Source organism: Genypterus blacodes, unplaced genomic scaffold (assembly GCF_046128005.1).
Source record: "Genypterus blacodes isolate CSIRO-AG114 ecotype Tasmania unplaced genomic scaffold, CSIRO-AGI_Gbla_v1 ptg000052l_1, whole genome shotgun sequence".
NCBI lineage: Eukaryota > Metazoa > Chordata > Actinopteri > Ophidiiformes > Ophidiidae > Genypterus > Genypterus blacodes.
In genome coordinates, this window is record NW_027466864.1 from 2,299,327 (window position 1) to 2,425,269 (window position 125,943).

General features: G+C 43.4%; 2 protein-coding genes across 2 annotated transcripts; one reads left to right on the top strand and one right to left on the bottom strand.

The window, feature by feature from the left end:
* Positions 1 to 61,994: 61,994 nt before the first annotated feature.
* On the bottom strand, positions 61,995 to 98,328 carry LOC143000901 (teashirt homolog 1-like). The gene is made up of 3 exons (XM_076150379.1): positions 97,885 to 98,328; positions 95,003 to 95,606; positions 61,995 to 66,827 (listed from the first exon to the last, which is right to left on the bottom strand). The coding sequence occupies exons 2-3, from the start codon at positions 95,040 to 95,042 to the stop codon at positions 63,295 to 63,297; spliced, it is 3,573 nt and encodes a 1,190-aa protein (XP_076006494.1). The 5' UTR covers positions 95,043 to 95,606; positions 97,885 to 98,328; the 3' UTR covers positions 61,995 to 63,294.
* Positions 96,838 to 101,967, top strand: LOC143000902 (prostaglandin reductase-3-like). The gene is made up of 2 exons (XM_076150380.1): positions 96,838 to 97,716; positions 99,898 to 101,967. The coding sequence occupies exons 1-2, from the start codon at positions 97,433 to 97,435 to the stop codon at positions 100,826 to 100,828; spliced, it is 1,215 nt and encodes a 404-aa protein (XP_076006495.1). The 5' UTR covers positions 96,838 to 97,432; the 3' UTR covers positions 100,829 to 101,967.
* Positions 101,968 to 125,943: the final 23,976 nt, after the last annotated feature.

Consider the following 125,943-nt stretch of genomic DNA (forward strand, 5'->3'; position numbering starts at 1 on the left):
CGCATGGTGTAGACATGAAGTGGACACTTGTGGTACCCAGATGCTTCTGAATATCACCCCTCTTCCTTTCTCTTGCTCGCTCTCTCTCCCTCTCTCTCTCTCACACACACACGCGCGCACACATTCAGTTCCGCTCTATTTTCCATCTCCTCTGTGAGGGTTAATCTGTGGATGTGTTCCAGTGCCCTCCTTCTCTCTGCCTTTCTCTCTCCTCCCTCCTTCCTTTTCTTTCCTCTCTCATCCCTACATCCCGTGGGTCCGCAGACGCCCTGTTTCTCTACATCTCAACATACAGCGAGGGGCTAAAAGACTTCCTGGCTGCCCGGCTGGTTTGGTTAGCATGGAACCGAAAGATGTTTACTAAATAGCCCCCATGTCCCTGGGCCTGGCATTTAGCAGTCAAGACTCTGCTTGCCTATAGACAAATAGTAAATCAAAATAGAATGACTCAGTGCTGCTATGGTGACAGGCTGCATGCATGCTGTGCTCCATCCACACCTCGAGTTCAAATTTCAAACATTTCTGTCCCAATAAGTTCTTCCAATTAGCACAGTTTTGGGTGCTAACTTGAGTGAACAGTGTTTCACTCTGAATTTCTCAGGAGAAACTCACCTGAGTACAAGTTTCACTTCCTGTAACACCTCAGCCTGCCTCACGTTCACAGTGTTAGGCTTTCACAGTGGAAGCCACCGTCTTCTATTTTTGAGCTGCTCCGTTGGAAAGTTGAAGGCTTGGTGCCTTGCTCAAGGGTGTCTTCACAGCAGTTGTTGAGGGACAAGAGAGTGAGATTCATCATCTATTTCCATGTTTCCTATTCAAACCCAACCAACCCTGTGCTACATTAATGTCACTTTCTGTAGAGTCATTTATTTAAGTAATGCTAAAATACACTTTTAGGCACCTGTACTTTTCTTGAGTAATTCCATTTTGTGCTACTTTCTACATACACTGCACTAAATGTTAGAGTGAAAAGTTACTGGCAATTTCTGATTTTATATTTACGGGAACATATTATTCCAAACTTTCTCCTAACCTAAACCCTTAGACATTTCAGAATGGACAAACAAACTTTATATCTCTATTTTGAGGAGTGCACCACAGCAGTGATTTAATATGGGTGCTGCCATGGATAAATCATCACGAGTACTTAAACCTTTGATACTGCAAAAAGTAAGTAAGAAATAAGTAAGAATTATGAAAGCAGAACACTTCTTCTACTTTTGAATAGGATTTGAGCGCAGCACTGTATATCTAACTGTAACATTAAGTGTTTGTCTTCGGTCTGCGGTCACAGCTGCTGGACCTCCATGAGCAAAAAAACAGCTCCAACTACCCAATAAAGGAACACACACACACACACACACACACACACACACACACACACACACACACACACACACACACACACACACACACACACACACACACACACACACACACACACACACGCACGCACGCACACACACAATACAGACGTCGGCATCTTCCTGCCTGTGAGAGGGACAAACCAGGATCATTATAAATCAAGATGATAAATCGTGATCATAAGTCAGTCAGGCTAGTGTCAGAAGCAGCAGGCGGAGACATGCCCTCAGATGACAGGGACACCGTTGACACTCATCACCTTCACATGTCACCCAGCCTAGACACATGACACACACACACACAAACACACACACACACACACACACACACACACACAGGCCTTTCTCTCAACTATCAACACCTCTTGTGACCTTCAAACAGCCAGCCAAGGACACAGGCCTGGATAACACACACACACACACACACACAGACACAGACACACACTCAGCTCAGGTGTGCATTACACAGATAGAATTATCTGCTCTCTGACAAGCTTCGGCGGGAAAGATGACTGCAGTCACTGCTTTTCATGAGATTTTCAATGGTATGAGACAGAAATGGCTGCAGCTATTAGCCTGTGCTGACCTTCATTAACGAATCACCATTGATTCCAACCAGCGAGATGTTTACCTAATTAAAACCGGGAACCTCACACCAGTTTGCCTAAATAAATACGTCTATTAAAGTATTATTTCACTATGTGGAGACACAGGCGACAGCGGTTCATTTCTCAGTTTGATGCTGCCGGCTTTGTGGGGAGACATGGTGTTAAATCACACTCGGAGAGGCGAGTGTTTGACAGACCTGGTCCTTGTGCCGCTTGTCACGCACATTTGATATTTTGATAGCTTCCCGTCTCTTCCCATTAGCCCCAGGGGTCCCGAAACCATTTTAGATGTTTATCGGCAAGCGCTGGGGGTTAATTTCGTGTCTCGTCAGGAGCGCCGGCAGAGAACTGTATCGCACTGTCACCCATCGTGGCCAATCGCCCAGCTTATCAGGGGGAGTTGTGTTTCACTGACTGACACATGACAATGACCCTGGTTACTCTCAGCGGGTTGATAGCATCTGGCTTTTCTTTTCGCTACCTCTCCGTACAGTTTTTTTTGCTCCCCTCTATCTTGCAGCCGTCCCCCCCGTCTTTCTCTTTGACTGCAGGCGATGGAGAAATTGGGACTTTGTCTCTGGGGAAGTGAAAAAAGTGGGAGGGAGAGTGTATGGTGTCTTTGTAGGAGTGTATTACTCATGCACATACACAGATAACACACAAAGCAAACCCCGGTAAGCCTAAAGCACACGCAAACACGGAAAAACACACTTACAGTAGCTCAGACCGTGTGTGTGTGTGTGTGTGTGTGTGTGTGTGTGTGTGTGTGTGTGTGTGTCTGTGTGTGTGATAATATGCATGCCTATCTCTGGCCATCCAGTTTTTATCAGCGATGAAAAGGTATTGGTTTCACGGCTTGGTGTGGAACAGCATGGAGCCAGGGGGCATAGCTGCTCAATAATCTGCTAACACACAGAAAACACACACTCACACATGCACATAAATGGATGCCAATCAGCATAAGCATGTTGAAAAGTCCCAGCCAAACAGACACATTGCACGTGTTAAGTCACATATGCACGTTGCATTAAATTGTACAAACACACACAGATAAACACACACACACAGTCAGATGCACTCCGTCCGTCACGACTCTCTCAGTCATTTCCATTCTCCCCTCTCCTCCCTGAGGCACCGGCCATTCCTCTCCTCCTTTTTCTTCCCCTCCGCTTTAATCCCTTATTTGCTTTCAGCTGCTGGAGGTGAGGTAGCCTTTATCTCCACTTGCAAAATACACAAAATGCAATAGTTTTGCTTTGTTTCGTCAATGAGGGAACCGCATTGTATCAGTAAAGCTTCTTTATGTTTATATTGTGGATTTATGTAAACTGTCACGAATGAAAAATGTCAAAGTGATTTTTTAAAGATTATTCTTTTGTTATTGTTTCTTTATTTGATAGTTTCACAGCAGATAGCTAGAGGAAATGTGACGTGCACTGCTGAACTCAAAAAATGAGATGTCATGGTTACGGGGAGCACAGATCACTGAGCCTGCAAGTTACAGTTTCCAGAGGATTGAATTTTTTCTACTTCAATACACAAAGTTTTAAATGGATTCACATTGTTAAAATATAGGGACCAGCTCATGGTGACCTCAACTGGCCTCTAGGCTGCTTAGGCCCCGTTGGCTTTATGGCACAAACGGTTTGTTTCAATAAATAGACAGTTGCAAAAGTGAAATAATAAGGAAAAAATGTGGATTTAGCTTTTTGGACTTGACTAATCTTTCCATCATGATTTAATGTTCGCACACAGAAATGAGAGGTAATAGCACAGTGATGTACTTCGTTACTACTTGAAGTTGAACGAGTACACAAGATCATGCTTTTGGGAATGTTTGTACAAGTCAACACAAAAGTCGAGCGAGTGGATGTGTGTGTGTGTTTGTGTGCGTGTGTGTGTGTGGTTCTTTGGGCGAATGCCATGTCAATCAGCCCCCTACAGCGCAACTGCCCTTCACAGTTCTGTTTATCTGCTGCTGCTGAGGACTGGGAAGACTGATAAGACTACATCTCTCTTTTTCTCTCTCTCTCACACACACACACACACACACAGAGTATTAGCTGTTTCCGTTAGTAGGCTACATCATTAAGGTTTCATCATCATGCTATAGTGCTATCTAGATCTGCTCATCGTCAATATTCATCATAGGATTTTGACTTGTTCTTAGCCTCTCGTGTTTTCTTCAACATCACATTCATTGATGTCATTGCTGAATTGCACTCAGAGCCAAAGTCCTTTTTTTCTGATATAGAAAATGATCACAGAGATTTGGTTCATGGTCAAGGAGAGCGTTTTCCCTTTTCTTCATTGTCATCTTTTTCATTCAGGTTTCGTGTGTTAGAGCTATTTGAGATTGCAACATAAATTATATTCAAGGATCAGAATCCATTTTCCCTATCAAAGCACTTGCCGGCGGCAATGTTGAGTAGCACCAAACCCCTAAAATGTTTTCCTTTTTTTCTACTGCCACCTGAAATTTTCTCTTTTCATGTCTGACAGCCAGTGACTGCGAAGCTCCACATTTCCCTGGAGACGGGCCATTGTTACCATGGTCGCCGGACAATATTGGCAGTCATTGTGCCACCCATGTACACCTGTCACTCAAGCATGGATAGGCCACTCTGAACACACAAACACACTCTCTTGGGGTGACCGTGAGTGTATGTATGGGTTCAGTGTACTGGGAGTCCATGCGAGGATATAGAGTGGGTTGAGTTTGCATGACTGTGTCCCTGCTTGAGCATGTGTGTGTGTTTGTGCGCACACGGATGTCTTCGTGTGTCCTCACTCAGTCAGCCAGCTGAGTCTGCAGTCAGTTTACGTTTGACTGCAGGGCAAAAGCTGGAGCAAGAAATGAATTCCGACTCGCCGAGCGCCTCACGTAAATTCCTTTTCTCATATTCCGACACAAAAGACAACATATCTGCATCCCATTAGCCCTGGGACTTCTGTCTCATTCTGATGATGATTTGGGGATGCTGAGATCTCCCCATGAACATCACAACCAAGCCAGAGACAAACAGTAAGACAGAGATAAAGAGGGAAAACACACTGAGAGATGGTTTGGGGTGCAGGCGGTGGAGGAGGGAGGGGACACTGAGAAAATACGGAGGCAGAGGCGGGAAACGATTATGTGAAGTTCCAGTGTGCAGCCACAAATTATATTTTTCTCAGCTGATTCTTTGCTAACAGGGAGATGCCCAAAAATGTAGGGGTGATGGATGCTTATTAAACAGCTGTATAGTTAATGGCTTTACATTAAAGTAAATGAAACACTTGGTTTTTTTATGATTATCAGATTACAATAGCTTATCTATGCTTATAATGGCCATTAAATCTTTTTTTGCAATGCGTAAGTCAATTGTTAGTTTAGTATCATGTCATTAAAACTTAGAGACATCAAGACATCGCACTCTTAAAGGGGACATATCTAGTGGGTCCTCTAATCTTTTCTGTGAACATTGTTAATGGAGCTAATTTTGAGGTTCAAACCAATAGAAATGCATCGAAGGAGACACACTCATAGGCTCTGAAGTGGCTTTAATACATGTTTTGATTTGTCTTTTACTTCCGTCACGTTTATTTCAACATGTTCAACTACACACCACTTACCCATCCCACAAAGTACAAGTCTAGTGAACGAGAGATCAGCCAGATCCATGTGTGTCACTCTATGGCCGTAGCAACTGGCCAATCAGGAGAGAGCAGAGGCCTTTTCACATCAAGGGAGAGTAGAGGTGTATCATTGTGCCTACATGAAATCATTAGAAAAGATTCAAAACAGACCCTTACATTAAAAAAATACAATTTGGAAACCTGTATATGTCTCTTTAAATTCATATTATGTACTAAAAGCTTTATAGTACCTTATCATTATTTGCAGATCTGGTCTTGATGGCTGCCTGTAATGCATTGATCGCTTTGGAATGTATTGTCAATGGTTACCTTTTTAAACCGAACTCCTTGAATTGAATTGAAATCCACTGAGAAACAATAAACTGATAAAAAAGAGAAACAGACAGAGGGAGATCTCTCTTTGTCTCTCTTTCTGCACTTTCCCCTTTCTCTCTCCCCTCGTGTCCTTGAGTTGTACTGAATGACATGCTGGATAATGTTCTCTTTTGACTGAAGTGACAGCCCTCGATTACCATTTAGTCCTGATGATATAAGTGTCTCTGTGCCAGAAAGAGAAGGATGGTGAGACAGAGAAAGAGAGGGAGGAAGATGTAGAAATAGACACGATCGATTCATTTTACTGCTGTTTTTTATTTGAGCAGCTGTTGTTTGTAAAGGTCGTCGCTGTGGCAGAAAGATATTTCAAAGAAGTGAAAATACGTGCTCAGCTTGACACATTGATAGAGGAAATATTCCCCCAGCTTGAGAAAAGCCATTTCTGTTTTCATAAACTTTATATATGAAATGCTTCACTCCACTCAGACGCTCTTGAAATCATCTGATGAGGTGGAGAACAACTTTCATCTTAATTTCAATAACAAGTAAGAGGACAAGAGATGTTTTGAACTACTATGTAGGCTGGCAGCTGATACTGAGGTACTCAAATGTCTGTGAGCAGTTTGTGTTTGATTACATCTCATCACAACTCAGCAGTGTTTTTGTTGATGACGGTGACACTTTCACGAGATTTATTCTGCTTTTCATAAGTGCAGTTCTTTGTTCCATGTTGTGATCCATCTGTTGCACATTATCTGCATGGTTTGACCACAATATAACTGTGCAAAACTTATTAGGGATGTGCTAGATACTCCTACTTCAGGAGGGCTCTATTTCACAATTTGTACGTTTGTTTATCATTGCGTCTCATTATCTCTAAATTGCTCAGCGTTCAGGGTTGTACAGTAACCGGCAAACAAACATTGCAAGAACGTCTAAGTAAAGGACGGAGAGGGCAGAACACCATCACATTAGTACTCACAAGCTGAACAATTGATTTTCCTATTTTATTTACATGTACTGACACAGTAGGTGGAAGCCAAGACCATCAAGCTGATGTTGGCTGGAGATATGCTTGCTGAAACCTGCTGAACACCTTTTAAACTTCAAAGAATCACGAGGTTAGGGTCAGTTGTATCATCATATTACGTGCTATATATGTTGAATTTCCACATTTATCCACCTTGAGAGGTATGGTTTGATCCAGTAGGGCTAGTTAGGATGCTATTGATATAATAAAAGGTACCATTTGCATCTTGTATTTACAGTGTGACAACAACACACAGGAAACTCTGACCTTTGCATATTTGAAAGTTACTGACTGGCCCCGAAAGGTGACTGCCTTTGGGTGTGGGACCACTGCCTTGTAATTATTGTCATGGCCCTGCAGAATGGTCATTGAGGAAGGTTTTAACCTTCATTGGGTGCCTTGGGGGTGGGGACGGTGGTAGGTCGTGCGTAGGTGAAGGGAAGGGGATTGTGTGTCCGTACAGTATGTGTGTTCTTGCTATCAGAAAGGAAAGGGTAACATGGAAGGTATGACCCTCTCATTACCCAGTGGCATGTGTCCTGTCACTCATCCATTGTTACTGGCCACATTCACATCTGAGCTCTTTCACAATACTCATCTTCTGTTGGCCCCACCTGACCTCACTCTCTGACACACACACACAGACACACACACACAGTGCACTGAGAACTGAGGAACACAAAGACTGCATCTTAAAATATTTATACATTTCAGCTGTTCTTAACACAGAATCGTGGAAATTGTTTTCCAAAAATACCTCATACATTATTTACTCTTCTCTCCCTTTGTTTGTTCTACTCTTTGGATCACCACTTTGTGAACAGGAGAATAGATAAATGATCTTACCTCTGACTGTTAAGATAACCACACATAGTATGAAATATTTAAGAAATATTTATCTGATTATGCAATATATGCAACTTAAAGATTAAGTGATCCAGTTGAGTGACACTTATCTAAATCAAAAACAAAAGAATAATTCAGCGTTTGTTATTGAACTGTGGCTACAGTACACAAATTAACCAGCAATTCTCAGAGGGTGAAGCAAATAACACGTCACCGCTTATTTCAAGGCCCTTTGCCCATTTAGGTCATGGAAGCAGCATGCTAAGCAATGTAGGTCTTATGTCCCTCTCCCCGATCTCAGTGTACATTTTAAGACATCCTCAGACTTCAGTTCTAAGACATCAGACAAAACAGCTCATGCTTCAGCCCAAAAGGCATCAAACATCAAGAAAAACACTATCAGACCTCAGGTGTCAGACAAACTGCCTCAGACAAACATACCTCAGGAAAAACACTATCAGACCTCAGGTGTCAGACAGCCTCAGACAAACATACTTCAAGCCTCAGGTAGCATTATTCTGTCTTCTACCTGTATTTTATGTTATTAGCAAATGCAGTTTTTTTTATATTCACTACCACACTTGTTTTTAAGCCTCATTTTGTCCACCAACTGAGTATTTGTGAGAATTTGGAAACTGTTTATTTGGAATCCCGGTCACCAGAACGTTGGCAATAGTTAATATAGTTTGGCTTTTGAAATTTCGGTACCGATAAATGAATAACTAGTGTCAACATTTCCTAACATTCCAAACCTTAAACCTATCTTTTTTGCATTGAAAGGTAGATGCACAACCTAGGATGTAGCTTTGGCTTCACTCAACTCCGTCTGAAGGAGTTTGGTTTGAGGGAGTTTGGTCAGAGTCTGTGACGGTCTCACAGGAAACGCTGTCAGAACAAACGGCCTCAGCTGGAGTTGGCTGCATTCACTATATATTTTTAAATTATCACCATGAAAACGTTTAGATTGCCAGAAACCACAATGATAGCACTTCTTTCACAAGTGTCCCCTGAGAAAATGCGTCATCTCCACAAAATGAGTATAGAATAGATTTAAAAATAAAATTAAGATATAGGACAGAATGCTAGCTGAGGTGGGAAGTATGTTAGTCTGAGGCAGTGTAGTCTGACACTGAACTAATCTCATGCTCCAGCTCTGCCCAAAGAATTTCCTCTATCTAGTGTTACTTAGAATGCTTGTGAATTGATACACCTTAACAAATATGAAGACAAGGACACACACACACACACACACACACCGTCCATTAAAGCCTGCATTCTGCACAATTATGTCATTTGAATTAGATGAGCTACTGAGTTTCCTGCTGCTTAGTAAAAACAAGAACCGCTGCCATTAAGTTTGATTCACCAAACACAACCACAAATCGTGATACTCTAACTGAGCCTGTGAACGCAGCACCACCCACTCCACATTTTGACGGATCCCTAAACTGTTTTTGTAACTTTACCATGTATGCCAAGTTCCCCTTTAGCCACATGCTTCTTAACATGCTGCTCGCCAAAAAACACGCAATCCCTCAATGACATGTGATAACAAGCCAAATCACACACGGTCTTTGAGAACCGTCCCTCCGCATTTCAGCCAACTAACAAACAGTGGAACCATTTCTCAGGAAAAACTGCGCAAATGTAGTAGACAGCTGGAACGAGGTACAGGTGTCTTACCTGTACAGGTGAGCTGTGGCCTGCTATGCTGCGTCGACTCTGCTGCCTCAAGTTGTACACACTCCATCCCTGTATAAGTACAATTTATAAGCTTAGCAGCGGTGCATTTAGCCCTTGATTTCCCAATTTCCAAAGCCTTCTGATAGGTGTGGCGCTTTAGGTCCTACTTAATTCCAGACCACACAACAGCCGTTCCCTTGCATTAGCTTCACTACCTCCAGTTAGCCATCTCCTATCTGTGTCACACAAATACGTGTATATATATAAGTGTATATTCAGAAAAGTGTTTCCTTTTTATATAACGTCTCTGATTCTGTCCTTGTATTGTGAACTAATATCAAAGTCAGTGCTTCCATTGTTCTCCCTCTCTCACAGCCAGCATGTAACGTTAGCATTAGCACGTAGGAGCAATCACAGTTGTAGCTGCTTTATCATCCAAGCTAGGTGTAGCAATGTACAGATAAGTCCATACATATTTCTACTGCTGGCTCCTACCCGAGCCACCCCTTATGCTTGCTCTCTGCAGGGCTCGAGTGTTTTCTTCCAAGGCCAGGCTAATCCTTCCAGGAGAGAGCAGGTTGAGCTAGTAAGGAAAACATTAGAGAAATTAATCTCTCGGTGTGCATTGAGCCCTCCAAATATCATAGAGTTTGTTCTTCTGACAAATGGCAAGTTTTGCCTGGATCTTCTACAATCCAGTTCTGGGACTCATTTGTTGTTTACAGTTACAATAGAGTAAAAACAGTATATTACAGAGATTAGCTGCACATGTCAATGATAAATTCTTAAGTGTTAAGTGTTGATGATAAATGAAGTGTCTTAGATATGGAACCTCTGGCAAACAACTCAATGTTTGAGCAAATCAATGCCTTGCTACACCTCATGGCACTGGTTCAGGGCAGAGTCCAGCATACCCTGGCCCTACAAAGCAGAGTGTAGTGGAACATGAAGCTGTCTGCCGGCTCGGTATGATTCAGCCCCACAGTAGGAAAGGGCCGCTCTTGTGCTGAACATGCAATCAGATTACACCGTAGGTTGACATTTATTGGTGCAGATACACACATTTGCATCCTTCCAGCAGTGCTCTTGCAGTGAATTAAGTGGCCGTGGAAATGAACATCCATTATGTGAGTCGGATCCCTGCTCTGAGGAGGAGAAACTAGTAAACAGATAGAGAGGAAGTACAATGTTTCTTATGTATACAACTTGTTTTTGACCATCTACAATTTGAATTACACCTCTTAATGATGTTTTCTCGCATTTTAGTGACGCATCTGGCAATTTCTTCCCTCTTGTGAGTGGGGAATGCGGCATGTGGGCCCTCCTCACTCGCCGCTGCTCTTAAGGTCTAAAAATTCATCACACTGACCAAATAATACTGTGTCGATCAACAATGTGAAATGTGTTTTATTTATACAGACCCCCAGTGCTGGTCTGCCGCAATGAACGTCTGGAAGCTCCTCTGTGGAATTTGCAGGCCCAGACCACAGCAATGAATGCAAGGGAGGTGAGGTGTGTGTGTGTGTGTGTGTGTGTGTGTGTGTGTGTGTGTGTGTGTGTGTGTGTGTGTGTGTGTGTGGAGGGGAAAATGCTCCTCTCCACACCCTGGAGACAGTGCTGGAGCTGTGGGTTTGGGAAAAGGGGGGCGCTGTGTTGTACGCATCATTTCATGGGTGACAGAAAATGGAGAGCCCCCAGTGGGTGCCTCCTTCTGCTCAGGGAGAGAGATGTAGGGACTGAGAGAGAGAGAGTGAGAGAGAAAGACTCCAACCAAAGGATCAAACCACAGCTGGCTGATTTCATTCGTCCCTTGACTCCCACTCTTCCCATCCACCCCTCTGTCCCTCTTAAACCTCCTCCCTCCATTTGTCTGTCCTCTTTCATACAGGGTGTACAGTAAGTAAATCACAATATTTTCTCCTTTCAGCCTGTTGATATTTCATGTGCACTGAAACATTTGTACTTAAATTTGACTTTTGCTTTAGAAAATAAAATTCCCTGTTCTAACAGCTGTGCTGGTTAGCTCCCCGAAAAACTTCATGAACTATGATCAAAATATCAACACATAAACACTGGTAATGCACTTTGTTCCTTATGTAATGATGAAAATTTTGGAAGGACAGAAAGCAACTGATTTACCTAGTAAGTTACAACCTCGATGGCTTCATGAAGGTTTCATAAATTTACATTTATAAGATTTATTACATTTACAGGTACAAATGACCCAGTATTCTTTTTTTTTAAATCTTACATGTGGCGCAAATGTAAATGTGAATATGTTAGCAGTAGAAAAGCAAACAGAATGGGATATTCACAGATTCATTTTGGGTCATGTTCATATTTGTAAACAAGTACAGTATACTATGTGAACAATATCAGTCAATATAACACCTCAACACACAGATCTGAATCTCGTCTTACTGACTCACTTGTCATGAAATGTGCTGCAAAGAACGCGCTAATCATTCTTCACCTTAATTATTATTATTATGCATTATAATTCAATTACTGCAGACCTTTGAAGGTGTTTTGGAGAGCATTTGCTTAATAAAACACAACATCTGTTCCATCCATTGTGCTGTTTTGTTTACCTCCATATTGAAAACTAAACCCTTGTTTGCACATGTAGGTGGTTTCAGGTCTAAGCCCTGTAAACATATTGGATTTTGGCCTCAGCAAAGACTGGCTTCTAGTAGTTTATATTACTTACAAAACCAGAACAAATCAGTAGATAAAAGGTTGTAATTTGGAACCATGGACGTCTTTACAGCATTAATCGGATTAAGAATACTTTTAATCTTTGCTTTGAAAGACTTGTTTTCCCTTCATTTATGACTTCCCCTTGCTTGTTTATAAAACTCACAAATCATCCATTTATTTTGTATGTTTATATGAAAACAACAATGACACGTCCAGTGGTTTGCCTTCATCTACCTTCCTCCAAGTACAGATCAGAGAACTCGGAGCCAAAAATAATGAAGGGACTAAGTCCACATGACCACCAGCCCATAGCTATATTTCAATCAGCACTGTTACCCCCACCTCCTACGCTTCCTGCTCAGTGCCTTCTTTTTTCCATGCAGAGGAGGCGGAGGAAGGAGAGAGATCAGACCACACATACAGATCCAGGCCTCCACCCTCCACCCCCAGCCTCCAGTTCCCCTGCCATCTGTGCATGTTCCTCTGTCTGCAAAGCCTCGACAACAAGGCCCTGAACCACCGCAGAGGAGTCAATCCATCACTAAGGGAAGAGAGACAGTAAAGAGAGAGAGAGAAAGGCAAGGAATGTGTGTGTGTGTGTGTGTGTGTGTGTGTGTGTGTGTGTGTGAGTGAGAGTTGGGTGGGGTGGCGGGTGAAGTGTAAGAGGTGAGGAAAAGCGAAAGTGAGATGCCATGAAACTTAATCACAGAAAGGGTCGTGTCGGGCAGAAGAGGGGAACAGATTAAATTAGCATAGCATTAGATATGGAAAATGATCTCTGTCAAAATCATCCGCTGCACAATTATAATATGTTAATTACTTATTTCATTAAGGAAGTTTATTATGGCCTCGCAGATGAAATCATGCAGGCCAAAGACACCTGGAGGAAAAGCACTGATGCCTGAATATCTCTCCTCTCTCTCTCTCTTCTCAGCTCCCTCTCTCTCCCTCTCTCTACTTCGTTCCTTCACCCCCCTGTCTTTGTTCTGCATCGTATCACTACATCACTCACAAGTGAAGTGTCACACTTTAAAACATGGTGTTTAATAATCTCAACAGTGACTGCATTGTGCTGAGCTATCAAGAGTGTTCCAATGTCGACCATCAGATGAAGCTTTATGTTTACCTCTCTGTCTCCGGTCTCCTGTGGTCCATTATTACACGCACATAGTCTGCATGTGGATTGTAAGTGTAGTGTAAAATACAAACACTCACACACAAACAAACACACACACACAGAAACACCCACACGTACAGGCTTTCTTGAAGCGTTTTTGATCCTGCCAGCTTTTCTCTTTATTGCCAGGCATTAACTGAATTTTCACCCAAGTATCTTTTTAAAATTTTTAGCTTTTTGCCAATTAAGATGCAGCAATGCTGAATGGGCATGAAAATTGGTAAGGTACGGTCTTTATTGTCCCTTGAGGAGAAATTTGGTTGCAGTTACACAGCCAACAGACTAACAATGCATACATACACATATACATCACTCAAACTCCCTGCAGACAGGCTGATTGGGGCCGTCTAAAATACTGTGTGCCTTCCTCATATTATGGATGTCTCTAAACTGGGTCTGAATGACCCCAATGATCTCACTGGCCACCTGGACTAGGCTGGCAAACCTTGTCTTGTGAGCCAGGGAGGACTTCCCCAATCACTCAACAATAGAAAAAGTTGCAAACGATATAACAAAGGATCTGTAACACAGCCATCAAGACAAAGTACATATTAAAATAACTGGAGCAAAGGTTCCCCTAGTTTCACCCCAGCACTACCCATCACCCCTAACCCCTGCCTCCCTTGACCCCCCTGCCCCAATTAGTATAATAACACAAATGTGAAACAAAAATATGCTGGGATAGGAGGTTTAATAGCCTCCTTGTGTGGTGATCACTCTTATGATGGTTAGTTAAACAGTGTGTTCAATACAGATACCATAGTGGAAAGTCTAAAAGTCTCCTCTCTTAAATCAATCACCATCCGCTTACTTTTATGCACATTCACTTCCAAACTCTTTAGACCATCTAATCTATGGCAGGCCCATGATTTGACTCTTTTACATTTAGGAGGCAGATATGACAGTCAGCAGCAAATGTTTCCCAAATCTGCTCTGACAATTGTTTGTATACACTATGTAAAGGAGAAACAACACATCCTTAAGGTGATATAGTGGTTGAATACAAACTGTCAGAGATGGCGCCCTTGACTTCACTACACTGTGATCTTTTAGAAAGGACATCCATAATCCAGCCAGTAGTATTAAACTCAAGATTCAAAGCATTTCAAAGTTTCTCAGCAAGCAGGTGTGGCTGTGTTGTGTTAAAAGCTGAGGAGAAGTCCACCAATAAAAGCCTAGCATGAGTTGTGTTGTTACATATGTCGCATCTCCTCACAGGATCAAGTTTGTTTTCTATGCCCAAAGATATCTTGTTTGACTATCTTTTCAAATGTCTCTGAAGTCACTCAGGGTCTTGGGGGTTTCTACACGTGTCAATAGCAACAGCAGTGGCATGCTTCCATAGTGTTTCTCTGTACGTGAAGTGAAAGCCTGAAAGTAACCTGAAAAACCCCTGAGAGCAGCTCTGCACAGTGCTTTGTGCTTTGAGAACTCTGCCACAAATATTATCAGGTCCGCTGCTCTTTTTACAATTAAGGTGCCTGAACAACTTTGCGACGCACTTAATATCAATATGAAAACAAGATGTTGATTTAGTGGACCCTGTGATCTGGTTTAACTGTGGCGTGAAATCATACTTATCTAACCTCAGATAAAATGTATTCAAACTACCGGCCAACTGCTTATCAGAATCAAAACCAGACAGGTTAACACTCGTTGTTCCTTTATCACTTAAAGCGGTCAATAATTTCATGCCATTCCAGGTATTCCTCAAATTGCTGCTTCCAAGATCTCTCTCAATCTTGTCTTTAAACCTTACCTTGGCTTTATTGACTTCGGCCCTAAAGTGTTCCTTTTACAAATTAGACCTTTCGGCTCTGATTATAAATATTTAACAACAGTTTTAAAATGTAAATGTGAAGAAGTGAGAAATGACATCATAAATGCGAGAGGTATTCAGAAAGCAGCTCTGAATGATCTGAAATGTATTTTTGAAAGATTTCTCTCCATCGTGACCTCCAAATCTCTCACATTGCTATCAGTCCCATGTGTATTCTGCAGTAAGTATATATGATGGATTTACAGAAGTCACCAAGATATCACCAAGTGCACTTCAATACTTTATTTGGATGGAACCAGGAAATATAACCACCATTAGCTGTCCCTACAGAATGATAAGACTTGCCCAATACATATTAATTATTTAGAGATTGGTGGATTTGTTTTTATTCATTCATGAGGCCAATTTATTCACTCCATCTGAAGTGGTGGAAACCTTATTCACATTCGATTTTTTTGCGACATTTCCAAAGTTTACATAAAATTTGTGTGACAGTTGTATGCAAAAGGAGCACGGGGTTGTTTGCATTTGTTTCTGCGGACCTGCTGTTTGGCTAGTTGGCTGACTGCCTTCCTGGCTCGTCAACGCTGGTGGGACAGACAGACGATGGTGATGACGGTCATCAGGGATGGTACCAGCCTTCACCCCATCCATACAACAGCAGAAGTGAAAGGAGCAGGTGCAGAAAATGGACATCAAAGAGGGAAGGGTGAATATAGACATTGAATTACAGAGAGAAACATCACAATGATTAGATGAGGAAATGAAAAGTATCCCTTTGTGCTCCTGATATTAACATATCATCGAATAAAACTGGACACACTGAAGATCTGATCACCCAAACAAATTCTCTCCAAAGGTGGAACTGGTGTACATAATGCACAGTATACTGGTATGTAGAACGGTATGACACTAGCACTAGGAGTAAAGGTATAAAAGGCAATGAAAAAACAGGGAGCGGAACAGAGTTAAGATGGGGAGACATGATGTGGTTCTTTGCCAGATTTTGAGTCAGCCGACTGAATCCACTTGACCCCACTGGTGAAATTGTATAATGCCTTGTGTGATTTGTTGAAGACTTACAAGGCCTCCCATTGGGAGGCAAAGATCTTGGATTGTGAACTGATCAGAGGTCTGAAGTCATCCCAGTTATGGGGTAGCTGATGCTATATCTACACTGAATATATTCATATGTACAGGTGAAGGATCCCCCTGCTGGTGTGCACGTATAACTCGTAAGACTTGCCTAAGTGGCTAAAAAAGGAGATGCGCTTAGGTGAGCTCCTTGGTTGAATACTGCACTGACTCTCAATCTAGTAGGCTATTGCCATGTCACCTCCTGTGTCTACAGCAAGACGGAATGACAGGAATGAATACTAACACATTTAACGACATATGGTGATATAGGTAGGCCATACAGCACTACAACAACATCTGAGAGTAATCTGAAACAGTCACCAGGGCTAATCTGTGGGTACAGAGTGATTGTCTGCAATAGAAGCACCTCGCCACAAGCCAAAGGCAAAACATGGTACCTAATAGCTAAGTTTGCCTAATGCCCCATTATGGGCTCTACTGTAATGGTGCTTAGATCACAATGGCACTGAGGCAATGATACAGCTTTTATCATAGACATAACGTCAGTAGACGGTATGGTCTGGAGATGAAAATTCTGTAGAGACCACTTAGTCTGATTGTGCCAAAAAAACACATGAAGAACAGAAAGAAATGCCGGTGAACTGCATGCCATTAGGCCCCTATGACAGCTATGATGCACACTGATAACAGTTGTCTCATGCCTCTCACTCAGCCTTACCAATGCTCGTCTGGCCAGGAAGGATGCAGGCGCTGCTTGTTGAGGATAGAGGAAGGTATCCTCATTCTGGGACTTTTGCACCAGTCTTCACCCCACAGCCCATCACAGCAGTATTTGTCTGCCTTGGCAGATATACCACTCTCCAGAACCAACCTAGGTGGGACTTCCACTGCTTGCCTACTTTTAGTTTGCACAGGGGCTGAAACTAAGGCCACTGCTACTGTGCTGTCTATCAAGATGTGCGCAGAAGAGTTGTAATACACTGGGGCACTCCCTGGACCATCACTGCTAAAAGCCTCATGGGCCTGGTGAGTTACCCACCTTCCCTTTTTAGAAATATGCAGACTGCTGATGGCCTGTCACTAGACACTAGTTTAGTCTCATATTCTGAGCTATTTCTACACACACAGCTCTATGCTAAGAACCCTCTGTGAGGGAAGCCTATTGTTATGCATGAAGCAACTTAAAATATCGTATCTGATCTGACTGTATACATCACTGTCTTATTTATGTTCATTATGTTTATGTTCATGTGTGCTCATTGTTTTATGTATAAGTCATACCACTGACTTCATTAAAACGTGTTTGGGTATACAGTATATGCTTACTTTTCATAACAAATGAAGAGAATCTGGTGCAAACGGGATCAATCCTGGGTCTTCATGGTGGAGAGCAAATGCCAAAGTGACTGAAGCCCTTAAATGGACAATAAAGGAACCAACCCTGCTGACAATTTTAACCTCAGTAGTGCCACAAAAGGAATTTCTTGGGCAGCTATTGGAGAGTGTCTTCTCTCTCATCACTCAGAACACGATAAGCTCTTTTTATCATCTGAGCAGACAAGCAGATATCATGCTATGAGGGGCTTTCACTTTTATTGCAAGCAATGACCCAAACACTTCAACCTTCAGCCGACATGAGCACAGCAACAGTTCTCGCCAACTACTGCTCACGTAAACACAAGACTGACAACTTTTCCATGTGAGATGGGGTAAACATTATTAGTCCACTCCACCCATTACTCTAAGTTTGTGACAATAACAAGCTTTACTAGCCTTATTCAGTGGTGCAAGACAGTCATAATGTTTACGTTCATCCTCATTAGACATGTTAGGGATTTACTTCTGAACTACTATCATCATTTAGACAAATACAAGTAGCATTGCACAACAGGATATAAACAAGCCATTAGATAACTGTCACGGCCACTACAGACTATCTGCAGAGATCTGTGTGTTACAGGACATTGGGACACAGAGTAAAATAGATGGATTTTGGAATGCATTTTCTAATTTGACAGTTAGAAGTGAATAGAACATAGTGACATCACATCCTTTGCTGGAGAGTCAGTTACACCTGGTCCACATGTACTTCAGTTAAAGGAAGTATCAAAATTGATGTTAGTTGTGGATATGGGATCTGTGTTTCCTCAGTAATGGTCAGTGGCTGTTTCATATTGATTTTTGATTCATATACTTTATGAAGTCACCCCAAGTGGGAAATCCAGCGTTCAGAGGTCGAGTCTCTTGCTCAAGGACATTCAGAGATTGACCTCGTATCTCATGAGGGATTGAAGTTGTCGTGTATAAAAGCTTTGCACCCCAGTTTGAAAGTTTAACTTTTTTATTTTGAAGTATAGGTTGTTAAATCGTGATTCTACCCAGGAATCATGGAAAATCTCACGTACCATCCTGTCATACACCGCAGGAAGGTCTGGTGATGCAGTGTTAGCTTCAAATTAAGCAAATTGATTTTCAAAGTGGATTTATAAACATATAAATATGCACAACATACATTCTTTTTGTAGGGATATCTGCTAGACCCCTGATTTAGTGATTCGCTAATAGATTCCAATGCAAGAGTCAGAAATGTTACATAAAAGCCAGGGAAAGATCAAAGGTAGCTGATAAAAAGCTATAACATCTGATGCATGTACAGTATGCGGCTCCAAAGTGGGAAAAACAAATTCAGACGTTTAACATCTCCCCAATGATCCAACATTTTGAAAACATCTTTGCTGTTTAGCATGTTTAGCATTCTAACTTCAAAAATCTTGTAGCCCCTCTCATATTGGCTGCAAGGCTTCAAGCAAAACCCATATTGATCGCAAAGTGAGAGGACTTGCAGAAGATAAATAAAAGGGAAAAAGAAAAGGGATGAGAGGGGAATCGGGATAAATATATATATATATATATATATATCCTTCTTTCTTTCTCTTACCATATATATATATAGAGAGAGAGAGAGAGGGAGAGAGAGAGAGAGATAGGAGAGAGAGAAAGAGAATGAGAGAAAGAGAGAGAGAGGCAGGCTGAGACAGGCCAAATAAACCAGGGGCGATATTCAGTATCTGGGGCTCTGTTCTGCAAGGAACACCAAAAGGAGAGAGGGAGGAGGAACAGAAAAAAGAGGAGAAGAGCGAGAACATCTTAGAGAGTGTGTACAAAGACAATGAAAACACACACACACCCAAAGGCTGGGTCACAGTCAGAACTCGAGAGAGGTGCAGCAGAGCCGGGGGCTACGCAGGAACACCTCGCTCTGCCTTTAATATACCCAGCCCACCGTGCAGATTTCAAAACAGATAGTCAAAAACAAAAATCAACGCCCCCCTATAAATACACACACACACACACACACACACACACACACACACACACACACACACACACACACACACCCTCTACCATGTACATAAACTCTTCAGCCCCCATGCAGATGTTGTGCAGTCTTGTTAGGTCGAGCACAGAGGGTGGGAATGGCTAAATTTGACAATGGCAGCCTCTGGGGATTTGCAGAGAAGTCTCACATACACTATATACTAAACACACACATTCTCTCTCTCTCTCGCTCTCTCTCTCTTTCATTCCACATCATACTCGCCCTGACTCGATCTCCCATACACACACACAGAGGAGAGGGAGAAGTGAAAGGTAAGCTTTTCTCATGGTTTTATGCATAATTCTGCCTTACAGCACCAAACATTGTAATGAATTTTCACAGGAAAGATCTATCCTGTGTTTTTCTTTTTTTATCCAAGCATTTTAAGGCCACAAGGTGCTACGATGACAAGATTAAGTTGGTTTGGGCAACAGCTCGAGTTCAATCAGGACATTTATGAGGGGTTGAATCATTTATGCGCCCGGCGTCCCGGGCGCATGACAGATCCCTAGGAAACACAAATTATCATGTTGACTTGCAAACACTGTGTAATTACATCATGGCCTGTCGAGAGACATTAAGGAATCTTCTCCCTATCACCAAAGTAATGAGACGCTAATGCAGCTACATATGACACAGTCATTGGCAGTTAAAAGATGCCCTCAAATATGCTGCGGCTAAATAATTATAAAATATTACATATTTTTATAGGTTACCATATGAGAGGGTCTCCAACACGTCGGCTCAATTTCAATAAAGGGTTCAGTAATAGATTCAGTATCAGGAACAAATGTCTCTGTGGCCTGCTGTTACATCTGGTATATCCCCTGTGAATCAGACCTTCCTCTGATTTCATTTGTACATTTCTATTCTTAGGCAAGGGATAAAACTGCTTTGACGTAAAAGTCCCATTTGAAATCCAACAGTTTCTCGCATGTAAGAGACCCAGAAATGGGACAGTACTCCTGCATGTGTTAGCACTACGCTTGATCCATCAGACATCTATCTATTCACAGAGGTCTCTTTAGGAGCAGACCGCTCAGGGCTGTTTGCCTTCTCAATGTAAGTGCGAGAGAAATTGGGAGGGCCTTAGCCCTTAATGGTGTTGCACCCCCACCAACCTCCACCCCCAGCCTCCTCTCCCTAAATCTGCAGGGAATAAAGAGTGCTGTTAAACCAAACTGGAAGACAAATGGTTTTGTTCAATGAGAAGCCGACTCCATAAATCCCCACTTAATGCGGTGGAGGAAGACTGAAGCAGAAACAGGTGAATTCGCTGCAGTGAGGGAAGCCATTCATTACCTCTCTGGAGAGGAGAAGAACGGGGGGAAGAGGCCAGATAGATGGACAAATGGATAGACAGCAGGGATGGATAGATGAAGAGAGATGAGAGTAAAGGGACTACGGACTTACTCTTGAGTTTCATGGCCAAGACTCACTGACTGAGCCTCCATCATAAAACTTGAGGTTAAATAGTATATCGATTTTTAGATATTTATCAAAAATCTCATTCAGCCAGTCACTGTTCAAATCAAAAGGTGAGGTATTACCTTTTGATATGAAGTACAGTATATCATTTAGTCTGACTGACTACTAACACTGTATATTGTTATCTTCTGATTGTGATTCTTTAATGGGCAGTTGACTTAAAAGTTAGTTAAAATCATTTGTAGAAGTATCTGGAGTAGTAATGGCTGTTTTTGTACCGGCAGCATGATTTCACCCATTTCAACTAAAAACAGCTCCTCAAAAAACAATATTACCCAAGAATATCCGTAACATTTCAGCAGTTACAGTTGAAGTTATTAAAAAACAGTGGTATTGGATTTCACAAAACCAATTTGGTCAAAGGCAAATAATGAGCCTTGACAGAAACGCTTAGCATGTATGATAACAGTGACCTAGCACCTATTTGGAGTCCCTGACCATCGCCAAAGAGCTAAAAGTGATTTCTATTCAATAATGTAATATCTGAGCACATGGCCGTGGAAAGGAGATATTCTCAGAGGAGATGAGGCGGGGATAAGACAGGGTGAGAAGCTCTGAAGGGTGAGATAAGTGAAGGGGGAGAAAAGCGAGAATGGGTTTTGGGGGGGCGGGGGAGATAGTGGACCAGAGATTAGAACTAGAATTTGGAGTGAGCAGTAAGTGAGTTATATTTAAACCATTAGGCAGCTTATTCGCTTAGTACAAATGCAAATGAACCGGCATTATCATCATGGCCTCTTCCCTGGATATCGACTCCCTCTGTAATACCTCGGCAGAAGTGGACCGGTCATGAACCCTACTCCTCTGCACTGCCAGCTCGCCCTCCATCGGCCTACATATAGCAGCCACACACACACACACACACACACACACACACACACACACACACACACACACACACACACACACACACACACACACACACACACACACACACACACACACACACACACACACACACACACACACACACACACACACACACACACACACAGCCTGTACCCCTCCTCTCCCAGGCACCCGCCCAAATCAGAGATCAAAGGCTGGATTTGTAAAGCTAATGGCTGCTGTGCTGCAGCCAGGGACAGGGAGAGAGGAGAGAAATGTAGAGAAAGAGGGCAAAACAGGCAGAAAATGAGGCGGGAGAGTGACATAGACGCATGTAGGAAGACATTTTGGTGTATTTTCAACATGCAAAAATGACAACACAATGTAGCATGTGCTCAGCTACTGTAAATGCCACGCTATTTAAAAAATAGACAATATAGAATATAGTGGGAGGTACGACCAAAACACCTAGACTAACGCCACACTGAGCCGTTCACACTTTAACTTTTACTGGGTACAGTTTTACTTTTAGGCAAAGTGATGAGAAACACATCCACAGATGGTGACTATCTCTCGCTCATCACTGTGTGGGATTGTGGGATTGATGGTGTTGAAACAGACCTTTCTCTTTGTCTCACACATGGCGCAAGTGCTGCTGCTATTCCCACAGTGCACTGAGAGGCCATTCAGATAAATGGCATGGATACAAGAAAGGAGTGAAAAAGAAGAAAGGAAAGGAGGGGAAAATGTGTCTTTGCCTCTAAAAAGCAGGAATCTCAAGCATTCAGTCTGCCAGTTTGTATTGTCCCAACATTTATAATGCTTTAAGCTTGTCAGTAGTGCTCAGTCACTCCCACTCACTGCATTGAAATCCTCAGTCATACCAAACAAAACCATTTCAGCAAGTGCAATGATTTAGTGATCACAGACACATATTGAGAAGCATATTTCAGAGCTAAATGTAAAATTCTACAGCATGTACTGTGCATCTTGTGTATCATAGGCTCTCTTTTTTTGCGTACTGCTTCCAGTTTCCTCAATTAGGAGCCATTTTGGTGGCAAGTGGCTTGCTGACAGTGATTAGAGAGGAAAAGTGGCTCTTGCATATATTAGCAGTGGAACCAGGCCAAAATGCTAGATTTCTCCTGATGACACAAACACTGTGACTTCATTATCATGACAATAAACAAGCGAAATGAGCAAAAATAAAAGTGTCAGAGCAGCAGAAACGTGCCGGTGGCTTGCTAGAGCCTCCTCTATGATGTCGATACCATACTCGACGTGTTAGTCGAGACAGCTGGCTGGGAATTCTCGATGGAGACTTGATGGCTTTGTTTCTTATTTTCTGACATTGAACAAACTGTATTTAAACTTTGAAAGCCAAACTTTAGTATCATGTTTTCCTGTGATGAAGACTTTAAATCAACCATCACCCCTATGCTCACCTCCACCATCTCCCTCCCTTTTTATACCTGAGACTCCATCAGTCATCATGATGGTGTACTGAGGCCACTGTATATCCCCGTGAGAGAGAGGATGAGGAAGAGGATGATGCAGAGGGATGAGGGCCAAAGCCAGAGCTCTTTGTCAGGTGACAAAAGCTTTCCAACACAACAATAGCTATCAGTCACTCCCCGGGCCTGTCGGATTATACGGATCACTATACGGCAGTCGTGTTATGTGTAGGTGTCTGTTTAAGGGCTGTGGGGGTTTGGGGGACTACTGAAGGAGAAGCTGGACATGGTTACAACCTGCTCTGCTCCTCTACACATTCAGTATGAGGAGATCACTATCACTGCTCCCACAACTGTCATTTCCTATAACAGCAGTGGATCAGCCAAGAACTGGAGCCTGAGGGTCAGGTTATGGCTATTACATGGTTGTGTATGTGTGTACGTATATGTGAGCCATGGGTCAGAGATGGAAGCGGAGGGAAAATATCATGTTTGGGTAGAAGTAATGTAATTTTAATGAAATTCTAATTAAAATTGCAGAAGGACAATTGTTCATAATAAAATGTTTTGACTTAGATTCTGCAAATATGGTCCTAAAATCTACATATTTGTAGTTTCTCCTGTTGGATTACAGGCAAATACAAGCCAACATCCGCTGTAGGTAGATTATTCAAGTGATGAATAAGAACATTTAATGCAGATGCGGGTTAAAGTTGACCAGTTTCTCCTGAGCATAAGATACAGCACAGAAAGACGGCTCAGGTACAGTAACTTGTTGAAAATTCATAATTTGGTTTGTGTGTGTGTGTGTGTGTGTTCGAGAGGAGCACCTACTGTTTTTGTGCGTAGGTGTCTGTTAAGTAAGTGAAGTAGCCGTGCTGCTGATGGGTGAGAGAGGGCATTGACAGTGACCTCCCACTCCACTCTCTTCAAGGTCAAAGGTCAGGGTGAGCACAATGCAAAAGGATCTGACTAGAGGGAGCATGGGAGGAGGGGGGTTTAGTAGTAAAAAAAATCAATGCATGGCCAGTGGTGGGTCTCCTTCTCAATCAGCCACCATGACAGCTGCTCCAGATGGCCACTGGGTAAGTTGGCTGTCAGGCCATCAGTATCATCATTACCCACAAGGCCCAGCATGGTCAAAAGGTCAAGGGGTGGTCTCTGTAGATTTGTCAACCTGAAACACCAGGGAAGCACCAAATATTTGTACCACTGTCAGCTTGCGTGACATTTATCTATTTTATGTAAATGGAGGTTGTTGTGATCACTGAACTTCACACAAAGTCCAAAAGCGATGGCGTCAGGAGGGATCATTTATCAAGACAGGTCAACATTTTGCATAATGTTCAAAAACGGTTGAATGATACAAACATGGGCAGCGAACATTTCATTGCCCTTGCAGTCTTTGTGATAAGCAGATACAGGACCAGCTGGATGGCCCTTCTAGGAATCAGAATGTGAGAGTGCACATGGCCGCTGGAGGCGCTCTGTGTGCCTTTGAACACTAAGTGACCCCTGTGAACCCAGCAGTAACGCTGCCCTGATGTATCTGAGGCCAGTGGTTCATGGCAGGGTCAAGGGTCATAGAAAGGACCCCTGTCTGACCTTTGGCACTGTGACTTTCTGATAACCTTACTGTGGAATGAACAAGTAGGTTGTAAGAGAAAGCAAATGGGGGATCCAGTGTTTACAGGCTAGAGACCAATTTATAAAATCACCACATAAGCAAGGCGATGATCTCCATGAAGCTTTTTAAACTAGTGATCTTTTACCAAAGCGATGATCAGTATGGTATTTCATCGGTGTCATTATATGACGCTCTCATATAAACAACCTCAACCAACATAATGATTAAAAAGTGAAGCAGAAAGGAGAGATATTTTTGATTACTCACTTGTGTGAATTGTCCGACTTAACTCACCTATAGACCCCTGGGCCACTGACAAAGGCATCGTGCTTTTTCAACTGATCAGGCTCACTGATGTACAGACACACAGAGAGACACACGCACACTGTGGTAACGCTAGACCAAGTATTTTAGAAAACCTTCAGCCCTGGCTGTCGTGTCAGCTCTCTCTTTTGCTGGAGCTCTTGAATGCCATTTTTGTTCAAGGTGACATATTATGGAGAGTTCACTTAGTAATTTGATTTTTTTGCAATTCTTTAATTGTGCAAGAACTGCAACAATACAGTTCAGATACTGTAAATGCAGATATGTTACATGTCAAGGCTTTCAGGGCACTTCAGGCTCGGCCTTACTAGAGAAATGTCTGTAAATAAGAACAATGATAAGAAGATTCAGAACTGACAAAATTCAACACATATGGCTTAATATAACATATAAAAGAAAAGCATAATTTTCCCTTTTGAGCTCTCATCCCCTTATCCCCATTCACTCTGGACTTAAGAACTTGGAAACTTAGCAGAGCCAGGTCCGTTAATCTGAACCAAATGTAATTCTAATGGTTTTAGCTTCCTAACTAGCACACACAACCTATTACCTTTATACATCTATATTAACAATTATAAATCTAGCCACAGTGAAAATCAGTCATATTACGGGAAAACTAAGTGACCTTTTGTCATAACACACACATCAGTATTCCATTTGCCACTCTGACTGTAGTATTTGTGTAAAACCTATAGCTCAGTCACATTCAGTAAGGATATATGTGTTGTTAAACATATAACAAAAATTCCACACAACTTAAACCTATGTAGAAGGTTAATGCCACCTTTGACAGACTATTATAATAATATGATGCCGTCAGTGTACTGTGCTGGCTTCCGCTGATTATACACTCTGAGGGATCAACAGGATGTTTTTATGACTGCTGCCTGTTTACTGCCCTGAATGGTCAAAGACTCAGAGTGTGTGCATGTAAACATTATGTGCTGTCTTTCACACACACACACACGCATACACACACACACACACGTCTGTATGGGAAAACAGCAGTCGCGTGGGAGGGAATGCAGTTGCTGTAAGTCTGGTAGAGCCACAATCTGACACGACCTTCTAAACAACAGATGCAGTCACACACACTCACAGACTCACATGCATGGAAACAAGTGAAAACTGTTGTGTACATCCACAAATGCACAAATACATGCAGTATATGCAACCTTGCCCTGAAAACAGCACCCACCTACGCCGCAATCTGTACGACAATGGAAAACGAGGATTAGAGATTCTTCTTCTTCTCAGGTTTCTTGTTGCCATTGGTGTTATATTGTGTCCTTCAGTGACTCAAGTTCGAACTGACAGAACTTTGTCTACTTTAACAATACACAAGCTGAATAGATTTTACAGCCGGATCTATGTGTGATTCTGATGTATCAGTCCTTATGGGTGCACAATGATTCAAATTATGTTTTTGTTTTGTTATTCCAAAAATGATCTATAAGGGTTTGTTTCCTTTGCTACATTTTGAACAATTCTAAGTGTATGTGGCTTTTTTTGCGTTATATTTGTCTGATGTAATTCAGCAGAGAGCAAACATGTCAAAGGACAGTCTGAATGCTCTCAGAGGCTTTTCAGTTCTGCCAAGTATTAAACTTTAGGCTTAGGACTGTGTGAATAGGACTTTTGGCGGTCAATGTACTGCTGGAGAAAATTGGCACAAAATATCACTTGAATCTAAAAAAAAACCATTGGTATTTGTATCTGTTCTCCAAACCCATATTGTTCAAGCCCTCATCTTTATAGCCTGGGTGAAACCTGTAAAGAAAAGAGAGAAAACAACAAGAAAACCTAAAGGCTGTTGAACTACATTTGTCTCTCAGACAGCACCTACAGTCTGCTCTGCCAGCTAGGAAAACAAGGAAGGAGAGAGCAGACGGAGGGGGGCTGTTGTATTATCCACCTCACAGGGGGGGGGGGCTGCACTGCCATGTTATTGAAATCTCCAAGTCCTGAAGCACTCTGCTGTACTTCTCATTAACCAGCGATACGTTTGCCAGGGTGTCTCTTTCCTCTTTAATAATAAAACAACGCTCCCGTCTTTTCTGCCGACTTAAAGGATTTCCTAATTTAATCAACACGGGCAGGAACAATAACAACAAAAGCACGAACAATGGTAACATGGCCTCCAGTGTCTTGTCGTACTTCTGCAGAGCAAAGAACATGCCGGAATGAAGGAAAAGTAATGCGTGTGAGTGCACGTGTTGCTATTTATGTCTGTGAAGAGAGGAGGATGAGAGCGACAGAGGAGTTCAGTCTGTATATATATGATGACAATGCCTGTCAGCCTATCCAATGCTTACTGATTAACATGAAGGGGGCACTGTGTGTGTGTGTGTGTGTGTTTGTTTGTTTGTTTTTTGCGTCTGTATGCGTTTGTGCCAGCTAAAAAGTGGAATCACCGTGGGGACAGAAAACACAAGACTCAAGGCGTTCCTCAAAGTAGGCCACAGTGACCATTGCTTGACCCCAGCAGAGCAGCAGAGCCATAGTGTACAAAGTCAACCTGACCTGAGTCTCACCCCAAGTATCTCTCCAACACCCCTACACTCCACACACACACACTTAATATACACAAGTGTCTGTCGGGTCTGCTGACCTCATGATCACCCCCTCATAGTCCAACTGGCCTCCCTTTCACCCCTGACCTCTGGATCACCCCAGACAGCATCTGAGAGAGAATGGGTGGAGTGTTTTTGAAAGGCTGGGATCGTCTTGATCTCAGCATTCCCTCAACTCAGGCGAACTTTGATTCTGAGGAAGAAAGGAAACAAAATAGATCCATGGAATGGTATTTCATTGCTTTGCTGGTGATGATTTTACCAGAACTTTCCATGTTTAACTCATTATAATCTTTTGGAATTTGGTTGCTTACAATATAAATATCTGCCGAACATCAGAAAAACTAATTTTATTGTGATGTCATGTCACAATTGCCAAACCTAAGCATTTAACCCCTACACAGTACATCGGTCAATCAATGCACATGTGATTTCCCATATAACCCTCTTTCAGTTCAGAGAAGCATTGCTTATAATTCAGAAAAAAGTTTGTTCAGCAAAGACCAACCTCTCCACTGCTACAAATAATGTTGATTCCTCTGGGATTTGGACCATGAGTGTTCTATTATAAACAACATGGTAAGATGGGGATACAGCTAATGTGGGGTGAATCATTCACCCCACATTAGCTGTATAGTATAGAATTCAACATTGCATTAAAAAAGTGTCTGCCAGTCAACTAGAACATGTTACATACAGGACTGCAAGAAAACATTGGGGGAAAGGTAGAATTCTGTGCACAACATGCAATAGCTCCATCATATTTGAAATGCAAACTGGCTCTTTTGGTGAGAGACTAGTGGGAGTTGGAGGTGCACTGCAATGGCTTCTGGGAGTAGAAAACAAACAGCGCTGTCAAAACAAATGCTTTAATGCCTGCGGAGGCTGTCCTGCACTCTGCAGTTAGTAAGACTGGTCCATACCAGCCAGCTTAATGGGCTAATATGGATGAGAGGGTTTTTTTTTTTCCTGGTGCTTTTGTAAGCTGAACTTTACATCAAAGACCCATGATTAATTACTGATAAGGGGTTAATAAAACATTAATGCTTTTTGTAATTAACTACGACGCTGAGATACAGTACACCCCCTCAATGCCACCGCCACTTCCCTCCTCACTCACCCCCAGCTATGTCTTGTCTTCATCTTTTTATGTCATATTCTGCTGCTTCGTGCCATCTTGCATTTTTTTTTCCTAGGTTGAAGTGAAATCATTAAAAAGAATATAAGATAGGCCAGAAGGGAACAAACACAGCCCCAGATTTGTTTATCCTGCTCCAGAAGCGGACGGGGTGGCGGGTTTTTAATTAAGGGCTTTTGAATATTAATTCGGAAGGGTGATGGAGGCTCCAACAAGGTCAAGATAAAAAACAAAGAGCTTCATCACACTGACTTTTACAAGAACTGAGCCTCCAGAAAACAAAACACTCCCATTAATTGTCTTGCACAGGCCAGAGAGAGAGTTCAGACAAAAAGTAATGTTGCGTTATCAAAATGGAATTCTCTCTCGGTTTTCTTTTACCTGAGTCGGGGCGAAGAAAGCAAAACTTAATGATTAAACATAAAACTACCCTAGAACTGAAGTGTGTCGACAGTCTGTGCTATTGCAGTACACGCTGTTGTGTGAATCGTGTCTATTGGTTTTGTTTGAGTGAATGGCATCACGTATTTTACTGTTGGCTGGACAGGAATTGTGCATTTTGATATGTCTCCATTGTGACGTATCTGTAAAAACCATGGAAATTTGTCACATTACTGACATGACTTTTCCTGTACATAACTTCATAAATTCCATGGCATTCCATAAGCAGTGGATTTCCAGCAAGTTAAATTGAATTAGACATAAGTGGAAGTGTTTCTCTCCACTGGCAGGTGTCGGGGCATTTTTTGACATTTCTTTGCCGGCAACACCTGAAGCTTGGAGATAGAAAATGAGACTGATTGACGTGTTACAGTGGTTTCTCCCACAGAAACATGACGAAGACCAAAATGTCACCAGATGGGATTGGACCGCAAAAGTTCCACACCGCTACACTACCAAAATTCACTATGAACACACATGGATAAGCTCTTGTATGGCTGCCTGCGTACACACATTCTCAGATGCACACAAATAGAAAGGTCACATGCATAGTTCTCTCTATCGCCCACACACACGGACACCTATACACAGTGGATGAGACAGCGGGAATGTGTGGTTAATATTTAACAAACAGGAACAGAAATAGATGGGCTTGTGTGTTCAGAGCTGAATGGGTTTCAGCAGAGTGGCCTCTGTGGCACATGAAACATTTAACACACTCCAAACAGTAAATCATAGGAAACAGAAAAGTAAAGTTTACGCTAAGATAGACTTGTAAAAGAGCTTCCACTGGTTTGGATGAGATGTGAATGTAGCCTTCTTGTGCTTTTCAATGCTTGATTGAAAAATAGTGCGACCCCATCTGGATATTACTGCAACTAAGAATAGAACGTTATGACGCCAGACAACATTACTGGTAGAGTTATGAAAACATGTCTCAATGATAAATAATATATACTTTTGCTTTTATGTCGGGAAGAATCCTAATAGTTTGTGGATATTATTGTGAAAGAGAATCACTAACAGTAATTTACAATCATCAGCACATCACCAGGTTTATATTACGATCATGTTGCCTTAAAGGAAAAGCCATCTGGTGTATCAGTTAGTGAGCGTGTGTTGTTTTTTGCTTTTGTGTGCCTTTGTGAGCCAGCACATGTGCTACCTGTGTATATGATAAATCTGTTCTCTCTCATAATCTATGTGATTCAAAATGTGATATATGTGAGCGTGAACTTTGAATTATGACCCAAACGGTGGATCGTAAATCTCGCCTCCCAAACTCTCCCTGAGTATACACTCTTACACTCTTTGGCTTGGTCCACTCATAAATCTCCCCAAACTGGAGCGGAGCTACGCACTCTTTTCTTTCTTTCTTTCTTCCTCACACACTCTCTCAGAGAACACTTCAGATTAGACAAAACAAGAGTGGAAAGTCTAGCTGAATTTGTGATTTAACAGCTAAATGAACAATACTCAGCTTCTGGCCAAACTAATTATAGTTGTTTGGTTAAATGAGTGTCATTCACTGCACAGTTTGTAATGGACAGATGACACATATTTCAATTCATATGATATTTCTGGGAGTTCACTGTTAGTTTCAGCTGTTTGGTCCACAAATGCTAAAATTCATAAAACAGCAGTACTTACAAGCAACCAAAAACAAAAGATTAAAGGTTCATGGTGTCAGCGACCTCCCAGTATTTCTAACAATCGTGGAGCATTCAGATAGAAGTTGAGCACATGAGTGCATTTAGACCTTGCTGAACAATAACACATTTGTTTTAGCCAACAGCTCCCACAGCTTCCAGACTGACCACTGGTTCAAGGACTGGAGCCTTAAGGGTATTTTCCAGACAGGCTTTTCTCTCTCAGTCTCATTTGTGTTCGAGCCAAAGTGAATTTCAGGAGAATCACAGCATCAGCAGCTGCAACCGGAGTGGTGAGAGGACAAAAGAGTCGTCTGCTATTGTTACCCCGGCTCTCCATAATTTGCAAGTTAGCATGAGGTGCGATATCATAAACAAACCCCCTCAAACAAACAAAAAATTATTGCCATCTCTGCATCCTTCTGTCACCTGTGAAAAGAAGCACATGCACCTGCAACGTGCTAGAGTCTGTGCAGGGTGGCACAATGAACAGACTAAATTCATATAGGCTGTTTCTGCCTCTAGTAGGTCCACGGGTGTCAATCAGACTCCCAGTGATGACCAAAAAGTAAAGATAAAGTCCATAGTCATCTCAATGTGAATCTGCCAGCAGATTTATGTGTTGTGCTGTCAGGCAGCACTGCCATTACCGAGGTGGCACAGTCCAACTGAATGCAGTTTAACCTAATGTGAAAACACAGATGGCTGGATTGACCTTCTGACGGATGAACAGAGTCTGTGAGAATATGGACGACACCATTAAATAGAAAAAATGGAAAAATATGAAACATAAAAGTGGAATTGAAGCCTATGCAGAGGCTCTATTCCCAGAAAGAGAATCCTGCAGGCAGCACAGGATCCTTTTCACCCCAAGAGGTTGAAATGATGAGAGGTTTGTTACTATTGTTGGAAGATCCACAATTTGTCTGCTCTGGATGAGAGGTACAAAGTTATATTCTCTCACAAATACCTTGGTGCCTTGATTGCTTCCTAACACTCCACAAGCACTCTCAAAACCGCTCCATAATTCAGGCATCTAACAAAGAGGAGCAGCAAGTCCCATGGAAACCCTCCATTGCCTTGAAGAAAACAGTAGAGAATGTGCACAGTCCAATCATTTTGTGAAATAATTCCAAACAAACAAGATATTTGGTAAAATCACCAACTTTTCCTGTCATCAGCCATTACTTTGTCATTGTCTAAACATTGCTGGATTGGCTCTACCTCTCTATTACGAAAGATGCTGTGTCTCAACTGGAATAAGAAGAGGAAAGAATCAGCAGGTGGAAAAATTTCAGGTTTGCTTGTTAAAATCGACAAATTAATTCAGTAAATAAACTTGCTTTCTGAATCCTTTATTGTATTTTTAACCTTCTCTTATATCACATAAAGGTTTTGACACTTGACAATCATGTCAGTGCCAAAGCCCGTCTGTGTATGGCTTTACAACTCAACTGTGGTCACAAATATAAGCTCACATTCAAGCCCTGTTCTCTCTGATAGTTTAGGTAAGATACAATGGACCAAAAAATCTCGTCAGTCACCAGCATTGATGTTTACGCTCTCCTCAGATATTCAGTCGTGGGTTTGTAATACAGAGTCTGTGCCACAGTTTGCATTTAGTGAAGTGATGCACCTGATATGGTCCATTATGATTGTCATTTCCACTGCTGCTCCTACTGGTGCCGCTGCAGCCGTTTTGCTGCCGGTAACGGTGCTATATGGAGTAATTAGCGTCAGTGTGTCGCGATGGGTTTACGGGACGCAGCATCATCGCCTCCATTACAGCTGACATTCATCGCTCATCAGTCCACTCACAGATGATGATGATCAACATACGGAGCATCATCGCTGCTAATGAGATGCGCTTTGCTGATGAAAGCCATTCGTCGAAATTCAAGCGTAAAAAATAGAGGGAGAGAGGGAAAAGAAAGAGTGAGGGGGGAAACGCACATACACAGGAAGGCACATTCGGACAGCGCTCATCTTTCAATCTAATGGTGTTAACTAAGATTCATTAACCACCAGCCATCTTTGTCCTGCAGGAATGTTGGAAGTGTGTTTGTCTATTTGTATCTGCTCTCCCTCTGTCTACTTCCTACTTATCCTCTGTCTTGTGTGTCATGTGGTCGTTTTGTGTGTGTTTGTATGAGTGGCCATTGGAGTCAGTACAAAATTAATCTGATTGATAAGCAAGATTTGCTTCATCATACCACAGTGAAGTGAATTCACACACAACTTGGTCCTGGAAACATGGCCCTATGTGTGTGTGTGTGCGTGTGTGTGCGTGTGTGTGTGTGTCATTGTGGGTGTGGGTGTGCAGACGGGGTGCTCATCATCTCCTGGAAGGATTGATATGAACATTCTGTCACTCACGGGCAGCACAGATGGCTAATTTCCGGAAAAGAGCAGATTTGAGCCAGGTTTTAAAGAGAAAAAATAGAAATGGCAGTTTTTCAAAGTGCATGTGTGTGTGTTTGGGACGGAGAGAGAGAGAGAGAGAGAGAGAGGTAGAGAGAGGCAGTATGTGAGAGTGCCTGTAATGTAGCGGGGGTTCAGTCAGGCTTGACCACTGACAGATAAAAGCTTTGTGTTGTTGAGCTGCCAGCCCAACATGGCTGCCTGTCAGAGTGTGAGTGAGCAGTGTGTGTGCGTGTGTGTTTAGTGAAACCTTCACTGTGATCTAGGCACCCACAGCTGTGGAGCTCTTCCAAAGCGCTAACATTTAGACAAACAAACCCCGCTCCACATCGTCTGAAAAAAAAAAGAGAGGAAGAAATCCAGATAACGTCACTTCATTGCCCATTTAACACTTGCTCCTCTCTCCACCAAACATCGGCTACGGCTTTGTGGAAGGACGAGGGAGAGGTTATGACAGGATTATTGTGCTGTTTACTGTAAATAACCATTTTAATGACCGCTGGCAAGCGCCAGGCAACAGGCCAGGGGGGCTCCGAGTGACAAACAGAAATACAAATGTGAGTCATCTGGTTGACTCTCCATTAGGCGAATTAAGCGGAGGTAGTTTGGGACCGTGCTCATCGGATGCAATGAAACTTGGCCACGAAATAAAATACTCCAACAAAAGTAGCACATTTACACAAGAAAGAGTTCCTCTGTTGATGAGTGTTTGAGCTGGACCGGTGGTGATGTGCTGCTGCCATCACCTCAAATTTCCTCTAATAGACAAGCAGGGCCAGAGGATGTCAGGGAAAAGAGCCTGTATTTGTGTGTGTGTGTGTGTGTGTGTGTGTGTGCATGAGCATGTACAGATTATTTTTGTATATGCACACACCCGCTCAGAGGTCCATACTTTAGTGTAAACAAATGTATCTGGCAAACTCCTCTCTAACCCAACAAGTGCTGGAATCCAATCCCACCATCCAGTCTGACAATGAGGTACATAGATGAGAATGACTGGAGATGTCTGATATCTAGGTACAATAAAATAATAGTTAGTCTTAAAAACTGTTATTTTATTTAAGCCTGTTGAAACTTCAAACAAGCCATACAAATATAGATATTTCTTGGGTTTAAAGGAGTCATTCAAATCCTTACAATGTGTTAATGCAGTGGTTCCCAAACTATTTCTGCAGGGCCCCCCTTTTAAAGATCAGAAAAAATCTTTCGCCCACCCCCCCTTGTCTCTTTACCTGTTGAGGATTTTTGCTTGATTCTACTGCAGCAATCTGTCTTATTCTGCCTCGTTTCATATATAGATATTTACATACAGTGCTTGAAAACTCCTGAATCATTTGAAACAGATGCATTACCTAGACAAATCAAGGCCAATTCTCTTCAAAAGAGTATAATAACCTGGTGTGTGCACTGGTTTATGTGCGTACACACATACAGTTGTGTCTGTGTGACATGGATGTTTCTATACTTACTGAAAAGCATATGTACTGTAGTTGTTATTTTAAATAGAGGCATGGAGCATGTCTCTCTCTCTTTCTCTCTCTCTCTTGCGCTATGTGTGTGTGTGTGTGTGTGGGTGTTTGTCTAGCCACGCAGTACATAGATGCATATCTGTGTGCAGATCTGTGCTAAGCGGATGTGGGACCCAGTGAGCAGTGCTAAAACATCTAACTTCTTGTCCTTGCCCTTGTCAACATGGCGCCGTCCGTTATCCCTCACCTAGCAGACAAAGACACTTCTTACAGGAAGGATCATCAGTCGCCTTTGCAACTCTGCAGATTCACTCCATAAATCCTAATTATACCCCTCCAACCCCAACCCCCTCCCTTTCCCGCTCCACAAATAAATGGTCAGAAAGTGTAAAACATCTGCTGCATGGATCATCTTGGTGCATGTGAAGGTAAATCATCCTCGTCGGTTTCTGTTCGAAACGGCAGGACAGTCGAGGGACCTCAACTCCACTTCGCCGACTCGTTCCACCACTTCACCTCACTCTTCAGCCGCTCCAGCTCCGAATTGTAGTCCGTTACTATTTTTATGTTTTTGACCTGTGTGTATTTGGACACACCTCACATAAAAGGCCGATTACGACACATAATAACCGGATTATAATTGTACCGCAAAGCTCGATCTAATGAAGACAATGATGCAAAAAACATTGATGTCACATGCTTTATGGGCCACATGACTAGTTATACTTGCTTTTAAATAGAATGGATTTTCTATTGTTTGTTAATTAGGCGTGTGTTGTATGATGTGTTCATGCTTCCAGAGTTTCTAATCAGCTTGGACTGCACAACAATTGATACATTTACTCAATTTGAAGACATTTACTCGAAATTAAAAAAATTACAATACATATTAAGAGAGAAGTAAGCAAGCATATGACAAATGAACATAATGTAATGTGGTATAAATGTTGAAATACTGTATGCATGAAGTAAAGGAAGTATACATGGTTATGAGTACAAATGTTGGATCTAGCTCATCCATTACCATCAATATATAAAGGCACACTGAACAGAACAGAATTCCCTCTTGCAACGGTGCATGGACATGGAGGAACAGGTTGGCATGTCCATAAGCAACTGGTCTGTACATCGTCCCTAAATCTGTGTATTCTATTATGACGTTAGTGCTGAAGGGAGACTCGTATCAATCTGCAAAATTGCTTGACAGTATAGAATAGGAGGGGGTGCCAGGGCAAACAAAGCTTTTTGACGCATGACAGGTAGTGGTGGAGCATGAATCGCTTGCGACATAAACGTTCTTTTCAACACAAATGCGATGTAAGTTGAAATAAAAGAGAATGGTGTTCATCAAATGTTGAATGCAGTGCTGAGTGTGAGATAGAAGCTATGCCAAAGTCCTTCAACAACACGAGATGTAGCAGCTTTAACTTCTGCAGCTCCTGTAATGTGTTCTCGTGAAATATTAAAAAAGTGTACTGACCCGGCTGTTGGTATTGACAGTGCATTGTTGTTTACTTGTATAAAAAACAGATGGCCTTAACATATTTGATGTGGGGGGTGGGAGGGGAGGGTGGCAGCAGGTTCATGCTAGTTTAGTTTTGTGTGTGTTTCTCGTGCTGGCGTCTGGTATTTTATTTGCCCTCGTCCTTTTCTCCCTGTCTCTTCTCCCCTTCTCCCTCTCTCTCTCTTGGCTCTCCTCAGCCTCCAGCCAGTCTAGATGCAGACAGGAGGTCAGGCCATGCCACTCCGCTCTGCCTGCTGTGAGCGCTGGGTCACCGAGCCAGATAACACCACCAACTGTTCAATATTTGAAGAAATCAAGCATTCTGTTTGTTTCAAATCTCCCTATTTGTTCATTTTCTTTCCACCTTCTTTCCACCATGAGGAATCGCACAAAAACTGTGCAAAACTGTGGCTCAAGTCAGAGATGGAAAGCTAAAGGACTGTTTTCTTGGAGTGAGACATTTAAAAAATAAAACACAGATATAGTAAAATTTAACAACCAGGATAGGCTTTGCTTTAAAAACTGGGCAGTCAAAAATGATTTGGATGAAATGTTAACATACATTTACTTCGTTTATGGACTCAACTCAGATTTTTTTTTAAATAGCTTGATGCCGCAGTAATCAATTTCCTCCATCTGAAGGCAGAGAAATCTCAAAATAAACTCCAAGAACAACCCTGATTACCATCGACATTCAGGCTGTAAGGGCTTATGTGGGGACAATTGCCTACTTAGACATACTGGAGACTCAGAGCAACATTAACAACCCAACTGAGTCACGTTTCTGTCGAGGTGATTCACTCCCCTTTGAGCTTGTGAGAAAAACTATCTGCGCCTTCAGCTTGATAGATGCTTGGATTTCTTCACGAGCTACTGGTTTTTTTTTGTCATTTTCAGTCATTTTGTTCCCGTGTTTGCAGGAAATGGCTGCTGGTGGTTTTGAATCAGGAGCCAATGAAAGCAAATGAGATGCAACAATACAATAAGCGAAAACAGGCTTAACGCTGCTGTTGGGTGATTAGCCTTGCAACTACAAGCAATCATTTCATGTTAGACATAGGCAGTCAGTGATAATATCGAAATATGTACTAATAAGTGATTATTCATCTTGAAACTGTTCTGCAACAATTCTCCTTTTAATGCTGCAAATTGTGAGGGCCTTTCACTTTGAATACTACACTTCTGAGTCAAGCAGACAATATTTACTTGAGAAAAGTAATGGTTCTTTCACTTGAGAGGTATATTTTGACACTCTGCCGGTGCTGTTCATCATGAATATTCAGAGGTGAATTGCATCGCAAGCCTGAGACACCAAACTGTTATGAAGATCATTGAGGTAGTACATTCGCCCATAGATAGGGTGCTCAAGTCCCAAATGGCCGTTTAAAGCTCCAGCAAATGTGAATGTCATCATTTCCTCTTTGGTCACAGAGTGAGTGAAAGCAGCCGATGGTGAAATGGAGCGCCGCCGTTTTGTGTGTGTGTGTGTGTTGTGTAAAAATGTGCTGTTTAAACGTGAATGCTCTCACGTGCAGCTGAGCCACGCAGCTTCCTTCACAATAAAAAGGTGATTTATTTAGTGTTTGGAGGGCTGTCAGGCCAAGAGCGAGAATTCACAGGGTCTAATTTGTTCTTAAATTGCTTGGCTACATATACTGTGCACAGCCACGACTAGAGGACAACCACCTAGGATGGCAGACATGTCATTCCACCGTAACCCATGGAGAAATGTGCACATAACACATTAAGTGGCAGTTTCCCAACATGTGGCAGCGCAGTGAGGTCATGTCATATCTTCTAAAGTACCTGATTTAATCAATTTTTCATCTTTTGCTTTAATGCTAACACCTTTTCTCTCACTCATTCACTCATACTTAAGTGCACATTTCAGCATCCGCCGTATTCATGTATTATTTTTACGAGAGAAACATTGGACAATAACATGGCCCGTTAGAATCACATGGCTGTAGCGATGGCAACATTACCTAATTTCATAATCTTCATGCAATGCAAGTAGCATAGGGCTGCGCTGTCGTCCATACTGTTACACTCCATGCCTGAGCAGGGCGTGTTATTTGATGTGATCTGTCAGTCGTCATGTGTTTGATTTGTCAGCTAGTCTGGTGAACTCCCATGATCTACTTCATATGCCAGCCTCTCTTTGCCTGTCTCTATCTCTAACTCTTCCTTTTTCCATAATGTCCTCTCCAGACACCAGTGCACTTGAGGGGTTTAAGGTAATTGCGCTCAGGTCTTCATCTCCACGCTGCTCTTTCACATGTGGAATCATTATCCAGGCTAACAATTACAGCCTGCACTAGTAATTGATCAGAAAACTGTCGAGGAGAGGTTAAAAGGTATTAAATATCACCACTTTCTTAATTTACTGCGCCTGTCAAATAAAAAGAAAGGGAAAGAGGAGTGAAAATGAGAGTCTTCAGCGTTTCCCTCTTTCAGCTTAAATAATGACCCCCAATTAGAGTTCTTCTCTGTTACTCTGCTCTGCTCTAATGCAGGTCTGTTGGCCCTGTGGCTAATTTTGTGTACACAGGGTCATGAAGATTTTAATTTACCATCTTAGTGTTGTAGATGTGTGTGTTCTTGCTTATGTGCAAATGTCTGCTTGTGCGTATATGTATCTGTGTGCGTGTGTGAGAAACAGGCGTTACATGCAGCATTTATATGTGTAATTTCGCTTCTTTTTCCTCTTTACTTTTACCAAATCACCAATTCTAATGAGTTGCCACTGGCAATTATTGCCCACTTTAGCGCTGACCGTACAAGATGAGGGGGGTCAGAGTGTGCTACTTTGTGCCTTTGTATGCATCAAAATGGGAATAGGAAATTATCAAAATGTGCAAAAACAAACACAAGATGTTCATTGTAGCCTAAGTGGTCCATTATGTGCACAAATTTCCTTTTGTATGCTATTATAGCACTCTTTGTACTATTATTCCAAATTTGAGATACTGAATGTTAAGGCAAGAATATAAAATGTGGTAGATAGTGCTTCATCTGTTCTGCTCCATTGTTTCATTTTACCTCCCCGTTGATACTGTTGCTATGATACTGTGGGTATGCTTATAGGACAATTCATCCATGGGCAATTTGTCAATTATCCCAACATCTATTGATGAAAACATATACATACACACGGGTCAAAATGTGCCCATTTGCCAGGATTTCTTCATCTTTGTATGCTTTGTATGTGAAGACTCTTGAGACGAAAGCACGGAAACACAACAACCAGAACCAACCTATCTATTACATCTCTCTCCCTTTCTCTCTCTCTCAGTTGTTCACTAAGGATAGCTGACAATGATAGGCAGATAGGGTGCGATAGAGGGGTGATGGGAGGAAGACGAGAAAGGAATGGAGGGATAGAGGGTAACAGCAGGGGACAGCAGGGCTAGCAGGGTGAGCGACGCTCGGTGCCTCTCAAATCAGGTCCATTTTTTTCATTAGCTCATATCCTTGCCAGGCTTTACAGCTGGCTGATCAGCAATCAGCGGCCGTTTGTTTCAATCAGGCAGCACCTCCACTGTTACAGACAGGGCCAGATTACCGAGAGAGGGAACAAGGGAGGGATGAAGAGGGGAGGAGAGAGAGAGAGGAAGGGAGAGGAGGCAGCAGCAGTGGGGAGGGGGGGTTCTTTACCTCGCCATCACGGAGATGAAAGGGGTGAAGCAAGGGACATGCAAATACAAAATGTACAAAATGGAGAGCAAGGCAGTTGCAATTGTAAAGGTATGAACAATAGAGTGAGCGGCACTGAGAATGAGAAAATGCGGCCTGTCAAAGCAGAAACAATGGGAGAAGGCAAATGTTATGCCAGTGTTTCCACTTTTTTTTTTTAGGGGGGAAGCAGTGGAAATGAATGATTGATACATAAGATATCCATTCCAGTATCTTTTATTTTTTATTGAGCAAATGAAAAGATTGTGTCAGTGGGCAAAAGCATTTCTCCCATTACCAGTCTCTGTGTATTAAAGGTAATTTTCATGATTCTAGTGGGGAAAAGAGCATCTTACACCCTGTTTCTAGAAAAAAGATCTTCTAACAAGTGAAACAAGATTGGTAACAAATGGAATTACCTCAACGCTGCTGGCCAAATTTGCTCCTCATTTAAAAAAAACAAGGCTTTGAGGTGGAATATGAGACTAAAGCACTTATTAATACTGACGCTTTTGCAGCGAGGAGAAAAAGAAAGAAGAGAAATGAGAATGATATCTCTCTCATCCTTTTTCCAGTCAACCAGGCCGTCTCTCAGCCTCTCACTGTCGAAAGGAGGGAATGAAAAAAAAGATGAGAATGAGGAATGATTTAAGGGAGGAAGCCAGCACCGTGCCCAGGGAGGCCTTGTGCCTACTGAGCGTGCCCAATGAGTGGCGGAGACTGAGGCGTGTTGGATCTATAAGTAAAGTATTTATCCTGCCAGAGACCCTGAGAGATTAGCCTCCGCAATGGTGATTTATACCAACACACAGCCATCCTTTACCTTATACTACACCAACATCCCCTTTCTCTCTCTCTCTCCCTTCATTCCCTGTGGATTGTGTCAGTGGGCCCTGATGCCCAGTTAGCCTCCAGCTATGATATTTGATCATAGTAGCTACTGACTCTGTCACCTCCATTTCTTTTCTTTTCAGATACATTATATATAAGGCTGCTGAGACTTGGATGTATGGTGGAGAGGGTGGGAATCGTATGGAGATGGATTAAAACAACGATGATAAATAGAACAGCTTTAGCATCTGACACACTGGATGCAAAACATTGCATTTATTTAGCTCATTGATAAACAAGGTGTCTCTCTGTATGGAAAATGGCAAATATTGTAATAATCACATTCATCATGTTATTAAATCACGAGTTTGAAGAACTATTGTTGATGTCACTTGAAACTTTACCGAAGTGTTTAGTTGGATCGATATTTGAAGTTAGATTCTGTCAATCATACCATCGGACTGAATCTTCCATATTCCTCTCCAGTTTGCAGCATCTTGCCCTTCTCCTTCCTTCTGCAATGAAATACCTGACAAGTTTTATTGTTATGACAGAAAATAATGTGAAAGAAAGCTTTTGAAACCTAATCATTTGACACTAAACACTAGCATCCAATCCAATATGTCAATGATTACAATGGATTCATTTGTATGCAATCATACAAAACGCATTCTAGAACGGGTGATACTGAGTGGCCGACTAATTTTTATTCAAATCCAACATCAGTAAAGTGATTGTGATCAGTACAAATGTGCCAGCTGGGATTTAGTTGAACATCTGAGCGTGTAGACATAACGGAGCTCCATCTCAGCTGATTTACACCACAGTGTCAAGTCTCTTGTTATCAACAGTGCATTACGCTGCTATTGTGAGTAACAGCCAGTGGGATGTGGTTGATCACGTGAAAGACGTTTTATCCCCATTGTTGTTCCCCTCCATCGCTGCTGTAATTGGCTGGGCTCAGACAAATACAGTGTGACGGCTAAAAGCAGCAGACAAGTTGGGACATTATGCTAATTATGAGATGTCATTACATGTTTAAGGGAATGGCTCGTGGGCTCGGAGAGGGGAAGGATGTCGGCAGAAGCCATATCAACACAAGTTCAATCCATTAAAAGCCCCCCTCTACACGCCCACAGCCCCCATCTTCCCACCCCCATTCCCTCTTCAACATCTCACCCTTGACACCAGCACCCTAAAGCCCTATAATTGTGCAGTCTGACCCAGTTAGGCAGACACACCAGTGCTATGTCATATCATCTCAAGGCCTCACCTCAACAGGTAATGATGCAGAGTGGTACTAATGGAAGGCAAGCATGTAGCTGACAGTTTGCTGGTTTGACGTCATTACTTTGTTATCCGAGACTGCCAAGTTAGGGAACCATGTGTAGAAATATAGTTATCTTAAATTATAGCTTAATACAAGTGCAAGAGCGCGACAGAAATATAAGCAAATACAATAGAACACAAGGGTGGACTTTGGTTCAAATATAAATGTGTCACTTTGTGTATAAGATCAATGAGAAATACATTTAAGTTTCAAATTTCAGGTTGACTCTTAACAGGTACATCACCTTTCCATGTTTAATTATATCAATAAAAAGTGACTTGACCTTCAGCACTCATGCCTAAAAACTAAACTAGTATTTAGTACTAGTATTTAACTCAAATGGTGCTTTAAGACACATTCCACCCAAATGGTCACTTTAATCAGTTCCATTTAACACTACACTCAAAATGGTCAGAAACTGCTCAGTCCTATTGATAATCAGTTGCAGAAATTAATTTCCTACTCATTTAAAACATATGCAAATAGTTTTTTTAAATATTACATCTGCTTGTGGTTTTCCTCCTTTATTGGCTACATTGCTACCAGCACAGCCTGACTCAGTCGGCCTGTATTTGCCGACAAAATTGACACGTCCTAAAAAGGTAAAAGCAGAGAGTTGGAATATATTATCGATATCTTAAGTAATATGTAAAGCAAAAAAAAAAAAAAGATTTAAGGGAGCAGGCTTAGTCGATCAAACAAACTACTGTCCAGTAAATACACAAGGCAGGACTAAACACAATACACATGCATCATTTTGAAAATCTATTCCTGTATGCCAGCTGTATCACATAAAACACTGATACACTGTATATGTGCAGTTCATGCATCTGCTGCTAGAGCATGGCAACAATAAAGAAATGCAAAGACTCACTCGTAAAAACATTACTCTGCTGCTTCGCTGGTGGTCAAAAACTGTGTACCTGTATAAGTTCAACCTAACTTCTTTAAAGTCTAATAGAAGTTCAATTTGTGTGAGTATGTGTATGAGAGAGGGAGGGGGAGAGAGTGTAAGTGTGTTTGTGTGTGTGTGTGTGTGTCTGTGTGTGTGTGTGTTTGTGTGTGTGTGTGGGTGTTCACTAGCAAGATAATGGCCTCATGAAATGAGGGTTGGTGGTCTCCTCTAAGAGGGCAGTAAAAATAAAAACATGTCACAGCAGTGTCTGGGTAAGAGACTTAAGAGGCAGGCCTCAATACCATGAGGTTATATACACACTCTTACATACACACATACAATACTATATGAAGGTATAGGAAAGAGGTTTGTCTGTTTTTATGTCAAAGTAATAAAAATCAAACGGATTCAAAGTAAAAGGAAATGCACAAATGCATTCATATACAATTTAAATTGGTAAAATGTCATTTGTGGTGGCATCATTACTCTGATGATGAGGAAAATGACACAATACCTGATATTTTCTCCCATACATACAATACAATGACAACTGGTAGAGTGGGTAATCAGCAATAGAAAAAGAGCTAATGATACATACTTTGCACACACACACACACACACACACACACATGTGCACACACAGGCACACAAATACAGACTGAAGCATAGAGCATTCATCTCTCACTAATCTAACCACAGGGATCCCTCACAGTTGTGGCCCCTAATAGCAGGAGCTGTCAATATGGACAAGGTTAGTGAACCCAGGGCCATAACAAGCCAGACCCCCCCTCCCACACCAAAACATGCACACATGCGCTCACACAAAACACAGCCTTGTTTCCACGTTGGCTGGCTTTAATCAGAGGATTACATTTAGTCGTTAATAAATGTAAGACAACAATCTGGACTAAAAAGATCCACTGTTGGAAATCTGATCTCATTTCTTTGCACTTATGTCAATATGATGAATATTGTTCCAATAAACCAGACATGCACCTTGATTTGGGATTAATTGAATTTTCTCTGTTATACTCCCATTCCCACAGAGGTGTAACACACATGGCAAATAATTAACCATTCATTGTCAATGGCATATGGATGTTATCAGGTGGCCTCTATCTGGGACTAAATAGCTCTGCTTATCTGGAATATAAATCTGAACTCATATACAAAGTACACATCTGTCAAAACCTTTCTCTGCATATAATTGAAATTAAATTTGGTTGAAAAAGTTAAAAGAACAAGGAGAATCATTATGCTGATAATAGGATTATTGTTTGCTGTTTGTTTGTTATGGATGGTGGATTAAAAAGAAAAGCAGGGTTAAACGCAGGCAAGATTAACACAGGCTGCGTAGTTATCGCCCTGCCGTTTCATAAAATTAGCAAACCCAACAGACTGAGAGCTCATTTGCATGAGGAGATAACGCTGGCATTGTTGTACGAGTGTTGCTGCTAATTAGAGGTTGTGCGAATACTGTTATGATGAATTAAACCCTTCATCATTAACACTGAGAAAACTCACAAATGATTGGACAGAGGGGGGAAGAGCTGAAACAGGACCGTATATTGGAAGAGTATTTACAGGGTGTCAAGTTGATTGACATCGCACAAAAAAACACGGGGGGGGGGGGGTGAGGGGTGATTGCGGGGGCGTGGCTTTTCCTTTGGAGTAAGTAGTAAAGCTACAGATTGAAATTTTATGGGGATTGATACGAGTTTGGAGTGTGCCCTGCTTCTTTGTGACTGGTAGGGATGGATTGTGTGCGGATGGCTTGCGGACATGGTGGGTGAATGTGTGTGTGCGCGTGTGTGAGCAATATCGTACGATACTGTATGTGTGTTTGTTTTATCTAAAGTGGTTAATTAAATAGCAGAGTGGGATTGTCATTTGGTTTTAATTATGTGGCATAAATGAGGAGAGCAGCCGGCTCGTTCTCCTCCTCTCTGTGAACTGGTCCTTCAAAAACATCAGTGAATAAAACCTAATATACGGTTCACGTCGAAGTTATGCAATCTGACGAGGGTGGGGGTTTGGGGGGGGGTGGGGGGTAAAAAGGAGACGGTGCTAATTAAAGTCAGCTCTCTGTCAGTTCTGGTGGATAAACACTTCAAGAAGCTTTGCAGATAGACGAGAGATGCCTTTGTGTCAGGGAAAGCTCTCTTACATGGAAACGTACTCCGCAAAGGGTGACAATCCCCAGGGAGAAAGTGTCTGATGAGGACCATGTCTAGGTTTTTAAACAGCCAGAACAGGCCTCATTAAGGACCAAAGTCATATAGATTTGCCCTTCGTCTAGTTTCTATTGCCAGCAACCAAAAATTGGTAGCACTGTCAGTTGTGCATTGCTGTGTGTGTGTGTGTGTGTGTGTGTTAGGAGCCAGGAGAAAAACAAAACTGGTATCAAGCCGGGAGTGACTCCACAAAACCACACATTACACACAACTGTATGGAGTTAGTCATAACATGAATCTTAACTATGTTTAACTCAAACGTACATTGATAGGTATTTTCAAACAAATGCAAGTCAGGGTAAACAAAAAGTAGATTAAGGCTTTTATGAAGAAAATGTGAACGCTTGAAATTGGTTGATTGTATTTAATAGTGACAAATTAGCTGAATATAGAAGATTGTTTCCAATAACACACTGGACAATCATCCGAATAGCTCGCCAAGTTTCTCTCTCTGTAATTCTGACATATCGTTGTTTATGAAATAATTACCACCAATAACAGCAATTACAATAAACTAACAGTGTTGTTCTAATTCACTTAAGAAGCCTTATAAAACTCTTGTGATTGAATTACAGGCACTTTATGACTGCTTATAATAAATATATGAATTTGTAGCATCACTTGTCTTGTTCACATTTTATGTATTCACTCTGTTTAATAGAATCAGGCAACCGAAAGTGTTTATTGCTTAGCAACAAGGCACTCCTATTTTGTTTGTAGAGGGCCAAAATAAATGTATTGCATTAAACCCAAAGTGCATGCTACTCTATCCTTCTGATGTAAATGTTGTATTGTTGAAAGAGGAAATCAATACTATTATATTGTGGTTACTGGCACCAGAGTGAAGTGGCGCACAAGCAATGTAGCACTGTTCCTCATACTGAGCACCTCTTCAAATGTTAACAAATATTCAAAAATGTCATGAATGCAAGTTCACTTCGTGTATTTCCACCATCTTAGAATAACAATGAAATACGCTCTTTTGTTTTGTCAGGCATCGATCCAGTCCTCATTTGTCTGCTTTGGTTTGCTTGTAACAATGTGCTACTTTTGCTCTGTGGTTGTAATCAAGGCCTCTGTTCTCGTAGATGTTGGTTGAGGGTTGAAATGAGCAGCCGCTGTGGCTCCAAAGGGCCCGATGCCTGCAGGCAAGCCCGTCCCCACCATCCTCCTCCAACTGCCCGCGATGAGGCTGCGATCTTCGCTTCAGGCTACAAAAACATAGGAGGAAAGAATGGATGGAGGGAGCGGGAGGGCAAGGCTGCGTGGGGCAAAGGCTTAATTTGTCTCTTTTGATACTGAATTTAAAAGGAAACCTGCTCAGGTACATTTACATTGTGTTTAATCCCACTGTCATGGTGAACAAGGGGCTAAATGGAGTGGGGAATTAACCTGAAGTGAGGGACGACTTCACTGGTGGCTTGCAGTGATATGCGAGTGCTTTTGATTGCTAACATGAACCATATACTGGGGATTTAGGGAAATATCAGGACATTTCAACAAAGATACCTGGACATCTATGTATTTCAAAAGTAATAAATCATTCAACAGTGACCGTCCTGTGATGATCTTGCGTAGAAACGATGCTTTCACTTGTGCGGTGGCGCTTAGCAACACACAAGAGAAGAGAAAATGTATTAGTGGGACAGAACTATATAATTGTAGTGTAAATCAGCCAGAACTGGGTTTATTCACCTTTTTATGTTCAGTTGAATATAATATATAGGTATAAGTTAATCAGCAATAGGATCTCTCATGCAAAAACTGGCATATGGGCGGTTGTTAGCCCTCTGATTATCACCAAGACGAGAGTCTACACACCTTTTTATTTACTGCTACAACACTGTGCATCACATCCGTGTGGCTGTGAAAGGAACAGATAGCACCAAATAGGTATTTGGTGAAGGGTTTCTGGAACCAAACCACATCTCTCTTTGAGTGACAGCCAGCTGTATTTTCAAGGCTTTCCTTCCTACTGAAGCCCAGGCGACAAACTGCACATCACAAGCCGGCCAAGATGGCATCCATCGCACAGCCCTGCCACTGATCTCACTGCCATCGGCCGCCAATCAGACTCATCACATCGCTGCCTTCTGCTTGCTGACAGCACCCAGGGCCAAAAAAGTTAACTCTTCCTCCACCAGCCTGGTGAAAAAGAAGTAGATCGTCCACAGAAAAACTCTTTCTCTCTTTCCCTGTCTCTTTGTTTGTGGTCAGATTGTATATGCAGAAAACTGGATTGAAGCACAGAAAGCGATCACTCTCTCCTGCATCCACCTCTGCCATCTCACTGTCACCAGGACAGCAATGCAGCTGGGGTTTTTTTTTGCTTTTTTTTTGTTTTACTGCTAAGCCAGCCTTATCAACTCCGTTTGCATACACAACACTGGTAAATTATTGTGTAAATGAGCATAGTGAACGTCTCTAACTTAATTGGGAATATTGAATAGCAGATAATTAGATATTTGATGTGACACGTGGCGTCTAATGGGCTTGATGCAGTGGTCTCATGTTGTTCCCATAGCGAGAGGGATTTTTGATGTGTTGTCAGGCCCCAGTGTAAAAATAACTGAAGTGACAGCAGTGACTTGGTTGTCAGTGTTGTCGAGGCTTGTGCGGATTTTCACAGCCGTGGGTCCTGTGTGTGTGTGTGTGTGTGTGTGTGTGTGTGTGTGTGTGTGTGTGTGTGTGTGTGTGTGTGTGTGTGTGTGTGTGTGTGTGTGTGTGTGTGTGTATGCCTGTGTGTATGCGTGTTTGTGTTGTGTGGGTATGTTTGTGTCTGTGTGCATGCATGCACTTGTGTATGTGTGTATGTTTGTGCACGCCAATGTTGTGGGTGACAGTGCTGATCGCTGTGTGATGACAGCCTATCATTGTCGCTGTGCAAGAGTGAGAGTGGCAGGGGGGCCTTTTTGGCATGTGTTTTCTCCACGCCTTCATCTGTGTCTATGGCACTCCGAGCTTGGCTTAACAAAGGAGAAGCAGGGTGGAGGGGTGCTGGGTGCTGGATGTCGGGGGCTGGGTGGGGTTGGCGTGGAGAAAATGTGTTGGTAGCACAGTCACATGGTGTCACTACCAGCCACAGTTCAGGAACAGGAAGCAGAATTTACCAACTCTGTGGGGCAAAAAAGTCACCATGGCAACCAGTTTCTTCTCAATCTTGTTCTGTGTGTTTGCATACAGTCGCATGGGTACATTAAATGCAAGGTAGTTACCTTCGAACCTAATGACTGTATGTATTAACATACTTCAAATGCCTTCTATTATCAATATGACATGAAGGTTGTTCGCCATTTCAAACTCATGGCTTTTCATAAAGATACTGACCAAGCCAGTTCATTACATCGGCTGAAATGTTGTTCTTTGTACGTGAGAAAAGTGAGTGGTGGTGTAACTTTTATTGTCCCACAAACAAGGAAAAGTGATAAAATGCCACACAGAAGAAGAGATAGGAAGCAGCTTTAGATGCTCAGCTGTGATCTCACCATTTTAGCCCTGATGCATTTCAATCCCTCAACAGGCCACAACTGCTAAAAGAGTTGATGGGTGTTATAGGTTGAAATGCAGACTAAGGCCAAATGATGTAACATCACATTTTTCCAGATAAGCAGTGTAAAAAAATGACCGAGTGAACTGCATGAAACAACAGGGACAAGAGGTGCAGGATGAGCTGTGAGTGTGCAGTGTCCTCCTGCTCTTCCCATACAGGATGAAGGGTTACTGTGGCCCACTGTTTTGTATTATCCAATTATCGAATAATTAAAGACCGTGTGTATGCAACAGCGTCCACCGCTGAGAAAGATTGTGTAGCTTTTTTTTCAGGATTTGGGTCGTGCTGGTTTACATTTCATTGGTGCTCTCCCCTGGTTGACTGTGCTTTGTCTGCCTGCCTGTCTGCCTGCCTGTCTGCCTGAGGTCCATCTTTCCTGTGTGAAAACGTTCTGATGGTGGTTTGGCGTTGGAGATGGTTGAAGAGATTGCTGTGCATATCTGTTCCGCCTTGGCAACTGAGATATTATTCAATATGACGGATTCTGCAGCTGTGATGAGTTCGACGAGTGAATATTCCTCCAGGGTTACAGCTAAATTCTTTGCGTGAGATTGAGAAAATCTCAAAGGACATTTCTGACTTGCATTTCCAAAAAGTTAATACATTTTTTGTTTAACTTTTATGGTTAGGGGCGAGGTTATATAGGCTGAATTTCTGACCAAATGTCTATATTTAACACAGAGAAAGGAAAACGACATTTTGGTGTCAAATACAGCTCGGAAAAGTCACTTAGCTAGGCGCTACTGGATAAGACGCTGATCTCCAGCCGGCAGAGTTCCCTGTCCGACAGGTTCTTCACCCATTTGTCTCTCTGTGATGGGTGAGTTGTGTGTTTCTCTACTAGTGTGTCTTCCACTAGTTGAGTAAGAGAGAAGTGGAGCACGACTGGGTCAATCTTCCAACGTCAGAGATCAAGGATGAGACGACAATAATTCTAATCAGTAAACCAACATTTTATCTGTGCTCGTTTTTAGCTAAATCCAAAGCGAAGGGACCGTTTTCATAACACGTGTTGGTCTTGGCTTGGCGTAAGGACTCGGATGTGTAGGCAGCGCGGTGAGAAAAATCACATATCACTTGCCTCATCTCAATTAAATTGCCGATCGTTTGTGAGAACAGACTCAGAAAAGTGCAAGAAGATAGAGGTTTTGACTCACATTTCTTTCAGTGAATTTACACAATAGAGGCACCACCTCACGGCTGGTAGAGTGTAGAAAAGATTACGGCAACCACCACATTTCACGGAGCATACATATGGGCAGTGAGTATTATATCAATATAGACTTACACAAGTACCGCACGGAATGGTCATTTCTTTCATTGGTCAGAAATGCGGTACTGTCTGAGGTAGGCTATTATTTACTGTGTTCACAATCACAATGCTTGTTGTTTTCTGCAGTTACAGTAAGTGCAAACACGGACAAATCATCCCATTCTCCATCATAACAAACCTCTGCAGCGTTGGTTTGTTGGAAGCCACATGCTCAGTGTTATTGCTGTGTGCATGTGTGGACAAGCATAGTAAAAAACATTTGTGTTGGAAGTAATTCCTTTAAGCTAACTAGGGGAGAAAATGCCCAGAAAAGGTAGCCATGGCATATTTCTGAACAAACCTCAGTGCACTTCATTTGAAATCACCGTCAATGGCTGTTGAAAATACACACACACACACTCACACACAATGGGTGAAATTATTTTGGTGAACTGACAAGGAAGTGACAGGCTGTCCATTAAATCAACACCTAGAAACTGCAACTTCCTACCTTCCTACCTGTATAGTGAAGAAGCTCGGTCAGCATGGCCATTAACTGGACTGTCTTCCCCTCTGTGCTCCACCGATTCACCAAAGCTCCTTTCTGTAGGCTCCTACCGGAAGGAAAACAATTTGAAAGTGATTATAATGTTTTTTTGTTGCACACAGGTTTTCTTTGTTTCTATATTCATATCATAATATTTCACATGAAGTAAGCCATTTTAATTAGGCATTTGTGTTACTTTCTTATTCATTCCCCTCTTTTAATTATTTTTGAAGTTCAGGACGAGATTGTTTGTTCTCAGTTACTTCTAGCAGACATATTATGACAAACTCTATCATTTACTCAAGACAAAAGTTTTCAGATGCATCAGAGACATGCCACTGCATGTTGTGAGCAACAAATTCTGTGTGAGAAACGCACACTTCACAAGTGTGGAGGCAGTTAACCTTTAAACAGATGGATAACTCCAACTGGTGCTGTGAAATTAATAGACTCTAACCAACAGCGGCACAATTACATGCAGGCTGCCTGCAATGTCTCTGTGCTTCTTCCTTTATTTTTATTTTATTTGTGAAAACCACAATGTCAGTGGTCGTCTGTGTTTGGTACTATTGATCGCTCCTTATGTCCTCATAGGGATTCTTAGGAAAAATTATCAACTTAAGTGTTATTGAATTGTTAATGGCCACTGTAACCGAGTGTTGGAGCAAAGGCAAAATATCTTTTGATGCAGTTATTGTAATGACTGCCAACCTTCTCCAATGCATAGTTATTTGATTCCATTTATTTTAGATCTCCAATCAATATGAGTAATAAATATAATGGACTTATTAAGAGCTTTTATCCAAACCACCTAACAAATACCTAACATTCACACACATTCTGATGGCAAACACAGCATGCAATATGATGTGCATCAGCAGCAGTTAGGGGTTCAGTGTGTACCGCTTTGACACTGCTTAGGAGGATCCCAGAATCAAACCATGAACCTTGCAATCCCTACATGACCGCTCTACCTTCCCGAGTCATGCTGCCCCATTTCTTATAATATTGTTATTGTTTTTGTCTCTTTACATTCATTTGCATAATCCTTGTTAAACTGCTCTGAAACCATAATAACTAGAATATTATTTTATTTTTTTTGCAACTTGAGAATCCCTGAATATAAAGAATTGTTCTTATTGATTTTAAAACATTTGTTGCCGTCAATGTTGGACAGTCTTTCAACCACTCTCCAGCCATTGCTTATTCATGCATTTGTGAGAAAAGGTTTGATTGACACAAAAATTGTCACGAAAGCTAAAAACACCTAAATGGAACTTTAATCCCAGGCTATTTCTGAATTTACAGTACGAGCTTTAAGGGGCTTATGATTAATGTTATTATTATCATTATCATCATTGTGAAAGTTTGACATGTTCAAGTAAAAAAATGCTAAATGCACTAGGATTTAAGTCCAGTTGCTCTGAAAAAATAAGAACGAGACAAACGGTATATTGCTTTTGATGCAAAATGACAGAATGAACTCAATATAACAAGACCCAAGACCTATGCAGGTTGAGTCCAAGCACCAGTGACAATGGGCTGCAGTCTGTGGTTGCAGCAAAGGGTCGATAGGCTAACTGACCACTCAATAAGATCAAGATTTTGACGAGTTGTGATATAAGAGGAGCATCCATTAGAGCAGTCTGGTATGAGAATGGACATGAACATCTCTGTGGCTTTTGTGCTGTCTAACCATATGTATGTATATTACACAAGCAAACGTTTATTCCCTGGCACCATATTTAACCCTTGGAAGAACTACTACAACTGCAACCTTGTTTTTTAAAAGATTGGGCAAGATTTTCAGAATTTCATGCAATCTGAACGATGTCTGAACTGACAGCATGACTACCTGTCATATAATTTATAAGCTTTACTTTCAGCACAATGACCTGATTATTTTTTTACCAGTTTGGTCTTTGAGACGGAAAACAATTTCAAATATTGTACTGTTGGCTGTTTGTGCTGGGTCTCATTTATAACCGTGGATACATTTTTCAAGCTACATGACTTGACAAAGTTTTTTGTTTATGGTGTAAATCCAAAATAACAGCTTGGTCTTAGTCCTATTACAGTTTGGATAAAAGTTTGATTTGAGGGGTCCTTCAGGGGAGAGAGCAAACAAAGGCTCTTTCAAGAGGCCCAGCAGGTACTTGAACCACTGCCTATACAAAGATGTACGTAAATGCAGATGCCTACAGAGAAAACAAAAGCTGCTTAGTAGTTCAGGGCAGCAGAGAAATATAAATGTGAGCATGGCTTTCCATTATTTCATGAAATGCACATACACATGAGAAAAATACTTCCCAGCACCATTCTATTCCAGATGGAATATACACAAACTACAATGGTTTGTTAAACATGACTGGACACATTCACACAGTCTGACTTTGAGAAGCTTTGTTTAGTTTTGTCACAGTACATCTTCATACTTCATATTCTCCAATTAGTGAATCCTATATTAGTTTGTGCTGTCCGCTTAGTTGATGACATTTCCACAGCATAGCAACACAACAAAGTGATGGATTGTACAGTAGCTATATGTAAGAAGAAACAAAGAGACGACATTAATGGTGCGACACTGAAGGAAAGTGTTTAAACAACCTTCACTGTCAGTGGTCTTACAAAGTCTGAGGCCAAGTGTTAAGTTCATTAATTACCACGACCAAAACGTCACCTTAAAGCTGGACAACCACGGACAACAAATCACACTAAGAGGAAAAAAACAATCTTGGACTTAAACTCGTTCGATTCTCAGTTTCTTTCATGTTCAAGCATTCATTCACTTAGTTGAGCCCTCTGCTGTGTCGTGCTGGGCAGGTTGGTTACACTGGTTCCAGTCTTTTAGTTTATTTCCTAGCCATTAAGACAGCGCCGCCTCCAGAAGGGACAGTTCTGTCTCAAACCAGACAGATCAGATCAATAACACATTTGACCCACTCTGGCATGGAAATGACAAAATATGCAGAACAATGCTACAAACATACAGCAGAAGTTTCAAGTTTATACCTACCTTCCTATACACCCTATGACAACACACACACACTCCGAACAAACAGCCATAAAAGTGTTTGAACATGATATTTCACAACAGCAACCTAGCCCAGCAAGCTAAGTAGCGTTTAGCATCAAACAGTCCAACAGGAGCTGAGTAGGCACAACAACAACAGCCAACAGCAGGGCATTTAACATGGTGTTCCCCATTCTCTCAGCCAAAACATGGAATACATTTGCACACTTACTTCCATTTTGAAGCTTGTAATGTCCTGAAACTATATCCTGACGTATGGTACCACTTGAGCTTTGGCTGAGCTGTGGTCCCGCACTCTACTATCAAACAGCTGATTGACAGAAAAACTGACCAATCACATCGCCTGGATATTAATCTGCCCCGCCTACGATGTAGAAGAAGGAAGTGAATCAATGTGTTTACTTGAAAAATAAGATCCGATTCTGATAAAATATCAATTAAAATGCACATTTGAGCTATTTTAGAGAGGTTTTGGCCCGTAGAATAGAAACAATAATTTAAAATGCTTGAATGCTTTTTTTATTTACCACCCAGTTGTCCAGAAAGATCCGTTTGGTGCAGATCTGATGGGGTGGTTTTGGGGCATAAAGCAAAAAGCAAAAACACAACAACAAAAAAACATGTTCCTTTATTGAACAAACATATTTAGTGTTGTATTTTAACCGCTTTGTTAGTTCTCCTACCTGAACCTTCATCAAAGTAGATTATGATATTAGTGTTTTGTGGCGTTACATTCACAGAGTTTAATCTGTGACCAGGCAGTACAGGTAGGACAGTGGAGGTTGGACTCCACTTCCCTCTTTTTCTGTAAAGCCCTTGGGGTTTGTAACAGCAGACTGATCTGAATTGAAATAATTTTTATTCCTTGGCACCAGCACCAGCATCAGTACAGTAATATTAGTGGACAGGTGACCTACAGGCCTGTGGGACCTCTGGATCTTCATGTATGTTGGCCCTGGATGAGGCCTGTCCAGAAAAAAAGGCCCTGAGGCCCATACTGTACCTCACAGTCATGTCTAATCTGGTTACCTCGGCAACAGCAGGGATTAGGAGGGTGAGGAGGGAGGGGCTCTGGTAACGAGACTGGTCATATGCATAATTCATGTAAATGAGCTCAGCTAGGAGGGGGGCAGGATAGTTGATGGTTGATGAACAATCAAAACAAACACGTACACACCAACATCTCACATATAATATTAGAATTCAAAAGTAGCTATTGATTTTTTACATTACTTTAGATAAATCCTGATTTCTAAAATATAACACAGACCTACAAATGATCTGCTCTGTAATATTTGTGATCCTACATTCAATATTGATTCACAGCACTAACACTTCTATTTCAGAAAAACACACACACACAGACAAATGCAGCTACATATATTCATCCTCATTTCATTCACTGAAGCAAAAATGATACACTGACAATGACAAGCGGCGCTTTAACACCAAAGCTACAGTGGAAGCTCTGAAAACAATCACATTCTATTAAATGACAAAGGGTCACTTCAACATAATTAGTCATTTTCACTCAACAGATGTATTGAGGAACAAGATGGCTCTGATTTCATTATGACTAAACATGCATATAGCCAAGGTGTCAACGTGTGTGTATGTGTATGTGTATGTGTATGTGTGTGAGGCAGAGTTGTGTAAGTTTGGGTGTCTGCATTAGTGTATATGTGTGTACTTATTTGTGTATATGTTGCTTCTCAGTGGACATGACAAATGTGTCGCCCCTTCAGTGTGTGTGCTAAAGTGAGATGCCGCCTTCCACCTCCCCATCTAGAACACACACACACACACGCACACTCACACCCTGCCACATCCTCACCCTCGCCCTCCTCTTCCTGTCCCCCCACCCCCCACCTGCATAATAACCCCCCACCCCCCCACCAATGTCTTCCCTGCCAGAGCGCCCATGTCCAAACCAAACACAACAGATCAACAACTCGGCATGCAGATCGTGTCACTGGATAAATTATGCGCAGCGTGTCAGCTTCATACGTGGGCTCTCGGCTGGCTGTCCGTGACATGTGTCAGGGTGCCCCTGCATCTCCGCCGCACAACGCTAATGACATGATGCCGGGTTAGCCTCCAATGCACCCCCACCCTACCCCACCACGCCGCCTGCCCTCAACCACCCCAAACCCTTCACCTACCCCTCTATTACCCCCCACCCATCACCCAACGATGAGACAGTGTGTCACCTCTAGAAGGGCAGGAGGTGAAAAAAGAGTTTTTAAGGAGATAAAGATGGACAAAAGTGTCTGGTCCACTGTGAGCATGTGGTGGCTGACAGCTGAGGGCTTTTACAACACTGAGCTTGACCAAAGCGGAATTTTGAAGATCACATAAAGAAGGAAAAGAAAAACTAATCATGATCATTTTCAAGTCTACATTGTAATTGTAATCAATCAGAGTGTATCACATCATTCTACAGGGTATAATAGGTGGACAGCACTGAGCCCAATCTGGAATGAAACACCAGATTCAGCTCTGTGTATTACATATGCAACATGACATGAGAGACCTTTTTAAAACAATTTACCATTCTCCCTTCCTTCCTTTACACCCTCCCTTCACCTTCTCCCCGGCTCAAGATGGTGCATTTTTTATTTATGCTCTCTTTTTTGTTTTTAGTCTTTGTATGCAAATCCTGTCTGACTTGTCTGAATTATGTGTGTCTGTCCAGGAGCCTCTGTGATTCGGAGTGACTGAGGATAGCACACACGGTGATTGCATCCACTGGGCCTACTCTGAGCCTTGCATAAGTAATTGAGATGTCAGTATGTGTTCTCATATTCCCACAACAAAACTGTAGGAAAACATGCACTGTTGAAGGTCATTTGAATAATTCCTTAATGGAAGAGAGGCCTTGTTTTTCAGGATGCATGAAAAAGCAAATGTCAATGATCAAAATCAAGCAGGATCATATCTCATGGAGGCAGCTCTGATTCCTGGAGCATTTCACCCTCCATCTCTTCCCCTTACTGTCTGAACAGACAGATAAGGGATAAGTGTCTTTGTGCATATCAAACAAAACACAAGCCACCATTTCTCAAGGGTCTTTTTTGAAACACAAATTGGTTTTGAGTCATTTTCTACACTGACCTCTTTGATTTTAAATACAAAATGACAGGGACATGGTAGTTCTCATATTCAGAAAAACCCCTGAGAGGTCAATGACTAAATCATACATATACTCACTGGATAATAGGAAATGTGCCATTAATCATTCATATGTGGATTATTATTGTAGCATTGTGGCTACAGAAATATCCCCCAGTGATCATTGAAATGGAGATGTATAAGCTGCTATACAATTATAGTATATATGAAAAATGTGTAATAGACGTATATATAGATTTCACCCTTTCACAACATGATGTGTAGTGAAATGGTGTGTTAACTGCTTGATATTATGATGAACAGAAACCTATAAAGTAATTAAAGTGGCTATAAAGAGTATGAACTGATAGACAGAACATTGCCTTTAATATATGCATGACATTTTAAGAAGAATTTATATACAGAAAAAAACGTTAGATATTAGGTTAAAGGTGTGCTGTCAAGTAAAACAAATAAAACAGGCAAACATAACCAACCCCCCAACACACACACACACACACACACACACACACACACACACAAACACACACAAAGGAGGGAAAATGGACTGCATTAATTTGTGTATTTATGAAACATTTTGGCCTTGTGTTTTATAAAAACACACCCTTCACCCACTAAGGTAGAGGAAGTGTGTCTTCCCATTTATGCTGTGTGTTTGGTCCAGCCTTGTGATGGATGAAGGGCCTGGCGAAACACACCTGCAGTCCTCATACACCACCACATCATAACTAGGGCTTGGCAGGCTGAGATGATCTCCTACATCCCGTAGCCTGCTGCTGTCAGACACCATCATTCTTGAAAGACAACTCTGTCACATCAGCCCTCCCACCACAACATAACCCCGCCTTGATGAAAGACTGCCGGGTGTCCATCCAAATAATACAAATACACAACTACTTCTGACAGTAATATAACACCAGCTGGAGTCCTGCACTGCCAGGTCCCTTTGCCATGAGGTTTGCACTGTGATGTGGCAGGCTCATATAAAGAACTAAAAAACTTCATCTCCAGCCAATCAAGTATTAAATACCCCTTTGGAATAAATGTATTAAATGAATATAGAATAACGATATATTCATTATTGTACAAATATAATGTATGTTGGTCTTTATAGCTATTGGATCGCTTTTACTTACTAAAATGTTACACTGATTGAAGTAACGTTACTGTTAAATGCACCATAACAGCTTTAAAAATGCAACCTTTCCAGGATTCTGATATCAAACAATGATTGCGAACAATTTTTATGGTAATACAATATTAGAATCATTTTTTAATATAGGCAACATTACATTTACTCAAAAAGATGTTGAATAAAACACGATAAACACAATAAGTCATTTCCATCTTGTTGTCCTACTGCATCCTGATACATATGAAACATTAAAAGGTCATGACCTTCCTAAGACGTCTGAATCTTACTGTTTTATTCATGGCACCACAAAATTGCTCCAAAAACCTTGGTAGTATTACAAGAAACTATTTTTGATGAGCGTTTATGTGGAATTATTCTGGTTTCTGCACATTTTTACAGTATGAGGTTGAGTAACATAATTGAATCAAGTCCACAAACCGACTTAGATCAACATAAAAATAGACCCGGGCAAGTGTCTTGTGCGAAACACGAATACCGATAAGTTCTTCGTGAATACGTTGTTCACAATGAAGCGTTTTATCAGGATTCAAACAGATTTTTTCAGACTTTAGCTTCTGATCCACTACAAAGACTCTGTGTCGCTGTAGCTTTGTTTGTTGATTCTCTGTCAGGCATTGTTTTGTTTGGCCTGAGATATTTTGGAAGGGTATTAAACCATACATTGGAGTTGTGTTGAAAGTTGGAGGTTTTATAGACGGTGGAAACATGCTGGGATCCTCGGTGGGAGCTTTGTCTTTGTTTCACGGTTGACAATGATCTTCACGCCGCTATCGTACACGCAGCAGGAACAACATCCATGAAGGTATGAAGCCATGCAAAAGATTTGTCAGGCAACCACAGCTAGGTTTTGTGTGTGTGTGTGTGTGTGTGTGTGTATCTGCGCTGAGCATGGCTGCATTCATCTCTGGTCTCAGGGTAATAACGCACTTTGAAGCTTTCGGTACCTTTGAGAACAGATCAAACGTCACAAGCACCGCGAAAATAACGCCGTCTCTTATTCAACGTTCTATGTTCTAACACACACACACACACACACACACACACACAGAGAGACACCTCTCCATCAGAACAGACTTTCTATACCACAACGATACAAATCTCTACAGGTACAAGTCTACAGGTTGAGCTCAATTTTGTAATGCAGAGAATTACAAAGGCGTGAGCACATTCCCAACGCTAATATACTATATGTCCCTGTTCCGTCTTGGCAGAGGTACACCCGACTTATGGAGGTTAATACTCCCTGCCCGCGTTCCCACCAGCCCAGGTAATTTTGTTATTCAGTTTGTGCACTCTGTCTACACCCACCTCTGTCTGCTGTACATAATGGTCCCTGCCCTGAGAGGAAGCAGGCATTTACTTATACAAAAACCTTGAGGAAATCCCTACCAATCCTCAGGGCTCACGTTCAGCAGCGCCCAAAACACAAAGGCTATGCAAATCTGCCCAGCCTGCGTTTATCTACTCTCGGTTTCCGTTTGCACCACGGGAACCAGCATTGTGCCGTGCGTGGCGATTATCGCATGTAATTTACATAGAATACGCGCAGGAAACAGTGCACTGATCTCTAACAAAGCAGGAAAGAGTCTCTATCGGCTCGGTAGCTATCTGACGGCACAGCAAAATTACAGGTTTAGCTGTGGGGTATTAAACCTACAAGGTGTTTTTTATTTCGGGTGTGCAGGGAACACTATCTCCTCCGAATGTTCCTTGTTTATCTGCCTTGTTTGTTTTATAACCCAACTCTAGCAGCCCCTTTCCACGAAGCTGCATTTTCAGTCGGTCTAATCTGCCCTCTCCCTGTGTTTTCTTTGTCGCTGAATCCATGTATCAACACAGCGAAGTGCAGCCAGATCGAGGAGGTGTGTAATTGCACAAAGACACTCATGCTAATATAGTGGGGAGAAAGAGAGAGTGTGTGTGACTGACACGAGACATGTTGTGAGTGTGAGGAATTGGAAGTCATAACAGTGCAGCGTGGATTCAGCCGTACAATGCTCGGTACTGTAAGTACTCTATCAGAAATCTGAGACATGAGGGCAAGATGAGAGATCAAATTCCTGATGTTTCTGCTTTATCTGCAGGGCTGCCTGAGGAAGAAACCCCAAGACTCTCTGCTCAGGGTCATCCAGAGGTCACTGTACATAATGAATAACTCTCAGCTGTCTCTTAAGCTGACTGTTAAGGCAGCGCTGTACAAAAAATAAAGTCAAACTTGCTGAAATAGAAACAGTGGTGCATTTGTACGTACTTACTGCAGCTGTTGTACATTAATTTTACACTCCACACTAATGACGATTAAAAAGGAAACCAAAAAGAAAGCAAAAAGTGGTGACAATAACCTACAGAACAACAGCTGTGGTGAAAGTGCAGCAAAGGTGGAGGAGGGAATATGATGTACAAATGGTTTGATAAGTCAAATCTCCTAAGGGTTCACATGTAGCGCCTTTTGAGCAGAAAAAAAAACACAGCTGAGAGCATTTTTTTTGGAACAACAAACAACTCTGCTGTCAGATCGCTTTGCTAGGTGGCCACTATTTTCCTGGCAAGGAGAAGATGCTCACTTTGGTTTAACTTTTGACACTGGCAGCGTGGAGGAAGAGGCCTGTGTGGGTGCACAAAGCGCCCACCCCATCCAGGAGTCTCAGCAGGACTAGACCATGTTGCAGTTGGATCTCACATAGCAGCCCGCTCATCTCATTGTGATTGGTCCGCTGGTAAAAAAATGCTGGTGGCCTATTTAGTAAAGGATAACATGTAATGAAAAGAAGGTGTGATGTGCAAACAAGATCTGCAATCTTATTATATGACCATTTATTATAAAAAGTTAACGTGGAATTGTTAACATGGAGACAGAAACAAAGTCAATGAAGTGGAAAAGGGAAATGTCAATGGTTTTCTGCCAGGCAGCAAATAATGGTGCTATTCATTAATCGACCATAGACTACGACACATATGTATGAAAAGAACAATAGAAGGTTCAACCAACGACGGTATATCAGAAGATATTTGATAAAAGGTTTGTTATAGCCTTCTTACACTTACGACTAAAGATGTTGCCCCTGATGAAGTAAATGTAAATTAGGTTTTGATTAAGAGTTTCCCACTGCCATTCAAACTTTCACAGCGATTCATTTTAATTGTGCCACCACCATCAGGCAAACAGTGTCAGTTTTAAATAGTGCTAAGATAAGCAGAAGCATTCATTTTCTTGTTAGCATTTGCAGTTGATCAGAGAAAAGGACAGCTTGCTGCTCATGTATCATCTGAGTAGCTGTGTTAATTATCGGTTGGTACAGTGTGGCCCAGTCAGAAGGCTGTATCAAGCAGAACAGACACCCATCTGATTTGGCTCCAGGAAGAGGGGCTCAAGAACACTGCCGTCATTAACACTGACTCTTTCAGAACGGGCCCTCTGAAGGCCAGTCACAAGCCGAGCATGGGTTTCTGACAATACAATAGAAACCCTTACATGGATATCATGCCCATCATGTATATCATTATGATAATCATTGGTGTTATGATGAGGCAAAGTCATCAGTTGCACGTATGACGACAATGAATTCTGCTTTGCTACAAATTTGGTAAACATAAATGCAGGCCTGTATGAAAAGAGAGACTTGGATATAGACGTGAGAATCTCATTTCTGCAATACAGATACATACTGTACTGAAATAAACTAGGAAATGTTAATATACCGAGTCAGGTATTGGTAGGCGCGACATAGATCTAATTTGCCATGAAGCAAATGCGGCAGAGTAAAGTTCATGCAGAATTTGTTGCAGCAGCATGACAAATGAACACACAACCACAAATGTATGACTGTTAACAACTGCTTTGGGGTTTATTTTACAATTGAGAAAGAAATGAAACAAACTAATTGGTGCTAAAAAGTTGTTTTTTTTTACAATATTGTCGATAAAACATTGAAATTTATAGTCATTGTGCATCGCTTGTTTATTTTCCACACCATATCATGCATCAAATTGGATGCAAGTATAATTAAAATCATTTCTGTAAACCGAGCCAAAGAAGCTAAATTTGTATTTTCTTTAAAAAAAGGACATTTCGTAGCTCTACAGCATATATCTATGTACACCATCTGTTTTTATTTTTTATTATTTTTGTATATAAAATGACAATATAAAAGTTAGAGAATGCACACACCTTAAGATACAAAGAATGTTGAGCCGTTTCAAATGGTAAGATATGTCTTATGGAGTACTGACATTTCACTGGTAATCATTTACATGTAACGGACTGTTGTCTTCACACTTGAATAAAGCGACACATTTTGGAAAGAGAAAGTTGTAACAAATCATACACCTGGAAAATTGCAATAAGGTGATACTTCACATCGAGGAAAAGTTTTTTGAGCGAACTTGCATACTGGATATGGCCATTCATTTTCACTGACTGACACGTAACCAGAAGCAGCATTTCAGTTTCACCAAATGTTCACATGATCTTGTTTCGAATACACTGACAGATGTATGAGCAGGCCATTCATCATCAAAACATTGCAGTGACAGGAATCCAAAAAAGAGGGGGGAGGGGATTGAAATGATAGTCCTTGATCTTTTAAATCAATTCCATTTTGACAAATGCAGGATATTTCAAAACATGTTCTCTTTACAAATTCAAAATCCAACTGTCTAAGGTGCTACTTCAGTCTTTCATGGTTTTCTTCCATTCTTTTGGTGTATACATTAAATTTTCACCTTCTTCATATCAAGTATTATACAGTTTTCTCTTCCCCCAATTTTTTTCCACTCACCACTTTAGTTACCATTGAAGCAGTAGTTGTATTTTTTTTGCCATGAAAAGATTAAAATCATGTTTTTAACCTTGATTCACTAAAGTACATGCACAGATCAGACAAATAGCATATAAATATATTACAAAATAAGTGTAAAAAAAGCTTGGCAAAACAAAAACAAATCAACATGAAAAGACATGGTCCAGTCAGGCAGTTATCACAACAAAAAAATTATAAGACTGATTTTTTTTCTGGTGGCTCAGTTCGGCCCAGTGCAGTAACTGTAAATAATGTCATTTTAGTGCAATGAAATTCTTGTCAGTTCCACAGCTGTCAGTCTCTCCCCTCAGCTGAAGACCCAGTTTAAACTTTCTCCAACTTGTCCAGCTTCTCCAGTTTCTCCAAAGCAGTGACATACACCAGGTGGTCCTCCGGAGACTTGCCGTGGGTCTTGCTGAGGTGCAGTTTGACTGCGTGTTTGCTGACGAATGTCCGATTGCAAAGTCTGCACTGGTACACAGAGCCTGTGTCGTCCTCCGGCGTGGTCAAGGCTGACAGGGGGCTGCCGAATGTCATTTTATCTGTGATCACCTTTGAGGCAGCCTGCTGCTCCCGTAGGTGCTCAGCTGACAGTTTGGACAGGTCCTTTAAGCTGAAGCCCAGGTGAGACTCCAGGTGGCCGATGTAGGAGGAGGGAGTCCTGAACTGGGAGGCACAGTCGCCACAGAGGAACACAGGCTGGCACGAGTCCATGTTCTTCAGGAACTTGGTGCCCCCAGTCCGTCTCAGCTGGTACTTGACATTGGCCAACCAGTGGGATATGGTGGTCATGGAGAGGCCTGTGAACTTACAGATATGGACCCTTTCCTGAGGCCCCAAGTCAGTCATGGCGTAACGGCCTTCTGAGGTTTCCCTCAGGCTGGATGCAAACTGTGCCTGGAGGATGAGGAGGTGCTGGGGATTCCAGTTTGACTGCCTCCCCTTCCTCTTCTGAACTGGGGAGAGATCATCAATGCCATCCTCAAAAGCACTACCATCTGCATCAGACTTTTCTGAGATGGACGAGGGAGTAGAAGATTTGGGCGTCAGTCTTCCAGTGAGGTTCTTTACCATGTCAGAAATGTCCATCAGAGCGTTCTCTCTCAGAGGAGAGGAAACAGAGTCAGGGAGAGATATGAGGGGTTTGTTACCATTGACACTACTGTTGCTCAAGAGCACACTGCTGCTGCTGCTGTTGTTATTGTTACTGTTGCTGTTAGTGTTGGATTTATTTTTACTCAAGTCTATGGGCTGGTCACTGCTTTCATAGAACTGGTAGTGGTTGGCGGGCTCAGCTGGCTTGCCCTGAGGCGTCGGACTGAAAGCTGGTTTATCAATCATGCTGTTACTGATTTTGTAAAGCATGGACAGCGGGTCTGCGGCTGGGCTAAGTTGTTTGGAGGCCTTACCCAGGTGTGTGTTCATGATTGACTGGAGTGCGCTCAGAGGGTTGATGAAAGGCCTCTCCGGTGAATGATCTGTGATAATGCCGAGACTGTTGCCGTTAGTTACTGGGGACTGGCATGACTCAGAACCATTCTTCGAATGGCTGTTGTGGCTATCTAGCAGGCTCTCTTTGGGCTCCCTCTTACAGATGAGCTCTAAGTCTACACTCCCCGGGCTGCTACTCCTCACAACAGGTGGTTTACCTAGAGAAAGGTCATTCTGAGATGCCAATTGCTCCCTCTGCTCTCTCAGCGCAGGGGAGGGGGATTTCACTGAGGATGAGCGCCGGCATCGTTCCAGGCTGACCATCTTCTCCTCTTTTTCTTTCTTCACAGTGGCAGCTTTCCCTGTCACTTTCTCCACAAGCTCCTCCATGGCAGTGACATTGCTCCTGAGTAGGGTAGGGGAAGAAGGGCTCTGAGGGGAGTGGATGACCGAGTTTGCGTCACTCACCAGGCTTCGTAGAGTGCTGTTAAACAATGGTTGCATTTGCATACTCTGCACGGTTGGGGGGAGGACGGTGGTGGAGCTCTTCATGGCACTCCCAAGCTGGTAAGCTGCATGAATGCTTGGGTAGCCCCCCCATGTGGGTGTGCCAGTCTGGGCTTTACTGATCGCACTGGACACTGTGTTCTCAAGAGATTTCAGAATATCTAAACCCCCTTTGGGCGCCTCCTCCAGGTCTTCTTCTCTCAGATATTTATATGACGTGGCATCCGTTTCAGATTTCTCACCTGAATCATCTCTCTCCTCTTTAATCTTTCTCTCCCCTAGCTCACCACTTTCCAGCTTTTCATCCTCGCCAACTTCCCTCTTGTCGTCAGAGCCGGAGGACAGCGCCGGGGACACCGGCTGGGACTTGACACTAGTAGGAACGGGGAGCCTGGTGGTGGTGGGCGGGAGTGGAATAGACTGAATCTTCTCTTCGACTATTGGGTCAAAGACCAGCTGTTTGCCCTTCTTGGACGCAGAATTTGTGACCTTGAGAAAGTGACCTGTAACCATCATGTGGGCAGTTAGTTGCTGCAGTGTGTCATGGGAGCTCCCGCATTCCATGCACTTGAGTATCTGGGCTTTACGAGCTTCAAACTGCCATGTGTAGCTGGCACCGTTCTGGTAGCCATAGCGGTTGTTTGGTGTAACATAAGGGTTGGCTGTGGCTTTTGAATCTTTCCCGGTATCCCCATGGGACATGTTACCACCAACACCACTACCAGCGTGTACAGAGTCTGGGGAACATGGGGAAACAATAGCATCCTGCATAGCCCGTTTTTTAGCTGAAGAGGCCACCAGTTTAGTGGCCAAGGCTGGCACTGGTTCTTTGAGAGGCACTTTCTGGTAATGCTTGGTCTTGATCATATGAACACTGAGATCCTGCAGGGACTCGAATGAGTGCCCGCAGTACATACACTTCAGCACTTTCTGGGCATCCTCTTTCCCCTCCATCTCCATCAGGGAGCGTTTCCGTGGTTTGGACCAGCGCTTTCCATGATCTTCCTCCTTGTCCTTGTTGTCGTCTCGATAGTGGCCCGTCTCGTTCATGTGAACAGTTAAGCCCACCAGTGTATCATAGGCAGCACTACAGTCTTTGCAGCGAAACTTGCTCGCACCGGTGAAGACAGAACCGTACAATTTGTTGTTCTGCCGGTACAGCTGCACTGTGCTGAAGAGGCTGGGCTCTGGCAAGAGGTGGTAAGGGGTCTGCTGGAGAGTTTTGGCAAGGGCAGCCTGGTGCCAGTCATAGGCTACACCACTGCCATTACTAACCCCACCACCGTGGCTCCCACTGCTGCTGGTTGCACTGTGGCTAACAGCGCTAACTGCTGTGCCATTAGTATTGCCACTTCCACTGCCTGCGTGGTTGACAGTGGCGCTGGAGCTCCTTCCGTTGGGATGACTGCTAACCATGCTGACCCCGCTGCTCTTATTCACAGTTGGAGTTGTGGAGACAGTAGGGGTGGACTCTGCAGTGGTGAGGGCACTGTTGTCACTGCCAGCTGCAGCAGGCTTAGATTTCATAATGTCCATTGCAATGCTGGACCAAGAGGCATCTGAGATGAGGTTTGCATAGACGGCTTTCATCTGTGCCAGACTGTCCTGGAAAGAGAGGCCGTTGTTGGGGCGGAAGGGCAAAGTGCCGTCTCTCTCCTGACCATCCCTGGAGGAGGTGCTCTTGTAGTCCATGAGCCGGTCACTGGCATCACTGAGTGGAGAGCCGTATCCAGCATCTGGGTTAGTGCCATTGCTGAGAGGAGAGTCTCTGTAGCTAGGTGGCCGGCCTCCGTCTACATCTTCCTCTTCCTCATTGCACAGGAACTCAGTGTCTTGGCCGTCTAATGAGAGGCCATCATCCTGCAGGTGCTCTTCCTCATCATGAGTGGATGCCTTAAGCTCGTCCTCGGGCACGTACGCTGGAGCACAGAGAGAGAAAAAAGGGGGGGAAAGAAGACAGGAAAAAGAGGTCAGCTCAGTGAAATTAAAGATTTACAACGCGCTAACAGGACCACCGTCAAAATAACACGGAATGAATACACAATGATGGGCAATGTAGGCTTTTATTCACATCCTATGCGCGTGTGCGTATGTGTCTGTGTGCATGCATGCATGAGTTTGTGTGTATTTCACACACACATGTGGCTCTGAAAGGCAGTGATGAAAAAAGCCTCCAAGGGAAAAATAAATCACTGAGCTTCTGACAGTTGTCCTTTTCCTTCCCAACTCCCTATTCCTCCACACATGCCTCATGTTCCCCAGGAAATGACTGGCTGTTTGGCCTTGTTAGCCAGCTGCATGCTTACATGTTCAACTCTCCCCCTGTTGCTTTCTTCCTCTCCTTTCTAAGCTTTATTGCTTCTCATGCATACAGTCTGATCAACTTTTTGATATTGTGCAAGTGATAAAGGTGAGAGAGAAACAAAACTGTGTGCGAGTATCACAGGTTTCCCAAGTCAATTTGATGGACTAATAAGTACAATTACTGACAAAACAACGGCACTTGGACTTGCACAAATCATGAGAAGAAGACAGTTAACAAAAGTAAAGCAAACACAGGATCGAGGCATGGAAATGGAAACTAAGCAGAGCTGAGATGTAACAGGTCCACTAGTAGATTGAGTAAAATAAATGAAATCGAAGTCAAGACTGTGTGTGGTGTGTGTGTGGTGTGTGTGTTGTGTGTGTGAGTGCATCAGAAAGCCAGAGAGGCAGGAGGTGGTTTGGAGGAAGAACAAATGAATGAAAAGAAGACGTGGGGGAAGAAACAGAAAGTGAGCAGGAGGTGCTGGCGTTGGTGGATGGGGGGTATGAGAGAACGGCAGAGACAAGATAGAGAGAGGGCGAGGGAGGCAGGGAGACAGGAAAGACGGCCCCCTAGCTTCTTCCTTTATCTCCTTCCTGCATGGTGAGATGTGTGTCCTAGATGCCAGTATCAGTCTCTCCTGATGAAACAGATGTGCTGTCAGCTTCAAACGGCACGCTAACCTGTCATATCATAATCTAAGTGGACATAATACCTGATATATATACACTGGCACCATTTACTGCTGCCTGAGAGGAGATGGGTGGAGGAGGTGAGCAGCTGCACCATCAACTGTGACTGGGTGTGTGTGTGTGTGTGTGTGTGTGTGCAAGAGTGATGATGTGCATGTGTGTAAGTGGCTCTGTAAGTGCCTGTTTGTGAATGCATGTTCTTGTGCATGCTCACCTTCCCATGCCTGTGTGTGTGTAGTTTACACGCCGCAGCTCATACGTGTTTGCTCTTAGAGTGCAAACCCAAACTCACCGACCATAATATTGCCTATAAGTCTGAGTTGACTGTGTGCTACTGATACACCCTTCTCCAAATGAGCAACATACTCCCCTAACGCCTGACAGGATTTCAGTGAAATGAGAGCACTACAGGAGAACCTGGCTGCGCTTCAATCCCACTGACAGACTGAGACCGAGACAGTTTCTAAAACTCCTGAAAATCCCTAACACAGCAGATTAGCATTATGTGCTGTACTCTCTACAACACATCTGCAGAGTGTCTTCTGTTACAGAGCCTTCCTCCTCGCTAACCTGCTTCCAGAACAGGGAGCTATCAACACATATCAGCCATTTAATATACAAGGCTTTCTGCAGAATGGCTATCTGTGCTGTTCACCAGCCCGCATGAGCAGAAGAAACATTCAGCAGGAATTACCACTAAACCCCAATATTTTTTGCAGTCTTTCCCTTACAAATACACGCATGAATAGGCTCACGCACACACACACAGAGCCGGAATGAGAAGCATTAGATCAGAAATGTCCCTGTGTGAGTGACAAAAACACAGACTGCAGCAGGGAGGGGCTTCCAACGATGAACGGGACATCAGGGAACCCTTTGACGATCCCTGTCAATCAATGCCTGTCCTGCCATGTTGTCATGGAAACAACAAAGAGGAGAATATCAAAAGCACACAGACAAAAGACTTGCAGCGACAGACATCTGTAAAAAAAAAAAATCACACGCAGCAAGTGGACCATAAATGTAGAATATTAGAGCTGAAATGCAGCCAATTTTTGTCTGGAATGAATGATGTCTGCATCAGCTTAGAGATGCTCCATCTATTCTGACAAGATCTAAAATATGGAAAATATGAAGCAGCTGATAAAAAACAAAATGCGGAGGATTACATATCAGCTACGTTTGTTCAATCACTGCTGACAATAAATGAAAGTGGAGGTCTGTGTGATTGTGACTGGTGACCAGATTAAGCCTCCTCCTCATGTCCTGGATGCGCATATGCAGAGTGACACCAGCAGCAAGGGGCGGGCTCGGGAAGGGGTATGGCTGGCGTGCCGTCCCTGGCGGTTTGGTGTGCCGAGTGGGTGATGGCTGTGAGCAGGGCCATCTGCACGGGCGCCAAAGCGCCTGTCACTTTTGCTCGGGGACGTGCCGCCATCAAGGAGACAGGCGGCAGCGTGGCCAGGATAACACTGCAGACTCACTGTCACAAACAGCAGCGATCAACCCCACCACCAGCCACGCCACAGCGCCAATAACACACACCAATGAACCAACAATTTGCATCCAAGTGCATAATAACAAAAGGTTTTAAAAACATGTTAACTCTAAGAAAGGTTGTATGGAATATCCTTTTGCTGTCTTTCATAAAAATGTATCAAGCTGAATGGTTGAATACGTGTTGAGCTTTATGTTGCTGCAAGAAGGTGTAACAAAGGTGTTTTCAGATTTTGATTAGATCTAGAATCGGGGCTTTAAGAGAAATAATTTTTTTGTGATTCTGCTGTATTCATCTTTAACTGCAAGTACAATTGTTCTTCAAACACTTTCATTTTATTACACCGGTATCATGGTTACACTACTAAAGCCCCCTTTTTGATTTATATCTCATGTATTGTCAGACTATAGTAGGTTTGTGTGTAACACGTTAGACACTATATCTCAGAGACGAGGACTAATTGTTTGCAGACAAATGGCTTGATATGATGTTACGTCTTTCTCAGGATGAGGAGTGTGGTGAACGCCCTGCACTCACTGAGGCCTCACTACGAGCACAGATCATCTCCAAAGCATTCTCTCACACACACACACACACACACACGACGAAACTTTCTGTATGATTTGATTTTTGCAAATGATACCGAATGAAATACAACCCGCAGACACGTCAGCGTTTTGGCAAGGACTAAAGCAGAAACATATCACTCCTTTTCAAAACTTTGCTATCTTTCTCCACCCTACCCATTTTTTTGCCTTCTCCCTTTTCTTTGCTGAGAGTCTGCTGGTTGTTAAATCAATAAAACTCTCTGTCAGGCTCGCAGAGCTTCACCATTTGGCCGCTGTCAAAGCCAAACAAACCAGATAAGAGAGGCAGAAAGGCGATGAAATGAGAGAGAAAGAGGGAGAAGTAGGGGATGAAACCAGTCAGCCACCACCCACCGCCGCATCCACCACCAGACTCATTTCTCCAACACCCCTCCTTCTATTTATTTACACACATTTCTTTATTTATTTGATGTGAGTTTGGGAAGAGAGGGCAATCACGGCAGTCATTTGCAGCACTAATGTCCAATCGCAAGCCCCTTCACTCATGTGATTTAGGCAGTGCAGGAGTGGGTTCGCAGCAGAAAATGGTGCGGGAAAGGTGGGTGGGTAGGTGGGTGGGTAGGTGGGGGGGGGGTTTGCCGCGGCCGTTTAGGCCAGCCCCTAATAGGAAACTGGCAGTCTTATTCCTTCCTCAGATTCTGTTTGTCACCCTGCTCTCCATTACGTGCCTCTCAACCCTGATGGCTTTGGACAGGAGCTGATCAAAAAGCCATCGCTTGACCTACACGGCGTGGCAGAACACGACTCGCACGATGCACCGAGAGAGGGGGGGAAGACGGAGAGAGAGCGAGAGGCAGATGAGATAGCTGAGGAGGAGAAGGAGGGGTGTATGTCAGTGTATGTGCAGGGAAGAGAGAGTGTGGTGGCGGGGAGGGAGGACGGAGTGAAGGAAGAAGGAAGGTGGGTGTGTGTGTGGGTCTGTGTGTGTGTGCGTGTGCGGGGGGGAGGGTGATAGCTCTCGGACCGGGACAAGAGGGCTGTAAATAAAATGACATTATTATTTCCTCTGTCCCGTCATGTAGAAAAGCCAATTATGGTAATGCTGCTGCCGGCGTGTCAGAGGGAATGCTGGGATGTGCTTCCCGTGAAGCGGCTAACATGAGAGCAATACCCTGATCAGGAACACAGGCTTCAGTCTGACAAGAGAGTGAACAGAGAGGAGAGAGACAGAGAGAGAGGAGAAGAGAGGGAGAGAGAGGGAGAGAGAGAGAGAGAGAGAAGGAGAGAGAGAGAGAGAGAGAGAGAGAGAGAGAGAGAGAGAGAGAGAGAGAGAGAGAGAGAGAGATGTGAAGCCAACAACAAGGCTGTTTTGGGGGCTTTCTTGTTTTCATAATAGATAAGTATCAAGATATATATACATAAATAAAATGAAGGTTGCCATAGTGAGGTTGAAGTACCAGCCAAGGGTCACTGGGGTTGTTTAAGGGGGCAAAGCAAACTTTCCTTATTTACTTGATATTATATGGATTAGAACCCTTACATAAAGCCCTTTTTACAATTTCACAAAACAACAAGCACCCAAATAAAGACACTTTTACCCATAAAGTCAAAAATAGCATGGCCGTGATATGACACCGATTGAGAAAGCCCAACCTGAAAGGAAGTATCACCCGGAAAAAGTTCAAGCGTTCATGAGTTATACTCTATACTCTGTCGCGCCTCAAAATTTGACGAGATGAATTATGCAAAGACGAATGGTGAAAGAGCCGGATATTGAGGGTGAAGGTGATCATTTACTTTCTCACCTCATCCCGTCTCAGGCTTCTCCTGCTATCCCGTTCTTGCACTAGAAAGAAGGGAGGGGAGGGAGGAGGGGGGGTCTCTCCTAAAATAATTCCTCAGCTACCTTTGTCCTTTCACTTTCTCCATCATCATCCCTCCTTCCTCTCTTCTCCCACCATCCTCCACGCTCCAGCCTTGCTCACACGCCCACATGGGCCCCTCCCAAGCGGAATAATGGGAGCATATGGCCTAGGCAGCACCTACAGGGCCTTAAATAACTGCTGCGGCATTCCAGCTCACTGTACCAATTTATCTCCCCCCCACCCTCACCCCCTACCATCCCGTTTCAAAACACTTCTAGCCTGAGTTGAGCTCAGCAGACAGCATTGGATGGGACATGTTGTTCTTCAGACACATAGCTACATAATGGACTGACGTAAAAAGTGCTGTGCATGTGAATAAGTGCTGTGCAAACAGGATTAGTGTTGAAATTCGGGTAGTATTGGCATGAATTCAGTGAGTCAACCTCCAGCTTTCGTGCTGATCATTTGTACGGGTGCTCCATGCAAACGCTATAGGAGGCATGTTCAGTTACACACACACACACCTCTGGCGTTAGGAAGTCACCCGTGTTCTCTTGAGGAAAGTCCCAGTTAGATCTCTCTGGGTGTGATTTAGAGGGGGTTGTTTTCTAACCGGCTACAATGATTACGGAGCATTTCACTTGCTGCTTCCTTGTATCACAGGATTTACCAACCCAGCATATCTAGAGCAATACCTTCAGTTGAAAGAAACACATTTGTCTGCTGTGCCATCAGATTCACAGACAGGTGGACCTGCCAAACTCAACTATTGACAGCAAAAAAAGGATGAAAAGGTATTGATGAATCTAAATCCCTCTTGGACTTTCAGATAAGATTTGTTTAGATCTGTTACCATCGTGTTTTGGACTACCTGAAAAAGTAAAGTCCTCCTGACCAAATGTTGTCAGGCTGTGAAGGAACAATCGCCTTAAAGTGTCCTGTGTACATTGACAGAGGATATTCACTGAGCTGGATCACTGTCCTGTCGGAAGAGGACGAGTCAAAGGTCAGATAGGTTGCGAGACCTCGGCTGGGAAAGGTCACGATCACATGCAAATTTGTCAATATGTCCGCAGACATTCCTCCGCCTGACCTCTGTGGAATGACACTGCAGAAAGTGCTATGTGGGAGTATTTGAGCATGTGATTATGTATGGAAAGGTATAAGATCCATTAGGTAAAGCATGTGTGTTTGTGTGCGTGAGAGAGAGAGAGAGAGAGAGAGAGAGAGAGAGAGAGAGAGAGAGAGAGAGCATGAAAGGTACTGCTGTTTTATTTATAGAGCGAGCGCTATTTATACCAACTCAAAGATCAGTTCAGAGAAGCAGCTTGTGGGCCGCGGCCAAGATCACTCTCCATTACTGTGCATGCACAGCACTGAAACGCACACTCTTACACTCATATGCAAACACACACACACGCACACACACACACACACACAAACACACTCTATGAAACATCCATTGCTGGGCCTGCAAACACCATAATCACAGCTTTTTACACATTTACAGCATATCTTGCGGTGTGTTTGGTTGGTTGGAGAGATTGGGGAGAGGTGGGGGTTGGGGGGACTGAACCCACACTGACTGAGTGTTCTTCATGGAGTACAGCAAGCTTTAACATGCTGAGGGGATCAATAGAGTGAACCAGCGCCAATCGATTGCAATTCATCTGGCTATTTTTTTTTAATTTTCATTCTCACCCACTCACACTGCGCGCTGTGCAGCTGCTGCCCTGCAAGGCAATACATAAATAAACATACACATATATGCATGCACAGGCAATACACACACACCCACACACACGCACACACACATAACACACACCTGAGTGGCTGAAACGATTGCACCATCCGTGCAAACGTGGGTTCCATAAACCCGTATGGAATTTATTTATTTTTATTGAGCATATCAGCTCATCCTGGTCTTCTCTGCATAACAAGGCCTGTATAATTAAACCATAAATTTCAGTGCGCTCCTTTAATTACCACAGACAATGTCAGGAGGCAGCAGAGTAAACAAATGGCTTTGAAGTGAGCAGGGAAAAAAAAACACTTTGACACAGCAATGGAGAATCTGTTCATTTTGTTGGGGATGTTGTTGCACTTGAAAAGGATGAAATGTTCAAACGAGTGTATGTGTATGGGGAGTACAGCCCATACACATACACAGAAATATAAATATATATATAAATATATATATATAGTGTATGTATTCCCGACCGCCTTTCCTGAGAGCTTTTGAGGGATGCAGGTTTGCGTGACAGCGCAGAGAAACACGGTGCAAATGTGAAAAATGCTGCGTGCACCATTGTGTGCAAATATGTGCATTTGGAATGTGTGTGTGTGTGTGTGTTTGTAAGAACTAAGAAATATGTTTGGAAGTGTGTTTGTTTTCATGAGTGCATAAGAATTAGTTTTTCCTTAACACACTGAAAGCACAGACGGTATGGTAGTGCTTGCCTGTGTGCGTTTGTGTGTGTGTGTGTGTGTACCTAACAATTTATTGGAACCCAGGGGTTCTTGTCCTTTTTGACAATGACTGAAACATCTGTGAAACTGTGTGTTGAACAGTATACCGTTAAAACGAATATAGGTGTGTGTGTGTGTGTGTGTGCTTGCACGTGTGTGTGCTTTAGGTCAATGTCAACACGCAGGCCCGCTTCCCAGCAGCTTAGCTAATTACACAAGAGCCCTGAAGGCCACTTAGAACAGGTTAGCTAATTAACAAACAGGCTGATTGCAGATTAATTGAGAGGTGTTCCTAATCTTCACCCCTAAACGCAATGACAAATGCTAACCAGCACTAATTAGGCTGGTATGGAGAGCCCAGAATGAAGGTTGTATTTACAGTTAGCTCATATGGAAGTGTGGCTTCTATCCAGCTGCTTTTCACAGATTGCCGGTGGGTGAAGCAAATAAAACTTCAGCCGAACTACAAGGAAGCGAAACCAAGCAGAGGACAGCGTCAGAGGTGTTTTAGCTTCGCATTCACACGTTTTTATGTTACGACTCTTAAGCTTGCAGCTGGCATTTGAATGAGTGTGTGTGTGTGTGTGTGTGTGGGTGTGTGTGTGTTTGTGCTTCAACATGAATGGCGTGCATATATCATGAAACCTGAAGCAGGTTCAACACAATGGGCAAGAGAGAGAAATGGGCCCCTTAGCAGGGATCTGAACCAGCAACCATCTGTGGGACAATCACCTGCCAATAGAAAATGGCCTCCCCCTACACCCCCTCCTTCCTGCAACACACACACACACACGCTCGTGCTCCATCTTCCAATTTTCACAGCCACTAAAACTACTCCCTAAGGCCCGACTTCTTCCAACTTCCATCTGCCTGGATAAATTTATCATACAGCTCCCCTGTCTATCTCTCACACAGACACACACCTGTGCCTTTTAAACTGCCCCCCACTCTCCTACAACGACACACACTCCACCTGGCCCTTTTCAACCCCTGACCCCACCCCCACCACCCTTACCCAACTCTCTTGTCTTCCCAAAATCCATCCCTCCATCCGTCAACACAAATCCTTCAGCTGCGCATTTAAATCCCCACATCAGGATGTACCCCTTAACCTGTACACACACACACACACACACACACACACACACACCCTGACAGTCCCAGGAAGCATTCACAAGCATGAGAATACACACATGCACACAAACAAACACACACACACATGCACACACACACACACACACACACTGTCCCTGACGAGACAACAGCCAGCAGCAGCTGCTTCCATCTCCTAGCAACGGCCAGCCTGATAGATGACCCAACGATGGATAATTACCGTAAATCACCACAGCTCACACACTGAAAGAGAGAGAGGGGGCAAGAGAGCTAGAGAGAGACTGCTCGAGAAAGACTGTAAGAGAGAGAGAGAGAGAGAGAGAGAGAGAGAGAGAGAGAGAGAGGGTAAGAACTGAAAGGGATCAGAATGAGAGGAGGCCTGGATTGGTCATGCATGCACCTTGATGAGATAAACTAATCTGCCTTTTAAAGCGTATAAACACACACACACACACACACACACACACACACACACACACACACACACACAATGTACAAAGACCAAATGTAAACTCCCTAATATACATCAAGTCTATCAGCATACTTGTGGTCATACACACTTCCAGGCAAACTGCCAAATTTAAAGAATGTCCTGTATATACATATAAATCCACACCTACATATGACACACACAAACACGTGCACAGACACACACGCATACACACATGCACCCACACGCACATCTATAACGTTATTGCTGTAATCTGACACTGCAGGCTCCGCCTCCCTGCAGAGGCGCTTGTCTGTCAGAGATTCACCTCTTCCTCACCGAGGCGGCAATCAAAGGCAGGCTGGTCTGGTGTGGATGGAGTGGAAGGGTACGAGCAGACCACTCCAAATATCAGTGTGTGTGTGTGTGTGTGTGTGTGTGTGTGTGTGTGTGTGTGTGTGTGTGGGAGGGGGGTGCAAACAGCAGAGGAGATTTGAATCTTTTCACTTGACAACTGATTTCTGATTTTCTTCTCTTTCATCTTTCCTAAATCCATTTGGCCTTATTTATGAAACGTCACACTGGAATGTATTTTGTATTCAATGTATTCTAAATCTACCAACAAGATAAACTTCCTCCAGAAGTTTTAAGTAAGTGCACTCAAACAAGATTTATTCCAAATTTATTCAACAGATCTCCACCCAGCTGCCCCATTTACTTCCCGTACATTTTTCGCTCTTCCAGACTCGCAGTCTGTCCCTTTCTTTCCTGTCTTTCTTTCTTTCCTCGCTCGCCCTCCCCTCTTCCCTCCCTCGCTCTCCCCCGTGCGAGTCCTGGCTGCTACAGACATTTGATCTGGCTGCCTTGTGATAGATTGACAGGTAATGAGGAGGTTGAAGGGACGTTGGAGACAGGAGCAGGTGTTCAGCACAGTCTTTTTGGCCGGCGCTAAGCTGCCATGTCCTTCATTGCCGCACCGCACCACTCCGCTTCCTCCCTCTCTCACTCATTCTTTCCCTCTTTCTTTCCCTCCTTCTTTCCACCATCCCCCCTTTTTCTCTTCCTGAGAGAAGAGGACTGTGCAATCCATCACATGGTGACACGGTCGGACATAGACTGTCTTTATATGGGGAAAAACACATGAGCCGTGGAAATAAATAGAGAAACGAACAGCGAGTCCCATGCTGGCGGAGGCAAACTAGGGCTCAGACTGATCAGTCAAACTGTGTCGAGGACAGATGAGACTGATTTGGAGCATCCCCAGAACAGACCGATGTGCGTTTTAAAATGCCAATATTTTTTTAGATCAAAGCTGCTCATGATAAATCTACTCTGTTTGCTTCTACGTTGTGTGCCGCACTACAAGACAGGTGTCCTTACAGGATTGACTTCAGTTGTTGAGCAAAACATGAAACAAACTCTGAGAATAAATACAAATTCCGACCAATATCCAATTAAAAGTTAACAAAAAGACATAACAGTCTCTCGCCCGGCTTCTATAACGATGAAATTTGACCTCTTTTACTCTTTTCCGGCAACACACTCACAGACAAAGATGAGGAAGGAGCAGAAGGGAGGAGGATAAGTGGGACGCCAGACCCAAAACAGAGGATGAGGAGAAGATAAGGTGAAACAAAAAAAAATGGGCTGATGATGAGTAAGCAGTGCAGTTTGTCTGAGCTAAGGGATGAGGCGTTGCGTCGCTGAATTCCGGCACCGCTTTCGGTTGCATTTAAAACCTGTCAACCTGTAATTCATGTTGAGCCATAATAACGAGAGCTCGGCTGTAGTCGGGATGGATCATGTGCTTTTCAGTTCAAACAAAATCCCACGAGTACAAGGAAACTTCCTTCTCGCCGAGTTCTGATCTTAGTTTCTCATTTGTCGATCTTCTCCTGGCAGCGCAAACTTCAATCCGCGGTGGAAACATCTCATCCGAAAGCTACGACGCCGTGTAGCTGTGAAAATACTCTGAACGCAAGCTGGGCCGGAGTAACTGTCGTCATAGGAGTCAGTAGAGAGATAGCGGGGGGAAAAACAAGGCCCGAACCTATAAATCCACCCCTCCAGTTTACTACCCAACATTAAAGGACATGTCACCCTCCTAAATCAATGGGCCGAGGGGAGACAGCAGGACTAAAACAGAGCATTTGCATGTTCCCTCCGACATTCCTGAGAGGTGAACAAACCGCTGGACCACCTTCATCCAGTTACACCAACAACATACTTCAAACATTTCAATATGAGATTACGCAGAACATGATGGATGTTTGGCTTGATGTTGTGCGCTTTTCTGTAGAAACCGACAAATCTGGTTACGGGGGTTTTTGCTTTTATCAGTATTTCCCTTGGAGTGGATTTAGACACTGAAACGCAGCACCTGGTCAGACTTCTGGGCACCTTTATTGTCGTGACACATGGTTGTATAAACAGGCTCACCTGGACAGTCTCACAGACACGCTGTCTTTAAACACACTTCAATTATTTAAAATACAAAACGATATCTGTGTAGAATTAAAGAGAGAGAGCCACCAAGCTTAAAATTAGCCTTTCTCAATTGTCACCCTACTCAAAGAGAACCTGCTTCTGAAAAAAGTCATTTGACGCGCAATCGCATTCAAACACACTCGCCTGTCAGTTTATAACTCTCCTGTTCACATGCACATACACACACACACACACACAATCTGACAGACTCACACTAACACATATAGTCCAAAAAATGACGTCCACACAAACAGACACGCGCGCGCATACACACTTTTTAAGCCCTCGCCTGGCATCAGCTGTCACACAACCTGTCTCGGAGAACTAAGCAGAGACAGACGCTGTCAACTTAGAGTGCCTCAAATGCCCACATCCAGCCAGGCAGAGGAGAAATCAAGCCTGTCTCCCAGCATAATTTGCGCTAATCCTTCATGGGAGATAGTAAAGTCTATGGCATATCTGCCTAATAGCATCAGTCACCGGCAGGTTCTAATCTCATATTTAGACCCGTTTCCATCACAGCCTGACGACAAAAGCACCAGCACAAAGTGTGATTACCTTCTTATTTTTTTTATTTTTTATACATTTCTGCATGACTTGACTCCTGATAATGGTTGGGGGGGCGGGGGGTTTTAACAACACAAGAAGCTAAAACTTGGGAGGTTCTTTTCCTTAGTAGAGGAAGAGGAAAGTCATTCCAGGCTACATATACACGGGACAGGTGGACAGTAGAAGAGGAGGAAAGGGGCAAACTGGAGCACGAGAGGAAAAAGTAGAGGTACAGAGAGTGAAAACCTTTCAGTTAAGATCACACACATGCACACACACACACACACACTCCCTCTCTCACGCGTTCACATTTACACGTCCACATGCACGCACGCACACACACACACACTCCTTTTCAAAGCATTTACAACCTGTGGTGTTTGTCCTGCTCTGCTGGCTGCTTTACCACGTGCATTTGAATGCTGACTGGAGTGCATCCCTCTCTTTCAGACAGCACCATAAAAGACGACACACACAATGAGGGCTCTTTTTTAGCAGAGTGGGGCTGCCTGGGGGTAGGGAAGCACCTCCAAAACCACCACAGCACTTCAGCCTCTCAAGGCACAATGAGGTGCTAAGCCTTGATGAATAATAAGAGATTATTCATAACAATGACAAACAGAACAGAAACAAACTATACAGGGTGGTGGGATGAAAAGTGCTCGAGTTGCTATGGCTCCTTCCCCTCTAGAGTGTGTGTTGTCTGCGTGTGTGAGTGTGTGTGTCTCCCAGAGTGACCTGGCAAAATGGGGGGACACAAAAGGAAAGGGAGGAAGTATAAGGATCCTAATGAAGCTGTAAATCAGAGGCCGAGGAGAAAACACACGCACGCGCACGCGCACGCGCACACACACACACACACACACACACACACACACACACACACACACACACACACACACACACACACACACACACACACACTCTCACAGCAATCAAAGCCAACTTATGAGCATATATGATGCACGTACTTCTGCACTCATATATTCATTTGCCGACACACACACACATTCATATAAAATATATTAAACATGCTCTATGCTGTCCCCCCAAAACCCACCCATGGGCTCAGGAGTCCCACCTCCTTGTTCAATCCGGCTCGTCTGAATAATATCGCCCGTGATGAATGGCACCATAACTCTGATATCCACAATCAATCTCTGCTTTAAAGACACATCCATCTTCCGTAATGCTGAAGGTGGGGCGTGGGGGTGGGGTGGGGTGCTCGCCTGACCTCCTAGTGCGAAGAGGCGGTAGAGGGTGGGGGCTAGGGTGGTGTGGAGGCCCAAGGGTGCTGAACGAGAGGCTGGTAGGGAAATGGGGGGGTGGGGGACGGAGGGGACGGAGGGGGGACACTGAGTGATGTGTGTCAGCTCACATCTGGCTGCAAAAATAAATGAGGCTTATGAAGACAAATGAAAAGGGGCCAATCCCAAACACACACACACACACACACACACACACACACACACAAAGGGATAGACGAGGCAAGGAGACAAAGAAGAGTCTTACGAATGGAATCGAGATGGAGGAGGAGGAAGAGAGCAGAGAGGAAGAGTTGGGAAGATAAGAGAGCATTTTTTTGATCTAATCATGTAGAAGAAGAATGCAGTGGGAATACTTGACATCTTAGAGCTCCTCGCCTATTTCTAGCTCCACACCACTGGGAACAACACTGAGATGCTGGTGGTCAATAAAGTTCTGATTTTGGAACGTGTTTTGTAAGATCAGGCCCCAAAAAAAAATGCAAGACAAAGACAGCAAAATGTCCTCTGAGTGACTGAGCTCAGACCTCTGACTCAGTGTGTAACAGGGGCGGGAGGCTGTTTTGGAGGGTCTGCGCGTCTTAAAGAGTGAACTATTCGTGACCTGTTGGAGGGGGGGTGAGGGGGGGTCACCCCTCAGTGACACCTCCACTGAATATTCTTCTTAATGATGTACCATGTCTTTTAACCCCCGCAGACAAAGCAAGGAAACATTATACTATCAGGAGGGCTCCCCATGTCTTCTCTCCCCCCCTGCCCCGCCCCCCTCACACTCTCTCTGTCTGCTCACCGCCTCCTACTGCCCTCAGTCGGATTCTTAATTATTAAACAGAGACTTTCACCCGAGACTTTTTTTGGCTGTCTGATCCACCAGGACCTGGCTGGATCCTGCACTTACCGACGAGGCGCCAGTGCCAGACTAGACACAGGCCACATAGTGTGAGGCTGAGGGCACCAATGAAAAAGACGCACACACGCACAACAACAAAGAAACTAGAACTAAATGTATAGAAAAACAGCAACAATCTAATCAAACAGTTTCAATAGCAACTTCAATAGCATGTGTTTACTTTCTTACACTGACACATCTCTCCAGAATGTTCTGAGTAGATTTGTCAATTCAGGGTTAATTTGACTCTGATGTAATGTTCCTGTGTCTAATATTAAAGATTGAAACCCTAGAAAGACATAATATGGTTATTTATTCAGTGTAAAAAAAAGATTAGTCAGATTAGTCAGTCACTCTCAAGTCTAAAATTAATTTCTGTTTGGTTTTGCTTGATTTTTGCATTGCGATATTTTAAACCGATGGAAGTCCAGAACAAACTCGTCACCCAGGCTCGTAATATTACAACAATAAACAGCTAAGGGCGTTAGATTACAACGGCAGCGCTCTGGCCTCTCTTAACTTTCTAATGCTGCGATGGTGTAGGACACGAAGGGCACCCAGGTGAGATAGTTTATTGATTCTGGAAGAGGCTGAGATGGAGTTAACCCTACCAGGGGCTGACGATGGGGGAGGATGACGGCTTTGGATGAAAGGTGAGCTGATGATGGATGAGAGGAAGCTGGAAATGGAGTGTATGCGGTGAGGTAAGACATTAACACAAAAAGTTGGAGATAGGCGTGCCATAACTGGACGGACACAGCTTGCTATTGTAACTGACACGTCGGTTAAAACAGGTATTACTATGTACAAGCTGTTCTGCAGTGTAATGTGTTCTTAAACAGGCCCTGAGCGTTCAGTGCCGTGACCCTGCAGACCTCCGACTGGGGCCCCGACCAGCCAGGAGAGCTGTAATCACTCTGTCAAACAACTCCAAATGGCAGGTATGGTGTGTGCGCGCGTGTGTGTGTGTGTGTGTGTGTGTGTGTGTGTGTGTGTGTGTGTGTGTGTGTGTGTGTGTGTGTGTGTGTGTGTGTGTTGCAAAGTTAGTAAAGATGGCAAAGGGGATGGCAACAGTGCATGATAAAATAATAAAGAACAACAACAACAACTTAATACAGCAGCAAGACAAACACAGGAGAAACACACACATTCACACACACATCAGCTGTAACTGACTGGATTTGAAGTGGCTTTTCTGATAAACATGTTAGAGAGTTTCCTGTGGTAAAGAATTCTACAATTGCGGATGAATTCTTGATTGTTTGATGGAAGTTGTAAGACAGAGCCTGGGTCAGCAGTGAGAAATAATCGGATCGGTTAAATTGGCTACTAAAAGTTTAATATGATCAAGCTGAAGGTATTTGTTTGGCTATGATAATTACAAAAGAGACAAATCAAACACAACTAATTGGAATTTGGAAATAATTATATAATTAAGTAGGTCACCCAACCAATCCGTTTGGAGGTAACACACACACACACACACACACACACACTTTGAAGGCTTTCATGACGTGATTCACACAGAAGACTTGTGCCATCTTTCATCAAAGTGGAGCTGACTTTGGCTGTAAACTTTACTGAGGGCTTAAAATGCTCCGTACTCTGTGGGACACTGACGCACACACCCGTACACACACACCCTTACACACACACACAAGTACAGCGCATACACACGCAACTGTGTGTAAGCGCACGCAGGACAGGAAACATTACAGGGCCCTTTTTTTTTGGCACAGAGCAAAGTGAGTTGGGAGGGAGGGGGGTGGAGGTAAAGGGGGGTGGGGGGGCAGAGAGGGGGGGAGAAAACGAGGAAGAGAGTGAGCCGCGGGGGCGGGCTGTAAGGAGCAGGGACGAGGGAGGGAAAACGGGAAGGAGGGAGGGCGGGAGGGAGGGAGGGAGGGAGGGCAGGAGGGGAGAGGGGAGGGTTGAGCGTTGGAATGAACTCTCTCAGGCTTTGTGGTGCACGTTTCCCAAGGCCCCCGCCTGGCCCCTTTGATAAATGACACATGTCATTCTGTCAGCCTGTGACACTGCAGCTGGGAGGCCCTGTGATGTATGGCTCTGCTGAAAAAGGAAATCAACTTTTTTCCCCTTCTCCCTCTCTCACTCTGTCTCCCTTTCTCTCTCTCTCTCTCTCTCTCTCTCTCTCTCTCTCTCTCTCTCTCTCTCTCTCTCTCTCCCTCCCTCCCTCCCTCCCTCGGCCCGGGTTGAGTGCATGGCCTTTTTATATGAGGATTTAGGTTTCCTCTGGTCCAGTAAGCTCCCACCTCCGCTTCCCCCCGCCATGCCCCCCCTCCCCTCCCCCCTCCTCCTTCAGCGACAGACAGGCATGCATGCAGCCAGGTCGTGGCTGGTTTGTTCTTCCTCACACACGCACACACACACAACACAGTGACGCAGCTATTATGATCGCGTACAAAACCGTAACCCGAGGAAAAGGGGGCAACGCCACATCGGAGATTCACCTCCGAGATTTATGGCTAAAAGCCGAGGAAGTAAACAAAGTACACAGCTTTTAGTGGAGGGGTGGAGATGGGGGGGGCAGATACCGGTTGGGCAGGATGGCTGGTGTCTCCCACTGGGTCATCTGTCATCCATGTGTCTGAGTGGAGGACGAACGCACACGGCTCTGGAAACATCGCACATACATACACAATCCCACAGGAACTGGGATGAACCAGGAATAGTATGCCACACACATACACACACACACACACACACACACACACACACACACACCTATGGATGCATGCAGATAAATATTCACACTCGCAAAGAGATTTCAAAGTGAATAGCCGCACTATCAATCTCCAACTGGAGAAAAAATGAAAACAAAGAAGCAATGAGATTTTATTTCACGGGGCAAATGAGTCCAGCCAATGAGCTGCTCCCATGAGGCCTGCCATAACCCTCCCTTCCTGGCAGATTAGCCTATCACGGCATCCCATTGACCCCTCCACTCCATGCACCGCCCACGCAATGAGTAAGCCGCATGAGGAAGACCAATCTCTCCCTTTTTTTTTCTCCTCCTCTTTCACAAACACACACACACACACACACACACACACACACACAGTTCTTACTCTCTCTCTAATCATATCCTGATTCTTTCTCTTTCTCACTCTGCCCCCCGCCCCGTCTCCCTCTCCCTCCCTCCCTCCCTCACCCCTCCTCCCTCTCTTTTCTCTCACTCAACGGCTGACCTGTTATCAGCGCTCTGGAGATTTAACGGACAAAAAAAAAAAAAGGGAAAGAAGCCGAGCATGAGTCAGGCATGATGGAGGGACATTTCTCACTGTTGCTTCTCAGTCTGAATGTGATCACATACAGTTTAAATACTATTACAAGACACACACACACACACACACACACACACACACAATTTGAGATCCAGCTAAATGTCCAGATATCAGCATGGGAGGTTACTCTGATGAATATGTGTGTGAAATTAAAGGGATGAAGAACAAGATTCGGGATTCATTCGGCAGTCTGCATAGACAACAACAATCGAGTCCGCTTACACACACACACACACACACACACACACACACACACACACACACACACACACACACACATCCCAACATTAAGAGTTCACTGTGTTGCTATGGGGACAAGGGCTACTTTGACTAAAGGAGCGCAAAAGAACGATAGGCAGACATGCACAGAGAAGAGAGGAAGGAAAAGAGAGAGAGTAGCAAAGGAGAAAAGGAGGAGAAATCGGGGCGGAACAGAAGAGAACATTAGCTCTGATACGATGCCATCATAGTTAGATAGATTTAACTTTAGTTTTAGTTCCATTGCGCTCGCTGTTGTCTATGGGAACGTGACTCTAATACAACAATATCAATGATTTCTGTTCTGTTACGTGTTATTGTTATTATTGTAATTCGCTAGACAAACTGTTGAGAAAATAGTCAAATGAAGACGTTTAAATCTGTTATCTATTAGTGACTTTTTCTCTTAAAATACCTGTGTGAGCGTGAAAAGCTTGAGTGTGAAAGGAGCCTGAGTACAGCTGAGGAGGAGGAGAAACAGCAGCGCGGCGAGTGTTCCACCGTGGCCACATGCGGGTCATGACCTGCCTACGACCCCGTCAGATGTGCACTCTGGCCGGTGTGGGGTGTGTGTGTGTGTGGGGGGGGGGCTGCGTCAGGGGTGCGGAGGAACAAGGCATCATTAGGGCTGAGTGATGAGCAGTGTCCGTGTTTGACGACTGCGGGGTAGAGCTCCTCCGCAGCAGCGACACTGCATTTATAAATGCCAGAAGGCCCTCACAATGCTTTCAAGAGCAGCAGTGCAACAACTGTGTGTGAGCGTGTGTGTGTGTGTGTGTGTGGTTGGAAGAGGAGGGGGGCATGAACCAGCCCTGGTATGAGCCCCCTGTTAACAAGCTGCCTCTGTGACCCACAGGATACACAACAAACACACAGCGCCGCAGCTACTGGAAGCACATTCATACCACTAATGTGTATCTGCATATACACTGAAGCCACTGTAGCCATTTTGTTTTTGTTTAGTCTCCTTTTTGCCCAAAGTTTGGTTTGAGTGGTTTGATTTTCCCTTTTAATCACAGCTGGAGGAGAAGAAGAAAGAGCTGCGCGGAAATGAAGAAATTGATATGACAAGAAGGGCAGTGTGTGAAGGGAGAATCTTGGCTGTGTGTGTGCGTGTGTGCGTGTATGTGTGTGTGCGTGTGCGTGTGTGAGTGAGTGAGAAAGCAGCAGTGTTGGACTCCAAGGTCAGCGGCAAACACAACATTATAAAGCGTTGGAGGAAGGTGGGAGAACCTGCAACCCTCCCGTCCCTCCATCCTCCAATACCGGCGGAGGTTTCGCCTCAATTAATCACCGGGATTGTTACACTGCAGTAATACCAAAAACAATCTCCATGATCACACGCACAAACAAAATTTCAAATTGCTATCATCCATCTCACCTGCCCCCTTTAAACGCACAGGGGGAGGGGGGGGGGGGTCGGACATATGAACCAGTCACTGCTCTCTGAATCTGTTTTAAAACGGCCTGGCCACTGAGATGATGGTGAAGAATTAACGGCGGGGCGGCCAAACAACGAGAAAAAGGCTCCGGAGTGAGGGAGGGGAGGGGGGGATCAATCCACGGCATCGGTGGCGTGGGGCTGCTATGTAAAACGCTTCGCCTTAAATCAGCCGCATCCGGTTAATATTTAATCCCTCCATCCATCTCCACAAAGAGCGTTTCCCTTTTAGCTTTAGCTGCCGTTTACTTTGATTACACACAAACCGTTTGGGTCGGGGCAGAGGGGGAGGGGGGCAAACAAGGAACGATAAGAGAGAGAGAGAGAGGGGGAGAGTAGTGGAGTGGTGTTGGTGGGTGATTTGCATGGGGATGGAAAAATATTCTCAGGTTTGATAATCGCTCGGAGACGTCTGGAAGAAGGCCTGAAGAAGAAACTGGTGGAGGAGAGAGAGAAAGATGGAGGGGGAGAGAGGTGAGCTCGGTGATGAGGGGGGGAGGAAGAAAGGTGCAGAGAGAAGCAGGGAGGAAGAAAAAAAACCCAACAAATTTCACCCGGAGAGTTCGCCTTATTTAAAACAAGAGATATGCAAATAAACGCAGGCGGTAGCGAAATAACACTGATATTATCATCCCTGGTTATTTTCTGTGGCAAATGATTTCCAGGGGAGGAAATGCAGCAGTGGATAACTCCCGACTGAACATGCAAATTCCTCTGTGTGTTCCTGTGGAGGCTTCTGTTGCTTTTCACCTCGCTGTTTTCTGCTTCCACCCCTCCGCCGACTGAAGCTCCCCCCGTGTTTATCCTCCACCCAAAGCGCCGAAAAAAAAAAAACGACATTTATTACACAAGCCGAGTAATAACTACACGCCGTCAACGGCCTGGGAGACGCCGATATAACTTTAAAATTCATAGACTACGTAGCCATGTAAGGGTAAATTATTACATAATTAGAAATAAGGGGTTGCTGAAAAGAGAAACCTCTGTTTTACACACACACACACACACACTTACACCCGTTTGGCCAACTGAACACACACCCTCCTCTGTGTAACACGCATAGACAAGAATTAAAAGTGTAAAGTCATGGGGATGAACTGCGTGCCGCCGCGTTTATTCCAACATTAAAACCTTTCTTTTTTAGAAAACAACACAGATGGGAACACACTCCTTACACCCCCCCCCCCCCTCCCCGTACAGCCAAAAGCCTGCCGACCCAGAAAAGTGTTTGTCTGCCAGCAGGTTTACAGGAAACCAGCCTTGGAGACGGGCAACGGCAACTGTTCATTTTCTCACTCATTGACCTCATCTCCCTACTTTACAACGCGAAATAACAGAGGGCCCGTTTTAGCCGAGAGCGAGGAAGAGGAAGAGGCGAGGAAGGAGCCAGCGTGGAGGTTTTTTAGCGAGCAGCCCGACGGTGCGGAAGAGACAAAAATACGGAGACGTGAAATGTACACGGGGTGGACGGAGGTTGTGTGTGAGGCATTTGTTGACGGTGGCAGGTTGCCTTGATCACCTTTTCCTGTTTACTCGCCACATCACATCTGTCTAGTAATGTTTAGTTACCACACAGGGGCCGCTAACCACACAACATGGCTGCTGTGGCTATAAATGGACCTTAAAAATCTGATAGGACTCCGCCCCCCTCCCCCCACGATCCACCATCCCCAAACGCGGCCATGATCACGAATACGCCGCGTTATTGATCCGCCGGCGTCTGCACCGCTTCTAAAGCTGGGGAGTGGGCCTACAGGGCCCGTGACAACACTGACAAGGGTAAAGTGTTATTTCTCTCGCAACGCAGACAGCTGGACGGGTGGGGGGGTTGGGGCGAGCGAGGAGGGGGGGGCTGGGGGCGCAGTCGGCCGGCCGAGCAGTAATTCTTAATTGACACCTGTCAGGGTAATGGCGGCAGTCACAGCTGTTGCAGGAGAATTTGTCCATCGTCCCGTTCATCTGTCAGCTCTAATACCCATCCTAAAAGCTGCACCCCCCCCCCATGCCATCCATCCAGCTCTATAGACCCTCTAGACCCCCCCCCCGCCCAATACACACACACACACACACACACACCACTGTCCTGTGCTGTGGTTGCATGGGTGCCCACTGTGTTGGCCTCCAGTCCTCTATCTGTCTTTACCCTCTATTACGATCAATGCAATTATTGGAAAGGCTATCATCAGATAAAACAGAGGTCATAATTAAGACACAACAGTTAATTATTAACACTAATAATTTATGTTAATCATTAAGTCTGTCTTAGTGTCCAAAATGGTGACCAACGCCCGTCACAAGTGTTTTGAAACGACGGTCAAAACGCTCAGCGGTGATGAACAGAAACGCAGCAAATCCTCCGATCACATTCAGACTTATTTAAATTGTTGACCTATCAGATTAACCGGCAACTTCTCAATTTAAATGAAGGAAAACGCTGAAATGATAAATGCAGGTTCAAAAGCAAAGAACGCTGTTAAACTCCTCTCTCCCCGCTTTTTCATTTCCCACCACAATCTCCACGTAACTTTCTCTGAAGAAGGGGAAGATAAAAAATCAACACTTCAAAAAAAATACATTTTTTTCCCTGTCTGTGCTGCTTTCTCATCCACCCCAGCAGCGCCACTTCTCTCTTTCTCTTTGCTTTTGAGTGGCAAAACACAAGTATTTACCCATAAGAGAGGGAGGGAGGGAGGGAGGGAGGGAGGCGAGATGAGAAACACGCCGGAGAAGGGAAAAGAGAGAGAGAGAGGGAGAGAGAGAGAGGGAGAGCGACGAGGAACGAGAGGAGATGAGAGGTATGTTGAACGAGGGAGAGGTAGAGCATACTAGAGGAGGAAGAGGAGATGGGGGGGGAGGAGTGTGTGGAGGGGTTGTGTGTCCCTGTAGGTCTCAGCTCGTCTGTAGTGGGCCCATCTCGTTTGTCTTGTTTGTTTGTTGGCATCAAAGCACTGCCTCTCACTCCCCCCGCTAACTGATGTAATGAGTGGGTAAGCTACATGCTTTTTTTTTTTGTGTTGTTTTTTTTTCTTCTTCTTTTTTTTCTTCTTCTCCCCCCCCCACCCCCCCCCCCTCTCGCCTGCACCAAGGAATTCGGATACTTATTAGACAAAATATTCTGTAATTGCTCATATTTTATTGATGGGAGTAACATGTTAAATTTCACTCTGGCAGACTTTCCCTCAGCCTCTGGAGGAGACGCGGCGCTGATCAAGAGAGCAAATGTAACCATCAGCAAATCTAATACTTTACTTAACAAAATTTTGAAAAATGTCAATTCTGGCGCCGGAAATGTTGCACGACCGGCCTCTCTGGAAACGCTTCCTCTCTCATCTTCCTCACCACTCAAATTAAACGCAAGGGGGATGGAGACACACACACACACACACACACACGCTACATATCAACAATTTATCATTAATGAGCTCTTGAGCCTTGCACCCCCCCCCACCCCTCCACTCTCTAGTCTTTAAAAAAATGTAATTACTCAGCACAACAACACAAATATTACATTGTAATTAAAGGTGCTTCAACAAAGAGCTGATAACGGCTACGGTCTCACTTTAATCTGAATTTCACAAAGTTTCAAAAAAAACAAAAAAAAACGGTTTGTTATGCTGCTGCGCCGTTGGAAACGCGTCACAAAATTTCTTTTCTTTTCCGGGGTGGAAATTGTTTTTCTATGGCAGTCAGGAGTAAGAGTGCCTGTCATCCCGTCCCAGAGGGCCGCTCTCCATTCTGTTTCAGACTTGATTTTCTCAGACTAGGATTTTTTTTTTTTCTTCTTTCTTTTAGTCCCGTGACTTGCTGCTGTTTTTTATGTGCTGCAAGCCAAGCAACAAAGCACATCTGGCTGCTTTAATGATATGATTTCCCATCATACTAAGCCACCTCCATTATGACCTCCCACAGAGACATGCTGGCTGCACTTAAGCATAAGGTGTAGGTGTGCGTGCGTGAGAGTGTGTGTGTTCGTCCGTCTGTCTGTCTGTCTGTCTGTCTGTCTGTCTGTCTGTGTTTATGGTTGACGGTGTGCGCGTGCGTGTGTGTGAGTGTAAAGTGCAGAAAGGGCAACAGTTGCTATTGATGGCAGCAGTGTGTGTGTCCTGAGGGCAGCTAGGATTGAAAGAAAGGGAAAAGACACGCGGAGGAGAATAACTGCCATGATGTGAAATCTGTCTAAAAAACATACACAAACCTCCTTAACGCCGAACAATAACCTGGTTATTACCTTTGATAATGTTAGTTACTGAATGATAACCAGCACTAATAAAAACTGATACAACTTTTATGTAGATCTGGCAACTCTTCTGTGAATGTGTGTGTAATTTGATTATGGCAGAAGTGGATTTTGCGACGATAACAAACAACAAATTCGTATAACTAAGCAACACACTCACGCCTACACGCCCCCACACGCCCACACACACACACACACACACACACACACACACACACACACACACACACTAAACAGGGGCACTTGTGGTGACTGGAAGCATTAGAAGAGTGAGCTGAGCATGTTTGACCTTTGACCGCCTCAAATCCCAGACGTAAATTTAACTATTACTTCCGTGGGGCGCCGCAAGAGCAAAAGTGACTATCGACGCAGCTGATCGATGCCACCTGCTAATGAGACCGCTGCTCCAATTAGTGTAAGTCCAACTGGCACACGCACGCCAATGGAAACGCCCGGGAAACACAGTAGGGCAGAATAAAAGTGTGTGTGTGTGTGTGTGTGTGGTGGATCAACATGCGGCGCTGCTCTCTGTCTTGCGCGATATGGCAGACCAAAGTGAGAACTGTGCTTTAAAGAGTGTGTGTTAGTGTGAGGGAATGGATAGGTCATAGTAAAGCTGGCCTTGCTAAAGAGGATGACTAACATGGCACGGTAACTGTTACACTCGTTCAAGTTATTCATTCCAGGAAAACTAACACCGGTCAGCACTGAGCTACACTCACACACACACACACACACACTCACACACACACGGTCCCTTCGCCTGTGTGTCTCTCTGGCTTCCCACCCGCTCTCGTCTCGCGAGTTTGAACTTTCAAGACACGACTTCCTTTAAACCGAAACCCCGGATCAACATTTCATCCTAGCAAGACTTTTAAAAATCTGAAGAAGAGGTACCGGTGTTTCGGATTCGGGAGTTGATAAACACCGGTGCGCGTACACACACACTTCTCCGGACGGTGGTGCAGAGAGAAGGGTGTGTGAAGGAGGAAGGAGGGGAAGGGTGAGGGGGGGGGGGGGCACATAAATCCCAGCATGCTGATTATTTCGAGGGGGGAGAATATCACGTAACAGCATCGTCAAGTAAGAGCACAAAGGTCGCTGTGTAATCTTAGCTACCCCGGGCATGCAAAATCATTAATCCCCGGGCAGTCCGATTCTCCGGCTCCGGAATATACCGTAGGCCTTCAGCCAGGCCACTACAGCCGCCGAGCAACGGTGTGGGAGAAGTTTTTCATGCGAGGAGACTTGTTATGGTTGAGTGGTGATTTAACAGCAGGGGTCACAACACATGCAAAAGTGTAAAAAGTTCAACAGGCGGCCTCTTTTCTAAAAATGGCGCGTGTGTTTACTTTGCGGCGATTGTATATCACATGAGTCATCTGATTTATATAGAAAATAAATCCCTGGCAGCGACCGCGTCTATCCTCACGTTGGGAAAACACTCGACTTTAACTTTCGCACGGAGCAGAGAGATTCGGTCCTGTAAATTAATAAATGTAAACAAAAGGCAGGGGGATGGGGAGGGGTGAATGTAAGGGAGCGGGGAGAAAGTGGCGGCGAGCTGTAGTTGGTCTGGACTTGCTTATTACAGGGTTATAAGAGTGGCGGGGGCTTACTGAGGTCATTAACTGGCATTGTCTCCTGACGTGATTAGTCAGGTAGCAAAGTCCATTTGTCACCTGCACAGGCAAATTGAGTTGGTGCTGCACTAGGGGCTATGGGGACTGTATAATATCAACTTGATTACATCAAGGCAGCTGCGGACTTGACACCTTACTGAATTTGTCAGCATTAATCGTTAGGGCCTGTCACAAATCCATCAGCTCCACAGATAATTAGGGCTCTCTCTAATGAAGCCAACGGGAAGCAACCTTGTTCCCTCCTATGCACACGCACACACCCGCACACACACACGCACACCCCCGCACACTCCCGCACACACACACGTTTTGTTATAATTAACCGGCGAGGAAATAAGAGCGACTATCTTATCTGATCTTCCTCCTCTAACACCGGCTAACCCTGACCCGGATGAAAGACGGCGTCACTCCATCATATGTTTTAATTGTCCCCTGTTCTCTCTCTCTCTCTCTCTCTCTCTCTCCGTCCTGCTCGCCTTTAAATGAGGGTTAGTCAAGGTTGAGCCTACAAGTGTAAGTGCACACACACACGTACACACACACACGTACACACACACACACACACACACCAAAATCATTACAGACACAGTATGTTTTACACACTTGCTGAGGTGAGGTATTTAAAGCTATTGGATTTTCAATTTGAATTCCTGAATGTGAATTTGAAAAGAAAAGAACGATAACAGCACATTTTGAATTTGCGAGAGAAAACTAAAAAAATTTTTACATGGACGCACACACACGCACACACACACACACACACACACATGGTCAAAAAACCTTGCTATGTCTGTAGTTGAAAAATAAAGAAAAAGGTAAACATTTTCAATTACTTATTTTTTTTGGTTTAACTTGGTGTAACGCTTAATTAAAATATTTTTGGGACCAGCAAAAAAAAAAATGAAGTGAATAAAATGACACAAAAATGAAAACGCCCTTTGAACACGATCTTGGTCGCGAGTCTAACAAATGTGATGTTGTGGATTTTTTTTTAAATACATCACTCCGATGAAAAAAAACGCCTGACAAATAACACACAACAAAAAAGGTCAAAGGGTGCAGAAAAAAAAAACGAGTTAAGCAAAGTCTGCTATTGTTTAGTTTTAATTCAGCTGTGATTTCCAGACATGAGCCCACTGTGAGCAATTTCCTCTCTGAGCAGCAGTACAGAGAGGAAGCCACAGGTCAGTAGCAGATCCCAGTGGATCATCGGGGTAGGCTAGTGTGTGTGTGTGTGTGTAATTGCATACGAGCCTCTGTGTGTGTGTGTGTGTGTGTGTGTGTTCCTTATTTGTTGCTACTAGGAGTGTAGAGAGGACGGCGTTATCTCTGTCCGACTGTCATAATCGTGCAAGAATGGAAAACATCCCGTCTGCCAAGCTGTGATTGACCATTACAAGCCATGATGTGCGTGGCACTCAATGGACAGTGTAATGGATCAGCGGTGAGTGTGTGTGTGTGTGTGTGTGCGTGCGTGCCTGTGAGTGTGTGTGTGGCGAAAGAGGGGAGGGAGGGGTCAAAGCGATGTCATGTTTTCTTGCCTTCATCTACATGTGTAAACCTAATGGGAGTTACTCAGCTTGTACCATGTCCAACCTTTTCTAATATGATACTTCACCGCACACACACACACACACACGCGCGAGCACTCTCACACACAAACACACTGTAAACTGAGGCTACATATATAAATTTCAAGGCGTCCTTAGCTTTCCTAGACAGACAAAGAAAGAGCGAGAGCGAGAGCACCAGTTGAATGTTCTCTTCTTCCCCCTTCTTCCATCCTAAACTGCTCCTCATCCTCATCATCCTCCTCCTCCTCCTCCTCATCACTAGCTCGTCGCGTAGAAAAGAATAAAACGATTTTTTTTTTTAAAAACCCAGCCGAGTTCAAAGTCTTTTCTTCGTCTGGGCCCTTCTGTTCGGCCTCGCTTTTTGCAGCTTCATATTTCAAAAATCTCTTTAAAATTCTGTTACTGTCTTTTGTTCGGTGCAGTTGTTAATGCCTAACTTCAAAGGCCGAGCCTCATTAGCACAGAGGTAGAAACCCCTGTCACTCATTTACATTTGTTTAAAGGCTGCAGGGAGACGAGAGGAGAAGAAGGGGGGGAGTCCAAATCCAAACCACTACAAGTCAACCTTGTCGGTCCTCTGCCAACACCTGGTTTTATCAGTGGCTCACATAGTAACTGTTCTTCTTCTCCCCCTGCAGCCCTGGATATTGATTTCATTACTGGGGCTGAATCTTAGAATGACTGTGGTGTGAATTTGGATGGAAACCTTCAAAAATATATATACTGAGGAATGAATCAAAGTATACAACGGAGGTAAATACCTGATTTTCTTTTTTCTGAAAGAGTCCACAAGCTGCTTTTTTTCTGTCATCTGTTCAATATTACACGTCTCGGGTGTGTTCCAGCAAAATAAGTAATTTTACACAATAACACGCAACTTTTTCCCCCTTTTCCTTCCTTGTTGAGACAACAGGGGGGCTTGTGTAAGTGTGTGTGTGTGTGTGTGTGTGTGTGTGTTTGAGTGTATGAACCTAGCAGAGTGTGTCTTCATGGAGGGATTTATTGATGTTTATCAGGGATGAACAGATCAAAGGCTGCCACATGACAGGCGATCAATCACACATCAAATCAAGAATGGCAATCCTCTAATAAAACAGAGAGAAAAGGGGGGAAAACCGGCTCTCACCAGTTTTCTCTCCCTTCTTTCTCAGTCAATTATTCATCATTACTCACTCTTGAACCTCAAAAGCTGCCTTTTATCCCCTATAACATGCCATTTAGTTTATCTCACAAGTCTGAGGAGAACTTTCCTGGCAAGAAGAGGACGAATCTCTTAAGTGGCTTGACGCACTTGAACGCATCATTTTCGCAATTAAAAACATTTAAAAACACAAATGTGTGGTCAAACGGTGAGTTGGTCGATGTGTTAGTAATAAAACAGAAATAATAATAAAAAAGTGAAGTTGTAAAATAGATGGCAGAATGAAAGAGGAGTGTGTTGAAAGACGGATTTTTGATTTTAGTATCAGTAAATTAAAGTATAGTTGTGTAAAGGGATGGAAAGGTTGTAATGGAGGGGCGGGTTATACCTGCTGATCGCCGCGGATCTTGCTGCTTTCTCCTCGGCATAGTGACCGTCACTCTCCGAGACGCTTCTCATGCAGGAAATGACAAACAAATCAAGTCTTATCACTGCTGGAAATTCATCCCGGTTTTTCGGGGGGGAGTGTGGAAGTTGGCTCGATCTCAGCGGCGGTGGCGGAATCGGTCAGAATTCTTCTCTTCGAACGTGTCTGTGTCTGTTTTCGGGCTTTATGCGTTGCGAAATGACGGACGGTTCGGTGCGGATCTTGACACCTTCACGTCCATCAAAGCTCATCTTCCTTCATCTCTCTCATGGCAGCAGCAGGGAGCCAAAAAACGCCTCGAAAGCCAAGTTTTCACTTCACTTCCCCCGGTGGAAAAACTCCCCCTTTTGCTCGCTTGGTGTTGTTTGGAAGGAGGGGAGAGGAGGGGGGCGACAGTTTGTTGCGCCTTTTTGACGCACAAGCCAAAAACTAGAAAAATGATAAATAAACTCTGATGGCAGCCAAACAAATAAGTCCCGTGTGAGGTGAGCGCACCGTCACCGCACGACTCTGATCAGTAACGTATCCTCGTGTTTCCTTCTCTTCTTCTTCTGCCGCCACGGACCTGAAAGAGAGGAGAAGAAGAAGAAGGAGAAGGAGAAGGAGAAGAAGAAGAAGGAGAGGAGGGGAGAGGAGGGACAGACAGACAGAGAGACAGACAGGCATTAGATGGGTTAATGTCAGTCCCGTCACTACCGCCACTACTACCGCCGCCGCCTCCGCCACCTCAGCCCCGATTCCAGCCTCACCAGTCCGGCGTCCCGACTTTTACCCCCCTCCCATTGAATAACAAGGGGAGCACCGGGACTGGGACCGGGAACCGAGACCGGGAGCTTCCTTTCCTTTTCTCCTTCTTCTTTCTTTCTTTGACTTACCGTTTTTTTTTTTTCTTCAAGAGTCGTGGAAATGATTCTCAGCGCTCGTCTCTCTCCGCATCTTTAGACAAGAGACTCGGGGGGCTTTAGGGGGGCGGCTGATGCGGTGCTAGAGGAGATCACTCTTGGTGGAGGTATAGTGGTGAGGAGGGGGGTGGGGGGGGGAGAGACAAACAAGACGCAGGCGCATCCAAAAGCTTCGCCCCCAACAAAACAGATCAAGATCGACACCGGGGGGCTCAAATATGTCTCTCTCTTTTTAAAAACGGGGGGTCAAAAAAGAAGAGAGAGAGAGAGAGAGAGAGAGAGAGAAAGAGGAAGAGGAAGAGGGTAAGAAACTCCAGGGACTGATCCGAGGTCTCCCGAAAAAAGGGAAAAATGGAAACGCGGTGGATCCAGAAGCTGTTTCAGACAGTCTCAACTGATAGACAGACGCATCGAGTGGCTTTTCCTGCTACATTTTTACTCCTCCCCTCTCCACAAGCGTCACCCCTGACAGAGGAGCCTACCTGTCAATCTTTTTAATTGTCTTGTTTTCCCCCTCTCTCTCTCTCTCTCTTCCTCTCTCTTCCTCTCTCTCTCTCTCTTTCTCTCTCTCTTCCTCTTTTCGCGTTTTAAAAACCTCCCAAATCCATTCCGACAAAAAGGAGAGGATCGTTTTGGAATCCACTTGAAACTCCCAACTTTAAAGCGCACACAACAAATAAGACTCAAGTGTAGCCAGAGGGAGGGGGGGGTGACGTTATTACAACTTGTGTATCATCTTTAACTTAGAACAAAAGCGGCCGAACTGACAAGGAAACAGCGGGTTACAGGTTCGACTCCCGGTTCGACTCCCAAACAGACACAATAAAAAAAAAAAAACAATTCAAAACCGAGTGACGGACGATGACGACACGCAAACGTTTAAATTACACAAAGAATAATAAAACTACAAAAAACAAACAAGTGACGTCTTCCACTCGTTCTGCTTACAGGTGTAGCAGCGCTTTCTCTCCCAAAACAGACAACAAATAAGGGGGGGGGAGGCAGGATTGCGCAACACGTACTTGAAATCGTTTTTAGATGGTATAAAATAGAAATAATAGGGGTTGTGGATGTTTTTTAGTGGGAGGAAAAGGCTGGCGGATATGTTAGGAGATGAGGATTGATTTGTTTCACCTTACTAGGAAGTGAGTGTCGTGTCCGGGAAGGGGAGGGACTCCGACGACAAGTCTGGGGCGCTGCTGTGCTACTTACAGGGCTGCCTGCACCACTTGCTTCGGTTTTAACCCCTTCAAAATACAAGATCCGGCTGCTTATTTTAATTTATTTTCACCCCACAATTGCACCGCAAAAGCATCGCGCATACTGAAGTGTTTCTAAAGCTCCGTTACCGGCCCGGTTCGCCCCGGTTTTGGCCTGGGGGGAAAGAGCCCAGCACCACCACAACAACAGCGCAGGCTAACGGTGATCGGGATTATAACCGGCTACTACTGCGCCTTGAAGTTGAACTTTGTCACATATTCGGCGCCATATGTCCAGGCTGGGGTGTGTGAGACCCGGCGGGAGGTTGATGTCGGTAATCGGCGGGGTGCACAGAGGTACCGGGGCACTTTTTGGAGTTGATCCGCCCGCGCGTCGCTCCATCATAGACACGTCCTACTCCGCGCACTTCATGGATTTCAACGGATCCTCCATAGCGAGCAGGATGAAGAAGCTGCTCGTCACCAAGCTAAGTCCCAATTTCAGAGAGGCCGTTTCTTTACAAACCACCGCGGTTCCTACACCCGGAGACGCGGACTTGCTCGTCCGGAATCGGTAAGTTGTTATTGTTTTTTGGATAGAAAATAAGACGCTCGGATTCCCCTTCAAACAACGACACACCACCCCGGCGGCGTGTGTTACTTACGCTGTATTTTCCGATCGTTATTGGCTATTTATCTGTCAGTATGGTTGTTGAGAAGTTGTAAAAAGGGCTCCGCTTACCTCGATTTAAACATGTCCGGCACCTGCGATCATCATCATCAACACAAGATGGCAAAATACGTGAGAAATAAGCGCTGTACTGTAATTCCAAGTTCCGCCCTCTCTGCATTTGTCTATCAATCCATCTCGGCATCTCTCTCTCTCTCTCTTTCTCTCTCTCTCTCTTTCTCTCTCTCTCTCTCCCTCTCTCTCTCTCTCTCTCTACGTCACCAACCTGCAAACAGAAAGTCATGGGGGGGCTCAGACTGGGATGAAGAGAGAGAGAGAGGGAGAGAGAGAGAGGCAGATGATGGAGATGAAGAAGGAGATGCAGCTTCTTTTCTTTTTTTTCTCCTCTTTTTTCTTCTTACATGGCGCAGGAATTGCAGCATCATTTCTCTGGTTCGCAGCAGAGCAAAGCAGCGGAAAAAACAGCCTGAAGTCAGCACCAGCACGCTTTAATAACAGATGAGGATGTGATTTGATATTTATTGTAAATAACAACAAAGGGGTTGCACAAGTAATCATTCTTTCAAATCAGTCTTAATTCCTAGTGTGGCTGTTTGTTTGTTTGTTGCCTTGTATTGATTCTCAGATGGAGGTTAACATCTTTACTCCACTTATTCTGATATTTACTGTTAAATTAGACTCACACTAATTGATTTCATTCGATAGTCGCGTCACTCCAGAGGGACAATGTCTCCCGAGCAGCGTGCGATCAAACGTTTAGGCATCTGTAACCTTTGACCCTTGGACAGCTTAAGCGCCACAGATCGTCGAGGAGTGAAACAGTATCACAATCAAAGTGGAAATATTGTTTGTATATATACGTTTAGGAATGATGCTCCATATTAATGAAGCACTTTTCCTTTACGCAGCTTTAATCCTCCTTTGAGAAATTTAAAATATGAATATCAATGATTTGTTTGCACATTGACGAGGTGGATTAATGTACATTTAAGATAGAAACAGAGATGAAACCGCTGTTGTGTCTTGTTTCCGCATAATCCAACTTAAACAAAGTCCCTTTAATATGCAAACATGATGATGATCTGCTGTTTACGAGGTCTCCATTCTCACAAGTAGTTAGAGCATAAACGTACGTCCTCTTTTGATTTTTAGACGGACTAAATATTAGCATAATTATGATATCCAGTTCTTTATGTAAATGAAATATACAGGTCATTAACATTTAGTGTTTGTTTGCAGGAGGATTGTGGTTTTGTCATTACACACATGCGTTATATTATATTATAAATTCATCTTCAGTTTAAACAGGTTATGGCATCAACATGGGCTCAGGTTTATTTAGTTGTGTATTTCATTATTTGTTGTTACTTATTTATTCAAAGCCAAAATCATGGAGTGTGTTTTTTACATACATCCAAACAGTCACTTTACTTAATAACCACACAATCCTGCTCTGTTTGCACAGATCTAGTTAAAAGGATGTGTGTTGTATCATGCTGATCTATCTATTACTGCCTAAACCACAGAAGCATCATCTGTGAGCTCACAGTCCACGTGTGACACACACAGTAATGAGGCACAGCATGCGTGCCGCTCTATAAGACAGTCAATGATTTATTTATACGTTCCTTTCTCACATATTTGTTTCCAATGTGTTATCAAGTAAGATGAAAACAACCATCTTCTCTTCGTGTTGAGGCAAGAAACAAGTAGCTTGGTTTTTTTTTTTTAAAACAAGGTTTAAAAAGTGCCGTTGTCTCTGAAGACAATGCATCATGACATCATGCAATGTGTTTTGTGATACAAGCCTTTTCCTGTCAGTGCAGGACTGTTCTGTTCAAGAGAAAAGAGCTCCTCTGCAAAAACAAACCAGAGTGTGTGAACCTCACACACACACCCTCCAGACAGGGATTTTGGAAATATGTGTTTCCATACAATAAGTGTTGTTGCTTTACAGAATGCAAACCAGCGACAGTGTAGCCCTGTGAATGTTATATCATCATCTAACACTTTGATTCTCTCACCGTTAATCCTCCCATTATTCCTTTTCTGCTTGTTTTCCAGTTTTGTGGGAATCAACGCCTCTGATATTAATTACTCTGCAGGCCGCTATGACCCGTCGGTGAAGCCTCCGTTTGTGGCCGGTTTCGAGGGCATCGGCGAGGTGGTCGGCCTCGGCCTCAGCGCCAGCTCACGCTTTACCGTCGGGGACACGGTGGCCTACTTCAGCAGCGGCGCGTTCGCTGAGTACACGGTGGTGCCAGCCAAGGAGAGCTTGCACGTCCCCTCGGTGAGGCCGGAGTTCCTCACCCTGCTGGTCAGCGGCGCCACGGCCTACATCGCCCTGAAACGTCTGGGCGACCTCGCCAAAGGTCAGACGGTCCTGGTCACGGCGGCTGCGGGAGGGACGGGACAGTTTGCCGTGCAGTTTGCCAAACGGGCCGGTTGTCATGTGGTAGGAACCTGTTCATCCAATGAGAAAGCCGGGTTCCTTAAGACCATCGGTTGCGACCGGCCCATCGTCTACACCGCTGAAGACCTGGCCGAGACGCTGAGGGACGAGTACCCGAAAGGTGTGGACGTGGTGTACGAGTCAGTCGGAGGCAGCGTCTTCGACCTGGCGGTGAATAATTTGGCCAATCAGGGTCGTCTGATAGTAATCGGGTTCATCTCGGGTTACCAGACCGCGTCAGGGATCCCACCCATCAGGGGAGCAACGCTGCCGGTCAAGCTGCTCCAGAAGTCGGCCAGCTTGCGAGGTTTCTTCCTGCCCCACTTCATCGGCGACTTCAGGGAGGCTCTGGGTAGCATGATGCAGATGTTTGCCAAAGGGGAGCTGGTGTGTGAGGTGGATTTGGGGGATTCGACAGAGGAGGGGAGGTTTGTAGGTTTGGAGTCGGTCTTCCGGGCCGTGGACTACATGTATGCTGGGAAAAATGTGGGCAAAGTTGTGGTGGAGGTGACGCCCCCCTCTGTTAGGAATAGTAAGCTGTGATCTAACAAACTGTGAATGCACTGAACGAAATCATACTTGAATGTAACTGATTGTTGTCCTAACACAGGAAATCTGTATGATTTGAAATATGTTATAATTGAGCTTTAATAATTTGTAATAGGTGTTGTTTATTTTTCTAAGCTTGATGAATTACTTAACATTCTATTTAATCGTGGCTTATTTACAATGTGTGGGGGAATTACCAGAATCAGTGTTGCCATGATGATTAAATTAAACATAAAGCGTACCAAATTGTTAACTGCATCTGCAATGGTACTCAGGATTAAAACTCACAGCAACAAAAGCGACTAAAATTTCCTGTCTGTAACCCTGAAAATGAAGTTTAAAAAGTCTACTTACAGCATTTCTTATCCTGTATTTACTAATTTACTGCAATAAGTGCGGTTGTAAAATCATTTCAGACTTGATGTAATAACACGCTGGCTGTTCATTCTCTCCGGCACTTTATCTAGCTCCCATTTTTATGATGGACTTCATTGTTTTTGTAATAGGGCTTAACATTGGTGTGTGCTTGTCAAAAGTGAGTGGTGCTCCAGGTGTGCTTCGTATTTCATTGCCTGTTTGTGGCTGACACAAGCTGCATTCACACAATCAATCTTTCCATTCACATGCCCCTAAGCTTCACATAATACAAAAAAATTAGTCCCGCTAACCAGAAGTTGGACTTGGAAAATGCCTTTATTTATCCCCAACATAAGCAAAAAAATCCGTAGTGGTGAATGTGTTGCGGAATGATTTTTGACATTCTTTTTTTCATTTCCTTTTTTGTTTTTAATTCCGTTTTGGAAACAGGAAAAAATGTGAATCAAGCGTTTGGGAATCATGACCGATCATTTCAACATGGAAACCAAAGATTATTGTTGCACTTAACATTAAATAACATTAAAGATTAAATGCATCATATTTTTTCAAAGCCTCCATGAATCTGACGTTTCACTTTTTCAAGCTGTTTTTAGACTAAATCACTCTGTTTTCAAACCCAAAGCAGTTGAAATTGGATATGTTGAAGTGGTGCATACATGTTGTCTCACACACACACACACACACACACACCTGTTCCTACCTGGCATGGAGGCCTGTAGTCTTCATGCGCTGTGAACATGTTATTTCCTCATCCAGGTGGCCACTCAAAAAGTAACCCAGTGTGAAATACATTACAGGTGTGACCCCAGCATGCAAAGCTGCTACCTTCTCCAGACGGGGCAGGAAATCAAAAACACACCAGGCCAAAGCCGTTTGGAACCTATAGTGGAGGAACTCAGAACAGAACATGCTCCATTGTTTGATGTTACCAGATAATGGAGATTTTGTGATAATTATTGCTTTGAAACTCATTGTTAAAACATTTTATTTATTATTTCTACATAAACCTTTCAAATCTGCCACATTGTATAGGTTACGACTTTTTCTTTTCTTTTTCAATATTACATCCTGCAGTGTCTGAGCTTCTCTCTTAAACCAAAAAATCAAGTTGAATAACAGAGCATGTTGTTTATTTCTCTTCATTATAATTCTTAAAGAAGCCATGTTTTTTTATTTTTTTTTCCCACATTCATATCGTATAGTGTAATGAGGCTGAGTTGAAAATGGTCACGGCTGCAAAAATTGGAGTTTCACACCGAAATAAATCTTGCAACATCCGCAGAGCCAAACTCATCAGGCCTGAATGATTTTTTGGTCGGGCTTTTACTTCTGCAACATCGGTGCCAACATATAACACAACCTTAAACACACTCGCAAAGTGCTAAAGTGGTGTTTGTGCGTGATGTTGTGTTTTCACCCAGTGTGCACAGCAGAGCAGAGGACTAAAATGAATCGGCGTATTTGTTTTCTTAAATAGAGCCCAGAATAAAATTAAGAAAGGTGGAAATCTGCATATGGCCCCTTTAAAATCCACATCATCAGATTTGGACTCGTAGCAAAATGTGCCCCTGGTCTACTCACCTTCCAGAGGTAATATGTGACGTAAAAGAGGATTAAAAAAATCCACTGCTGTGAAATGTGATGCTAAACTACAACACCTTTGTTTTAAGCAGAGAGGTGAGCAAAGAGAAAAGCACTGAGCTCATCTGACCGGAGGAACAAAGCATCATTAAGTGATTGCAGTCACCTCTGTAACACTACTGTTTGCTGGAGCGTTACGACGCTGAAGCATGCACTTACACGCCAGCCGTGCAAAAGGTGAGAAGTATGGTGATGCACATGGATATTTGCTTAAATTTAGCATGCTCGAATACAATGTGCATCCATGCTGCACTGAGAGAGGGAGGCAAGGTTTAGCATCTCTTCAATTAACAGGAGAGGCCGCGTCTTGGCGTCCTCCAGGGCCTACCTGTACCACCGCTGATTAGTGAGCAGTCACAGCCCCAATTAGAGAACACAGGAACCTGGAGAGACAACAACACTCTTTATTTAATTGGATTGTGTTGCAGTTGGAGGCTGCTAACTGGCAACGTATTGCAGCTACCTGGAACTACGGAGCGTAAACAAGACTGTAAAGATAGAAAAGGTCTTCTAGTGAGACATTCACAGACTTTAGTGTGATGGTGCATGTGTGGACACAATGCTTCATACAAGAAAGGCTTTTTTTGGGGGGGTCCGTGCTTCGAGTAGCACGGCTCCTTAGAAATGGTCAGTAAAATAATTTCAGTAGTTCCTCTGAAAATATAATGACACAAACTTTCTATTTACAATTTGCTAATTCCCTTTCATGCCTCTCCAATCCATTTCTGTCACAGAGACAAGAGTGCAGTACTTGTTTTTGTTGTAGGTTGACAGTCAGGATAGTAAAATTCTCAAAGGTCTCTTTTTTGTGCTAAGCCTTCACTTTCAACAGTTCTTCTCCTTGCTGGAACATGTGGCATATAACAAAGACATCACCCTCATAGTGTGGGATGGTAGTCTACCTCCAGGCGCCTAAGGGACACTGGCTGGCTGCTTGGTGCTGCCAGGATCCAGACAGTCCAGTTTCTTTCTTTGCGAGTCAGTCAGACCCCCTCAACTCCCCAACTCCCCAAGCCCCCGTCACTCCTACCTCCGCCTAATTACCAAACCTAAAACCCCACTCAACTAATTAGCCACAGCAGACCCAGGAACTGTGAGTAAAGGTAAAGAGATGGCTTCATTCTGTTGTGTGTGTGCGTGTGTGTGTGTGTGTGTGTGTGTGTGTTAAAGAGAGAAGGAATGAAAGAAAGAGACAAGAAGAAAGGGATATGAAATATTCAAGGCTCCTTTAGCGAGGACATCTCTACAGCCAATTAAAGTCATTTATTAAACTCTTTGCGAAACCTGAGTTGTGTATGACAGAATGATAGGAAATGTGTTTGTTTGTGTCTGTGCACGTGTTTATGGGCTATGTAGATGTGCGTGGGGGTTGCGCGCACATGCACACACCCACTCCCTCACACACACACACACACTCATCCACACGCGTCTCAGTGTGGCTGGCAGTCTGTCGGTTCTTCTGTCTATCAGAGGCACCAGAGCTCAGTGGGACATAAATTACAATATGCAGCAGCACCACTTGTGTAAGTCTCAATGAAGGGGAAGAATAACTTTCTTAATCAAGTTCCCCTGATTAATTGTAATAAAGGTGTCATCCATAAATGTGTCCTCCTGATTGAGTAATTCGGGGGGCCGGAGACAGTAAGCACATCCCAGGTGATTTGGAGAGGGGAGGGAGTGTTGGACAGAGAGGGGGAGGGGGGTGGGAAGGTGTGTGGAGGACATATTGTGACACAAATAGCTCCTCTGCACACTGGCAGCCTTCGCACAACTGACAGTTATGAAATACAATTATCAGTGTGATCTGCTTAAGAATTCATCAACAGCTTCAGCGGCCAGTAAAGATGTTCGGGGTGGGGGGGGGGAGGGGAGGGGTGGGGAGGGATGGGAATGGGGGGGGTGTTTGACAAAAGAGGAGAGAAGGCCTCGCTGATTAAATGAGATTTTTATTTTGTTCAGCAGATTGTTCTTGTAATCGCTACACTATTGCCTGTTTATGGGCGTATTATCTATTCAGTTGTTATGTTATTTATAATTCATTGTTTTCTTCAATTGCAATACAGAGCACGTTAGGGGCTATGGTAAACTCTTAACCCATCAAGTGCCAGTGAACCCTCAGTAGTGGACAAAGTACTTTTCTTCAGTAAGAGTGTGTGTGTTGCAATGGAAAATGTTGCTTGTGTCTACAATAAAACATCCCATTGAGTTAACACAAACAGAGATATAGACAGCGGTCCAGCGTATAGGGTTAGCACATGATGACTTAGGTAAATGTGTTAAGTTAATTTCTAGCTTTACTCAATCAACAGGTTTATGGTGTACATTTTGTGGCTCAAAGTAACACTCGCAATTTTACAAAATTTCACAATTAAAGGTGATGTTTTGATGTGATGATGACCTGCAAGGCATGACCATGGCCAAGATGAACCCACATTATAACTGTTTGGTTTTTACAGCACAGTGAAATCCTCCTATTCGAGCTTCTACCATGGTAACGGTATAGCATGATAAAAACCTCCTTCTAGGTGAACTGAACTGTAACTGTGCCGAATAAAAAAATCAAAACAAGCACCAGCATTTCTATTTGATAGATAAAATCTCACTCAACAACATTTATCATGGCTTTCTACCTACATTAACCCTTTAGTCTACTTTCTGTGGCCTCTGGTGGGGGGAGAGAGGGTCCCTCGGTGTGTCTGTTCAGATCTAGATATATATTCAGGTGAAAGGCAAGGACAGTCTTCCCTGCCCCAGGATTAATGACGACATCATCGCCATTGCCATGCTGACCAAAACCATAATTCCATTGACTGGTTGTGGAGGGGAACAAGAAAGAGGAAAGATTGTGGAGGTGAGAGGGGAAAATATGAGCGTCCTGTCGGCGGGATGACGGACAGGTCCTCAGTCCAGCTCCCCCAGGTCCCCCCTGTCCTCATTCTTTACTGGCCTAGCTGGCAAGCAAGGCAGCGTCTCTGCGGCCAAGGACACAGGGGTGTCAGCAATGCGTGGGCAACATCGTTCATCAGGCCGCATCGGTAATGGGTAGCTCTCTGTGACAGTGGTCATCAGGACACAAAAGCAAAAGGGCCCATAAACATCATATGACAGATGGCTGGGAGGACAGTTCCGGACAGGGAGGGAGGGATGGAGAGCGAGAGATAAAGTGAGATAGAGAGAGAGAGGCAGAAGGACAAGGCTGGAAGAGAGATCTCACACTGGATTGGCATAAAAAATATCAAACACTGCTTTATGGATGTACATGTTCAATGTCAACTGTAAAGAGGAACTGGAAATCACTACAAACATACTTTGCAACGAAACCTGAACTGTGACCAACAACGAAAACCCATGTACATTAGTTTTGAACTAGGAGTTATTGGAGAATTAGAACTGCAGTCTTAGGTCTTTCCATTCATCCGGCCCAAATGGGGTTGGAGTGAATGAGCCCTTGTAATCCACAATTATCTGAAATCTGAAGCTAAAGTGGTTTTTGTTTGTTTCACACACATTAGTAATAAAAATGAAGTCTAGGCCACTCAGTTGATGAATCACTTGATTTAAAGGGGAAGTTTTGGTCTGCTCTCTCATGCTTTGTTGTGGAGCTGTGCCTGCTTAATAAAGCCTCTGCCTCTCTCCACACACACACACACACACACACACACACACACACACACACCAGACACACACACACACACACACCTCTAGTGATGGGTCCAAATTGACATGAAATATGCAAAGCGTAAAGTAAACCTTGCTTTACTTTACCAGCATCTCAGCTGATGACTTTGACTATTTAACCTTCAGCATGGTGTGTGCAGCATAATCAAATGTTTGAATGGAGAGACTGACATGACAGGTGTTTGCTTCAAAGCTGAACAGAAAAGATAGGAGCCTGCCGTGTTTATATACAGTATAAAGGAATTTTATCAAAATGGATGTTTGGCACAACTTCAAATTGGCAGAGTTTGACAGATAAGAACATTACAATGGGAATGCTGGCGTGAAGATGATGAGGTTTGAAATAAATGAAGGTTTAGGGGTGGGGTGAAAGTTAAGCAATAATTATGCAAGTGATAGCAATGACAGAATGCGAGAAACAGGTTGTGTGAAAAGGGGAGGTGAGGGTGTCGAGGGCTGTCACAGAAGTGACTGCTGAACCTGTTGTTGGTCCCCAAAGAGAGAAGGCAATTGTTGTGTTAGCAACACCTTTGTCACCTCAGGATGTATATTTTGTCTCCACTTGTTTACAAGAAAATCAAATCCCAAACGTGAGGTATCATCTTCGAAACACAGGAAAATGTAAGCTCAGCACCGCTCCCTGCCCTGCGTGTCGACGCCGCGGGCCGCGCTGCGTCTTTTCTTTGTTTTGTGGAAACAGCCTTGCCCGTCCATTAGTCGTCATCCATCCATCCTGTGCACCTGTATATAAAAGGGAAATTAGAATATCCATCACTCCAGCACAACGTCACTATGATTGATGGGTTAGTCACAGGATCCCCTCGGTTTTCCACCCAAGTCTGTGTTTCTGTAGTGAGAAGTGAACATTATCTAGCGCCATGATCAGATTTAGACTGCACATTTCCATCTATGAGAGCATTTTGAGTGGATGATACACAATCCCTACGAGGCAGCCAGCAAAAGGTTTATGGAAATCTAATATCATAAGGCTTTTTGGTTTGTTAGACTTGTTATTCACAGAGTGGGCTGGTGACACATTTGATGTAACAGTATAAGACAATGTAACGAGGCAGAATCTCATTTTGTTGAAGTGTTTCTGTCAAACTATGGTCTGAAGGATGATGGGGAAAATCTGTGCAAACAGGTTTTGAGTGGGGTGTGCTAAGACTAAAATACCAACTGTTCTCAGAGAAAAACCCTTTGGTAAATAATGAGAAACTTCCTCTGAAAAGGCAACGTGAGTGCCAGAGAGTGGATGGTGCGACTTAAGCTGACAGTATTTAAACAAAAGGCATAAATCAATGGAAGATACATGTCAAACTGATATATACAGTCAATATTGGGCTTTTATTACACCAAAACAGACTAAACATGGCCCGCCTCAGTGAGCTGTTACAGTCTAAACGCCGTAGGATCAAATCCTGATGAGAACTAAGGAATTCTCATTGTTGTTGACCAAAAATGATTTATTGGCATTGCAACAATGCTGGTATCAGTTTAGGAAAACCAATTGAGTTTAAGTCTCTCTCTCTCTCTCTCCTTCCCCCTCTCTCTCTCCTTCTCTCTCTCTCTCTCTCTCTCTCTCTCTCCCTCTCTCTCTCCCTCTGTGTGTTCTTTGACGAGGAGGAGACAGGAGCCCTAACGCTGCAGGATGGAGAAAGGTGAACAGGAAACAGAAGGTGCCCATGGAGGAGGTATATGACATCTGTCAGGATCCGGGGTGGGTGGGGGATTCAGCACCCCCCTCCGCCGGCCGAGGGTCACCCATCGCACCGCAGTCGCTGAAGTTGTCACGACACCGTGACACTTCCTTGGCAGTGGTGGCCGAGAGCCGGACAGCCTCGGATGTTGGAGACGCACACATATTTTTGAGTAAATTTGTCTGAGGGGAGTGGGGGGCATTTTGTATGTGCTGTTTGTTCCTTCTCTATACAGAAATGTCAGCGTCCTGCTTATTGTTGTTTTTTCTCCCCCCTCTTCAGGATGGAGGAAGGTCAGCTGACATGGCAAGGTCGACAAACAAACAAACAAACAGAGGGAATTAAAATGAAGAAAAAAAACAAAACAGATGAAACATGGCGGCATGTTTTTTATCTGTGTGAGGCCGATGGCATGTAGCAGCCATTACTCTCCGTGTGTCCTCTGCCCCCCATTGGCTGCTACAACACCGCCTGGCAGGGCTGCCAATGTCGCGTCACCTCATACTTCTGCTTAACTACACAGACGACATGGAACAATTCCCAATGCCATCATTTAGCTGTTTGGTTCCCACTCAGGTTAGGGTGTTTATGCAAAGTGGCAAAGGTCATTCTGATTAGATTTGAAACAGTGAAACTTACAGAGTGAAGGTTTACCACTCTGAATGAGTGTAGAGTAAAGGAATAATCTCCACCAAACCATCAGGCAGCAGTTTCACAAGCACCTCACATGGTTTGGAGGTCATAGATGAACTTCCAGTGAACATGTGGACCTGCTTCAAACTATTTAAGCCAATAATAATACAATAATTTAGATTGAGAAGATATTTTACATTGTTTGTTACTTATAGTAATTAGAACTATTTTGTGCACCGATACAGTTTAGATAAAACATTATACATTTACTCAACATAACTAATGGCTGTAGTTTCTTGTTACTTTGCTGATTAGAGGTCAATATTCAGCATTAGATAAACTCATATAATGAAAAGTAAAAGAGGGTTATGGTTTAATCAAGGGATCTAAAAGCCTAAAGATCAGATCATTTTGAAAATAACAAATTGGTAATACAAGAGTTAATTCAGGTAGATTGAACTTCATTTGTCCCCAGGGGAGTTACCGACCGTGCAGCAGGAGACACAGTCAGCTTCCACACTGCCATCTGCAGAATCGTTACTTTAAATTTGCGTGATTTACATTTAAAAATGAAGTCAACTTAAGTTCTAATACTTGTTTACCTTTTTATCACCAAGGTTTGACTGTTATAATGAAATCAATCCATGAAGCGGGGTTTTATTTGTGGTTACTTGGGCTGAATGTGCTGCAGGTGAAGCCCCGGCCTCAGCGTGGCAGATCTGTATGCAGACTACGCCTTTAAAAAAGCATGTTTCTTTTGTTTATGCTTTGCGTTGTCTTTTCCTTTCTGTGCAGAGTTTTGACATTGGAGATGACAGGTGTCTGTGGGGTGGAGGAGAGGAAGGAGGAGGAGGAGGAGGAGGAGGAGGAGATGCTGGAAAGAAAACAATCTTTGACTGCCTGTGGGTGAAGGCAGACTCCTCTAGGCAAGGCGGCCTTCAGCGTTTAGCTGGGGGCGCAGTATCAAAATCACAGCCACTGCTGTACCCCTAAGGCGCTAATCTCTACCAGTTACCGTCAAGTGCTGCTTCTTCTTTATATAATCCTTCATTCCCCCCCTTCCTTCGGCTCTTTCCATCTCTGCCATTCTGCCACTGTTCCATCCCCAATCCACAGAGGTGAGAGGATAAATGACAGTTTGAGCAGGAAGGAGGGTGGGTGGGGGGGTGGGGGCAGACATTGTTTCCCTTTCTCTGCTTACCACTGTTATAAACAAATCGTACTTCTCCCACACGGCGATACGCAGGGATTCTCACAATCATAATTAGTAGAGCTTCTGTGCTTATCTGCAGCAAACTCAACAGATGCTGAGGAGACCTCTGCCGTCATTCAGCCACTTAGACGGAAAAGGTTTGTTGTTTGATCACCGGATGACTGCTAATTTAATAAGTGTTAACTACGGAGCAGCAGAGCCAAGCAAGGCGGGAAAAATGAGGGGAAATGTAGGAGTAAAAAGCATCGAGATTAACCGATGACATGTTCAACTGTGCGCATAATATGAGGCTTAGTTAAGTACGCACACGCTGTTTGTCAATTATTTAAAAACCCCGGGAAATTAAGTCCAGGTAATTTCATAAGGTGTAAATAACATTCTTTCTCGTGGCAGCTTAATTGAATTCATTTGACGTCATTTAGAAATAAGAGAATTAGATCCACTTTCAACTGAGAGGTGGGATTTTTGTAAAGGTTAATTAAGGAGAAATGAAAGCGTCAAAGGAAAGAAAGACTTCTCTTGTTTTTCATCAAAGCTCCTCTTCTGGCACTTTGCTCCTGTGTGGTCAAAGAGAAAGTCTCCAGTTTATTAAGTTTTTTGAAATGTGGTTTTTTAGTTTGTTTTGTTTTTGGATTTGTTTTTTTGGCGCAGGACTTAAAGGTGATTCTACTTTCTACTCTCACTTAGTTAGTTATTGGCTGTCAGGTGTCAGTCAATCGAACAGTATCTGAAAAAAACAGCAATCTGTGTAAGCCAGCAATCATTGTGATGCTGAAGACATTTTGAAATGGATGTATAAACAGCTGAGGTCATCAATTTTGCCCACTTTGACAGACACGTGTCCCTGATATATTGTCAGGACTACTTGTCTATTCTGTAATTGCTCATGTTGCAATGATCGCAACAGTTACACATCCAACAGACAGACAGACAAGACACATCTACTGGAATGTTTGTGTCCGTCTGTCCTGTCGAATTCAACTCATTACAAAACTGTCAATGTCCTTCAGTAAATAATCCACCTGCACCACTTAAATGTGTTCCTCATTTGGTGCTACAGAGGTAGAGAGCAGTGATCCAATCAGAGCCTTATCAGAGATCTTAAGTGACCATTTAAGTAACCAAGCAACCATTGTGTTGTGTTCTTTGAAAGATTCAAGCTGTAGTGTAGAAGAAGCTAAAAGCTCAGAGGAGCATCATATTAAATGGGACATATTCTGCTCTCTGTTATTGAAGCATTTGTTGTTGAACATTGTCAAAATTGCAAAACACCCACTTAAAAACTTGACACTTTTGAGGTTAGTCTTCCAGCTCAGACCTGGCACAGCTGGTCATCAGTACATAGCAATATGGCTTTGAAAAGATGGTAGTAAAACACCCTTTTCCCCCTCAGTGTGCACATCAGCGCTCTAGTAAAGGAGAGTAAAGGTGACTGAGTGAATGTTGATTTGAAATATTCTACTGCTGAACTCTTTGTAAAACCAATCAATTCAAATGTAGCATCATAATAGCTAAAACATAGAAGGTGCAGCTGCTTCAGACTGAAGCAAAATGTTGGACAGCAGGTTGTAAAGATCAGACAAACATGGAGACACTGGCCTCAGGCATTTGTGATTTGTCCTTACTGGTGGGATGGCAAGGCTTTACACACACACAGAAATACAAACACACCCACAAGACTGTAGGATTTTGATGCAGACTCTAGGTGAAGGTTGGTATATGTCTGTCTTGTCTGGTGCTGAACAGGCTGGAGATGAAGGGGGGATGGAGTGGAAAAGGGGAAATGGGGGGATTAGATGAAACCTCTCAGTGCGTGTCATCATCTCTGACATTCTGTAGGGCTTGACCTTAACAGAGCAGTATTGTGTCAGAGACAGGGTCTCATCACTGCCACGGAACACACACACACACACACACACACAAACACACACACACAAACACACACACACACACACACACACGCACACAGATCACCATACACCTGACATTGAACTTATACTTTCATATAAACATGCATAGACACACACACACATACACAGATCAGTGGTGAAGGACATCAGTACATCAGTATCTCACCATGGTACTGATGTACTGATGTACGACTCTCATACATGAGACCAGAATCAGGCTGTTTTGAAGCATTATCTGGCTGAAAGTCAAATACGCAATGCTGATTTTTGAAGAATATCCTGATCCTGTCTGGAGTTGCTGCTGTCTAGATGTGCTGTCTAGATACATTTAACAAAGTTTCAAATGACTCAAACTCACACTCACAGGAGATCAGGAGTTTTGAGGTGGCACTGTCTGCATCAGCCAACCAGATGTTCCATGGTACACCACATTTCACTGAATTCCACTCAGTTCTTGAGATGTCATCTGAACAACACAAACAAATGAGGAACGGGATTGAAAATAACATATTCTATCACATATAAGGCTGAAAGAATCATCGGAATCATCACAAACATGACCATTTATGCATTTTGTCACAGAAATTGACTTAAGGCCAGGCAAAAAAACATAAAGCGTATCACAAGTCCCATCTTTCTCTCCTGCCCGCCTATAAAGAGTGTGTCGCAGGTACTAGGCTGTATCTTCTCATTGGTTGGCGTCCATATTCTGAGGACAGATTTAGAGTTGGCCGTAGGGCTGCTAGTATAAAAATATGGTTGACCTTTGAGGACCGGGAATGGTTTGGAGTACGACTGTTCATTCCCAGCGCTGTTTGGACAGTCTGCTCCTCTCAGTCTTATTAACATATGCCAGTCTCCCTAAATGTTCTCAGACACTGTATTAAAAAATTTAAGTACAACAGTATAATTTTTATTATGCCCATAAAGGAAGTGCTCGATCCTATTATTTTGTTCATGAACAGTGAACTTCCAATAGATTACATAATTAATTTCTGCTTCCTGTTAATTCATCTCCATATATTCCAAAGCCCCCATCTATCTATCTATCTATCTATCTATCTATCTATCTATCTATCTATCTATCTATCTATCTATCTATCTATCTATCTATTGATTGGTTTTTCATCACTATTCACCTTAATTTCTTCTCTACCCAAGTTTTAAAACATTTTTTCCTTAATCAGTACATCATAAATCACATAGAAAAAGCTGGATGGAAACATATCTTGTGTCTGTGTTTGACTGCTCGGAGTTTGCAGAGGCACTGCAGTGGTAACAGTGTGTTTCTGACCCCATCATGCTATCTGTTCTAATGATGCTCAGGCCTCCATCAAAGTAGGGACCCCCCGTGGCTCCTGGAGGCCCCCGGGCTCAGGCACAGTTGCTCTGGTTCAGTTTTCCTCCTCACTGCTTCAGGCTCGGCACAGTAATGAGAAACAGAATTTAGAGAAAAAACAAAACAAAACAACAAAAACCTCTCCATCCCAGACTGACATGCAACTCGCTCTTTTTCTCCTCCGCTGTATCAAAAACAAAGATTGTTTTAATGGAAATGTTCAAACACACTGGGCAGCTTCTGTTCAATGCAACATTTTCTCCTCCTGACACGCACACGCACATGGTGACACACACACACACGCACAAACAGGCAGGATTAGTCCAGTGTTTGTTTGTGTGTGTATGTGTGTGTGTGTGTGTGTGTGTGTGTGTGTGTGTGTGTGTGTGTGTGTGTGTGTGTGTGTGTGTGTGTGCCCATATGGATTGATATGTTACAGCCTACTGGACCGATGCAAGACAGAGGGAAAGGGTATTGATTTTTTGCCAATATGGATGCGTGTTGATCCCAGGGCCACATTCATTTTCATCAGAAAAAACAGAGGATTGCCACACTTGTTTGCTAGTCTCCATGGCAACAAGGATCATCCCAGTCAGAGGAGGTCAAGCCACTGGTAAGAGGAAAATCCGGGTTCACTGAAATTAACTTGTCTTGAAATATCCCCCCCCTTCCATGGTCATCATCAGCTCTTCCTCACATCCAACAATTTTCTGTTGTTGGGGTTTGATGCCAGTTGGGAGAAGCTCAGATTCCAAGGTGTATGAATGATACTTAACAATATAACTCATTTCTCTCTCTCCATTTCTCAGTGTTGCAGCTCTCTGACCAGGCTGCAGCCTTCATTCCTCATTCTTCTTGATAGATTAGAGTTTATTACTGCGATCCCAGATTTGTTGTCACTGTGTATTTGGGTTGTAATATGTTTTCTGGCTCCTCATCCAATTTGCTGAGGGCTGATGGGCGGCTGATTTTGAGGGAGGTGTGAGAAGAAGGAAGGGTAGCTGCCAACTGACTGAGGCCAACTGACTCTCCTCAGGTGATAATTGGCTGCTGATGCAACATCCAGCCCCTCGTAATTAATCTCCGTGGTTGTGTGTGTGTGTATCCAATCATACACAACATGTGTTCACCTCCTCTTGTGTGATGTAATACACAATGTTTACAATACAATATAAGGAAGGCCCTGTGGGTCGTGATGTGAATAAGAGGTAAAATACGCACAGATCAAGTCAAAGTAGCAAAACTACAATGAAGGAATAGAATTTCATAACAATAAATAATACTGAAAATCTAGGATAACTGCAATGTAGATGGTCTTCAACCTGGTAGACAAGGAAATATGCAGCAAGAAAAGGAAAGGAAAGGAAATAGAAAGAGTGAGGGAGTGAGTGAGTGCGTGAGTGAGTGAGTGAGTGAATGAATGAATGAATGAATGAATGAAAGAAAGACAGAAAGAAAGAAAGAAAGAAAGAGAGAAAGAAAGAAAGAAAGAAAGAAAGAAAGAAAGAAAGAAAGAAGTTTTCCTTCTCTATTTAAACCAACATTATGGCAGTTGAGTCTCTTTGGTCTATGAGCATGATGATGCAGAGGAAGATGCTGGGAAATAAAGCAGTGCAGTCTGTCTCCGTCATTATTTTCCAAAGTTGGGACATTATGGCCTAAACTCTCCTGTTGTCCTCTCCAGTGATCAGGATGCAGCTTGTTATTTACTGTAAAACTGATCAATACTGTACTGGTTGTTTATGGGAAGTTCTTCACCTGAATTGATTGTAATGCAGTATATTCATCTGATTCTCTGCAATTATGCAGAGCTCTGTTATGATTATTCTAAATTTAAATGGAGATTTAGTGTCCGGTGGTTTAAATGTTTTGTTGATTCAAATGCTGTGACAGAGTCGAATTCCACATGAAAAGCAAACTCACCTTCAAAATACAGAAATTAAGAAATGCAACCAACCAACATTTCCTGTGAAGAAGCCCTCATAAAAGTTTTAGGTGGCCAAATTTTAAAGGTGATGCTGTAATTGTTAAACATTTTATTATTGAGATGTTTTAGACGCTCCTGGCAGTCAGGAGATTATAATATAGAACCAAAATACAAATGAATTACACGAATAACTCAAAATTAGAATACATTTAGGAAAACACTATTACATCTTGACGTCTCACAGATTACAGTTCATATAGTGAGTGTTTTTGTTTTGCAGCAGATAACAGCTAAGATATAATGGACATATATTTTAATGTGTTAATTAAAGATAATCAGTCCATAACAACATCCAGCTCCTTAAATGAACAGGAGATGGTGAGTCGTGCACATCATAAACAAAGATGTGAACACAGATAAGGGCTATTTCTATACTGCAGCCAAATTCATTTAAGGAATATCATGTTAAATATGTGCAATTCTGAATGAAAACAAAATCACAGAATCGTGACAAAAACACATCCAGGAGTGTGTGTTTCTACAACTGACGCACATTGTGAAAGCTGCTACGATCATTATGGTTTTTCATATTGTCTGAAGAGGACGTTTGCTTTGCGATACACTAATGAGATTTTAACTGATAACAAGTCCACTGCTAATAGGGACATTTTTAGAGTAAAGTCACAGGTGACAGATACTGTTAGATTTAACCATTTTCATGCTAATTGTCAGAGCGGAAAAGCTTCTGAAAGTGAATTTCCATCATGGCGTTTCCATCATGAAGGTGAGCCCAGCCTTTAACTGGACCCTCTGGGAGACATCACTCCTTTTAAATGGAGAACTAAAGGGAAATATGATAAAGATTGAATAAATAACAACAGTCAAATGTGATTTTCCAGGCTCTTTTAAAGAGAATGGTGTCAGTTCATCATCTGTGTCTTTAGATAAATCACAGCCAAAGGCCTGTCCGTGTGTCTGTGTGTTTTTTTGTCCTCCCAGTGATTCCTGGTGGGAATCAACAGTAGAAAGCTGGGTTTCCTCGCTCGGCTTTGTTCTTTGCGACTCCCCTACGGTAGCTTTCATTTGACTCCCAGTGTGAGCTCCGTGTTAATTAGGTAAATGAATATGTGTGTACAGACGGGGCCACACTTCGCTAATAGCAACACCAGCACAATCGCAACAAAAGGTCCCCACTAGCTAAGGCTAAGTTTGTGATTAAAGGAAAGGCCTCTATGGCGAGGTGTAACAAAATGGCATACAGCGGGCTTTGAAGCTTATTTATGGCGCTTTATCTAATCCCTACCACCCGTGGCTATGGAGGAGATATGGATGTATTATTCATGATAATATATGGTGGTGACTCTTATGCAGATTCACAACAAAGGCAAACTTCCTTTTTGTGCCTTTTAAATTGCCAATTATTTTCTTTCTCCTACACTGATGCCAAACTGATCAAATGGCGATAAAAAGATACGTTTCTGACGTGTGCTGGACTGATGTACGTATATCACAGGTCCCTGCCCGTACCTTCAAGTGATGGGCTGCATTGGCACAACTCATAAACCAGAAGTTGGTTAGTTGATCAATTTGAGTCCAAATGCACAAAATACATACAGAGGTCATGAGACAAATCTGTACAAATCTACCTGAAATCATTACTAATCCAATCCACCCATATGTGTGAGTGGACTGAGTTTTTGGTAACCTAAGTAAGTCAATAGTCCGGAAAAGTTTTCCCTAATGATTTGATTTGATTCTTCTTCTTCTTTTGCGATGCAAATGGAAGATAATTCATGGGCCAATCATACAGGTAATTATAAATGAATAAATAAAACAAAGGAGCAACTGGCTCATTCCAGCTCAATATGAAAGAGATCACCTCAGCTTTACTTTGGGATACAAGCTGCTGCTCTGGTAATAATGTTCAGTCTATCCCCTGTTAGTGCTGAGAACATGTGATCATTCTGCTGAGCTCTCTTATCTTCACCGTATGGAAGCAACTGCTCCAGCAGAAAGTAGATAAGATGCTCTTCCTCTGGCTGTATTACCAATGGGTTGGGTTTCTCAGCGTGGCAGCCCATTTACTAAAGGGAAAGCTGCTTCCACAGTGACATGCTGACATTTATTACACTTGACCTGACATGATGTGACCTGCAGTACCAACTGTGGCCACCCCACCACCACCACCATTTTAAGGTTACAGACATTTATGTTAAATGGGATTCAATGTGTTTTATGCTTCTCTGCATTCATCTTAGTTCAGGGCTCACTGTTATTTATGTTAATCTGTTGTAGCCTTAAGCCTGAGTTCCATGTCTGAGACAGTGACTTCCTGTCTGTGTTCAAATCCTGTATTGTGAGGATTGTTAAATGGAACCAGCCCTTCTTGTGAGCATGCGAGCCTCCGAGAGACCTAGAAGACCTCGACACCAGTTAAGCTGCCCAAATTCAACTAAACAACGCAGATAGAGACCTCCACTCCATTAGGGGGGAAAAGCCACTGAAAGTCCAGGCAAGAAACCAGGAGATGATGTTGCAGATGAGTTCTGGCTCCGTAATATCATTGACCTGGACCTGCTCACCAATCTGGGAGCCCATCTTGATCTGTCAGTGGCAGCCATCACCCTTGGCACTGAGACCCTGGTGCTCCTCAAGAGGAGGAGTAGGCCCTGTGACCAGTGCCACAGGAAGCAAACGGCTGCCAGCCCCCATGATCCTACTGCCTCAACCACCCACGTTTATATTTTCTCACACCTGTCTTTCTTCTTCTAATGCCTTCAGTATCATTATAGTCCTGACACAAACCCACTAACCCTGACACTAATTATGACCCTATCACAATGTTGATGTGCTAATGCTAAAATTCTATACATTAATCAAAGATATCAGCGTCTCCCGATACCTTAACTCAAGAAGGAAATCAAAGGGATTTCCATTAGTGTATGCGATACACTTTTATATCCTGATGTGACAAATTGCAGACCCTTATGTAAACCTGATGTGGCAGAGCTTTGTAAAGCTGTAAAACCTGCACATACGATTCTCAAACCCTGTGACTCCAGTGATAATTGCTTTGTGGCCCTGGTGTTGAAGTGACACACTCCTTTCAAAGTCACTTGCAGATCCCTTGCACTTTACTTATCAGTCAGCAGGAGTAGACAGCTTTGCTTTGGCTGTACTGAGCTGACGCTTTCAGCCCTCAACCCCTTATGTTATAAGATCCAGTCCTGCATTTGGACTAACATTCCCGAAACAATGGTCTGATACTTGAGCTGCAGGAGTCCGGCAGTTGGAAACAGGAAAGTCTGTACTGTATAAAGTAGCAACCTCCATCCACAACATGATGTTTGTTAGATCATCATTCATCAAAAACATTAGTGTTGCTCCCTGTATTTATAGATTTGATACATAAATGGCTCCTAGCTCAACGAGAAGAGGAAGTGTGGTGAGAATATAAGCAAGGAAACCTGCTGAAGTGACCACAGATCTCAAACTAAAGACGGCTCTGCATGAAGTAGCTCCACTAGGTCTGAAGGTTCTAAAGGTCAAGCATCACCCAAATGCTCTTCACCCTCACGATTGAATTGTCTGAGCATAGTGATTCCAACAACATAGAGTGATTACACCTCACATCTGTCAAGCTTGTACATGTGACAGAGAATCAGAGGTAGAATCTTGAAACATGCATATGTCCGTTGGGGTAAATACTTTAAAGCAATTTGTACTAATGACGGGATAATGTTGGATTTCCACTGGCTGGATAAATCAACAGCAAGCGACTACGGTGGAGTAACGTTTGGAGAAGACTGTCATTAATTCAAAAGCAGTTAATAATGGATGAGGGAAGACATCACTGAAAGCTATTTACGGTTTGAGGAGCAGACGTATGAATAGATGACCCCTTCCCTCTGTCGCACTGACAGTCGAGGGTTACTTTACAAAACTGTTGGCAGGAGAAGATCTTCCTGTAGCAGACAGACAGAGCTGCTGTCACTCAACACTGAGCTGTCACCCTCTGCTGAGATACCATGAGTGTGTGTGTGTAAGCGTGTGTGTCAATGTGACAGGGCTGAATTAATGAGAGGTATGTGTCAATGGGGGAGAGAGAGAGACGTTGAGGAGTAAGCAGGGCAAAGATGGCATCTGAATGGGGGTGAATGCAGTGTGTGTGTGTGAGAGTGTGTGTGTGTGTGTGAGTGTGTGTGCATGTAGGAATGGCACTTAAAAGGATAATCTCATTGTTTCCTGCCTGGTTATTTAAAGTGAAGAAGTCAGAATCAGATGAAACTTACATAAAGCAACAATCCATGACAGTTTGGAGTAAAAACATCACCTTCCACTCAATATTCCAGATTGATATCAAAATTCCTTTTGACCGTTGAGGGAAGATTTTGCTGCTCTAATTACTTAAATCCTCTAAGGAAACAAGATTTTCAGCAAACGATACACATCTACTCCACAGGTGTGTTTGGGAGTACGTGTGACTCCTGTGTTTGAATCTGAAGTGACAGGCTGATCCCAAACAGAGGCACCAGCTCCCTCCCAATGTCCAAAGCAGGCAGGTTGGGACAATTAGAGACAAAATGAGATCTTGAGTGAGTTTGTGTGTCTGTGTGTGTTGGCCCTGGAATACTATTGGACTGTTGACTGGCTCAGGGTGTGTATAGGGGGGATGGGGAGTGCCAGCATTACAGTTTTTGATCACAAATGGTTAAATGAAAGCAAACATTTCAGAATATTAAAACACTTCTAAGGGACAATAGGTCATCTGACAATATCGGCTATGGTTCAACCAAAACTCATGGGAATGGGTCTGTTACTAAGAATCCATGAGCAAATGATCTTTTCTCTTTTCTCAATTGTGAAAACAAAATATTTGCTGCAAAAAATTACCAGAAAAAAGATCATTCAAAAGGAACAAACAAAGTTTAAATTTAGAATGAAGAACCGGGCAACATTTGGGGTTCTTTCCAAAGTGAATCATCATCCTAATATAATTGTGCTGATAGAATTAAACTCATAAAGTAAGTAATATAGGATAACAATAACAACATTACACAAATGTCCTTTTATGGCTACAATTGATTTCAGCATCCCTCCATAGAAACACCTGAGAGGAGGAGATTCAGATTATTTCTTCAGTAATTACACTGCATCCTTTCTTAAAGAGCATGTTTGGTTAAAGATGGTGTCTTGTATTTGAAAGGACAGGTTGCTCAACATAAAGAAAAGGGTGTATGTGGGTGACTCAAATGGGTAAACCTCAGTTTTATGTGTGCATTAGTGTGTGTGTGTGTGTGTGCGCGCCACTTTCCCTTCCTGACTGAAGGAGAAAAACAGCCAGGGAGAGTCTATCAGCGTGGCACCCTGCTCCAGAACATTCTTGATGAAGCAAAGGTTGTCTTCATTAGGTGCATTAATATTCATGACGAATGGTAATTTTGACACAGAAAAGGTCTCAGTAACCTTTTCTCGTGCATTTTTTCACTTCTCAAGGAAATTACAGTCCGGCAATGACTTAATTAATGCTTGGTTTCCTCGCCAAGTCGTTTGAGGGCCTGTCACTTTGAGGTTGGGGTATCTGTCTAACACCGACAGCGATTGAGAGAGAGAGAGAGAGAGAGAGAGAGAGAGAGAGAGAGAGAGAGAGAGAGAGAGAGAGGGAGGGAGGGAGGGAAAGGGCTTCATAGATATAGGGAGGGACAGGAGGATCAGTTGCTTCTACACAGACATATTTACCGTAAAATCCTCCATTGTGTTTTCCTCCATTGTGCTCCACCCCTTCTCTCCTCTCTCTCTCTTTTTCTCTCTTTCTCTCCGTCTGTGTGTGTATCTCTCTCTCTCCCCCCCCCCCTCTCTCTGTTTGCCCCCTGCATTCCTCCACCTCTTTCATTCACCGCCTTGTGTTGTGTTGGTATATGGAGGATGTCACCCTCAAGGCCCTGCAGGCCTCACATTTCAGCCGGGAGATCATGAGATGTGACAGGATGTGACTTTTCACTTTCCTCTCTTTATCATCTCAGCGATCGTTCTGCAACATGGCTTCAATGCCACTGAGCAGCCAAGCAACGCCGTTCTCACAGCGCTGCTACTTCACAGCCACAGAGAAACACTCACTGATACACACTACTGTCTATACAGCTCACACACACTTTACTCTGAGCTTTATACAGATGCTTCATGTTGTCCCATTCACCATTAATATCATCTGGATTGACCAACTGTGAGTGTGAAGTTTGTTTTTGTGTCTCAAAATACAATACAACAATCTATTACGTATTGACTTCATACACATTTTCAGTCATACAACACAATGTGGCAATTGGTAAAGATAATAGTGAAAGATAGGTAGATAGATAGATAGATAGATAGATAGATAGATAGATAGATAGATAGATAGATAGATAGATAGATAGATAGATAGATAGATAGATAGATAGATAGATAGATAGATAGATAGATAGATAGATAGATAGATAGATAGATAGATTTGTATGGCAAATTGTGCAGGTAGTCCATCTAAATTAAACTGATGCTTGCTAACAAATTGTTTATTCTTATTCTTATTCTTAATGAAATTGAGTTATGTTTTTGTAAATGAACTCTTTCTACTTAATATGATATATTTACACTTAAAATGAATGGTAAGAAAAAGAAAACATTACATTATCACATCACATCACATTATTATTGTTATCATTCATATTGTTTTCAATGTTTCAGGTTATTATTATTATTATTACTATACATTATATTATTTTATTATTATTTTGTTTGGCCTTATTGCATTTTCAACCCACTTTTATAGCAAGCACTTTTATATTTAAACCAGTTATTGTGTTTTCCATCTGTCGTATCGTTATTGGCAGCATTACACACACACACACACACACACACACACACGCTCAAACACACCAAATCTAAAACACTCAATCCTTCCCCTCTCCTCTAAGACAATAAAATATTTGAACATAAGGCAGCATTTCCTTTATCATGTCCCATAAAAATAGTAATTTGCTGGAGCTCGTTGCAGCACAATATGGTCGGCTGTGTGTTTTCCTGATAATGTAGAGATGACAGATAGGTCCACACTGGGAGGTTTCACTTCACTCTGGATACCAGTGTTATAAATTGCAGAAGGAAGGAGGGAGGAGAGCGAAAGATAGAGTGAACGAGAGAGAGAGAGAGAGAGAGAGAGAGAGAGAGAGAGAGAGAGAGAGAGAGAAAGAGAGAGGCCAGCAGATAGAGACTCCTCCGACATCTCTCCTCTCCAGCCTGTAGACGGCTGCACTGTGGGCAGTGATTATACTCTATGAAAATGTAGGATTAATTAGGCCGGCAAGGGAAGGCAACCCTGTCTCATTACTGGCACACTCTCCCCCCTCAAAGATATCACCGCTAACATGGCCATCGCACTAATGCCAGCAGACAAAGTCCTCTCTTTTCTGCCCATCGCCCTTATTATCTTATTTAAGGCCACTTAAGGAAGGCCCCAAAGGTGGGCGACACTGTGGATTCTCTTCTTCACTGTACGCCACCTTAATCAGACCCTCTTCCTTTGCTCTCACCTAGAGTTATATGTAAAAAAAAAAAGATGTATGTGTTTTAAAGAAGAGACTTTCTTTCCAGTTTAGTGCAAAATGTGTGATTGGGTGGAGCAGGGACAATGGTGGCACCGTTTCCACTTTGTCATAGAAATAATTAGTCTGTGGAGACTTTGCCCTCACTGTGTTGATCCTCTGTTCTTCTGGCTGTATCCGTTTTCATAGATAACATGTCACACGGCCGGGGCCTTCCCATCCCCTTAACATCTGTGATTCTCCATCATACAACTGTTCATTTTCTACGTCTCCAGCCTTACATTTGTCAAACACTGTATATCGCATCACAGAGGGCCATCTTCAACACCACGATGTGGAACTTCAATGGCATCGCCTGGATCTGACCACCGCATATAAAAGTGTTCATCTGTGAAAATGTTTGTTTGTGTTTGAGACATATCTGTGGCAGTCCCTCCTCTGTGCTTCTGTTTAACAAATCTGGATCAATCCTTTTTTTTGTTGCAGGAAATGTTAAATATTTCCCCAGCCTCAGTAGGAATCAAGGTATTAGAACAACATTTGAAAATGTGCTCACTGTAAACAGGAAAATTATTATTAATAATTAAATAATTAATAATAATTAATTAAATATTGGTGGTGGTTTGATTTGGTTCGATTTGCTGTGGGAGGTGAACTGAAATGTGTTATAGAAGTAAAGCAGTAATCTAAAATGTAGCTTTCAGGGCAGTTTAGAACCTTTGAGTTTATCATACTGGCTCCATTTCTATAGAAATGTTCAACACAACACAAAAAAAATTAAGGAAAACAAACAAAAAGTAGAATATGTCCCTTTAAGCAGCCTTATTGCACCTCTAAACCAAACCAATCTCCAAAGTCAAAGGTTAGAAAGACGCAATGATGGTGAACGTGAGCACTCGTGCGTGATACTCAGAGAATGTGACCCCGCTGCCCTCTTCATGACACGGCCCCTCTGCCAATCGTTAACATGTTGTGGTGCCTACATAACGAAACCTAATTAGATTGTTGAGTCAATCAGCATCCCACAGGTACGAAACATGGCTGTAGAGAACAACAAACCTGTCTAATTGCCCTGAACATGATTACACCTCTCACCAGGATTGAGTGCTTTCAACATGCTTGTTTTTGTTTTTGATTGCAAAGTCGTTACATGTGCTAATTGTGGCGTGTAAACCTGTTCGAGTGTGTACGCCTATGTGTGTGTGTGTGAGCCTTAAGATGGAAGCCTGAATGCAATAAATGACACACTTTTGCATTGCACACATGTCGTGCCTCCAACAGCTTTGGGTGCACAAGTGTGTTCTCTTAACACTGCTGTTTATAACTACTGCAAGAGTCTCACTTCCTGCGAGGCAGACTTGGCTGAACATAATTACCCAGGGCGCTCTGCGATAACGCCTCCTGTCACTCTTCATTTACAAGGCCTGCTGGAATCCACTCAATTAAGTAATAAAACATGTTCTCTACTATTACCCTCTATCACATGAACATTTCAATAGTGCACATCCATAATTGACGCAAGCTGCTCTGTTTATAAAATGGCAGGAGAGTTGTGTGGAGAGAGAAGGAACAATCATTTCAAAAGTCAAAGTGTTGATGTGTGGTTTGTGGATTGTTTGACTGCAGAAGTTTACAGCTTATTCTCAGTTAGAACTGTCGCCCTAAATTCACTTTGACACCTTACGGTTACGTGCATACACACATTCATTTAGCTATTCATTATCTCAGACTGATTCAAGACATCTTAAGTTGTTCCCTTGCACACCGCAGTTCACAATACAACAATAGAAAGACTTGTGATCTCATTAAAATGTATCTGCAAAGTAATGAGTAAGTACAGCATTCATGAAGTACACACAAATGGAAATCCTTTAAGAAAGTAGCTTGGTACCTCAACTTGTGCTATAGAAGAGTATTTTTAATGTACCTAGTTACCTCTCACCCGTGTGTATTTGTATACATTTATAATGAGCTTTGTTGATTGACCTGCAGTTTTTAAAATCCACCCAGAGAAGAATGAAAACTGAATAATGTCCTATAAAGGGCAACAAAAATGTCCTCTCACTATTTATTTCCTCTTTGTGGTAATGTGGGTCCTCAGGAGTGTCGGCACACTGTGATCTCTGCTGCTGCTGGCGCCGCCGCCGCCGCACCGCAGCAAGAAATATTTGTGGGATTTGTGGTCTGATGCAAATATTTCCTGATCCCCAAAAGTCAAGCAGTACTCTAAAACCAGTAGTGACCTGCCTCACAGAGAAGAAATGTTATGTGATGCAAACGTTGTATTGGCCTGCAGTCAGAGCCCTTAAGCTGACCCTGAGGTAGTTAGATAAGTCCCAGACTGCCACGTACAGTACTGTGGCTGCACTGTAGCTTCACTGTAGCTGCTGTGCTCACTGTTTTTCCACTAGGTGCTCTCCAGGGCCCCCGCACGCCCCTCCAGTGAAGTCTGAGGCCGCCGCCGCCGCCGCCACCGCCACTACAGGCAGCTGCCACACCCCTGCTGAGGCAAGAGGCTCCTGGATGAACTGGGGTAACATTTCAGATGTGTTGCCATAAATGACCCGAGGGAGAGAGTGCATGCACAGTTTGGAGGAAGTAAGTCGGCATAGGTGTCGTAAAGAAACACATAGCACTATTTCACTGCTAAGCATGTGGGGAATAAGAGGGATCTTCCTAAATTCATCTTTGGCATGTGAAGTTTTAACAGTTTCAGGCCTCTTAACGAACTTTGGAGTGTCTCGGGTCGCTTAAACCCATTATTATTATCATTACACTTAGCTGTTATACACTTTTTCATGACCCGTATTAGTTAGTTTACAGTCAACTCTTCATCTCAGTTTCATACAGTTCCGGATCCTTTTCACCGATCACATCGTTTTATCATCCCCGCCTTCACGCTGTGTGTGTAGGACGTCTGGTCACACGGCTGCAACCCGGAGCCCGAGTTCATCACGTGTGGTATAGTTGCTCTTTTGTCTGCTTGCTTTTATAGGGCAGAAGCCTTTGATGGTGGCATGTAAGATGGTGTCGGGTGTCAGATAGAAGCCACAGCCTCTTGTTTTCACTCCTAACTCGGGGCACAATATTGAAACCGCAGAGTACAATGA

What these genes read in the sequence shown, in the direction of transcription:
- LOC143000902 (XM_076150380.1), top strand. Translation starts at nt 97,433, where the DNA reads ATGTCCAGGCTGGGGTGTGTGAGACCCGGCGGGAGGTTGATGTCGGTA. An exon ending in GACTTGCTCGTCCGGAATCG is followed by an intron (nt 97,717 to 99,897) that starts GTAAGTTGTTAT and finishes CTTGTTTTCCAG; the next exon opens with TTTTGTGGGAATCAACGCCT.
- LOC143000901 (XM_076150379.1), bottom strand. Translation starts at nt 95,042, where the DNA reads ATGCCGAGGAGAAAGCAGCAAGATCCGCGGCGATCAGCAG. An exon ending in AGATCCGCGGCGATCAGCAG is followed by an intron (nt 66,828 to 95,002) that starts GTATAACCCGCC and finishes TCTGTGCTCCAG; the next exon opens with CGTACGTGCCCGAGGACGAG.